The sequence below is a fragment of the Polypterus senegalus genome, chromosome 11 (assembly GCF_016835505.1).
Source record: "Polypterus senegalus isolate Bchr_013 chromosome 11, ASM1683550v1, whole genome shotgun sequence".
Lineage (NCBI taxonomy): Eukaryota > Metazoa > Chordata > Cladistia > Polypteriformes > Polypteridae > Polypterus > Polypterus senegalus.
The window spans coordinates 59,533,068-59,665,530 of record NC_053164.1 but is presented as its reverse complement, the minus strand read 5'-3'; the positions used below and the strand labels follow the sequence as shown (position 1 = coordinate 59,665,530).

The following is a 132,463-nucleotide window of genomic DNA, read 5'->3' as shown; positions in this document are numbered from 1 at the left end:
TAGTACATTATTTAACTGTTAAAGCTAAATTACAAAACATATATTTACTTACACTTTGTAATTAGACAATAATGGTACTTGGATCAGTAAAGTAGAGTTGTTTTGGTGGAAAGAAAACAAAGTTAACATGCAAGTAAGCAATGATTCTAAAAGTAAGATTACTTGACCAGTTTATTGGTTCAGAGTAGAGTAATGCAGGAGCATTAGCACAGAGTGTCAAGTTTCAGTCAGAGCATATCTAGCTCCATTATTATGGACCTGGAAGAGGGCAGAAACCTATGTTGCCATAGTGGGTCCCTTTTCTGTGACCCACTCTAAACTGGAAAGGTTGTAGGTTAAGGAACCATCTTGTGACTTGACAAATGTACTTATTTGTGTGCCACCATTTACTGTAAGGGTGTTTGGTCAGCGACAGGTTGAATTCCTCATCAAAAAGATTGCACCTGAGGTTGAGTGAGAACTTTTTCAATAGCAAGGGGTTTTTCAGTATGGCAGCAAACATTTTCTTCTAATTAGTCCAACAGCTTCCAACTCATGTACATAACAGGGTTTTTCCCTATTGATGACTTGTCTTAAAATGCCCCCAAGGCTGCAACCCTAAGCCTAACCCTAACCCTTAAAAAATCTTGATACTTGTCCTGTGTGAATCTCAACAGCAAACTGTAAAATTATATTTCATCAGTTAACCAATGGTAACTACTTTAGTTACCTACAAAGCTGAACTGGATATACAGGTTTGAAAATAGATAGGTGGTTAGTCTGTTTCTGTTTATTTATTCAGTCATTCAATTTATTGAATTGTTTAACAATGGTAATAGTTTTAAATGTAATTAGTTTTGATGTACTTCTCATTTTCTTTATTAAATTATTAAAAAGTGCTTAACTCAATCAGTTATGCAAATTATAATCTACTTACATTGCAAAATTTTAAACTTGGGTGTTTTTCTTTTATTAATTAAAAAAAAAAAAAACTTAACTAGACACATTTGTTGGAATTGTAAAATATAATCTAAGACAAGTAAAAACTGAAATAAGATACAGTATATACAGATGGGCAGAGTGGTGGCTTTGATGCTAGGGATCTGCATTGGCAATCAGAACGTTGCCGGTTCGAATCCCGTAAATGCCAATAGGGACTCTGCTCTATTGGGCCCTTGAGCAAGGCCCTTAACCTGCAATTGCTGAGTGCTTTGAGTAGTGAGAAAAGTGCTATATAAATGCAAAGAATTATTATTATACAAGTAAAAAGGTGCTTGCTTATGTGTGTGAAACTTCTGGTTATGTATAATTTCAGGGATGCCTTCTTTCTAATACCTACCATTGGAACCAGAGATCTGTGTGCTTTTTTTCATAACTGGTTTTTTCCCTTCTTTTTTGAAATATTAACCATACTTATAATGGTAATGTGTACACATAGATTAGTTAGTAGATTTTGTTTTTTTTTTTAATATATCTACATTAGTTTTTGATGATAAGGTGGATACTCCATTTTACCTCCCATATCCCAACAGTATGCAGGTGAGCTTAGTTTGAATTTTAAATTAGCAAATTATAGGTGTGTGTGACTGGACCTTGCAACAAACTGGCATCACCCCTCTACACACTCTACTGGAGTCTCCTGCAGCTTCCTGGAACTGTGAATTAGACTAAGCAAGTCTGGGAATGATAGCATTTTATGATTATGTCTGTTTTATTTGTCTATTCCTTAGCTTTGTCAGCTCAGGGGATCGTACTCGTGAACCAGAAAGAGAGTCTGGAGGAAGCCCATCATGGGAAGCCACTGATCGTGACAGAGATGCAGACAGAGACCGGGATAGAGAACGGGAACGAGATCGAGATAAAGATCGTGATCGCGACAGCATTGGAGGATTCCGCAACCATGATAGAGACTGGGACAGAGACCGAGATCGAGGAAGAAGAGAAAGAGAAAGGGACAGGGATCGGGAACGTGACCGGGAACGTGATCGAGATCAGGACAGAGATAGGGAAAGGGAGCAACCATTTAGACGTAAGTGCAGATTTAAAGAGTTGTGACTAAGGATAAAAAAATAAGAAACATTGGAATTTCCTGAATCTGCCTGACATTTAATAGGTATGGTATATTCATTCTTTGTATAATTTGCATGAAACGTTATTAAAAATTGTCAGCATTTATCTAGAGAACATCCACCTGCTGAGAGCAATTGGTGTTTTAAAATATTTTTTTGAATCATTTGATTAATTATTTTTTATTTTGTCTTATATAGAAATTACAGAAAGGAAAATTATCTTAGAAGTATGCTACGGTTAGCTACCATTAGATGTATTTAAAGGTTGTTCTATATCATGTCAATCTGATTGGTGACCAGAATATCTTTTGGCCAGTTTACAGCTGCTGACTGTAGTCTCTGTAACTACCAGAGTATATTTCTGCTATTTACTTTTATATTTGTTTTGTTTATGTTGTGAGATGCCATTTGTCTAACAAAGAAAAAGAGAAAAGTGTCTTTACAAGCTTTTTTTTTTTCTTTTTCTTCAGGCTCAGATTCATTCCCAGACCGTCGACCACCTCGAAAGGGAAACACGCTGTATGTGCATGGAGCAGGAATGAGTGAAGAGAGTCTCCGTAGTGCCTTCTCAGCACATGGAAACATCATTGATTTGTCAATGGATTCACCAAGGAAGTGAGAATCTAAAAGATGTCTTTTTATTAATGACTGCCTTTATTTTATTTTCTTACATCATGATTATTATAATTCTTTATTATCTATAATTTCTAACCTTGAAATGTACACTTTGCTGTTCCTAGTTTGTGCATTTTGTTTTTTTACTCTTTTTACAGTTGTGCATTCATTACGTTTGAAAAAATGGAGTCAGCTGACCAAGCAGTGGCAGAGGTAAAGAAAAACCAATATATCTGGTATTACAGAAATGGTTAAGATTTAATTGTTAATACATGCTGTCTTTCTATTTTAAACATTGTCATTTTAACAAAGATTCAATTTCATCCTAATATTAAATGTTCTTAGAAATGGCAGAGAATGTCACAAGGTTATTCCTGTTTCATCATTCATTTGAAAATATTCTAGGAATTATCCAAGGTAAGTAGCATTGCCTAGTGTTCAGTTATTCCAGACAGCAATATCAGACATAGGTGTTTTATTGTCAAAAGCACTTGTGCAAACAAATAAAAAACATGTATAAGCTAAAGTTTATGCAGTTTACATTGCTGCTCTGCTTATAGTATCTCTTAATATAATAACAACTCCACAACCTCTGTCAAGGTTTGGTGCTTAATTGAAATGATTTGTAATTCCTTTTGCCACTAAATATCATGATTAACTATGTCAAGGTGCTGCATGACCGTGTACTGTAACTTCGCGTTTCCAAAACTGTTTCTAGGACTGTTTGCCACGGAACCAGTTCATAAACATAAGTAGGTCCAACCTTTTATGCCTTCTAAAATTGATCAAATTATTACCAGAAGGCATAACATTTATAAAGTTACAAGACAATTTAAAAGATTCATTAAAAGTCGATCATTAAGAAGTAGAATGTGGTTCATATCATCTAGTTCAGGCCACAGTTCCAAACTGTACTGGCAGGTAAACCAGTAGAAATTTGGTAAAGAATGTCTTTGGGAAACCAGAGGTAAATAATGTAATTGTATATGAAATATAAAACATATAAAATGTAATTATAATAAGACTGACGAAAATTAAATTTTAGTCTTACAAGTTTCTGCTTGATACTGAAAAAAAACAAAAGAAAGGCCTGATGTATTATTAGATGCACAATTTTTTTTTTTAAATAATGCATGTACTTTTGTTTCTAATATGGGGTTATACCCAAATATCCATTTAAAAAAAATGGTCTTTTTAACTGCATGATTATTAGTAAGTTTACTTTATTCAATCTATCCATTTTCCAACCCGCTGAATCCAAACACAGGGTCATGCCTGTGTCTGCCTTTTACAAGCTAATAATCATTTAATTACCGTATTACCCGCTTCCCGAGATAACAAATTGTGGATTCACTAAAGTAACTTTGAATAAGATGTCTGCAGCTACAGTATACACAGATTGTCTTCAATGCAGCAATGCTACCGTACAATGAAGAGTCAGTTAATTCCACCGGAATTCTTTTACAAGGAGAAATTTCCTTCTTGAGCAGCATGGTGATGCAGTGGGTAGCGCTGCTACCTCACAGTTAGGAGACCCAGGTTCGCTTCCCGGGTCTTCCCTGCGTGTAGTTTGCATGTTCTCCCCGTATCTGCACGGGTTTCCTGCGGGTGCTCCGGTTTCTTCCCACAATCCAAAGACATGCAGGTTAGGTGCATTGGCAATTCGAAATTGTCCCTAGTATGTGCCTGGTGTGTGTGTTTGCGTGCGTACCCTGTGGTGGGCTGGCACCCTGCCCAGGGTTTCTTTCCTGCCTTGCACCCCGTGTAAGCTGGGATTGGCTCCAGCAAACCCCCACAACACTATAGTTAGGATGTAGCAGGTTGGATAATGGATGGATAGATATAACAGAAAAAAATATGTTCCCAGTTCCCCCAAACATTCTCCCCCCAAACCCCGCTTGCCCCAAAACCCCTTTCTCATAGATGTTTCTAATTTGCAGGATTGTTGTGGGGAATATAAGCCACATGGCTGTGTTAGCCATTTTCTGCATGTCACACTGTTTGCGTGATTAAGACAATTGATTTTTTATAAACAACAGTACTCGACAAGCATCCCAAAATTATTACATTTCCAGCCTATTTGAATTTATACTGTACTAGTATGACCGAATCATGCATATTGTGCATCCTAGAAAACAAAGGGCATTGCCTACTCCGTGAAGGTTAAGTGGGAACCCAGTTTAGGTCTGCAAAAGTTTCTTAGACACTGATAAAATTAATCCAGCAAAATGTTTTAGATTAAATAGCATGTCACATACTAAATTACACCTGAAGAAGTTAACGGTCAAGTGTATTGAAGACTAGTTACAGGATGCACTTCTTCACACTTAAGGAGCTTCTTTTATTTCAAATGAAGCTCTGTATTTTACTACATTGTTGTTCATCATGGCTCCAGAAAGTGGACAATGTGTTGCATGCTGGTGGAATATTTCAAGTAACAACTATACTGTTTACATTTTACTGTACTACTATAAAAATTTGAAAAATAAATATTGATTTAAAGATGAGGTGGAGGAACACTTCTGTATGTTTTGCTGCTGTGCAACATTAAAAGTGTCTTGCTAGTCCATTAGAATAGCTGGTTCTCTTCATACCTGGTACTTAAATCATGGGAACTGACAGTCTCCATGTAAATACTGCCTGTGGAGATAGTTGACTTAAGCCAGATGTGGTGGATCACATTACTTAGACATCAGGCATTCACCCAGAGGTTCACCTTTTTATACTCCTGCAAGACCAAGACAATAAGATGATAAACTGTATATGGCTATTATTGTAAAATAAAACTAAAACAACCAAGGGGTGGTAAAATTTACAAAGAATGAAACAGATGTAAGGAAAATATATTGATAGTCTCTGGTTAAATAAATAGCTTACAAGTCCAGCAGTTTATGACTGCAAGTTGGCATAGTGCACTATGCTTGATCAACTGCCGTATGTTTTGAATGACGGCCTACCCGGAACTTCCTGGCTCTTTACGAGAAAGTAGATCTCCAATCTGTAGGAACACCTGGGACCAATAAAGATAAATCTATAAGGATTACTCCGAGAGTTCCAGGTAACGTTCCTGATCCTGGAAGCAACTAGAACATGGCCAAAGTGACACCAGGGTGGTCCCTAATGCTATCCCATCCCCAGAAATTAATTGATGTGGGGAATAAAGATGTTATTTTATACAGAGGTTCAGCTGGTGCGAGGAAGAGAACCCATTAGATCTGAGAAATGGGGAGTGCTTAATTGTAATATGTTAGTGGGAATGTGGACTAGCCAACCCACGGCATAGTTAGTAGGAAGGTATAAAGAGGTATTAAGATTTGTTGGTTTATTTTAGTGTAATTTGTTTATTTCTTTCTTCATAATATTTTTGCATCCTTTTTGTTAGTTGTGCATTTAGGATTGGCGCCTTGTTCTTCACAAACTTTAATGACTTGTGTGTATAAATAGGATGTTTAGTACTTCTTTAGCCTGTTTAACTTCACCCATAATTGGTTGTGCTTGCAAAACGATATGTACTGGTCCTCTGATTTGGATTTTTTTCTGTAGATTATACTGACAGTCTTTATTTTTAATGCTGATGTTTAGTTAAATTGTTGAAAATGTAACATATTGCAAAATTAAAACATTTTCATGCCACTATACTGTTCTGTCTACAAGATTTCTGGTTTTATTTATAGTAGCATTATTTGATGTAAGATGCTAATCTTGTGAAGATGTAGTTTTATGGCATACACTGTTCTAGGTGTACTATCTTAAGCCTTCTTATCACAGCTCATTATTCAAGTGGTATGAAAAAAACTATTAGCTTGGTATTGTTAAAACTTTGCATCTTTGTTTTATAGCTCAATGGCACAGTGGTCGGAGATGTGAACGTGAGAGTCAGCATTGCACGAAAACAACCTATGCTAGAGGCAGCCACCGGGAAATCTTTGTGGGGTTCCTTGGGTATGCTATGTTTTTTAATTGATATGGTAGTCTTTCTGTTTCTGTTCTGTTACTTAGAATTAAGATTTTCATATACTTTTACAAGATAATAGGATGTGCACATATGTGTTTTTATATGGGTTTTTTCAGTATTTAAAGAAAACTTTTTATACCAAAAAATAAAAAACCAAACATCATAGACCAGTGGTTCCCAAACTCGGTCCTGAAGGACCCCCTGTGGCTGCACTTGTGAGATTTTATTGCCTTATATTGGTATAGTACTTGAATAGTTTTGCACACACATTTACTGAAATGTGTATAGACAAGTGTATACAACACAGTACGGTACAGGGGGTGAGATGCACAGATCAGCAAAAGCCAAACCTAACCCCGACTGTTTTGCCAAACCTGTTGGTTGATACAGGAGAGGATTTCCTTGTCTCTTGTGTTAAACACACAGAATTCTGGCTGCCTCCATTTTTTCCTTTACATATTTCTTTCCTCTGTACAAATTTCATTCTGTTTTACCTCCCAAGTATAAACCTAAAAGCAAGAGCAGTGGGGATCAGCCATGCATATGCCATTCTTTGGCTCTTCCAGAATCAATGCTGGAGCTTCATGCGGCCACAAATTCTATCTTGGTAAATTCTGAGTTATCAGTCTGCAGTGACCTTAGGCAGCTCCTGGGTCAATTGCACCTCAGTATGTCCCTGTAGTTGGTAAAAAATGAAATTGTCTGTCTCAGTATGGCTGTGTAAGCCTTTACTGTTGTACTAAAAGGAGAAAGAAAATTTAGTTGACTGTATTGCGGTGTCACTGAACCTTTACCTTAATCTTCTCTCCCTTAGCAGTTCATTTCCAGGTCACATGTAACGCACTTTCATTCATACATATCAGTGTATAAAGCTAAATGTCTCTGACTGACAAGAAATTCTTAGCTGTTTAAAGACAACTTAAAGAAAAATGTTTTTAACCAATGAACAGAAGTCATGTCCCTGAGGCCCACAAAATTCAACCTAACCATACACTTAATTTTATTGTGATATAATTTGGAGAAGACCCCAGTGATGTTTCATATTTAGTAACCTGAGAGGGCAATTTTCTTGCAGGCACTTAGTAGTTGCAGAACAGTGCAAATGGTAGTTTATCTGACTGCAAGTCAGCGGCATCAGGGTTCAGGTCTCTCCTGTATCCCAATATTTGCTTTTCTGTATTTATTAGTTCACATTTCTGATTTGTTTTTGGTAATATTATTTCAGTTCAAAAGTACATTATTAGTATTGCATAAATTGGTCCTTTTCACTATATATTATCATAACTTTGTTACCCATTTCACAAGAAAAACAAAACAGCTTGCTGAATGCAAGTCATAACTGCTGTTAGTACTGTATATGCCAATAAAAATTTGTATGTTGTTAATGTTTTAAAAATGCACAGATTTTCCCGTGCAAGTGGTATGTCCCAGTTTTTTGGAGATGGCTGAAGGATGTGTTTTTTTTATAAATAATGTCTAATTAATGTGCAATTAATTTGTTTCCTATGTCAATGCAATACATCATTTCTATAATATGTCATTTTATTTTCTGTTTTTACTTTCTAGCTGTCCAGAATAGTGCAAAAGGCTCACACAGAGACAAAAGACACCAGGTTGTGTACACAGATGATTTCTGAGGGTTTTGGTTTTTTGGAAAATATTTTGAATGTCAATGCTATTCTTACGGAGCTATTTCACAGCCCACTCATATGTTACACACATAACCTTCTGGCTTTTTATATGTGTAAGGTTCTGTGTGTAAAGTTGAAAAAGTATTTTTTTACTTCAAGAACCATGTGTTAGATTACGTTACACCCAGAAGAAATTATTTTTTCAGCTGTATCTTCATCATTGTAAATGTGCTAGTCCTTATAAAATAAAAGATTTAAACTGTCATTTTGATTGCTTGCTCGTTTGGATCTGACACAATTAAACAAGTATGTATGTTTTATGATGCTAAATTCATTTGTCTGCACATGGTTAGCTTTTCTTTCCTTGGTTTCGTGTTTTTCCATAATAACCACCATTCAAAAATGTGTATTTTACAAATATCACAGTTAATGATTAGGTTTGTTGACAATTTTAGATCGGCCCATGTTTAAGTTTGAGTGTTTGTGGTCTTAAATGGGCACTGCCGTGAAATGACACCCTGTTCAGATGATTTGCGTCCTACCTGACGCCCAGAGCTATTGGAATAGATTCCAGCCCTGCCAACCCTGAATTGGATTAAGTGGGCTTGAGAATATTATTTGTGATATTATGAAGGGAATGTTTTGAATCACATAAACTGATGCACTTAACATAAACTTGTGTAGGGCAAATAACCATGTAATCATTTAATTGGCACCTGCAATTCGACACCCTCATGGCATCAGTCTACCATCTACACTTCTTAAATCTGTCATTCCCTCCAAGTAGAAGTCATTTAATGTGCCATTGACTAAGATAAGAAAAAGAATTCAATTGAAGTCATTTCAAGTGTTTAGATTAAAAACTCCATATTTCTTTTATAACAAGCACGTGAACAGTTTATAAATCTGCATTTTCAGGTATGGATTTGGTAGAGTTCTGGATTTCACCTGCTTAGGGGGCACTGGACAGGATGCTAGTTTATCACATGGTGCACTTTCACTCACACTGATTCAGATTTGAGTAGCCATTTAACATAATATGCTGATTTTTGAAAATTGTTAGAAACACACTTACTGTAAATAAAACAGTTTCACACATTTTATATGGCACTCATGTAAACAGTTACATTCAATTGTGCAACATGAACATACAGTACAACTGAAAATGTAACTCCATTCCTAAAAATGTTAAGCTAGGTTTTTGTGTATTGTATAAGATTAGTAGCACAGCCCAATTTTATTTTTATAATTTTAGAATTCTCAAATCAAAGAAGCTGAGCAAGCATGGGTGAAGGGCCAGGGTAAGAGATTTGATTTGATTTAAGAACCCAATGCTCACTCTGGTTGAGCTCTAGAGAACCTGTGTCGAGATGGTAGAAACTTCCAGAATGATAATCACCACTGTTACACTCCATCAGTGTAGGCCTTGTGACAAGAGTGACCAGACAGAAGCCTTTCTTCAGTAAAAGACACATGGAAGCCTTCTTGGAATTTGCATCAAGACACCTCTCAGGCTGTGAGAAACGAGATTAGTATCATGTCTTGAGGAAACCAATCCTCGCTCATCACCTGTTCAATGCCATTCCAGCACTGAAGCATGGTGGCAGCAGCATCATACTGTGGAGTTGTTTTTCAACATTAGTGACTGTGAGATTAGTCAGGGTAGAGGGAATGGTTCAATGGAGTGAAATATAGAGATGTCATCAATGAAAACCTGCTCCACAGCACTCTGAACTTCAGTCTGTGACAAAGGGTCACTTTCCAACAGGACCATGACCCTAAATACAAAGCAAAGACATTACAGGAGTGGTTTAGGAATATCCTTAAGTTCCCTATCCAGAAATGAAAATCTCTGGGGGACCTAAATACCGCCATCCACCAACCTGACAGAGCTTGAAAGGATCTTTGCAGAAGAAATCCAGCTGCTTGTCATGTCAAGCCAAGACTGCAGGCTGTAGTTACTGCCAAAGATCCTTCAACTAAGTAATGATTAAAGGGTCTGCATACTGGTGTCAATGTGATATTTCCGTTTTTTTCCATTTTTAATACATTTTCAAAAATGTCTAAAATCCTGTTTTTGCATTGTCATTCTGAAATATTGAGTGTTGAATGATGTAAGGAAATACAGAAGTTATTTTAGCAAAAGGCTGCAAAGTAGCAAAATGTGAAAAAAGCAAAAGGGTCTGAATACTTTCTGAATCCACTTAGAACTCCTGCTTATAGGAAAGCGCGTGGGGGAAAAAACTGCCGAAATTTAGCTTGAATTGGGAACCTTGGATGCACTGACATATCTATGCCATATGAGTGTTTATGGACTTGTACTGCAAAAAGAGACAACTAGGTGTGTGACGCTCTTGAACCTAGATAATCCTTCAAATGTGTGTCACACAGCCTCATCTACTGTAGCTCTCCAAGACAAAGTGTGCTCAAAGCCTATCTCCGGTTCATGCAGTTGTTTCTCCACAGCATCACAAGCCCCAGTCTCAGTTGAAACTCATCTTTGTCATGGAGACCAACACTAGAAACATCCACGCTCCATATCCATGTATGCTGCTGTCCTGTGATTATATAAGGTTTACTAATAAGTCATGAGGGAATCTTCACAATCTGATGCAGAAGTGGAACGCTTACCACCACAGCTATGGAATGTTACTGAATATTGGAAGACCACACAATGCCTTTATAAGCTCATGCTTCAGAACAAAAAAAAGCTACTGGTCAAAGTGTGCCTTCCCAAGTATGGACACTGATTACTAAACATAATTTTTTAAGATATGAAACCAAAAAGTGGACCCTGCTAAGACATGGGACAGACACCAGGAAGGAGGCATAGGCTGAAATGCATTTTACCAACATGATAAAAATAATTTGATTTTCAAAATCTGATAATATATTTAAAGTAAAAATTTCCAATTGTTAAATAAAAAACTTATTTTAAAAAATTATAGACAGTGTATGCTTGTAAGATGTCATGAGAGAAAGAAAATTTAATTGCTGTTGCATAACAGTACACAAATTCTGCAGCAAATTGAAATTAAACATACTTAATGCTGCCAAGTTTTGTTCTATTTTAGTTCATATTGAAAAAAATTATTACTGTTCACAATATATTATGGTAGATAAATTACAGTTTCACAGTATTGCGATAGAAGAAGACTTACATTTTTAGTATTTGAATTGCATTCCCAGTTCATTAAACAACTAGAACATGAAAGAGAATAAAGAAAACATGCAATATGCATTGTTGTTTTGTTATACTGTATATTTCCCTATTGTCTTTTTGTACATTTTTGATAGCTATAAAATTTAATCAATGAATTGGAGATGCTTAAGGTGCTGTTTTAGAAAATCTTGTACTTCAAGAACGTTGATGTGGTAGTCACGGGAATCAGAATCTGAACTCTTGCGCTTCTGCGCACACATATCTTTGTTACCCCAGCTTATCACTCCAACCTGGAATTAAAACAGAAAATAATAATCTTCAGTGCCTTACGCCATATGATCTTTGGAATATGGTGGGAATAGACAGGGATGACACTGGCAGGGAATTTACATTTACAGTTATTCTACAAATTAGTTTCAATTAATCTGATTACCAAATATATTGAGCCACATCAGTACATTAAATTTAAGTGAGCCAACCTAAAAAGTGTTGTTTTTTAATTATTAAAATATTTAATTAGAATAACAAAACAGTTTAATTGCAATGTTTATTCCTGAAGAGTTAAACAGATTTTTGGCAAGTTAAAATTTAAACCAAAATAAGCATCATTTATTTTATTAAAAGTAATAACATCCTGTTTTTCTGTTTCTATAGGTTACCGTATATACTCGCGCATAAGTCGGGTCTTGAAACCCGAAAAATTGATCATAAAATCAGACCCCGACTTATAACGCCCGTTCAAAAATATGACACTTATTTTTTTTACATCTTCTTGCATCCTCCAACCTTGCACCAGTTTCTCAGACACATTGCATTTTATTGCAACAGCACAGTTAAACCAATTTCTTTTGCCACTACAACGACTTTTAACTTAAAACCAGCTTCATATTTTCTTCGGATTGAATGCTTCACCGTAGATAAAGGATGCTCTTACAATAAAGGTGTATGAGGGTGTGAGATTCAAAAAACACAAAATAGTGCAAACGTCACTTTGGAATAGTTTGGGTATTACCGTGTGGTCACATAGGCACAATACATAGAAAAAAAGGCAGTGTGCTCCGTGGTTACTCTCTCAGGTGGGTGTTAGCATATCGTTATCTCTTGAACCAATAGTGTGAGTTTTCCACATTCAACTTATACGACCGACATTATAAAATACCGGAAATAGTATGGTAAAATCAAACCCGACTTATACCAGGGAAGAACTTAAACGAGAGTATATACGGTATACAAGAAACATCCTCTAGAGTCTACATTGATATTACTTATTATGCCAACCTGAAATGCTCTTCTTTTCCTTTTAATTACAAGAGAACCTCCAGAATCTCCTGTTAAAAAAAACAAAAAGGTAACAGAATTAATTCTTTGCCCAGCTGTTGTTCTAAACACTCGATAAAATGACTGAAACTCTGTTACTTTTCCTTTTTTCCCTCTTAAACATTTAATCAATTGCAAATTAAATAGTAAGATTTATTCTTTGCAAATACTCATGTAAGTAACAGGTTTCTGAATCTGAAGCGGTGGACCAAACCCAAGGTTAAGAAAACTCTTGTTAGGTCATAAAGAGCAGTTTTCATCCAGCCTTAGCATGTTTCTGGGAAATTAACTTTATAGGGATAAATAGTAAGGGTTCAGGTGAGAGGAGAACTTGACGTCATCTGGAGATATTTTTCACTGGTAGATGATCCCCTTCCGAGAACTTTGAAATGCTAGAATTATCTTGTTTTTTCGGGTCTATTTTTTTCCCCCGTTAAGACTACTGTTTTGGGTGATAAACTCTTAGGTGGTACAGTTGTGGGAATCATTGAGATCAACACCAAGACGTATTTAAGGTGTGAGATATTATTGGTGTATTTCAATTCAAATACATCTTCAATTTTGCGCGGAAGACAAGCACATCAAACTCTGTTGGCAGGCTGAGGTTGGGGCCTAGAGGGCATACTCATTGTTCTGAGAGAACACACTCTTCAACTTCCAACATAAGGTCTATGCGAGACTTGGGAAAGATAAAGGACATCCAATAGTAAATTTATATTCATGAGAAGCAAAGATGTAGGACAAGTTTCAGCCCTTGAATGAATACTTAAATGGTACAGTTGGATCCAGCTTATGGCGGGATAACTATTAGAAGTTTCAGAGGCACTGTTGAGTGCTTTTACTTTAGACACTAGTTTTTGATGACCTTATATTGTAATAATTTGTTTCAATGGAACAAAACAAAAAAGACTGATTTTATTGAAGCATCACAGAGTCTACAAATCAGTTTCAAGGAGAATACTGCCAACAACATTATTATTGGGATTCATATTTTTAGTAGGCTTATGCATTTAATTTATGAAAGATGAAGCTTTGGTCAAAACATTTTGGTTCCACATCACATTAATAATTTTGAAAAGTAAGAATCATTTCTCTGTATTTTCGTCTGTCTTGTTTTATTTAGTAGAGATGTTTGATGCTGTGTTTCTCATATATTTGCCATTCTGATCCAACTTCTCATTTTCTGTTCAGCGTGTTGATTATTATTGAAATTCTCTTAGCTTAACTCTTAAAAGTACAACAGCAACATGCTACATAAAAAGGTCGATTCAGTTGTGAGGCACACTGTCAACCCATTGGAGGTGGTAGAGAAGGAAAGAATGACGGCAAAAGTGATGGCCATTATGAACAAGGAGCACATTCTCTCTCTGACATTTTGACACTGAGTATTTTCAGCAGAAATGTGTCAAGAAACGTTACTGGGGCTTCTTTATACCAACAGCAATATGCCTGCATAATACCTCACTGTGACTATAAGGGCCAAGATTCGTTCTTTCTTTGTAGTCATTCTGCTGTATATTTAAAACAGGTCTGTTTTTTGTTATAATACTATTATTTATTTATCAGGATTCTGAAAAAATGCCATATTTCCTCCAGGGACAAATTAAATCTATCTATCTATCTATGCCAGTGCTGAATATGGCACATTTAGTGCTAGTTACCCAGATATAAAATGAAGTTCCAATTCCAGGCACCATTACTATTTATGTGAAAATCTATTTTAATACTGTGTCTTCAGTGATTAATAGTTACTATAAAGTAAATATTTTATATGTCACTCATATAAACAATTACATTCAGAAATTATCTTCAAAAATGAATTGGAAATTATAAAATATTGAAAGTTTGGTGTATAACATTATGTTAATGAAATTCTTAAAGAACAATAAGAACACAACATACATTCAAAATATTACTTTCTAAAAAAGCTAGAATTTTTCACTGCCATCTTCTAGCCTACATATAGTTGACTGTCCCCTCACGAAAGCCTGACTTTGACTACTGACAGCCTGAGAAAGACTGAGAAGTTTTATTGGAAAAAAGCAAAGATCCTAGGCCATCCTTACCTTTGCATGTGACCTCATCGGTTTCTGGTTCTATGCCTCCTGTGCAGAGGAATCTCTCAGTCACCACCTCCTTCCAGTCTTTTACTTTTGAGTACACAGTAGCCTTTAATGCATCTTCATTACATTTTCGTTTAGGCTATTAAAATAAAATGATCAAGTTAAAGCATTCTGATTCCATGTCACAAATAGAACTCTTCTTGATGTTACATTTGCACCTGCATTAGTCACTTTGAGACCTTGGGTTTAATACTGTTGTATGTTTTTCTCTGTGAATTATACTTATACTGTTAACTTGTGAACCATTTGGAATTTTGGCCATTACCCTTGAAGTACTTATTTTTTCAGTATGTCCTTTCACTAAAAAAAGAACAATACAATAGCAGCCTTCAAGTAACATTCAAAAATATGAGAACTACAAATAATACTAGTTTACAAAGGGTATCGAGATAGCACTAATTAAATTAATTTCTAACATTTTTATACCTTTTAAAAAGCATAATGGCTTATATCTCTTAAACTACATTCACATTATTAACTTTTTTTACATTTGTCATTTTAACACCTTTCCTCCTCTCTCTCCTAATAAATGACAAGTTAGTAAGAACAAGAGCAGAACATAAAAGTGAAAAATATATAAATTTTTCTTGGGCTGAAGTAAGAGCTTTGTCCAAGAAAGACTGCAATCTTAGACAACGTAGCTGGACTGATCCAACTCTGATAAGCCCAGTTTATCCATATTGTTCTTGAGGTAAGATAAATGTTAATTGCGAGAAGGTAACACAACGGTAAGCACTGCTCTTTCACAGTCCTAGAGTTATTGATGCTTACTCCAGTCCAAGTACTGTCTTTCTAGTATCTTCCTGTACTCCTTGTGTTCACATGAAGTTTCTATGGATATTCTGGTTTTTGTTTCTTTGCACGTTAGCTGAACTGACAAGTTTGAATCGGGCCGACTAAGTGAGTGTAGATGATGAGGGTGCCCGGAGTTAGTACTGGTGTCCTGCTGTGTGCTCAGAGTGACTGTGAGTAGCCCTGCTCTTTTATAAGCATGCATTGGAGCTACATGTTCAGAAAATGGACTTATTAGATTATACGTGGGTACGGAAAGTATTCAGACCCCCTTCAATTTTTCACTCTTTGTTATATTGCAGCCATTTGCTAAAATGATTTAAATTATTTTTTTTCCTCATTAATGTACACACAGCACCCCATATTGACAGACAAAAAAAAGAATTTTTGAAATTGTTGCAGATTTATTAAAAAAGAATAACTGAAATATCACATGGTCCTAAGTATTCAGACCCTTTGCTGTGACACTCATATTTAACTCATGTGCTTTCCATTTCTTCTGATCATGCTTGAGATCACCTTCATTTGAGTCCAGCTGTGTTTGATTATACTGATTGGACTTGATTAGGAAAGCCACACACCTGTCTATATAAGACCTTACAGCTCACAATGCATGTCAGAGCAAATGAGAATCATGAGGTCAAAGGAACTGCCTGAAGAGCTCAGAGACAGAATTGTGGCAAGGCACAGATCTGGCCAAGGTTACAAAAAAATTTCTGCTGCACTTAAGGTTCCCAAGAGCACAGTGGCCTCCATAATCCTTAAATGGAAGATGTTTGGGACGACCAGAGCCCTTCCTAGAGCTGGCCGTCCGGCCAAGCTGAGCTACCGGGGGAGAAGAGCCTTGGTGAGAGAGATAAAAAAGAACCCAAAGATCACTTTGGCTGAGCTCCAGAGATGCAGTCAGGAGATGGGAGAAAGTTGTAGAAAGTCAACCATCACTGCAGCCCTCCACCATTCAGGGCTTTATGGGAGAGTGGCCTGTCAGAAGCCTCTCCTCAGTGCAAGACACATGACAGCCCGCATGGAGTTTGCTAAAAGACACCTGAAGGACTCTGAGATGGTGAGAAATAAGATTCCTTTGGTCTGATGAGACCAAGATAGAACATTTTGGCCTTAATTCTAAGCGGTATGTGTGGAGACAACCAGGCACTGCTCATCACTTGTCCAATACAGTCCCCACAGTGAAGCATGGCAGTGGCAGCATCATGCTGTGGGGGTGTTTTTCAGCTGCAGGGACAGGACGACTGGTTACAATCGAGGGAAAGATGAATGCGGCCAAGTACAGGGATATCCTGGACAAAAACCTTCTCCAGAGTGCTAAGGACCTCAGACTGGGCCGAAGGTTTACCTTCCAACAAGACAATGATCCTAAGCACACAGCTAAAATAACGAAGGAGTGGCTTCACAACTCTGAGACTGTTCTTGAATGGCCCAGCCAGAGCCCTGACTTAAACCCAATTGAGCATCTCTGGAGAGACCTAAAAATGGCTGCCCACCAACGTTTACCATCCAACCTGACAGAACTGGAGAGGATCTGCAAGGGCGAATGGCAGAGGATCTCCAAATCCAGGTGTGAAAAACTTGTTGCATCTTTCCCAAGAAGACTCATGGCTGTATTAGCTCAAAAGGGTGTTTCTACTAAATACTGAGCAAAGGGTCTGAATACTTAGGACCATGTGATATTTCAGTTTTCTTTTTAATAAATCTGCAACAATTTCAAAAATTCTTTTTTTGTCTGTCAATATGGGGTGCTGTGTGTACATTAATGAGGAAAAAAATAATTTAAATGATTTTAGCAAATGGCTGCAATATAACAAAGAGTGAAAAATTGAAGGGGGTCTGAATACTTTCCGTACCCACTGTATATTGAAATTGGGTGTGTTTAGAACAAAGTTTCCTAAATATAAAGCTGTCTGTTCAATCTTAATTAGCAGAAAGAAGGATATCGAGGGTAACATTATCTTTGTATGTTAAGATTTATAAGTGCCTAAAATATTACTTTAAGGGCCTAAGCCTTTACTTTGGATATCAATATTAATTTTCAAAGGTACTAATATTTTATTTTCAAGTGTGAATGCACTAAAGACAAAACTAATTTTGACAATTAGTTCTTTTTGTTTATATCTTTAGGTGTATTCACGTAAAATGTCATCTAGTGTCATCATTATGCCTGTCTGTTGATTCACAATTTGGCACCCATTTCATCGAAATTTGGAATACTTGTTCTTCAATGAAATTCTTTCAAGAAACTTACATTTTTCTTGAGATACCCTGAATATAGCACTCTGTACTAATCTTTGAAATTTCAAAAACTGCCATTTAAAATGTATTAGGAATTTTCTAAATGGCCTCACTTAAAACAGACAAGCATTTTGTGCAACATCAATTACTAATTAATTTACTCTCTCAAATTTACCTTGAGGTTGGTCATTTCAGCTGGCAGATTTCTGTCTTTGACGCATCAGATAGCCACTGCTTATGCCAAAGCAAATCCCCACTGCACGTTTTTGAAACAGATGTTAACACTTCATCTTTCAAAAATGTTATAGTTGGGAAATATGAACTGCAATAGGGTTCAGCTTTTTCCTACTTTTTAATGACATTTAGAATATGTCATCTTCTGTACTGTACTAATGCATGTACTTAATTCCATTATAACTGTTAATTATTAATATGACTCTTTGGTACTAAATATTTAATCAACAAAAATGTGATTCAGTATCTCTGTCTCTGATGAAGTAAATAAACAAAAATTAAAAACACTCCAACTTTTAAAACAGTTAACAGTCCCTAATTATACTTGAATTTATGCCTTTCAATTTTAATTTAACAGATAATCAGTTATGAAGTGAAATACTGTACTTGTATTTTTTATGTATTATGCATTCAATGTTACTTTTATATTTTTCTCTGCTGACTTGCTAATGAAATTCATTAGTCAAAAATGACAGGGAAATGTCATCTCCTGCTGCCCAGGAAACAAAATCTCATACAGCACTTGGAATTCCCAAACAGTCTCCCACCCAAGTACTCACCACTGGTGTCTGTAATAGGGTGACAACACCACCGCATGACCCTTTAGTAGACTTAACCGGTTAAGAAAATTAATGAATGATGAATGGTAATATAACACACGGTGAAAGCAACAAAGCCAAACCATACACATTTGCAAGCAAATATACAATTTATATAAAGCTTTTGTAAAGTGTTTGCCTTACTAGATGTGAAGAGGATATGTTGCCAGCTCTGTGGATTGCATGTTCAACTTGAATTGCAACACCATTTCCAGCTTTTCAAGGCCCTGTCATGGTGGTGAAGTGCTCTGTGTGGATTAGGGAATCCCTGACTAGCCAAAGAGCCTCTACTGGTCTCTTATCTCACTCATGCCAGCAAATGTCCCTGCTAGGCTGGAAGAGTCTATGAAATATCACTTTCATTGAAAAGCAAGTTCAGAAATGGTGTGGATGGAGAAAACAACTTAGCTGTTTATTTGGATTACTAAATACATATTTATTAATATGTGACCCCTCATTGAGCTGAAGGGTTTTATGGCTGTCCGCATTTAAACATTCACTGTATTTAGTTCAGAAACCATATCTTCCCCTATATTGATAGTTGTCAAGTGAAAATAAAATATAGTTTTTATAGATATTCATTGATTTACAAACTCTGCAAAAATATGAATTTATGGATTACTATTGTACAATTTGATGTAAACAGTGGTCACATAAAGGGGACAGTAGTTACTCCTGCACATGTCATTTAGACAGATTTTATTTAATTTATTGAATTTTTATTTTAACACCATATGCAATATTATAAACAGTTTGGAAATATTGCTAGACTCTGGAAATAATCCATACAAATTAGTAGTCTGCAATACCATAAGAACTTTAAAATGTGAAGAAATAAAATGCCAGAACTGATGGAATTATTTTTAGTTATTCATGAATTATAATGGTATATGTAGGGACAGAAGGCAAAATTTGTCAATATGCTGGAAGAATTCTAAGGCAGAATGGACTATCAAACTTGGACTTCATGTACTTATGAGATTATTTACTTGTTTTTAATTAGATTTTTGTATATTATTTTTCAATAATTGATATTGTATGTTTATAGATGGCTTAGAATATTCTTTATCATTCATAATCTTCACTGCTGATGTTAAAAGGCACATACCTGGTTTCTTAGTTTTATTTTTACGTTCATATTTTTCAAGTCATTGTTTTCCGTTGTCACAAAAAATGCATCTACAACATCCTGGAGAAACAGCACATCCACTATAACAAAAAAGTAGCATGAGTTATGAACCACATTTTAAACATTTTGTATTGTTGTTTCATCTTTCACATATTTAGCTTTACACTGTTTAACAGCCAACTATTTCTAAGTAATACCGATGGTCCAGTAGTTGAGCTGTTTAAGGCCAGAAGAGAGTGCGACTCTGAGTGACCAGGGGCTTCATGTATAAACGGTGCATATGCACAAAAATGTTGTGTAAGCCCGTTTCCACGCTCACATCGCAATGTATAAAACCTAAACTTGGCGTAAAGCCACACACATTTTCATGGTAGCTCAATTCCTGGCGTATGCAAGTTCTCCGCTCGGTTTTGCAAACTGGCAGCACCCAGAGTCAAAGCAATGTTTTTGTTCCAGTGTGGTTTCCCTTTCTTTTTTAGATCCACATCCCTGACGCGGCTTTATCAAATACACTGAAATTAACAGCATATTGTTTATTAGTTTAATGCATCTGATTGTAATTAACCTGTAACAATATAATGGTCTACAGAATGGCCAAACTATTCCAAATACTATAGCTGCTTTAGAGTTGTTTCTGTCAATGTGCCACTCAGAGTATTTATCCCACTGTATCTGAGTGTGTGTCACAGCTCTACAGCAGCTGATCAGAAAGAGAATTATCAGCATACAGCATCAAGCACACACTGCCTCAGCCATGCACACTGTCTATTGAACTGCTTTCATACAACAAACGCTTTAGAGCCTTTTCTGTACGGACCGCGCAGTTCAGAAACAGTTTCATCCCAAGAACTATAAACGCACTCAATCAGTCCATCAAGTGTTCCTTGTAGAACTGTTTGTACTTATTAGTACATCACCTCACTGTAAACTTGCGATACAGTTATAATATTGCACAACCTGAGCCACTTTATAAAGTGCGTATTTACATACGATGACAATATCATTTTTAAGATGAAATGCAGTAAAATGTTTATTACATTATACAGATAAAATGTTAACATCCTTTAAATAATCTATATTGTTAATATTTAAACATGTGAGGACACGGTGGTGCAGCGCTAGCGATGATCTGGTGCCCTGTTCAGAGATTGTTCCTGCCTCTCGCTGTATGCTTGCCGGGACTGGTGTGACCCTGGATGGATAGATGGATGGAATAATTAAACTTGTACCACAAAGATATTTCAGTGTTCCTTAAAAGTTTTGAAGAATCTGCGTTCTAAGCATACAGATGGCTTAACATCTATTACAGAGCTGATTGTGTGGCGATTGGGTATTTGGAGAAAGAAAAGGAAGGAAAGGAATTTGAGGTTAGTATGTTTGAAAGAGACAGTACTGCTGCAATAAATTATTTGATCGAAGGTCATGCATGGCGCAGCAAGCATCCTGCGGGAGGCAGGAACAATCTCTTGACAGGGCGCAAGCTCATCACTATCACTGTGCCACCATGTTCCGGTGTTTAATAACATGCTTTAACTCCTATCACCATGAAAATGATATCAAGTATACATCTCAGTATTTAAATTATTCAGAGAGCTGTAATATCATGAATGTCATGGATTCTGTGTCCTGTCGGAGGAAGAGAAAGCCTGTTTAAGAAGCACGTAGTGATTGACACACATAGAGCACATAGAAGATCAAATACAAAAAAAGCATTTAACGTGCTACTTTAATTACGATGGGATTTGAGAAACTAGTAAATTAAATGATTTAAAGATGAAGTTTATGATGTTCTACTTTAATGGCAAAATAAACTATGTGATTAAAGTCAAAATTTCGAGATTAAAGTTGACATTTCAGGCTTTTTTTCCACTGTACGCCTATTTTTTTTCTTTTCTCTGTACCCTAATAAGCTTTCATATGACACTCAGACGGTGGGCTACGACTCGCCGTTTCACGGCGACTTTGATATCTGACAGCTACTTTTTTTCTTTCGGGCACTGTGCAAGTTTGTGAACTTGACCTTTGGAGTTTCACAACACTCTATATCACTCGATTAACTTTCTTTTGTTGTTTATATCACTGTTAAAACCAACAAATAGTATGTTTTTCCTTGCCTGCAATTGGTATTCGCTGAAATTCTTCTGTTTCCCTCATTTTTATTTGCCATTGCCTTTTCACAGAACACTAAGCTTAAGGGCAATTTATATTGACTTGCATATTCAAAGAGGCGTAATTCTAGGACGAGTTTAGGAGTGGCGGCAACCGCGTGCACGTGCGTTACTTTTCACGCTGACCGGGATTTTTGTAGCGGATGAACATGGAAGTTGGCGAATGCACAGATTTATGCATCTGGAATTTTTTGTGCATACGAACATTTCTGCTTTTGTCCGTATGCCATGTTTCAGTGTGAATTCTACGCACGCCGTTATGCATGAGGCCCCAGAGTTCTCGTTTACAGTATAAAGCTTGTGTACACAGAAAAGAGGCTTGAAATGTATGTACACAACTTTCCATGCAAATATCAGGTCCATGATTGTTGATTTTGAGGCACCTTGATTTGCCTTACACCACTGCAGAGCAGAGTTTTTTTAATGATGCGCATAATTTTATGTTCTCAGTTGCAGAGTACAGACAGATACTCTCGATTGCAGCTGGCTGTGTCTCAGTGTGTCAGGTGGAAGACTACTCTACTAGCCAATAAAGTTCTGCAGTGTTGTGATTGCATATAAATAAAGTTGATTAGCATTTTCTATATATGGCAGTGTTCAAAGCATGTTCACATACATACAAGGTGAAATGGGCATAAGCTACGTTTTAAAAATCTGCTATTTTTCAGTGGGTGCATTTTCCTGTTTTTTCACAAGTACATATCTTAAAGCTTGAATTCATACAAAGTTTTCTAAATGAGACCCCAGATGTTAATAGGTCCAGTTGGAATTAGGTGCAATAAAAAGGGTAAGTAATGTGATGTGTTGTGAAGTATTGTGTCACAAGTGAAACACGAGACACAATCCAATGAGCAGTGCGTTGTCAGCAAAGTAAGCATCTGTTGTGCTACAAAAACAGCACAAATAACCATTATTAGAATAAAAGGTGACAGATATTTTAATGTGTTCTAAACAATATTTAGGAGTTAGACAGTTTCTTTTTTTTCCTTTTTACTTTACTACTTTTCATATACATAAATACAAACATAAATTTTAAAACCTGCTTAGATCAATTCAGGGTTATATGGGGCCAGAACCTATCTTGTGAAACAACCCGTGACTGGAAACCTAGCCCCCACAGGGCACACACACACACACACACACACAGAGTAGAGCTAATTTAAAATGACCTTTTAACGTAACCTGCATGTTGTTTTGAAGTGTAGTGTTAAAAACCACGCAGAGAGTGATTAGGTACAAAGTTCAGATCAAGCCACTATTAGAACAAACCATTATGATACTGCGTTAAGCTTCTTTTCTTATGTTTAATAATATTTTCAAGTCTACTGGTTTTCTGCTTTAAGGTTTGTTAATTATTTAAAGTGATTGATAAGTTATTAAAATTCTAAATAAAGTAGTTTTCAGTTGTGTAGTTCGCTTCCTTCATTCTTTGGAGGGTGAAAGATGCTACATTATGCACTGCCTCACTATGTGCAATTCTTTGGTAAGTCAGCAGATGGTGCTGTACAGCGCTCTGCATTACTTCTTTCTTTAATTTATTTCTTCATATTTTTTGAGGTTGATTAAAATAGCAAATAAAAATTATTCTTTCTGTTTTTATATTTAAGAATGTAGCTTTGAAATGATTATAATTTAATCTATAATGGAATTTGACTTTAGTTACAGAAAATTACAACAATTTTTTGTGAGATCCATCAACAATTTGTTTTATTTCTTTGTTTTTTTGTAAACTTTCATTGACTTTTCTCACATACTTCTGTATATTATTTATGGTTCATGTAATATGACTAAAATCAGACACTTTTATTTCAAGCCATGAATAAAACTAGCAATCATCACCTTTAGTATGAATAAGTCTACATCCACATTACTACTACATTTTAATTTAAAAATTGTATTTTTAATTAAAACAATCTCCATCCACACTTGAATTTTCACATTGCTTAGTAAGTCTGTCTGCACTAAAATTTCCAAAATTGCATATAATGTAGACATTCACCTAGACTGGACATATGTACATTGGTGAAAAAAATTCTTGAAGGGATTATAACGTCACTGGCCACGGGGTTTATTGCACAACTAGCATTCAAACTGTGCAAAATTCAATTTAGATATATTCATGTAAACAACACAGCAAGCACCATGGACTGCAACTCCTCTGTGTCCACTATTTTGGAATATGGTCCTTTCATGAAAGGTGACTAACTAGAGTTTGAGATCTGTAATGATCAGGATCAGTCAGGGAAGTGCAATGTAATAAGCACCAACAAATAAGAGCACAATTAAAGTCTGTGTTTTCAAAATGCTATGTTTTTACCCATCCATGCTGAATTGCTGAGCTAGCATTTTCAGATGTATACAGTTCTGGAGAGCATTTTCAAAAAACTCTTCATGAGAGCACAATTTGTACTATAAACGGCTCTTCTAGCTCCAGATAAACAGTTGTGTCTCTTGCATGTTTTCATGAAAAAATTGAGTTTTGGAATCATGTGCTGCTTGTCTGGAGAAAAATCTTATAATTTGCAAACCTGTTCAGTGAGAAGACGACTAATTTATAAGTAAGAATATGTGTGTAATAGGTTTATGAATATTTGTTGTTTTTGCAATTTTTGGTTGGCTGAAAATAATCTAGTCTATGCTCATTTTAACAGTGAAAGTTTCTGTTGGCTAATTATATTATAGTGGCAACAATTAAATACTACGACTGTGATAAATTCATAGGGAAATTTCTTCATGTTTTGTACAAAATGAGATTTTTAAATAAAATCAGCAAATACAGTAGTTACTTTGATCTTTGCAGGATGTTCCAGGCTGCAGCCTCAGTGCTCTTCTTGACTCTTCGGTGCAGGGAACACAAATAGGACTGAAAAAAAAATCCCATTGTTTAAAAGAACACATTGCCACATTAATTTAGTTGCAGGTGAGCCACAACATTCCTGTTAATATAATTATAATAATTTTATTTCATTTACTGTACAACTGCATTCTGTCATTTACCACTTTTTCCTCTGTACAAAAAAATGCATTGAGCTGTACATTGAATAGATAAATGCTTTGATCGAGAAAATTATTCCAATGTTGAATCCTTAAATCAAGAAAATAAGAGGGCCTGCTCATTCATTCATAGATAGATAGATCGATAGATCGATAGAGACAGACCAACAGACCAACCAACCTCGTTGTCCCAGAGAGAAATTTGGCCAATTTACTTACCGTGCTTTTTGTGAAAATTTTATTTTGTTGTTGTCGTCATCTTTAAGTACAATGATAGCGATGTCATAGTCGTAGAATTCCGGAATGCCCTCATTCTTCTTTAAATGAATGTTGTATTTAGGATGCACCAGGATTGACGCCACTGATTTCACTAAAGAGGAACAATTTAAAAAGAAATAAATACATTTCTTGTCTCTTAAAGTCATTTTTTTATTCATTTATAGTTCATCCATCCATTTTCCAGTACATTAATTTACCAAAAGAAAAGTAAATCCAAAGAATGCAATCCTAAAATATAACTATTTTAAGTCACTGCTTTCCTAGGAGATGACTGAATAAAATGAAAAATACCAGCAGTCCCTATGAGCTGTAGCAGGGTTGAGCAACCTACTTTTTATTGATTGTTACTTTTTATATCATTTAATTACTGGGTAACTACATTGCTCCTAGGTGCTGTGGATCTGGGTCTAAATCCATACTCAATCACCGTCTATGAGAAATGTTCACTTTCACTTGTGCTCATGTGTTTTTCCCCCCCACATACATCTGTTTCTACAAATTTCCCAAATAGTTGCATGTTAGACTAACTGGTGACTCTAGATGGATGTGAGTGAGTGTGCCCAAAAGATAGACTAGTGATTCCAACGCTATAAGGAAAAAAATATACACAAGGATTATCTGATAAGATAAAATGTGTAAAGTGCCTCCACACAGTCAGTAAGGCATAAAAGGGCAATGAGACAACTGTAATATGATGTAACACTCATTTCAAATATATCAGAAAGGCTTCCAACGTCACAGCCTAGCCTCGTGTGTTAGTCATATTTAGATTTTTTTTATATATTGTACTGTGTGGCAATATTGAAAAGGCAGCAGCACTAATGTTTGTCCTCTTCTTCACATCACTGTACAAGAGTGGTGTTATCAACAAACTTTATTGTTCTTACTATATTTGCACATGAAACAGAATCGTTTTTTTCCACCAAATAAAGGTGTTTTGGCTATAAAGAACTCTGTAAAGCCCCTGTCCTCACTCTGAGGAGCTTACTGATGCTGCTGTTCAGATTCACCACCAACAACCTAGCAGAAAAGAAAATCGACAGCAAATAGCACAAGAACCAATTGATACCCATGTTTATCTAAAGTTAAGAGGAGTCAAGTTAAGAGGTTCCTTTAACAAGAGAGAAGAACAATGTATGGTCAAGATCTTTGGATAAGATAACTATCTACAGATCCACATTGTTTTGAAAAACTCATTAGAAACTTCTTAAGACTTTGTTGGACAGTTATCTTATCCAAAGATCTTGACCATACATTGTTCATCTCTCTTGTTAAAGGAACCCTAGCCTGAAGCAATCTATTAATTTTTTACATTTAAGATTTCTCACTTAAAGATTTACCAATGTTGTTTCTTGTCCTAGTGTGTATATAAACATAGGGAACTCCAGTTTCTGTATGACATCTTGCCTGAAGAAAAGGCCTGAGTTGCCTCGAAAGCTTGTAATCGTTTTAGTTAGCCAATAAAAGTTGTCATTTTGCTTGACTTTTCACTATGATCTTTGTCCTGAAAATCTGCACTACCTCATGTTCTTATTGGAGAATCCTCTGGTGTCTAGGCCTGCGGCTTTATCTTGTTTTGTACTTCATTTATGTGCCTGGAAATGAGGACTCATCTGGGAGTCAGTAGCCAAGTGAAGACCTTGCCAGACACCTTTGTTGTTAATTTGTTTAATTTTATTTTCAAATTTGTTTCTACATTTAAGTTTGATTCTTTTGGTGCATACTGCTATTTAATGCTTTATGAATTTGCATTTAGACTAATCTCTTTCCTTATAAGCTATGCTTCTTTTTTACAACAGTTTTTATTTGTCTATTAAACTAGATCTTTGTTGTAATTTTATTTAAGGAATGATATATGACAGATTTCATTCAGTCTCATAAAAATTGGATATAGCAAGCCTCCTTGTCATTCAAATCATTACAGCTATTGCAGGCATCTGTATTGACCAGAATGAAAAACAGGTGTTCAAAGGCTTCAAAAAATATAATATAAAACCAAAATATGAAGATATTCAAGTAATTTGTGACAGACAGGTATCAGCAAGAATGAAAGGGAAAATCTACAGGACAGTAGTGAGACCAGCTTTGTTATATGGGTGGGAGACGGTGGCACTGACTAGAAAGCAGGAGACAGAGCTGGAGGTGGCAGAGCTGAAGATGCTAAGATTTTGCACTGGGTGTGACGAGGATGGACAGGATTAGAAAAGAGTACATTAGAGGGTCAACTCAGGTTGGTTGGGAGACAAAGTCAGAGAGGCGAGATTGCATTGGTTTGGACATGTGCAGAGGAGAGATGCTGAGCATATTGGGAGAAGGATGTTAAGTACAGAGCTGCCAGGGATGAGGAAAAGAGGAAGGCCTACTGTAAGTGAAGGTTTATTGATGTGGTGAGAGAAGACATGCAGGTGATGGGTGTAGCAGAGCAAGATGCAGAGGACAGAAAGATAGGGAAGAAGATGATCCGCTGTTACGACCCCTAATGGGAGCAGCCAAAAGAAGAAGAAAAAGAATTTGCCATTTCTGCAGAAATATACATGTATTATTTGTTTATTTATCTGTTGATTTTATTATTTGTCCAGTGTTTTTTTATGTTTATACTGTTGCATGCATCTAAATTTCCTTTCGGGATTAATAAAGTTTATCTAATGTAATTCAATTTGGAACACGTGGACTTTAAATTTGCTGGTGACTGTAAACTGTTCCAGTATATATGAATGAGGGTTTGTGTGTGTGTGTGTGTGTGTGTGTGTGTGTCCCAGTATGAGTGAGTAAGAGTGTGAGTGCACCCTGTGAAGGACTGATGCCACGTTCACGATCAATTATTGCCTTTAGCATACAGGAATAGCACTGGCCCTCAAAATAATAAATGAAGATGGTTTGAATAGGATCTATTGCCATTTAGGAGACTGTAGCAAATAATTATAAAATAAACAACTAAATGTGTTTATTGAGTCCTCAGTGTAACACAATTGCTAATAAAATATTCAAAACAATCCTGATTATACATTTTTTATTTTTAAGGATTTCCACATTTTTCTGTTATTATTTATATTTAATGATTCAGCTATAACTATAATCTTGCTTACATTTAGATAGATAGATAGATAGATAGATAGATAGATAGATAGATAGATAGATAGATAGATAGATAGATAGATAGATAGATAGAACACTAAAGAAAACGATTTGGAAGATGGCCAAAGCCAGAAAAGAATAAAATACTGAAAGATTTAATGATGTCGTTGCTGGCATTGCAAGACTAGTATGCCTAGAGGCCATTTGCATCATAAATTGACCCACATACATGGAAAGGAAAGAAAAAATAATGGGCTTTAAAGGTGTATTTGAGTGCTTTAACAAGCTTCAGAATACAGTCCAAACATTTTAATTTATAAGTAATCTTTATTAGGGCTACATTATCGTCATTATTGCCAGGTGTAAAGAGTACAGCGCAATTCTTACTTGCATGTGCTAATCAACATTTCATTATCACTCTCCACAGCCATGATCAGTGGAAATAGCAGCCTTACCTCAACACTTTAGTCTCTCATACCTGAAAAAAAAATCTCAGAACATATTTGTCATTTTATTATTACACTCTGATTCATTCCTCTTTGCTATAGAATCACTGCAAAGAAGCTCTAAGGCTAGGGATCTGCACTGGCAATCAGAAGGTTGCCGGTTCAAATCCTGTAAATGCCAAAAGGGACTCTGCTCTGTTGGACCCTTGAGCAAGGCCCTTAATTCTTTGCATTTATATAGCACTTTTCTCACTACTCAAAGCGCTCAGCAATTGCAGGTTATTATTATTATATTCTAAATGTCTTCATTGCACTGTAAGAGAATAATGCCAGAAATGCCCCCCTCATTGCAGTACATCCAGCAAAGCTTTCATTATGGGAAATAAGTATTCAGACTCAGTGATGTGGTTTACCTATTGGCTTATCAGGATTTCCAGCATCCCTGTCATCAATTTTCACTTTAACACTGTTTTCATCATCCTCTGGCATGAAACAGTGAGCAGAGGTCAAAACATAGAGGTTTCCAACAATGGATCCTTTGCATGATTCTGCTTTCTGTGGCCGCTGTAAAAAATAAATCATTTTAAATAATCTTTCCAGAGCTGGCTTTGTTGAATGTTGCTGTTTCAAAAATCTGCAGACCTGGGTTTAATTACTGGACTAGTCCCAGTCATGGTTTATTTTACTGTTAATGTCCATGAAAGCTTTCTTTAAATAATGGATTGACTTCCTGAGCAGAATTAATCTTTGTCTGTTGCCAGCTCATTTCATGAGTTTAATAAAACAAATTTAAAAACTGTGGAGCGCAAATACAATAAAATAATGCCTGGACAGATCAATAGGTAGGTAGGTAGGTAGGTAGGTAGGTAGGTAGGTAGGTAGGTAGGTGTGTGCGCCTTAGATAATTGGCAAACCTCAAATGGCCTGCCACAAGTCACTGGGTGTGGATGTCGGTGCGTCCCATGATCAACGAGTATTCTGTGTGGGATAGGTTTGTGCCTTTTGGGAAAGGAGCCAGCTCAACTTTGACCCTGTTATGAAACAAGAAGGTTCAGACTCTAGAATAATGAATTTCAGGTCAAATTAGAGACTATACATAGCTCTCTTTGTGTGACATTTTTGTTATTTATAAGTTATCACATGCAGTAAAGTTTTCACCTAAATGTAAATTTGCGTGTTTGTCTAAATAAAAAAATTATACCATTTGTCTAACTGTAAAAACCTAACTTGAACTTTTGAATATTCTACAGACTACAGTTCATAGTGAAGTGATTTGCACTGTTTAAAGAAAAATGTGCACGGTCTGCTTCAATGAAAAAGCAACAAATTAAAACAAAAACATTTTCTCTAAATGTTTAAATGAAAGAATTGATTTTATCCACAACTTCCTATCCCCATAGACAGCATTGGCATACCCATCACATTATTTTCGTTAATTACTTGAATAACATAATCAGCCTATCGGTATCTATAGGTGTAAATTATTATGTCCTCCTCATGTCTACTTAAATATTATTATCTAGTTTTTTTTCAGGTAATTGAGATAAGAAGTGAGTGCCAGGAGACATAGTTCATTTAAAATATTCTTATCTATTAGACATGCATGTTAAATCCTGTTAAAAATTGATTAGAAAGATTCTTACTGTTATTATGATGGAAACATGCCAAGGATAATTCTCTTGCTTCGTTGTTTTCAAGCCTTGTGACTCCTTGTGAAGACCACATAATGAAACACTGTCTGATTCATCTGATTTAGAAAACATAAGAATCGTAAGAAGTTTGACAAATGAGAGGAGACCATTCAGTCCAATAAGCCCGTTTATTTAGCCAACAGCTAAGCTGTCCCAATATCTCATCGAAATTCTTCTTAATGGTTGTCAAGGCCTCTGCTTCAACTTCATGTCTTGGTAGTTTGTTTCAGAATCCCACAAAAATAGTAATTCAGAAAACAGTAACAGAAATAAATCAGAAACTTGTGCAACTGTTGCTTCAACATTCATTTTAAGTGATTAAACATGTATCTTATAATGATGCTTTCTATTGATGGTTTTAACATTATGTGTTTCTGATAATATTAAATTGGTTGTGTCAGAATTTTTTGAATGTATAATGTGTTATTTCAGAATTGTAGATATTAAAACTGCTCAGCCTTGAGTTTGCAACATTGCTGAACACTAATAGTTGCTACCTGGCGTAGACTTAAAATACAAATAATGTACCTAGCTTACAGTTACCAGTGTGGTTTATCAGAATGAATTGATCTGGGTTGAACTATAGTGGCGACACGTAAACATTATGAGGTCACATAGCAGGGAACTGGACCAGCATATTGGATCGAATGTGGCTCCATTCTTACATGAGATAATCAGGGGATGGGTATCCTCATATCAAGGAAATGCAGGATATACTGCAATCACTAAAATCCCTAACTTAGGATGCAGTCAAGTGGTTTTGATATGTACTGTAGACTCATTTCCCTTTTAAAAGAACATAACAAAGTTTCTTGCATTTCACCATATTACATTTCTCCACTATTTGGTTGTCTATTGCCTGTGGTGTTTGAAAGTCTTTGCCCAAAGTCTGAAATGGTTGGTTTAGCCGTTGCAGCCCAAGTATGGTATCCTGCTCTTCAGAATTCTCATTTGACTCTTAATGACGATATTGCATGCTCATTCCCTACCTTTGCTTAAAACAGCAAGTCGAACCATCAGAATTCTTTCAGTTCAATAATGAATCACTGACTCATGGACACTGGAAAAAGTTATGGGAAAGTGCATTTAAGAAGCACTTCTTTACACAATGACTTGTGGGAATCCAGAACAACCTGCTGAGATATGTAGTTCAATTGAAAACCTTGACAAAATTTTAAAACTGTTCTGAATGAGATACTGGCATAACATAGCTGTTAGTTAATCAGATGAGCTTGATGGAGGGAATGGTCTTGTCTCATCTGTAAAAATGTTTAGGCTTTTTGCTGAAACGCCTGTCATATTACCCTAAACATTGAGTCTCATAATTACTAATCATTCACTAGCCATTATTATTATAGGTAACCTGGGCCAGATTTAGGCGTTACAGTCCAAAAGGCCTTTTAAAATTTCACAATTGTTTATATTTTTTTGGTTTACTCGTTTTAAAGTTCTATCCAAATTACTATATTTTGGCTACCTTCTCTTTTGAAAAATATATCAGAATAACTGCTTTTTAATAAAACACAGTCTGTGTTATCTCTAGGAACTTGGGTTACTCCATTTTGCTGAACACATGCACATTAAAATAACTGGAAAATTTTTAATTACCCTGTATAAGTATGGGAATATAAAAGTTTATTGGTTTATGAATGTGCAGAATGACAGTTTGCCAGTTGTTTTCTTGTAGTCTGATGTTAAAATACTTTTATCTGAATACATGACCCACAATCTTCCTGCTTATTTTGAAGTTAATGAAATCATCATTCAACACATGTAGGTAAAGGAAATTAATTATAATATTTTTCTTACTGATTTTCATTTTTGAGAAAACAGAAATGAATTACTGCAACTGACCAGTCCACAAACTTGGAATGTTACATTTCAATGCAAAGTGATTATATTTATTTCAGAGAGGGCAAAATTCAAACTGAGAGCAATGACCTAAAAATAACTGCCAGCCCCATCAAAGAATGATTTCAAAAACAGCTAAAAACACATTTTCATAAAATTTGGCCCTTTCATAATTTACATATAATACATCTATGCTAAATGGTTAAAACTGATACTATATAATTACATATTGTAAGGCTTACTTTTACACACAACATTAACTATCAGACATTCCTAATTACTCATTTATTATTTTTTGAGTTTCTTCACTCATCTTTATTTTCCTTTTCCAGTGTCCTGTGGTGGTACTAAACACCACTACCACCTAGCCAAAGCACCCTGCTGCTCAATGGCTACTGAAGAGGATAATGGATGCTACCACCATGATGCCACCCGCATCTCCAAATTCATCATATGCAGATAACAGTTAATACAATTATCAGATTTAAGTACTATACAATGCCCAAGTGGGTCTGAGTGGTATTTTGGCATTGGAACCTCTTGAGTTTTATTTCTTTTACACTAACCATGCTGGTTGGAGTTTGAGCTTTCCTCTCCTGTCTGACCATAGTAATGACCTCTGCCATTACAATCATCAGATACAAACAAACTACTTGTATATTTAACATATGTTTACCGCCACTTCAGCCTTTTATTTGGTTTCCAAACTTGTATCTATTTTTGTATTTGACTATTTTTAAAAGTTTGAATTACACTTTTTGGTGAGAATGTGCTATATGAATAAATATTATTGTTGCTCTTGTTTAACTATACTTTTGGTCAATACTTATTCAAGTGAAGTATCTAGTCAGCAAATTAGGGGTGCGTCTCCACTATGTTTTTCGCTCTTTCTTGCCTTGCTGTGCACTTTTAAATGTCTCTATCTATCTATCTATCTATCTATCTATCTATCTATCTATCTATCTATCTATCTATCTATCTATCATTAATCACATCATTGTGACCTGGAGTTTTAATAGTGAATTCCACTGATCCAAACACTATCCAGATGTCCTGATATCATGAAATAACTCGATGTCATGGAATGTGCTTAAGAGCCTTTACTTATACAGTAAGCAAGATTAGAAAATTGTAATCTAATATTTGAAGAACCAACCTTTCTGATTTAAAAAAAAGAACAAAACTCTCCTTTTAGGGGTAGCATTTCCCCATCAATATCACATATTACTTTCCTTTTGTCCAAAGGTAAATATATGTGCATTTTTCTGGGGTATCACCATGTTGATATGACTGCATAAAACACTTTTAGTAATGACAGACAGAATTTCACCACTGTATACTAGACAGTATAGACATTTTATAGAAATGGAAACATACCAATCATTTTCTCGAAGGTTTCCTTCAAATCTGTATGATTGTTTAGTACAAAGGCATGCTCCTCATTGGTTTTGTGCGATGCCATTTTATTAATAGTGTCCTTATCAACGTCTCCAACTCCAAAGACATAAATATCTGAAATCAAGAAAAATGTTTATCAAAATGCAGCAATAATTAGTTTTGATTACATATTGTTTGTGGTGGTTCAAACATATTGCCCAACACAAACAATATTAATGAAAATGAAACATAATTCTAAAAATGGCACCAGATAATGCAGAGAGTTCCTGTGTATTGATTGAAGCAGCTTTGTTATTTTGTAGATTTATAAGTGTCCAGAGCCTATGTGACCTGAGAGCTTTGGGCATGAGGCTTTGACCAATCCAGAATGAGGTGCCAGTTCACACTCACACACACACATCCCTGCATTCCCTGATCCATCAGTTCATTTATATAATACACCTGCCTATTCTATTACAGGGTTGTGGGTCACCGGAGTCTATGCTAATAGAATCAGCACACCACAAGAACCAACCCTGGATGGAATGGTAACCTACCACAGGATCCACTTGCTCATTCTAGGGCACATCTTAATAATATGCAATGAAGCTCACACTGACATAACTGGGAAGCTATTTAAGCCCTGGTTCCTAGAACCATGAGACAGCAACATTATCCATCTGAAGAGAAGTGCATTGTTTTACTTTAAGTATTTCAGTCCGGGCAGCACAGTGGCAACACTGCTGCTTTGTGGTGAGCAGACCAGGGTTCATCTGTCAAGCTTTCCCTGTACATTTTGTATGTTATCCCTGTGTCTGGGTAGATTTCCTCTGGGTCCTTCGATTTCCTTCCAGTCCAGTGAGTGCAGATTTGGTGGACTGGTGATGCTAAACTGGCTGCAATGTATAAATATGTTCACCCAAGAATTGTCCAAGAATTATTTCTGCCTTATGCTCTATGCTTTCTGGGATAGGCTCCAGCCTCCTGCCTTCCTACTTTAGGAAATGGAATGGTATTTTCCGTCCTGATCAATTTTATTAGATTTTTTGGTAAAACTTTAGTTTTGATACTGGGAAAATCCATCTATTATTATTATTATTATTATTATTATTATTATTATGTAATTAGACCATAACATACACTTCTTTGTGTTTTCATAACACTTATAAAGCATCAGTAAATTGATTGTTCATCTCTGCAATGTGACCTTTCTAATAAAACTTGACTATGGTGTGGTCTGAGGTGTCTTAGCTGAGACACACTTCTCTTGATATTACATATTTAATATAAGACTTATGAATCCTTCAAATTAATAATTAAATTTACTATCATGTCTGATGTTTTATAACTGTTATAAAGACCAAAAAAATCATTTGTCAAAGTTTTACTTCATAAACATAAATTAATAATGGATGCATTTTTACAGTACCTAAACTTAAGCGTTAAAGATTTTTCTTGTAAATGTTTTATGCAGAAAAACAATCTGTATATTGTGAGTCTTGAGTTAAAATTAATCCATTATACTAACAGCACAGTACTCACTTTTAACTTGAGAAAACAATACATTTTATTTACTTGTTTGACAAAAATATAATATTCAATAAAGGATACCAGATTTATTTTAAATAAAAAAAACCTTACCCAAATATTCATCTCTTGCATCTCCTGAAGCATTTGTCCCAACTAGATACTGAATTTGCCTGACAACAGGGTAAGGATCTCCACCCATATTCACTCTTCCTAAAAATGAGAAATGTTTGAGTGATTCAGAATGTTATACTGCAGTACAAAAATGTATATCACTTTTAAAACAACACTGCTTGAATTTTAAATGTCTGCACATTATTCTAACCATTGAAAATTAAACAATGCTGAGGCCAAAAACAGTACCTGGTGTGTCATTAGACATTTTTAAAAATCTAAAAATTGATTATTGGTAAGGTAACATCTAAGCTTGATGAATTTCAACATACCATCAGTTATTAATATGATAACATTCCTAACTTCATCAAAGTCTTTCAGTGTTGCTTTCTGAGCACTAATCATCACATATACTTTCTCCATTGCACCCCTTATATTTGTTCCAGTCTGATCCTCATGTTCTGTGAAGCAAAATTGAAATAAAAAAACAACATTAAGGGCAATAAATCTCTAATACATATTACTTATACTAATATTTAATCTTTCTGTTGCATGAATCTATTTGGATAAAGAGCTGTGCTCTTCCTATTGTTACTTTCTCATATACGAAGTAGAGGGGAAGCATTAGAATTGCCCGAAAATTCGATGTCAAAACTTTGACAATTCTCGATGTTTTAGACCTCCCTGACTTTCTTGTATACAAAGTATAGGGTAAGTATTAGAAACCTCCAAAAATTCCATTTCGGTATTTTGATGAATCTCGATGTTTTAGACCTCCCCGAGTCCGAAAATACTATTTTTAGAATTATGTCTGTGTATCTGTCTGTGTGTGAATAGATATGTAAACATCATAACTTACTTCAGATCTTCAAATATCATGTGCCCAAAGCAAATAAAATCTTGAGATTGGTTTGATGCAGAGGAAAAGGTTGCAAACCAAGTTCATGAGCTCTGTTAATCACTGCAGCCATAGCCTCCTTGGCTGGAGCTATTGCCAGAATTAAGTCAGAAAAAGAAGAAAATTCACTAGACTTAATAAAACAAATTAGGGTTTTTTTTTGTATCTCCCAAAGAACAATTAATAATCTGTAAAGTTGAGAAACTTTAATATTGATAGTGAAGTTAGGTAGGCCGTGTTAACCCAGAGGGAAATTTGTTTGCAGCAGGAAAGAAGACATTGTTACAGAGAGCCAATACATAAACAAAAACACAACATTTGACAACCAGTCATTGCACAAAAACACACTCAAGACCAATACAAACAAAAATAATTACTTTCAACAGTACACAATATCATAATGCAGAATTTAACATTTAACAGCATCCCTCCAAGTAATTGCATTTAAAATGTTTATAGCTCTAGGAATAAGAGTTCTTAAATCTGTTGCTCTTTACTTTTGGATATCTAAATCTGCAGCCTGATTTGTGTTATGTCCAGAAATGAACCCTGTGTTTCTTTAGGAGTTCTGTACATAGTTGATTTCATAAAAGACAAGGGGCAGGATGGGAATAAAGGGGGTGTGGTGAACTGGTGGTTTGTGGGAAAGAGGAGGTTGAAACAACAGAAAGAAAACGCTTGGGCAAAACCTGTGTGTGACGAGTTTTTGTGTCTAGATACAACAATGTTTAGAGAAAAGAGTATGGACACTGTCTGACAGAATTGAGTTGGCTTTCATTCTAACCTGTTTGCAATAAATTTCAGTGACAGAGGTCTGCTGTAAACCAATTACTTCACAGCTAATTTTTATAATGTTGTTAAGATGGTTTATATTCTTATTGTTGAGATTGTCAAACCAATAGGTACACGCAAATGTAACAATGGATTCAACAAAGAGCTTAAAAAGTGTCATTATGGTTTTGTCCACTTTAACACAGTTGAGTTTCCTAAGGAAGAAAAGTTGCGACTCCTCTATGTCTCCCATTTAATTAAAGTTGAGACAGTGGATGGTGGGGAACACCTGAAATTTACAACCATATCTTTTGTCTTAGAAATATTTAGTTGTAAATAACAGCAATCACACCATTGCACAAACTCATCGAAAATAGGTCCATGGCGGTCTTCCGCCATATGAAAGAGTCACAATGACAGAGTCATCTGCAAATTTGAGGAGATGTCTACCCTTGTATAAAATCCAGCAATCATTTATATATTAAATAAACAAAAGAGGAGATAGGCAGCCCCCTTAAAGAGTACTGACAGACGCATTTAGCTAATAGAGAAACAGCCAATGACACACACTTTTTGTGCTTTGTTTTTTTAAAAAGTCCAGAATCCACCCCACCAAGTTAGGGTTCAAACAGAATTGATCAATTAGTTTGTCAACTAAAATGAGAGTCTGGAACAGATTGTTAAGGGTACAGAAGAGCCTCAGTTTTTTTAATAGCTGTCTCTTAATTATCTTCCCAAAGGATTTCATGATATGAGAAGTTGATGCTATTGGTCTAAACTTACTTAATGCTTTTGGGTGTACGGTTTCTCCCAATGGAATAACAATTGCCTGTTTCCATAGGCTGGGCACTTGCTGTAAGTCCAAGGACATTTCAAATATGGAGTGGAATATTAGAGAGAACTCCTCTGCTCAGTGGTAAAGAAGACAGCCATTTATTCTGTTTTATATATATATATATATATATAGTTGTTTGTTTATGACCTTTCTGACATCACTCTGGTCAAAGAAGGGCCGACTCCTGGCTCCAGTCCTCAGTCTGTTCTTTTGCTGACTTATTTCTGAAGCAAAAAAACTGTGATTCAAATCTTGAATAGAACTCATTCAAATTTTGTGCTAACTGATAGTCAGTTTTGACCCGTGTCAGCTATTATCTTCATGCCATTCCATAATGAACCCAGGTTATCAGTCCGCAGTTCATTCTCTATTCTGTTCTTTGCCTTTTTTAGTTCACGTTTCACCTCCTTCTGTAATTCGTTCTGTTCGGTTAATGTTCTATGTTGAAAGGTCCTATTTTTTGGGGTTATTAATTCTTTTACATCTCTGGTAATCCATGGCTTGTTGGTAGGGTATTTTATATATCAGAGCACCATACAGTGTCTGTCAGTTCATCAATGTCAGCACAGGATTTTCTAAGTACTGGACCAGTCAGTGCACAAAAAACAGCCATGCAGGCACTCAACAGTCATCCCAGATTTTAATGTATTTTCTGGCTTTGCTATCTTAAAAACAGATTTGTAGATTGGAATAAGCTGGACACAGTAATGATTCGATGATCCTATAACCTCTTGATTCATAAGTGCCTTTGATGTTCCTGTAGTATTGATCAAGCACATGGTTGTGATGGGTTGGACAAGTGACATGTTGGTAAAAATTGCAAATTGTTTTGTTCAGTGCACACCGGTTCAAGTCTCCCATGATAAAATTTAGAGAGTCATGAGACAAGTGATTCAAGCCACTGTATCATTCTGGAGATGGTGTTAACAGCTCCACTTGCCACTGGCCTCGGGTGAATATACACGACTGTGATGAAAATCTGTGGAAATCTATCCTTAAAACCCTTGTCTGTCTCGTGTCCTTTTTTTTTCCTGAAAGCCCATCATTTCCAGGGAAAGCCTTTGAGAACTATTGACCTTTTTTTTGCCTTTCACCTTGGCAATCATAACAATAATGTCTCGGCAAACTCCCATGAGTTTCTTCATTATAAACTCTTTTACGTGTAGAATATGCCCTGGAATCTCTTCTGAGTTGGTTATGTATTATAAACATCCAGTTGCATGTCACCTTCATCAGATGTTCAAAATACTTTGAACAGCTCTTCTACTCCAGAGCCCTCCCAGATTACTGAAATGCTAATACTGACAGACACTAAATTCAATAACCTTTGTGTTTCTTTAGTCTGTGATTTTTTTTTTCTTTCATTTTCTACCCAACTTTTATAACTGATTAGTAAGTTAAGTGTTATCTAATTTGGATTTATGTTTCAACAGAATGATATATTAACCTTACGACTGTTGATACTCATTTTCTAAGACAGAGCCATGACCTCATAGCTCTCTTTTTAAAATATGTTGATTTTAATATAGCAACATAATATAAACTTTGCAGTTTTAAAAGCTAAATACAGCTTTTTAATAACTGCTTCATCTAACTGGAATGTCTGAATACTCTTTTCCCACCAAACAGAAGTGAGCAAACGTGAAGAAGAACACTGTAAATGTTAGAACAATCTAGATGAGAACAGGCAATTCATCCCAACAAAGCAAGTCAGTCCTATCCACTTACTTTTTCCAAAATAAGAATTCATCCATCCATCCATCGATTATCCAACCTACTATATCCTAACTAAAGGGTCATGGGGGTCTGCTGGAGCCAATCCCAGCCAACACAGGGTGCATGGCAGGAAACAAACTCCGGGAAGGGCGCCAGCTCACCGCAGAAAATAAGAATTCTAGTTTTCAAAGTCCCTATAGTCCTATTTAACCCTAAATACAAAAAGGACTGTTTCATTTATGTTAGGTAGATTGCCCAGAGGGGACTAGGAGGTCTCTTGGTCTGGAATCCCTGCAGATTTTATTTTTGTTCTCCAGCCGTCTGGATTTTTTTTTTGTTTTTTTCTGTCCACCCTGGCCATCGGACCTTACTTATTTTATGTTAATTAATGTTGACTTATTTTTATTTTTTATTGTGTCTTCTATTTTTCTATTTCTTCATTTTGTAAAGCACTTTGAGCTACATTTTTTTTGTATGAAAATGTGCTATATAAATAAATATTGTTGTTGTTGTACTGTCTACCATACTACTTGGTTGCTCATTCCAAGTGTCTATGGTTCTCTGTGTAAAGAAGAAACTTCCTAATGTTAGTGTGAAATTTACCCTTAACAAGTTTCAAGCTGTGTCTCCGTGTCCTTTGTGAAATCAATTAAAGGTTAAAGTCTCAATCCACTGTACCTTCATAATTTTAAATACTTCAGTCATGTCTCCTCTTAATCTTTAATTGCTTAAACTGAAAAGGCTCAGCTCTTTTAATCTTTCCTCATCATTCATCTCCTGTAGCTCTGGAATCAGCCTAGTTACTCTTCTCTGGATTTTTTGGTATTGCTGCTCTGTAATTTTTGTAGCCTGGAGACCAAAATTGTACACAGTACTGCAGATATGCTCTAACAAGTCTGTTACAAAGCTTCAGCTTCATAACATCCATGGACTTGTACTCCACACATTGTGCTATATAACCTCACATTCTATTAGCTTTCTTAATGGCTTCTAAACACTGTCTTGTCAGCACAGTTGAAAGTGACAACTCCTATAGTAAATCCTTCTCATAAGGTGGACTTTCGATTTTCAGACCTCCTACTGTGTATTCAAACCTAACATTTGTATTTCCTATATGTGATACTGCACATTTATCAGGTAAAAAATAGTGCGGTTAAAACATGTTTGACAACTGAACTCATTTAATGAATAATATGAATAGTGACACTAAAGAGGCCAGCAGCTGACAATGTTTGAATGGTTACTGTTAAAGTATATTCATTTACTTCTGTTGTGATGTGAAATTTTGCATACCAGTTGATAAATATTTTGTATGTTTACAGTAATCCCTCGCTATATCGCGCTTCGACTTTCGCGGCTTCACTCTATCGCGGATTTTATATGACAGCATAACTAAATATATAACGCAGATTTTTCGCTGCTTCGCGGGTTCTGCGAACAATGTGTCTTTTTACTTCCTGTACATGCTTCCTCAGTTGGTTTGCCCAGTTGATTTCATACAAGGGACGCTATTGGCGGATGACTGAGAAGCTAACCAATCAGAACATGCAGTTAAGTTCTCCTGACTGAGAAGCTAACCAATCAGAGCACGTAGTTAAGTTCCTGTGTGCTGAATGCAGTGTTAACCAGGAAGTCTCGTCTCGCTCATTCAGCATCAACGTGTTTCACTGTGTAAAGAGTTGTGCTCTTTTATGTTTATCTTTGTGCATAGACAAGCCCTTCATTATGGCTCCAAAACGATCTGCTACTGCTTCAGGGGTCATTCCCAAGCGCGAACGGATGATGTTAACGATTGCCGAAAAGGTAAATGTTTTGGATTTGTTGAAGGCTACGATTCTTTTTATTTAAAAAGTAGGAAAGGAATATAAGATCTAAGGCCGCAGTGTCCTTTTAACCAGGGTGCAAAATGAGTTGTAAGTGGATGTAATAAGGCAGTAGTCTGGATGGAATCTGCTTTAGGGATTTGGATTGAAGACTGCCAGAAGAACAACGGCAGTGCTACACAATTGCCTGAAGTGGCTCCTTTAGAAGAGCTGTAACGCTCTCCTTTGTTGTGCAGTAAAATTAAGCTCATTGTTATCGGACAAGTCATCGTGTCATTGTTGGTGAGTAACCATAATTAATTTTCTACTTACAGTATTTAGTACATGTACATATGTACGTTAAGTGTCACTGTACACACATTTACTGTATACTATTTTTCTTGCATTTTACGTATTTATTGCTGGTGGCCTGTCTATCGTAATGGCTGTAACATATGTGATATCGGAGACACTCGATATCTTTGAAATAAGATTTAGGTTTTACTGTATATAAACAGTGTGTTTATATACATAATTTCAATGAATCTTACCTAATATCTAAGAGAATACAAAGGGATTATGCTGTATAACTGTGCAGGGAATATTTATAAACAGTGTGGGAGAGTTTATAAGGGTTTAAAATATATAAAAATAACCATACAAACATATGGTTACTACTTTGCAGATTTTCACCTATCGCGGGGGGGTCTGGAATGCAAACCCGTGATCGAGGAGGGATTACTGTATTTGTAACTTAATCAAAGCAATGTAATATTAGTGTTACATTATAGATAATAACAGCAATGTTTTGATGGTTTAAGGACCCCTTCCCCTCTTTTTGTAATTTTACGGTAGGGTTTGGGGAAGTACCTCAAGCAAGTTTGGTGTTTCTCTGCTGAAGTCTTTCAGTCAACCCCCACAGGAAAGCCAGGCTGCCTAACTGCCAAGCTTTAGCTTAACACATGGTTTGGGGGGCAGGTGTGAAGGTATTCTGTCCCCCCATTTGTCTGAAGTATGGCTGTTTGGAACTGGCTTTAAGTACCACAACGCCCTATTGGCTCTAGGGGTTGGGCAGAAAATCTATAAATTTGCTTGCTTTACTTCACCTCTCTCTCTCTTACCAAACTGCTGAAAGACCATCTCACACCCTGAACTGAGAAGGACAACACAATGAAGAGCACAGCTCGGCAGCCATATTGAGACAGGCATGCGGCCCGTTCTGAAGAAAGCTGACCACAATATGATGCCTTAACTAGAGACATTTTAAGTAACTAACAAGTCTGTGTGCCGCCTTAAACTACACATCAACATTTATCAGGTTGTATGGTTGCCAATATTCAAATGTACTTTGCATACTGTTATTATTTATGAACATTATCAATAATGCATTATTTAAATTGCAACTTAACTCCTGCTTGTCTTTTACTACACCTAATTGCCTCAGGTTATAGATGTAGAAGGGAAGGTGGGGAGAAGATATATATTACAATACCTTATAAACAGTGGTAAGTCTGTGAGATTTGAGGCATTCTGACAAAGGCTACATTTTAATAATACAAAAGAGGAAAGTAGAATAATATATTACCCTACCAAGACAAAACAACCCCTATCTTTAAATTAATTAGGACATTTTTCTCTTCCCAGCTGCCTACTCTAAAATGCCTGTCTGACACTAACTAAAAGTTCATATATAAAACTAGAAGGCTGTCAGGAAAGCTCACTAAAACACCAGGCTTCTGAAGAAATAATTTTAAAATCTAAAATAATCTTTTAAAGAAGGGGGACAAAATAGCATGTTGTGAAAAGTTAAACTATTAACACTAGAATTACCAGAGCCTACGAAAAAACTCGGAAATCCGTCCCACCTTAAATTGCTTCTTAAAATCATTCACAGCTCTCCACCAGCATCTTTTCTCATCTAAATGTGCTGATAAAATCAGGCTGCAAGCAGCCAGCTATTCCATCCCCCCACCGACTTAGAATGTGCACAAACTTCTCTCAGCTCATGCCTTGATTGATTTTCTGGGAGTGAAGTGGAGTTTTACAGTGGAAATAATAGATCGTTGTTTGGAACACACGCATTTCATGTCTGTTCTGTTTCTACAGTAATCTGTGTAAACACATTGTTAAAACAGAAGCGTTTTTATATAATCTAGTAGTAGATGACAAAATGTAGGCATAAACTATATAATGTATGAAGCCTGAAGTCTAAATATTAAATAAATACTTTCACAAAAGGTACAAATCTAACACAAAAATTGCGCATTTATTCAAAAATATAACTGCAGAAATAAAAAGCCGCCTTAACATGCGACATTGACACCCGTTTATTATGGCTACCTCCGTGGCGCAATAGAATCAGCTGCCGACTGGGAATCAAAAGCTTGCGAGTTGGATCCTACACCACTCCGTTTTGAGAAGTAAACTGCTCTTAGTCTTACTATTTTAGAATAAAAACATACATTTAATTGCAGTCTGTAACAGCCGGTGTGATTTATGATACTTGTAAAGGTTAGCTTTGTTTTTTTTTTAGTCAGTTTTATTATCTCAGCCGCGTTAACGAGCGGCATCACACACATTTTTGAGCATGCCCTCTGCACACTACTTGTGACTTTAGGCTTTACGAACTAAGTAAATAAATAAAGGTAAATTGTGTCATAAAATGATTTCTTCAAAACGTCACATATATTTGTCTCTTTCTTTTTTTAAAATGTGCGTTGATCACCGTAAGCATGTTGTAGCAGAGGGCATGCTCAAAAATGTGTGTAATGCCACGAAAAGTGCCTGCTGACACTTTAGTATGCAAGCAATGGTATGTGCATTCTTGCTCCGATGTAGAAGGGAGCTGAGTTTACCTCTGTTACAGCGCGTCTATATGAAAACAGCAGTGTCAGATGCAGGGGTGGGGTGTGTTTGGGCTCGTGAACACGGCTGAGATAATAAAACTGAAAAAAAAACAAAGCTAACCTTCACAAGTATCATAAATTACACCGGCTGTTACAGACTGAAATCAAATGTATGTTTTTATTCTAAAATAGTAAGATTAACAGCAGTTTACTTCTCAAAACTGAGTGGTGTAGGATCCAACTTGCGACCTTTTGATTCCCAGTCGGCAGCTGATTCTATTGCGCCACGGAGGTAGCCATAATAAATGGGTGTCAATGTCGCATGTTAAGGTGGCTTTTTGTTTCTGCAGTTATATTTTTGAATAAAAGTGCAATTGTTGTGTTAGATTTGTACCTTTTGTGAAAGTATTTATTTGTTATTTGGACTTCAGGCTTCATACACTATATACTGTAGTTAATGCCTACATTTTGTCATCTACTACTAGAATATAAAAAACGTTTCTGTTTTAACAATGTGTTTACACAGATTACTGTAGAAACGGAACACACATGAAATGCGTGTGTTCCAAACAAAGATCTATTATTTCCACTCTAAAACTCCACTTCACTGTCAGAAAATCAATCAAGGCATGAGCTGGGAGAAGTTTGTGCACGTTCTAAGTCGGTGGGGGGATAGAATAGCCGGCTGTATGCAGCCTGATTTTATCAGCGCATTTAGATGACAAAAGATGCTGGTGGAGAGCTGTGAACGATTTTAAGAAGCAATTTAAGGTGGGACGGATTTATGAGTTTTTTGGTAGGCTCTGGTAATTCTAGTGTTAAAAGCAAAAGCTGCAGAAAAATGAAAAAAAAAAAGTTACCTGTAGCTTGAAAATCTTCTAGCTTCTGTCTGGCTTGAGCAGGATCCATCTTTTTGTCAGCAATATCAACAACTGTTATTGTTTTTGATGCAAAGGAAAAAATTGCATATTTTGGGGAAACCTCATATGCACTTATCTGTTTAGAAATAAAGAAAAATAATCAGTTGTATAGAAACATTTTTTTAGTTGCTTCATGCACATGTTGCAGTGCTTTCCTACCTTGTCCATCAAATCCATTATACTTTCTTTTGATTTTTCAAACTCCTCATGAACACTTTCTGATGTATCTAAAACAATATAGATGTGAAGTGTGCTCCCTTGCTTTAAGATTATCCTCCTTGAATGATCCTCTATTAAGCAAGAACAGAAATGGATCAAAATCAGACATGGTTTAAAATACTGAATTGAATGCAATCTAAAAATTTCTGGGAAATTCTACAAACCAAAAGCTACAATATCATGAGAACAAAAATGTGCATGCATATCTATGGACCACTTTCCAGACTCCTCTCAGGTATATAATACTGTTTCTGGGTGAAAGATGGTGCTGGTGCTAACATTTTCCTCTCTTATTCCTACCGCAGCACAGAGAGGATGCCTAATGAGGCCAATTGACTCCACCCCTTTGGATCTGAACGCTATAAATCCCACTGCTGATGAGAGAAGACTTTTACTAAAACAGAGACAGGACGGAGTTACCTTCATACCCTCGTAGTCTGTTAGCCTGACTTTCTGTTTGCACGCATAGCAACCCTAATTTTTGTTTCCTATATTTTTTGTGAGAAATGTGGATGATTAGTTTGGCGCCCCAACAGTTCCAATGGCAACTTGTAGTTTATTCAGTTGACCATAATGGAGATTAAAGAAGAGTTTTGACTGAACACTTGTATGTGCGTATGTATGTGTGTGTGTGTCTGGTCCCTCAGAGAAATCTGATTCATGAGTTTGGCTTTTGGTTCCCAAAAAGACCCATCCACATGAAGGTTCCAGAAAGAACCTTTATTTATTTAGATCTGTAACAGGCTCCATATAATAAATAAATATAAAGATGGTATTAGATTTATGAAATACCAATGACGTATAATTTTAAAAGGACTCTTTCTGCATACAATCACACAGACTCATTTCGGGCTTGCTTGATCTGTTAATGTCCTACTATGTAGCCTACCATACATTAAAGATTAAAGTTTTCTTTTTTTCAAAGCATAAAGAACCAACTTCATGTGCAAAGAACCCTTCCCAGAATGAAATGGTGCTTTGTCAAGCAATGGAACTATGAGGAACCATACAACCCAGTAAAGAACCATAAAATGTCATTAAAGAACCAGCATTTTTAAAAGTGTACAAACAGTAGAAAGTCTTCCTGGCTTAAAGTTTCCTCTAACTTACTTTTAATGTTAGGTTTTTCGGGGTCTGACACCTCCAACAAAGCATTGAGAGAGGAGCCCAGTTTAGAGGCTGCTTCATCTGATGTGTCATATGTATAAGAAACTGTAACAGAGAAAATACAAAATTAGAAACACGCAACTACACAACACAGTAACGGTTCACCTGTGGTAACAGATGTAATGTAAAAATGAGTTAAAATGGCAGTATAACAACACATTAAATCACATTTATATAATCATGTGCATGTGCATAGGGTACAGTTTAAGGCTCTGGTGATTTTAATTCTCTGCCGTTCCTGGGATTAGCGCTGTGTGCTAATACATTACATTTTCCTCACTGTTTATACTAGAAGATTGAAGGCTATAACATCACTGATGTCACTTCTCATGTCCATCTACCTAGACACTCCTCTTCATGCCGGAAGGAATTAAGAGCAGAAAATCCGGCATCCTTTGATCTCATGTCTGAAAAGACGTTTCTACAAATACTGTGTGTATTTTGTGATTGTTTTTCACGTCAGTTATACAGGGTCACCAGGGTGGTGCTCCATCTCTTTACCATGGTCTGTCTGTCATGGTCTGCTAACAAACTGAGTAGCTTCAGTGCCAGCTGAAGATGTGCGTACAAAAACAGAAAACCTGCCAAAGTCAAAAAGGAATTCCAATTAGAATATTTATTCTAATTTCAGCGAGGAATGTAAAGAATGAGAATTTATCATTATTCAGTGCCAGTGCTGCGGTATTCTGTATATATACATATATTCTGCATATATGTAAAATACATACATATGTTATCCCTACTTTTTCCACTGCTTATCCAAAACCAGGTTGTGGGGGCAAAGAGTCCTAGCAGCGAGGCCCAAAGGTCCTTTTTCCCAGCCACTCTTGCCAACTCATACTGTTTGATCCCATGGCATTCCCAGGTCATCTGGGAGATATAATCCTCCCAGCAAGCCCTAGGTCTTCACTGGTCTCCACTCAGCATATACTGCCCATAAAATATTCTACAGGGAGCATCTGTATCAGATGACCAAACCACCTGAATTGGCTCCTCTCAAAGTGAGGGTCAGCTGCTCTACTCCAAGCCTCTCCTAGTTATCTGCTCTTCTCACCGCCTTTAAGGGAGAGCCTAGCCACCCTGTGGAGAAAGCTCATTTCGGCCACTTGTACGTGCAATCTAATATTTTCAGTCATTGCCTAAAGCTTGGCCAATTCAGGTGGTTCGGTCATCTGATACAGATGCTCCCTGGATACCTCCCTGTAAAATGTTTTATGGGCAGGACATGCTGAGTGGAGATGATGGTAGGGACATAGATTGACTGGTAAATGGAAAGCTCTGCCTTCTGACTCAGCTCCTTCCTAACCACTATAGATCAGTATAGCGACTGGATAGCTGTGTTTGCCACCCCAATCTGTCTGTCGATCTTACCATCCCTTTTCCCCTCAGTTGTGAACAACACCCCCAAGGTACTTAAACTCACCTCCCACTCGGAGAGGACAATCCATCTTTTTCCTACTAAAGACTATGGCCTCAGATTTGGAGGTGCTGATCCTCATCCCGGACACTTCACACTTGGCTACAAACCATCCCAATGCATGCTGCAGTTTGAAGCCAACAGGACATCATCATCTGCAGAAAGCAGTGTCGAGATTCTAAGGCCACTGAACTGGACAACTCCCCCCTTCCAGGCAGCACCTTCATATCTTGTCCATGAAAATTACAAACAGGACAGGAGACAAAGCACAGCCCTGGTGGAGTCCCACACCCACTGGAAATAGTGTTGATGTTTTGTAGTATGTAGAAACAGCTCTCACTGTGATTATACAGGGACTGAATAGCTCATATTAGGGGCCCACATAAACCCATACTCTCCCAGCACCCGCACAGCATCCCTACTGCAACACAGTCATATGCCTTCTCCAAGTCCACTGATTGGGCGTACTCAGAATCATCATGAAGGTAAAGAACTGGTCCACCTTTCTACAGCCTGGACGGAAACCATATTGCTCCTGCTGGATCTGAGCTGAGGTTCCACAACTGTACAGAGTTTTCTTTCTAGTACTCTGACATAAGCTTTTCAACTAAAGCTGAGGAGTGCAATGACCTGATAGCTAGAGCATGTTCTCCTCTCATGCTTATTAAAAGTGTGGACAACCAACCCAGTCTGCCACTCCCAATAACCATGCAACATTAAACAGGCGTTCCGGCCCTTGAACATCCCTTTGACTTGTTGGTACCCCTCTGCTGCTTCGGCAGTCTCCCATGCTAACCATACACGGAAGGCCTCATCAATATATGTTTTATATGATATACATAAAAGCTATTGTGGCATCCAGCTGAGGGTGGAGCCCAGCCGGGACGCCCAGGAGGACCGGAGGAGGGCTTGTACCTCCTCCAGACCGCGAGGAGGTGACTGCCCTGGTTGTGTTGGGGGCCATGGGTAGAGGGCTTGGAAGCCCAACCCTGTAGGGAACCGTGGCCACCGCCAGGCGGCTCCCCGGTGCCTGAAGTAACCTGGAGCCTAGCACTTCCGCCACACCAGGAAGTGCTGGGGGGAAGAAGACAGGGGACACCCGAAGGGCTTCTGGGTGCGCAGCCGGCACTTCCGCCACATAGTGGTGTTTACGGGAGATTGCCGGAAAGCAGCTGGAGCCCATCCGGGTTCCTATATAAGGGGCCGCCTCCCTTTGTTCATTAGCGGAAGTTGGGTGGAAGAAGGACAGAGCTGGAGAGAGGACTGGAGGCGGCCAGAAAGGCATTTTGACTGTGAGGCCTGGACTTTGGGGGATCGGTGCTGGAGGCACGGGGACGTGCACTAATTGAACTTGTAAATGTAATTTTTAAATAAACGAGTGTGTTGGGTGCAACAAACGATGTCCGTCTGTCTGCGTCTGGGTCAAGTTCCGCACTATATAAACAATTAAACCTATATGTTACACATGCAAGCCTTGAGGGCACCATGCTGGCTTTGAACAGCTAAGAAAAACAGGGAACAATGAGGATAAACCACAATCTTTAACTGCTACTACCTTGAGAGAAATACTTTATGGATTGGCCAGGATGTTGATTTTTTTATGTAGCCAGTCTCCCATATAAGACGAACAATAACTGAAAGTCATTATTCATTTTGGATCCTGTTTCCCCTTGAAGACAGATCTGATGGTATAAAGTCAAAAATGCCCAATATATATAGTTACACACATGAGCATGAGAAATGTTTCACAGGTCTTGGTGACTACAGGAAGAACTGTAATTTTAGTTATATTACAACTCCCTTAGAAATCCAATGAGCAAATCATGTGCAAGCATCATGTCCATGTTCTGAGTTTGCAAAAGAAATGCCTGTACAGTTATAGTATACATTCCATTATAATGTGGGTATTTAACTTCATATTCTCAAAGCAGCTTAACCTACTGGAGTAGAGGGCCAGTGACTATCGCCAGGCAGGAAACAGCCTTGGACAGCAAGCCAGCCTATCCCATGTATACACGCACACTCTTTGAAACAGAACCAGTTTGAAATCACTAATTAAACTTCACCCACAGAATTTAGGAGAAAAAACGATTGATCCATACTAGATCCTTAAGGGTTCTGGACAATGCGATCTCTAAAGGAAAGTAGAAAGTCTTCATTGTAAATGTTATCAAATAACGAAGGCAAAGGCAAATGTCTAAACTCAGTTGGTTGGGTGCATGATTCTAACCTAGCACTCCGGATCTATGAGGTAGCAGCTCTACCGAGTGCATAACCATAAGTGTTATAGTCTATAAATTAATCAGTGAAAACAGATTCAAATGAGTCGGCTAAAAGCAGAAGCCAGAAATCAGCCAAGGAAGCCAGTCTTCCAAGGATTTTGGGTGCAAATATTAATGCACACTGAAAATGAGATGGTTCAAAATGGATGGATGTTACATTTTATTAATATGCAATGATCACATAATTCATAGGAAGGGGCAGCATTGCTCCACAAAATAAAACTATATTTTGCTCATCTCAATCATCCCAGTACTATAAAGTAATTCTTTATTACCTTTTGCCTACTTTAAATTAACTTTTCACAATTTGTTAGAATATTCATTCTTTAATGTATGATCATCAACAGTCAAACATTTTTAATGCTGAGCTCATTCTGATCTAGTTAACATGTTGATCAACCATGCACTTTATAACTCTGGGAGTCAGGACAAAGTCCACAAGCAATATTTGCCCGGCAGAAGGCAGTTCCAACTGATTTTCTGGACTTTCAATACAAGTCGCCATGTTTGTATGCTTTGATTTGTTCTCCAGTATCATCTTTGATTTATAGTGCCTTTTGCTCCTTATCTAAGCTCAAGTTTAAGTTTAGTTTAATGAGATAAAATAGAAAAAACATTAATTTTCCAAATGTGTTTAATGGATTTAATGAGGTGGAGAGCAGTCACTTAATAAATCAAGATAAATAATCTTAAGCCAATTTAAAATTTTAGTACATGAGTTCATATTATACTGAGATATTACTAAATGTAAATGTTACTCTTAAAACATACGTGCATTTTTGGAAAAGCGTTTTCAAATAAATACACCAAGTGAAACAAAATATGGTAGGTATGGAATACTCAATAAACACTGGAAACGTTTTGTGTTTTTATTGCATGAAATAAAAAGACCCGGAGAAGCACTTACAGTAGCAGGCTGGTTCCGAGCCAGTCCATTCTCCAGACTCCAGACAAACCCTTTCTTTGGATCCAAATAAAATCATTCCTGATTTGCATTCATATGTCACCTTGTCATCAATGTCAAAGTTATCTCCAGTTCGGGTGCTACCAGCAGGAACTCCTGGGTCTGTACAGGCCTCCTCTTCAGCTAAATCAAAATTTCAGTTAGGGGCTTTTTAATTTTTTTTTTTTTGATTAGCTTTCCAAAAACAAGTCATTATGTACCATAAATTGTTTTAGAGTTTCTTACTACATTTTTACTAAAGTTAAATTGCTAGTGAACATTTTTAAAAAGTGCATAGAGGAGTAGAGATCTGTAATGCCATTGTATTAACAGTCTGTACAAAGTTATCTTTTTGTGAATGTAAAACCTGAATTCAAATTTTTAATTTAAAAACGTTAACTTAAAAATCTGCTTAAAAGATGGGAATGTATCAATATGATACCTTGTACATCACTATATTTTATATAAATAATTGAATGTGCTACTCACATCTTCTGACACAGATTGGCGTGGTTCCATTCCACTTTCCATGAGGTTGGCACGTCCGGCTTTCTGAGCCATGCAGCACATATCCATCAAAGCACTGATAGGTGGTGGTCTGTCCTATATAATACTGGAGATCAGCTGGCTCAACTGACCCATGCTCGAACCCTAAGGGGTCTGGACATATGATCTCTTAGGGAAAACAGAAAGCCTTCATTGTAACTGGTAATAATGAATACAGTTTCATTATCATAACACTGCAACTCCTTTCAAGTGGTGTTTCGTAAACTATGTTCCATGAAACCTATGGGTTCCGCAAAAACTTACAAAATTTCTGCGAACCATTAGTCACAATACCATAGTTATGGCTGGTGGAAAAAAGGAGCAAACAGTGAAAAGTTTAAAGTTAATGCAATGCTTATTGTGTCTTTCACTGCACTGATCTGAGCTAAGAAAGCAGAGGTTGTGCTGTCTGCCATGATAGTTACTAAACATCTTAATTGTCTGAAACATGCATCACTGTTCATCTAGTTGTGCACATTAACTAAGATGAACATTTTAGTCTTACTGTGATTATTTTTTTTACCAACATGACCACACAAGGGAGAAATTACATTTGAAGACTACTTTACTTCAATTCAGGTTCCAAGGTAAGGTTTTGTCAGGCTTCTGCATCCATTTAAATTCAGTGAACAAGAAAAGAAGGAATTTTCTATAAATGAACAATATGAAGCATGTTGGCTGATCTTTTCTCAGACATTACACTGAAAAACTTTCAAAACTAAGTTACCTCTTCATAAATTTTGAATAATAAAATGTTTTGAGTATGAAAAAGCATTTAGAATCCTATACCACTTTGCTTCTGCATAAGAGAAAGTGGATTTTTAACAGTCACTGCAAGCAAAACAAAACACTGAACTAGGCGAAATATACAGTATCACCTTCAGTAAGACTATCGTTTACAAACCTGATTCTTGATTCTACAATAAAATAAAATAAAAATAAAAAGAGTAATAAAAATTATCACCCAAAAGCGGATAGTAGACGTCACGTAGTACATGTGTACCAAATTTCAAGTCAATAGGTGAAACGGTTTGTGAGCTACAGGTGATTTAAAACCCTGGACAGACAAATGAACAGCCACGGTAGTGTATTATATACGAAGATTTGTGTCGGTCAATACATCAGCATCCTTCTCAATAAGACTGTGTATTTACTGTACTTTTATACTGTCTGAATCCTTCATTAAAATAGATTTTTGCAATTTTTTTTATACAGGCTCCATGAAATAAAATTAACTTCACTTAGACTTTTCAAATTCCTTGCAGTTTAAGCACATCTTGAGTAGCTTCTGCATCACTGAATGTAAAGCCCTCCCAATGAAGCTCTTCCTACACCTCAAGAGCATCTACCCAATGGAACATCCCTCTGTAGACTTGATTGCGCTTTACCGAGCTAGGTCAAAGGTGGGCAAAACAAGGGAAACCCTATTTAGATGGGGCCTCACAACAAGCACTGAATGCCCCTGTGGTGAGCCAACCCAAACAATGGACCACATTCTCCATGAATGTTCCCGAGGCGCTATGTGCACCGATGAAGATCTTAAGGATACTAATGATGCCACTCTTACCTGGATACAGCAGTGGCATAATAAGATATAATGACGATTGAATGTAAAGTAATCAATTAATTAGCTTGCAAAAATAATCTTACTTTTTTCATGCATAACCATCTTTCGCATAAATGTGGAAAATTGTCTGGAATTTTTGAAATTCAAACATACTGTGCTAGGGCAGCCCAGTAATTTTCATGTTGTTGCCATTTTCAAATCATTATTAAAGGTGTACAAGAGTTGCTAAATTAGCAACTGCTCTTTTTTGGTTTAATATAAATGAATAGGTTTCTGAAGAACCTTCCAACTGTTCCTTATGAAGCCATTTTTTTATTTCAAGGTAATTTCAATTTAATTTCACACTTAATTTGTTATGGTAGGTGGGAAAAGATGGGGTGTTAGCAACAGACTTCAAGTTACCACAATGAACTGTTCATTAATCAGTAATGTCCCATTGAGTGTTACTCCAAAATGAGTTCTACTCAGTTGACAGTAACAAATGATAACTGTATGGTGCTCACAGCAGGATTTAGGTAACAGGTTAAGAGTAATTTCTGGGTGGTTCCTCTCATAGTCATGCAGTATATAAATGCTAGTTGGGGGCCAGTCAATGGTATCAATTCCTTCATCCTCCAGGAACTGCCTGCATACTCTCACCACATGAGGCCAGGCATTGTCATGCACCAAGAGGAACCCAGGACCCACTGCACCAGCATAAGGTTTGACAATGGGTCCAAAGATTTCATCCCGATACCTAATGGCAGTCAAGGTGCTGTTGTCTAGCCTGTAGAGGTCTGTGTGTCCCTCCATGGATATGCCTCCCCAGAACACCACTGACCCACCACCAAACCGGTCATGCTGAACGATGTTACAGGCAGCAAAATGTTCTCTACGGCTTCTCCAGACCCTTTCACATCTGTCACATGTGCTCAGGGTGAACCTGTCCTGATCTGTGAAAAGCACAAGGTGCCAGTGGTGGACCTGCCATTTCTGGTACTCTATGGCAAATGTCAAATGAGCTCCACAGTGCCAGGCAGGTAGTGAGCACAGGGCCCACTAGAGGACATCAGGCACTCAGGCCACCCTCATGAAGTCTGTTTCTGATTGTTTGGTCAGAGTCAACCACACCAGTGGCCTGCTGGAGGTCATTTTGTAGGGCTCTGGCAGTGCTCATACTGTTCCTCTTTGCCCAAAGTCCTGCTGATTGGTTAAGGACCTTCTACTGCCCTGTCCAACTCTCCTAGAGTAACTGCCTGTCTTCTGGAATCTCCTCCATGCCCTTGAGACTGTGCTGGGAGACACAGAAAACCTTCTGGTAATGGCACATATTGATGTGCCATCCTGGAGAAGTTGGACTACCTGTGCAACCTCTGTAGGGTCCAGGTATTGCCTCATGCTACCAGTAGTGACACTGACTGTAGCCAAATGCAAAACTAGTGAAGAAACAGTCAGAAAAGATGAGGAGGGAAAAATGTCAGTGGCCTCCACCTGTTAAACCATTCATTCCTGTTTTGGGGGTTGTCTCATTGTTACCCCCTAGTGCACATGTTATTAATTTCATTAACACCAAAGCAGCTGAAACTGATTAACATCCCCCTCTACTACTTAACTGACCAGATCAATAGCCCAGACATTTCACTGATTTGATGCTATATTCTGATTAAAAAGTGTTCCTTTAATTTTTTTCAGCAGTATATATGATGGATTTCCAAAAAACTGAAGATATCATACAAAGGTGTCTATTACTGTCTTGACAGAAAAGGGAAAACAAGATAAAAAAGGGGAACTGCATAAAAGGATAAAGACATTAGAGTGTTTAGTTTGAGAAACAAACTCCTTACAAATCCTTAGTTCAGTCATTTCAAGCATTAATTGCCATTAGAAATACTAGTAATGTCTTGGCTATATTTTTAAATCAATGTAGAAGAATTAAAAGTGGATAGGACTGGTGAGTTTTGTTGTGCTGAATGGCTTGTTTTCATCTAGACTACAGTATGCTAATGTCCTAATGGTATCTTGATAAAAAAAAAGGTCTGACTGGTAGTGGATGTTCTAAGTGCAATTGTACAGTAGAATTAAAGGATGGGTAGTAGCAGAAAGTGAATGTAAATCTCTATAACACAAAATAACATACAAGTATGAAACTGAAGGAAGGTCAGACTCAGTCACAGAAATGTCAACACAAACGGAAAAAAAAACTTGATTCCACAAAGCCATTACAAAAATGCCTATTGATTTATTTCCAAATTGCTTAATCCGTGATAATAAAATGGTGTATTAAACACTTACGTTTACATTCTGGTTTTCTGTTGTAATCTGATCCATCAATAGTTTTAAGCCGTGTCCACTGTCCAGTCCTCTCACATATCCGTATTTGCATGGGGTGGGGATATTCATTTTCAGGACAAACATATCGAAGTTTGCTACCAAATCCAGTCCCTACCACATGAAATGATCCCCCCTTAATGCCCACATGAGCCACGCTGCATGTCACTGGTACTGAAAAGTAGAAAAAGTGAATAACTTTTCAGTTTTAAAACAGAAAATCATATTGGTCTTCATTATAAATATATTTTAATAAGTTCCAAAAATAGCCATAAAAACAGTGTCAACAGACAGTTGTTAATTATGAATTGAAAATCCATCTGTGCATTTGCTAAACCTGCTATATCTGATATAGAAAGCCAAAGCCGGTGTTTTCATCTCTAGGTGTATGACAGAACAAACAGTGGATGGGATTTCAGTCTAAAGCAGAGCACAATCACACACACTCACACAATTTAATGTCAGTCATCAGGCTTGGGTGCAAATCTTGGAAGTGTTTTGAAAACCAGGATACCCAAGAGAACATATATGTGAGCACTTGGAGGACAAGTGAACTCCACTCAGAACGTGACCCATTTGAGAAAGGAATCATCACTGTGGCACATATCACTGCCAACCACTGCACCATCTTTGAAAAGATACACAGTACATTCAAAATTTCAGGTTTCCAGCCTGTTGACATTATTATATATTATTGCAATACACCACACATTTACAACATGGCCTGTCAAAAATGACTTTTAACAAAATATATTCAGTTTGTATGTATTGGTATCAGTTTTCAATCTCTGTTAACTTTCACAAATCAGCCTAGAAATAATGGGCCTAAAGGAAAGGGTTAAGGAGAAGAAGAAAAATAAGAGTATCACCATAACCAGCTGCAGCATAGCGCTGTGTACAGTCAGTCCCTGGGTTACGTATGAAATAGGAACTGTAGGTTTGTACTTAAGTTGAATTTGTATGTAAGTCAGACCAGGCACATAAATTTAATAAATGTTATTGTTGACCGACTGTAACCAAGTGCTCTGCCAATGAATGATGGAGTTTCACCCCTCTCTGAACTTATTATTATTTCTACTTTAATTTTCCATGGTGATGGTTTTTCTCTTCTTTACTGTATCACCAGCACTTGCATCAGATTTGTGTTTCAGAGACATTCTTGAAGGGTGAAGACAAAAGGTTAACATGAGCTCCAGCACTGTACGTTATCACAGCAGGAAGGCACCCGTCCTCAACACGTCTGATGTACTGACAAGAGATAACTGCCTGCTACGTGCGTAACAGTACAAGCAGACTTGCTAATGAGAATGAATGGGGACAGCGAGGGGCTCACCACCCACCCACCACACAGTCACCTCCACTACAGTATGCTGCCTGCAGCGTCCACCTACCGAGAATGAACACGGTGCGGCCAAAGGCGGGTAGTGAATCGCCCAACCCCAATTAAACAGGCAGCCATCCGAGGCACACTACAATGCTAAGCCCGCCGCCCTGTTCAGCCACAACCGGGTCAGCACTTGCGGCATTACCAGCCATGTGTGCTGGGCGGGTAGTGAAACGCACCCCTCTGCTCCATCCAGCCTGTGTCCAGTCAGGAGCAGAAGCTGCAGCGGCATAGTGGGTGGGCAGCGAACCATCGTTCAGCACATGAGCGATAGCTGTGGCCCCGGTGACTATGGACCACGGGTCACAGCTTGCCGCTAGGAGCCGCCCGAGGGACACTACACTGCGCAAGCAGTGAAATCGCCCCCCTCCATCCACCGCTTGCAGCATCCCCAGGCCTAAGATGATGGAGCGGCAGTTACTGAGGTGCATGTGTCACAGCTGTGGCCTCGTTCGTAAGTCGTAGGTAAGATGTCCGTAACCTGGGGACTACCTGTATATGCTGACTAATGACATACCAGACACAGGTTAATTAGCAGCCATGGGTATCAGCACTTTACATCATAATAAATGAAGTATTCTCCCAAACTAACACAACCAAATCAAATATTTGCTTTTTCGGCAATATATAATAATAATAATTATAATACATTTTATTTATATAGCGCCTTTCCCATGCTCAAGGCGCTTCACAGGTGAACATGGAAGTGTGTACGATACTTTAGGAAATCAATATTTCTTATTTTCAACTAAAAAAAACTCTTTAGTGAGTTTGCATTTCACATTTAGGGTCACTTTTATGACACTGTATGTGAATTGACACCTGTTTTGCTCATCACTAATTGCAGGTGATAATCTCAAAGACTGTCATTCAAAGATAAGGCTGTTGAGGTTTATGGCTCCTACACTCCAGAAGTCTCCTAAAAGGCTTATTTAAGAGGTATGAGCAGTCCCGACTGACATGTTACCATTTTACCGTACTGTGTGTCTAATACGCAATGCTGAATGTGTGTTTTCTGGTATGAAAATCCAGACCGTTGAACCTATTTCTGATAGAATTTTGCATAAATTCTCCATTTCTACAGAGGAAGATGATAGGCTATGTTTCATTCTGAAATATACCCCTTGGGGCAGCTTAATTTAATGACCACACCTATTCATTAAGGAAATACCTCTAGACTACAATTTTTGAGACTTGCCACAAGTTGCAAAATTGCTCCCCACAGATGGTTTGCCCAAATCTGTCAAATAAACCTGCCTTTAGTGTTTACCAGTGTTATGTAATAATGAAGTACTACTCTGTACTTGGGTATGTTTTGAGAATATTTCACCTTTAGTATAAATTTTCTATTTTCTGTCTACTTTCTCTTTTGCTTTTCAAACAAAAAAGGCTACTTTTGCACTAATGTATTTTGCTAGATATAATCGTTACTGTCATTTCATACTAGAAAACAAATGGGCTACGGAAAAAGTTTTACTCGGTCCATTTGTTAAAATACAGTTGAGGAAAATTCAAATATAAGAATCAAGAACGATTTTCAAATGTGAGGTTACCAACAAAGTCATTCCAAATAGGCAACTCCACATTCCACAGAATAGGACAAAGCTGGATAAATAAGGTGGGGCTGGACACTGATGACACACAATCCCAGTCTCGGTTATTTACACAGATGATTCTGCCACGTTCAGATGCTGTCCTCATGGCAGCCCGCCCAGCAGATCGGAGCTGATCCACAGACTGTAAAAAGATGTACTCATGCTTACTCACCTTTAGGGAGTGTTACTTGCATGTCTTCTCACATTATCCTGGGTATCACAGCTCAATAACAGATCAAGAATTAGTTGGGAAAGCCCAGGAAAAACCAAAAGACGATTCTTTTGAATGTGAAACCAGAAGTGATAAAGTCTAGGTGAAGAGCTTAATTAAACATTATTTAATGAGGGACAATGCCTTTTAGGGTTTGTTTTGTTCACTAATATCATTATTAAACTACTTCTCATGTAGCTCAATGTTATTTGAACAAAAATGGACATAATTTGTATGATCAAGGAATGCTTATAAATGTTTTCTGTTTAAGTTAGTTGCAGTTGGGTGTTCATATTATTGAAATTCACTTTACAAAGGGTTTTGAGAAACAGTTTAGCACCAACTTGAAATGGAGGAAGCCAGTGTGCCTCTCCTATTGTTGCCCACCCCACTAACTTAGAATACAATCATTTAGATGTCTGCACAATCAGTGATTGTAATATCGCTCACTAATATAAAGAATGATTTTATGTTTGTAAGAACTTTTTGTAAATATATGTGAGACAGAGATCTAATGTTTACTTGTACTTTTGATATTTACATACAATTAATATTATACACATTAAAAATTAAACTCCAAACTGCTGTATACCAGAAGCCATACCATATGCAATTCAGACTCAATTCACCTGAAGCTAAGCATGTTCAGGCCTGGCCAGTACTTGGATGGGAGAACATCTAGGAAAAGTTGAGGTGTTGGTGAGGTCAACAGGGTGTGCTTATCCTGTGGTCTGAATGTGGATCCTAATGCGCCAGTGCAGTGAGGAGGACACTATATTGTAAAGATGGTGCTGTCCTTTGGATGAGGCGTAAAATTGAGGTCCTGACTCTCTGTGGTCATAAAAGATCCCTGGGCATTCTTTGTAAAGAGCAGGGTGTTTCCCAATGTCCTGGTTATCACGGCCAAGTCATCCTGGCCCCCTAATCATCCCTGTCACTAAATGGCCAGCTATCTCACCACTTCACTGCCTAATAACTAATATGTGGTGAGCATAATGGCACAATAATGGTTGCCAATGGCAATGGCACAGGTCCAGGTGAATGCTACACATTAGTGGAGGTTGAAGTGGCTCCTGACACACCATGAAAAGCATTTGAATGGTGAGAAGAGTGCTATATAAATGAAAGATTGTTATTTTATTATTATAGAACCATCAGTCAGCCTGTACATCTATCCATCTGTCCATCCATCCATTTTCAAACCTGTTTATCTTGATCAGGATCACAGGATGTTAAAGTCTATCCCATCAAGCATCTGGTACAAAGCAGGAACAACCCCCGGGTTGGGCACCAGTTAGTTGAGAGCGACTGAACTGATTTAATGAAGTCCAGACTCATGAATGTTGCCTGCTTTTTATGGCAGTGCACCTTCATTCCTCAACTTTTCTGTTTTCTGAAGTTAATCTAGAAACCCTTGGGTTTTATTGCTTAGCATTTGCTATAATTATTGGAGACTTTGGATATCACACATGCTTTCTAATGCATCATCTGTCTTAATGCAACAAGCAGCTGCACTTCACCTCCTTTATGTCTTTTAGTGCTGTCCCACTTTTGAAAAGGGAGCCTTTTCAAGAAGGCTTGTTGGAATATTGGATGAAAGTTGAGAATGAGAGCTTTTAAACAGGAAATAAAATCTAAGGTAAGAATCTCGTATACCAGCAGACTGAGAAGAATGTTAGAAGAGAAGGCAGTTTTTAAAAAACCAGAAACACTGAACTGAACTCTCGACTCTATGGGTAGAATCAGCTACTACTAGCAAACCTATTTTCAATCTCCACAGTGGGATGAGGGGTTCCTCATCTCTGGCCCCACCTACATGTGGGGCCCACATACTCCAAATGAGCCCCCACCAGACAATCACAACATCATTGCTCCTCCATCCCCAGAAACCAAACCCTCTCAGAAACAGATCTCCTCATCAGAAAGAAACAATCCACTACCCCGAAACCATCTGTTGCAAACAACTGTCATAGGGAAACCAACTATCTACCACAACTATAAGTCCTATTCCTCAATACTGCAACCTCCCTATAAACCCGTTCAAATTTTCCACCACAACCAATTAAACTAACACATTAATATTATGCGGTGGCACTGTTCTTAATGACCTTGCCCCCTCCTGGTTCAAAACCTTTTCTGCGCCATTGCAAAACACCAAACAGTCCCCTTCAAAAACTCATAGTTACAAGGCAATATTTCCATTTGGTGGCTGCTGGAACATTTGTACCCAAAGTATTCTTATCTTAAATCCAAAGAATATTTTTAGCAGCCTGTTGTCTTTGTGTAAGCAGTACCACCCTACTTGTTGTCTATGGAAGTCCTCTGCTCCTGTCTTTCAACATGAGGGAATTCTCTTTAGCTTCATGCCAGCATCTCAAGATTGACAGACCTCAAGTCATCTCAAAATTCACTCCTGGGAAATCTTATAGGAGTAAAAGCGAACTGCTTACTTGTGTTCCTTGCATGCTGATCTGGAAGGGTTTCTCCATCCATGTATACTGACTGTAATGAATATGTGAGATTTCCATATATGAACTTCAAAATAATTCACAAAATAAAATTAAAATTACATAATTTATGTAAAATGTTTAACATGTAAACACTTTTTATAAACACTCTATAATAGGGTAACACCATAAAGAGCAGGCAGAGTAGGTAATGATGGTTAAAGCCATAATAAAACCTCTACAGTGTACATAACACAAAAAACCCTTAGATCAGTGTTTCTCAATCTCGGTCCTGGGGGCTCACTGTGGCTGCAGGTTTGTGTTACAACCAGCTTCTGTTTTTAATTGGACTCCTGGGCTAATTAAGTGATGTGTTATTTCCCAAGTTCTGTGTTTTGGGAACAATATAGAAATTAGAAAACTAAGTTTAATAAAAAAAATATATATTTTCATCTTGATTTTCATTCTACTTTTCTAGGTGTTCTAATTGTTTAATTAATCCATCATTTAATAATCAGTGGGTCTGATGCTAAAGTACTTGCAGCCTTTGATTATTCAGTGTTGTTTGCCTCTGCTCATTTTTAATTGTCATTAATAAGATACAACGAAGGGGAAAACTGCACAGAGAAAGGGCAAAATATAATGAAATCAACAAAAGAGAGTTAAGCATTTAAATCTATCGCAAAAGCAGAAATATTTCGAAACGTCCTATAAATGTAAAAATCATGCTGCTGTGCTTTTCTGAATGTAGAATAAGAGAAAAAATAATACCAGCTAATTAAATGAGATCGGTGTTATAAGGTGTTGTCACTGATTAGGAATCTGTTTGGAACAAAAACCTGCAGTCACAGGGGGGCCACAGGACCGAGGTTGGGAAACACTGACTTAAATGATTTGACATCTCGTCCAAGGTCTAGTCCTGCCTTACATGCATTGCTACCTGTATAGGCTCAGCCCCCCAAACCCTGCACTGCATTGGTAATGTAAGTATGGTGCCAAACACCCTGCTATGGAATGAGTCCCATCTAGGGTTTCTTCCTGCCATGTGTATAATGCTCCAGGAGGGAGAAGAAACTACATGAAATATAATTTTGTCTATGATCAATTAGTTTTTACTATTATAAGATATGTTTCAGAGGGTTCACACCTGAAATCTCTCCTCCAGCTACTCTGATTTCCCTGTGATCCTGAACTGGAGTAAGTGGATCAGAAAATGGATGGAGGGATAATGCAAACTCCTACAAGAGTTATATTCAAGTAAAGGTAATTTAGAGACACATTCATCAGTTTCATATCAACAGTAGCCTCACCAGATTAATGAAAAGTCTAGAAGATGATCTCAAATCGCTAGTCTAGAAGATGGGCTCTTACCTGCTATGGCATATGAAACAAAACTGAAAATGCAGATGATTAATGATGTGGCTCCCATGTTGAAGTGTTGGCTCTGTAGTGGAACTGAAACAGCAAATCCAAAAAATGCGTGTTGAAAAGAAAAACTTGACACTCTGTTACTTTTTAAACCAATTTAAATATTTAAGAAGAGAGAGGCGGAAGAATAAACATTGATTCTGGATCCCGGCAAAGGCTTCAATGCAAAGTTCAAACAGCTTACCAAATTTCTGTGTTCATTAAGTGATTTCGATTTTTGTGAAGATAACCTATGCCATCCGTGTTTTGTGGCCACTTTATGTGCTTTTCAAAGCAAACGACATTCAGATTTTTATTTCTTCATCTCAGTTGTACATTTATGGAAACATTTTAAACTAAAATTATAGGGAAATTTAGATACAAAGCACATTCAAAATAAATAAACAATTTCCTTTATATAGTGCCTTTCAATGGTTAGTGGAATCCCAAGGTGCTTTGCAAGCACAATTGTTTCAACATTTATTTTATTACAGACGTGCTGTCTAGTTATGGTAAGTGATTCGCTCAAGGTCACATAGTGAGTTAGAGATTGCACTACTTCAGAGGAGCTTGTGGGGTAAAGTCCTAATCCTTGGGCACAGGCTACACATTCTTTCTTGAAAATATACAAATTAAATAGCAAAGTAAACTGGGGGTGGGTTGAAAAAGTCAACTAAAAATGAGGCAATATGTCATCTGTGCCCAGTGCCCGGATGTTGACAGCCACTTTTTGGAGTGACAGAAACACTGGGCTTATGTCCAGGACAAATTAAGAAGCTGCTGTTCTTGATTGCTTTGTGACAAATCTCTTTATCCCTGAGCACTTTAAAAATTGTACCCTTAAATATGTCCTCCCACCGTAATACCAAGGATCATCTCGATAGGTTTCTGAAGTGTTCAATTCCAGTTTTGAATACTTGTAAGAGGTCAAAATGTAGTCTCTTTCCTAAAATCAGAGATCATCTCCTTTACCTTGGGATCAATTTGTTCTGCTGACAAACCTTCTTCCTAATAAGCAGAATTTTAAAAGGTGACACAATGATGCATTGGTCAGTACCACCATGTCATTATTCCAAGACCCTAGGTTCAGTTTCTATCTCAGTCACTGCCATTAAGTACTGTATATGTGTTCACATCAGTTAGATGGATTGAAGAGTCCAAATTCTCCCTCTGCAAGTGAGTGTGGGCAACTGTGACACTTAATAATGTGTCCTCCCTACAATTATGTGATTTATTGGGTCCTAAAATGAATGGATGGATTTGATTTTTTTAAATGAACCATTTAATATTTTTGGATAATACCCCATTTCAAAAAATGAGCACAGATAGTAATACAGCCATGCCCTGGTGGATATCGAAACGTTGTTTGGGAGGGCATCTGATAATCCGCCTACAACTATAAAGGAAAAAGTCCTAAGAATTGGGTAAAGTGGACTTTTTCAAAATAATCGTTAAGGCACTTACCTGTTTAAGCCATTAAGTGCAAGATGCGATTTCGCTGTCATTTTAACTTTGTCTTCTGTAGGTTCACGCAGCGGGACGCCGGTGGCGTGTCGGGCGCGCTTCCAGGTCTGGCCTGCTGGAGGACGCTGCGCGTACCCCGTCGTCAAGACGAGCGTCTCTCTAGTCCTGCCGTTGTCAAAGAGAGGTGCGAAGCGTTTTAGGTAAGATAGTGCATGCATGTATTAGTGTGAGGAGGGAATTCCCAAAGAAAATAAGTACTTATTTTTGCATTGCGTATCGGTTCAGGGCCGCTAGCCCAATTTATTACATGCCTTGTAAAGGTTGAAAGGAGCACCTGTGCAGAAAGTACCTGCGTCTGCCGCGATTGGTTAAAGGGGGCAATGTGTCGCGGGTTTGGGTGAAGACTTGTGCCCAGACTATAAAATGCACTTCTTGCCTCGTAAGGGTTGTCATTAGACTCGTTGGTGTGGTTAGTTTAGCGCTTTAAATAAGTTTCCCAAACAGTGGCTTGTACCTAATTTTTGTAAATCTAATATACATATAAATATATATATTTGTGTGTGTGTACACGTATATATGTCTGTGTATACTGTATATATATATATATATATATATATATATATATATATATATATATATATATATATATATATATATATATATATATGTGTGTGTGTGTATATGTATGTGTACATAAATATCCTCTAGTTAAGCTTCTTTTTGGTGGAGATATTTATTTAGGTGTAAGCAGGAGTTCATGTCAGGAAATTTCCATCCATCCATCGTTGAGGACCATGGTCTCGGATTTGGACATGTTGATTCCCATCCCAGCCGCTTTACACTCAGCTGCGAATCGATCCAGTGAGAGCTGAAGATCACGGCCTGATGAAACAAACAGGACAACATCATCTGCAAAAAGCAGTGACCCAATCCTGAGCCCACCAAACTGGACCCCCTCAACACCTTGGCTGCACCCAGAAATTCTGTCCATAAAAGTTATGAACAGAATTTGTGACAAAGGGCAGCCCTGGTGGAATCCAACTCTCACCAGAAATGGGTTCGATTTACTGCCAGCAATATAGACCAAGCTCTGACACAGGTTGTACAGGGACTGAACAGCCCTTATCAGGGGGTCGAGTACCCCATATTCTAGGAGCACCCCCCACAGGATACCCCGAGGGACACAGTCGAACGCCTTTTCCAGGTCCACAAAACACATGTAGACTGGTTGGGAAACTCCCATGCACCCTCCAGGACCCTGCTAAGGTTGTAGAGCTGGTCCACTGTTCTGCGACTAGGACGAAAACCACACTGTTCCTCCTGAATCCGAGGTTCGACTATATGACAGACCCTCTTCTCCACGACCCCATAACAGACTTTTCCAGGGAGGCTGAGGAGTGTGATCCCCCTGTAGTTGGAACACACCCACAGGTCCCCTTTCTTAAAGTGGTGAACCTCCACTCCGGTCTGCCAATCCAGAGGCACTGTCCCTGATGTCTATGCAATGTTGCAGAGGAGTGTCAACCAAGACAGTCCTACAACATCCAGAGCCTTGAGGAACTCCGGGCGTATCTCATCCACCCCCGGGGCCCTGCCACCAAGGAGTTTTTTGACCACCTCGGTGACCTCAGCCCACCTCCAAGTCCCCAGGCTCTGCTTCCTTATTGGAAGGCATGTTAGTGGGATTGAGGAGGTCTTCGAAGTACTCCCCCCACCGACCCACAATGTCCCGAGTCGAGGTCAGCAGTGCACCATCCCCACCATATACAGTGTTGACACTGCACTGCTTCCCCCTCCTGAGATGCCGGATGGTGGACCAGAATCTCCTCAAAGCCGTCCGGAAGTCATTCTCCATGGCCTCCCCAAACTCCTCCCATTCATGTGTTTTTGCCTCAGCAACCACCGAAGCCTGCCGGTACCTATTAGCTGCCTCCGGAGTCCCACAGGACAAAAAGGTCCTGTAGGACTCCTTCAGCTTGACAGCATCCCTCACCGCCGATGTCCACCAACTTGTTCGGGGATTGCCGCCACAACAAGCACCAACCACCTTATGGCCACAGCTCCGGTCAGCCGCCTCAACAATAGAGGCGCGGAACATGGCCCATTCGGACTCAATGTCCCTCACCTCCCTCGGGACGTGGTCAAAGTTCTGCCGGAGGTGGGAGTTGAAGCTGCTTCTGACAGGGGTTTCTGCCAGACGTTCCCAGCAGACATTCACAATACGTTTGGGCCTACCAGGCCTGACCGGCATCCTCTCCCACCATCGAAGCCAACTCACCACCAGGTGGTGATCAGTTGACAGCTCTGCCCCCTCTTCACCCAAGTGTCCAAGACATGTGGCCTCAAGTCCGACGACATAACCATGACGTCGATCATCGAACTGAGGCCTAGGGTGTCCTGGTGCCAGGTGCACATATGGACACCCCTATGCTTGAACATGGTGTTCGTTATGGACAATCCGTGATGAGCACAGAAGTCCAATAACAAAACACCTCTCGGGTTCAGATCGGGGAGTCCATTTCTCCCAATCACACAATTCCAGATCTCACTGTCATTGCCCATGTGAGCATTGAAGTCTCCCAGCAGAACGAGGGAGTCCCCAGAAGGTGTGCCTTCTAGCACCCCCTGCAGGGAATCCAAAAAGGGTGGGTACTTCAGACTGCTGTTTGGTGCATATGTGCAAACAACAGTTAGGACCCGTTCCCCCACCTGAAGGCGGAGGGAGGATACCCTCTGCTACTACTGGGGTGAACCCCAATAAACACGCTCCTAGTCAGGGCCAATCTCAAGGAGATTGGTTCCAGAGTCCATGCTGTGCATCGAGGTGAGCCCGACTATATCTAGCCAGAACCTCTCAACCTCGCACACTTGCTCAGACTCCTTCCCCTTCAGAGAGGTGACATTTCACATCCCAAGAGCCAGCTTTTGCAGTCGAGGATCGGAGAGCCAAGGTCCCCACCATTGGCCACCACCCAACTCACACTGCACACAATGACCAAAGATTGGCGTTCACTCTGATAATAATTCACCAGTCACAATACAGTACTCACGAGAGCCCACTCTCTCAACTTTAACATGTGAAAAATCAGTGTTCATGCTGTTTGTAGTATCATTGACATAAGTAAATGAAGAAATAATTAAGTAAATACATAAAAAAAACGCAACAAAACAATAATCTTTTGACATATTTTATTTATTCAAACATTTCATTTTGTTATTATTTATAGCCACATTCCACTCTAAGTGTATTTATTGACATATATACTGTATTTATTTTGCATGAAATACTCCTCAATAGCAGGGCAAGTGTTCCTTTTCAACAAAACTGACAGAAGAGAAAAACGCAATGTCGACTTTTGAAGAGACAGTGGACCGTCTTACTTAAGTTACAGAATTGAAGCTGAGTTGGTGTCGCTGTGTTTTTTGCTCCAGCCTCTTCCAAAAAAAGCTACACAGATTTTCATGAAAATTGGATCAAAACTCAGAGATAGCTTGACGTGGTTTGCACATTTCTCATTGTCATGGTAATTCTTCCCACAATGCACTAGGTTTGCACAACAGTGATGTAAACCTCACAACCGTATTAAGTTCACCTTGCACAGCCTCACGTTATCTAAGATTGTATTAATTATTTGCAAACTATGTGGTATATTTTAAACATATTTTGGGATTGACATTTACTCTGAATTTAGATTTTGATTTTTAGATTAGCACTGTTTCTCTTTTTGATCTCTTGATTTTGACTATTTGCTTCATTTTCTGACCTTTGTCTTTTCTCATAAACTTTTTCATACTTCTCGCTAAAGTCAGCTCCGTTACACAAAAACACGAGATTAAAAAATTTTCTTGCTCACCAATTCAAACTTCATGGGGTAAGTAACATAAAAAGTATTCCTTTAAGCTCTTCCAAGCTGTGTAATGGTTCCTGACTGGTCAGGACTGTCAAAGCTTGTGATGGAGGACTATTTGTATTTGCACTGGGAATTCCTCCCATCCCTTCAAATGATCCCTTCCGCTTGTTATGATAGAAGTTCCCTATGACTTTGTGTTTTGCTATCACAATAGGGATAAAAGGCAGCGGGATGGACCTTGTGACTATCTCATATTCATTTTGTGATATCTTAAAGTGGGTTTCTGATCCATTTCAGATTACTTAAAACATATTTCAAAATATTTCAAGTTTTATTTAAAGATATCTGAAAAATATATGAATATATTTGTACAAGACAGGAAGTTGTTTCCAGATAGCTGTATATTATTTTCTGATACCTGAAATGTAATTACAGATATCTCACATGCATTACAAAAAATTGAAATGAACAGACTGTAAAAAATAAATCTTGCATGTGTGAAAAATAATAATAAAAAACAGCTATACGCAAAATAATCATTACTTTAATTAATAAAATGGGTTTTACCCTTTTTATTGATTATTTAATTCTAATTCATGATTATGAATCTGGTTGAAGCAAAAAACCTGAAGCCACAGTAGGACCCCGGCATCAACTTTGAGAACCCCCGTTCTACTCCACCTTTTGTCATTTGCTCGCTTTCAAAAATTGGGATTTTATCGAGCTTACAGGGATGTCTATTGAACAGAAAAATGACTGAAAAAAAATCTTTAAATTGAAAAATAACAAACTTTTATTTAGAAAAGATGTCCAGAAAAGTGCATAACAATAATAATATTAATATACAGAAGACCAAAATTGAGCATACTTGGCAAAATACAGAAAGGGCCATCAATAAAGCTGACATTTTTTTGCAGGAAATATTAACCAGACTTGTTTTGAGTGGTAATGCACTTACTTAGTTGAGCGTTCAGAAATAGCATTATGCTTACAAAGTTACATTTTTAAATTATTTATTTTGAGAATTTGAGGTGTGGAAGCTTTGCTGCTAGAAAGTCCTGCACTTTAAGAAGGTTGATATAGTAGTCCCGGGAATCTGGTGTTGAAGATTTTCGATTTGGCTGACACAGATTCTTGTTACCCCAGCTTATCACTCCGACCTGGAAAAAAACGAAACAGCTTTGAAAAATTAGGGCACATATAATGTATTTGGTATCCGTAGTAAAAAGACAGCTGCTTTGATATGATACTATATTTAAATTATCTGCCAATATAATTTATTATTCTTAAAAATGAACCATTTAAACAAGAGTACTTCATAATAGCTGAAATCGTGTAATCTCGTATTCACTTTCCATTCAGCGACTCTCTTAAACAACCATGTAATAGAAAGTCTGCTCTATTAAATAATCGCGTCCACTTAATATTTCATTTTTGAAAACACTTATTCTAATACAGCAGTGGTTCCTTCCACAAAGCAGGAACCAAACCTCGAAGGGCCCCATCTCAGTACAAAATAACAGTCAATGTCAACTTTTTGAACTTTCAAGGCTTTAAAAAAACACACAAAAACATTTAAACAGTAAGTCTTGCCTATTTCTTTAAATAAATCTTGCTTTTCGCAGAAGTGTTCATAAAATACACTTGAAAAGGATGCATCAATATTTATTTTGATACTAACCTGAAAAGCTCTTCTCTTCTTTTTAACTACAAGAGAGCCACCAGAATCTCCTGTTAAAAAGAAAGTAAGACTAGAATTGGTAAATTGTCTCCACTTGAATTCTGTTTTACGCTTTATATACAGTAAAATGACGAGTGCATTCTTCTATGACAAAGAGAAAGCTCTTTAAGCCTCAGTGTGGCCCGTTCAATAATTCATTTCACTGTGCTTTCTGGTGCTTTAACTTTAATAGTGTATAAAATTCTGTTTAAGTGGGTTAGGGTAATGTTCACTATGGAAAGTAGAGGTGATTTTATGGTTAATTCTAAGATGCAATACCTTTGGGAAAAAATCAGGCAATTTCTGGGCTTTGCACTATATGAGAGTTTTCAGATTCAAGTCAAAATGCATTTATGTTTTGCTTACACTGCAAAGCTGGCATGAGAATCCCAAGGGCAACAAGAGTGCCACAGAGCAGCTGAAGAGCCCACCATGGGCTACAAAGCAGGAACTTGGACCATCTGTGGGTAGTACCTTTACATACATGTGAGGGATGATAGGGCCATATGCAATATTTGTGTCAACTATACCCAGCAGCAAATTTCTTAAAGGTAATTTGATTTGATTTGTCAATCAGCTTATCAACATAACCTAACCTGCTCATCTTCAAAATATGGAAGGAAAACTCAAGTGCTATTATGTGTTGAACTTTATTGCCTTGCTGACCTAGTTGATTGGAATTTCTCTTGGTGTTACATGCATAAACTAATAAGTTACATGGCATTAAACACCTCAATATGCAATGTATAACACCATCACAAAATTATATGGCGGCAGGGTGGTGAAGTGGTAACACTGCTGCCTCACAGTAAGGAGACCTGAGTTCGCTTCCCGGGTCCTCCCTGCATGGAATTTGCATGGGTTTCCTCCCACAGTCATGGAGACAAAGACATGGAGGTTAGGTGCATTAGCAATCCTAAATTGTCCTGTGTGTGTGTGCCCTGTGGTGGGTTTGTTTCTGCCTTGCTGGCTGGGATTGGCTCCAGCAGACCCCTGTGATCCTCTGTTAGGATATAGCAGGTTGGACGATGACTAACTGACTGACAAAATTATATACAGCAGTAGTGAAAAACATATTGCACAAAACAGAAATATATATGAAACTATATGATAATGCAAATTTGCACTCTCACCCAGTAGTATATAAAGTAAGTCTTTATAAGGATAGAGTTTGTTGGAGTTCAGAAACCACAGATGAATCAGAGTTTAACCAGAGTTAATACAGTAGGAAAGAAACTGTTTAAATGGTGTGGCAATTCTTGCCTTTAGTGACTGATAACATTTCCCTGATGGTAATAAGTGATTGTTGCCCGGGTGAGTTTTGTATTTAATTATATTCCCTGCGCATTTTCTGACGTGTGATATAGACAGGACCTCAATGGAGTCCACTTTCCACTTTTCTGCTAACCGAACAATACACTACCGTTTTAAGTTTCGAGGGAGCAGATGTACTGCCATACCAGTCTTTTATGAAGAAAGTGACGGTTCTTTCAATGACAGCTCTGTAAAATTGTGCCAGTCCTGATTGGAACAGGTTCAGCTTTATAAGTTGACAGAGAGAAAACATCTATTGCTGAGTTTTTTTATAATAGGAGGTATGCTTTTATCCCAATTCAGACTATAAGTGATAGAAGTGCTAAGAAATGTAAATGACTTCACCCTGTTGACTGTGACACCATTTATAACTGGGTGGGGTTGTAGGAGGTGAGGAATGTTGCCATTGGTTTTAAGATATTCAGGTTAAGATTGTTAAAGGTGTGCCAACTGACCAGCCAATTCAACTCGCTCTAATATGGCGGAAGATGAATACACAAATTCACGCAGACAAATGGAGAATGTGTAAGCAGCACACCAGTGGTGACCAGCAGGCCTTCTAACTGGTCTTAGAATGACAATTTTATCCATATATTAAGACTAAGAAAGCAAAATTATTATTTAACTACTGGAAATGTTTTATCATGGCTACACATGTGTCTGACAAAGCACAGGCACAGAGTGATGAGGGATGTAGTACTAATTTATTTAATTCATAACAGTAGTGTACGTTTCATGGGGTTCATGATCTTACCACTTTATTAAAGAGATCATTTATGTGTGTGGCAAGCATAGAAACTGTAAAGGATGTTACTACCATAGCTTGAAGCCAACTTTATAAAGATATTCTGCACTGTATTATCCATTAGACAATCACATTTTAACAGCTGAAATGGCCTTGTCTGGTGCCCACAAAAAAGAAAGCCATTTCAATTCATTTGAGTATAAATGACATATGCAGCTGGCTGGCCTCATTGCAATGTTGGCATACACATTTAACTGTCATCTGCTAGTGTCTGTTCAGACATAAAGTGTAACTTTGATTTGTGAAAACTATGAGGGTCAGCAATCTCTGTTGGCAAAGTGCGAAGTTACTGGACCACCCTTACCTTTGCATGTGACCTCGTCGATTTCTGGATCTGTGCCCCCTGTGCAGAGGAATCTGTCGGTCACCACCGCCCTCCAGTCTTTGAGTTTTGTGTACAGAGGAGCCTTTAATGCATCTTCATTACATTTCAGTTGAGGCTACAAAAATAAATGAATACAGCTAAAGAATTCTGCATGTTGATATCAGACATATGATCTGTCTTAGTGAAGGATGCATTTGCAACTGACATTTTGAGAATTTTTAAGTTCAACTTTATTGTCATGTGTAAATAGCCCAATGGAACTTCTTACTTACATGGCTCTTTTCTGAATAGTGACAGCATTACAATAGCAACAAAAGAAATCGCAAAATGCAAAATATTCTAAGAAAATTAACCTCAGTTTAGGTGTCATCAGTTAATCAAATATATCAGAACTACGTTTCTGAATAAAATAGCTGTAGTATTTTTTTACTAGGCCCTAATATTACTTAGTTCAATGACGCTTTGTTCTCTTCAACACGTTACTTAGTATTGCCCTGAGTGAAACATCCCTTCCATAGTTCAGTTACTGCTTTTCCTAGCAACTAACCTTAGCTTTTGTTGATAGTCATTGGAAAAACACAATTTTACAGAAAACAATATTCAGTAATACGTTCAATAATGAGAGTTTTGTGTATAAAAATAAATTCAGCCCGTAGCACATCCTGTTAAAATGGTAGCTTTAATCAGATTTGAATGTAATCTTGTACTGACACAAAGTTTTGGTGGGTTTAAAGCAATACAAAAATTGAAACCAGGCCGAGCACATGGAAACATCAGGTTATCCTTAAAATTGGAACCAATAACAACTGAAATAAACCCAAATAAATTTACAAGATTGAAAAATATGGGAAGTGAAATAAAGAGTAGAGCAAACCAAAAATGCTAACCTTGCAATGAGCTCTTTGTACGTATCATACAACGGTAGCAAGAGAACTGAACTGAGGCATCAGATGTGAGTTTTTACTTTGTTCACTTAAGAATTTGAGTTAGCACCAGTCGAATGTTCACAGGTGAAGTGGAATGTAGTAGAATAATAACATTATCTTTTTTTTTTTATGTTATTAATATGGCTTTACTGTGAAAGCCATAGCCAGGATATACATTTTTAACACAGAGTCATGTTTTACTGAAACTAATTAGGAACAGTAAAGATGTTTACTGGCTGGACATTTATGAGGCCTATGCAATGAATTGAACACTTTAAGTGTTTTACAGAAAAGAACAAGCGAAAAGACATGTCGTATAACAGGAACAGTGGAAAGCATCTAAAGTTTAGGGGCAAAGGTGCGGTGAGGGGACAGGAGTGGTGTTGATGTGGAATAGACTGCAGCAGAATTCTGCATTACATGTACAGTATGTGTTACTATAAATTTTGAGTTAATAAGGTTTAATTTAAATCAAAATAAGGCTGTGAAGAAATTAAGGCAAGCCTAAGAGGTCTATGTAAAAAAAACCTTCAGTGATAAATATTAAAAGAAAATAAGTTCATAATTTTCTTTCCTAACATCTAATCACTGCACCAACATGCCAGCCCCACAAATTCATACTCTGGAAAATTAGAAACATTTTTAGTATACTATACATTTATAACCTAACCTATATCTAAACCATTGACTGTATTGATATTTTTTTACAATATAGTTAATTATGCAAAATTATATGGCCTTTTAATTGCTGCATTAATTGTGTTAATTCATCAATTTTCAAAAATAGTTAAAGATTATGAAGATATTTTAATCTATAAAAAGAAAATTGCAACATTGAATGCCATTGTTCCAATGCAACCTTCTTAATATACAGCGGAACCTCAGGTCACGAATGTCTCGGACCACATACAAATCGGGTTACAACCAAAAAGTTCACCAAACTTTTGCATCTGTTCACGACCATACACTCGGATGACGAACAAGCCAGTTTTTCCTTCCGGTTCATACGCGCCGATGATTTCCGCACGTGTTCAGTCTCTCCCTGTGCATTTCCTGTGCATCGAGCGAGATAGAGAGAGAGAGAGAGCATGAGAGAGAGAAAGAGACAGAGAGAGGGCTGGCCGCATAAGGCCGAGAAGGCAGTTAAAGAATGCTTGTTTTTAAAGAGATTGATTCGAGCATTGTTTTAACCTTGTTGTATTTAATGAAGACATTTTTCTATTGGATTTTAACCTCCACTTCACTTCTGTTTAAGGCGATCGGTTCGTAGCGTGCATTTTTGAAATGTTACTTTTCTTGCTTGATTTATTAAATTACGGGTTTTTCAAATGTTCGTTTTTCCCTGTGCTTAAAACTCATAAAAAAAGTGTTTACAGCGAGCGGTTTGTAAGGCTATAGTGTGAATTCTTGCAATGTTACTTTTCTCTGTTCAAGGTTTTCTCAGTCTTATTCAATGTTTTTACATTTAGTTTACTATTACGCTGTCCATTCTATGGTATAATTAACTATTTTTGTGCTTAAAAATCTTAAAAAAAAATATTTACATACAGTTTGTATGGTCTGGAATGGATTAATTGTATTTACATACAATCCTATGGGGGAAATTACTTCAGGTCACGACCAAATCGGGTTACGACCAGAGTTTTGGAACGAATTACGGTTGTGACCCGAGGTTCCACTGTATTAGAGTATAGAGTTCTGTGGAATATCCATATATTAGAAGAGAATAGTCATGTTTTTATATCTTTTAATAGTGAAAAGTACTCTCTTAAATGGGAGCTATGAAAAAATTATGCTGTGAAATGATGCAGTCATTTTCATAGAAGTCACCAAAAAAGAGCAGATCCCAAGTATCAATGTGGTGGTGTGGGCTAAACTATGCATAGCCCGCCTACCCCAATTGCTGCTTTAATTCTTCATTTTTTGGATCTTTCCACAGTGCAATACTAGATCAGTGAAGTCACTGAAATACTGTTTTCTTTCAATTTGTACAAAAACAGCTGTATTACTTTAAAATTAAATTTTTTCAAATTTGCCAATATAAGTTATTTCCTCCAAATCATGGTATATATTCATTTGCAATATAAAATTGTGTTAAAAAATTTTAGAGGTTGAAAGTTCCTAAGCTTGAAAGCCCCAATAATTTCTCAAAATGCTCACTACACAGGGAAATGCCATCAAAAACCCAGCTAGTCACAAAAAGGGCAACGTTGTACCTTTACAAATAAAAATATTTATTGTTTAAAAAGGCCTTGGTTTAACAAGAAGCTCTGAAGAGCATAAAAAACACAAGGGAGCACAGAGGTTGAAAAATGTCATTAAAAAATTAATAAAAGCACAAATAATCACTTGGGAAAACTCACCACTAACCTTGAGCACATTCAGAATGAACTGCAAGGGACTGTGGGTTGCCCCAGCCTTTATAGGGCTGATGGCAGCCCCTTGAATGTGTTGGGCTGGCCATCCGCCTCTTGGGGAACCACCCACAAAAACCATGGAATATACATTAATATACACAGATACATAAAACACCAAATAGCCAACACTATCAAGATGCACAAAGAATTCAAAAATGAACAAAACAGACATAAAAATGGCATTTGAACCCCAGCCAGGGGAGAAACCATGGCTAAATCCTGGCAAAAGTGAAGTATATTTTAAATATTTTAAAAAATAACATTTTCAAATTAAACTTCTGGATACTGGGATCCCATTCTGAAAAAAAGAAGTAACATTTACCAAATACGTCCACTTTGAAGTAGCAAAGGGGTCAATTTAAGAAAAAGTGTCTCCTGTATTTCTGATGCATGCTTGTGGCAAAAAAGTGTAGAATTAATTAATTTTATTATAGATTCTTGGTACTATTTTCTCAAGGTAAGGATACATTTCTTGCTAGCTTGTCTGCTCACGGGAATGACAGCTACCAGTCTGTGCTACTTCTCTGCTTATGTTAAGACATCTGTATTAAACTTACTAAACTTCAAACTGTCTAAATTTAGATGAATTGGCATTGTTAAAATGGACCTAGTGTGACTGTGTGAGTGTGTTCACCCTGACAGGGAAATGTTCCTGCATTGTGCCCAGTGCTTGCTGGGATAGGCTTCAGCTGCTCTGCATAAGTGGCTTAGAAAAATGGATGGATTGATGCATACCTATAACATCTCTTCAGATCTTATCACTTGATTGCATGCGTGCTCTGCATTCTCCGCCAGTGAAGCGCATGTGTGCATTATTAATCTAGCTGTAACACACAGTATCTTGGTGAAGTATTGAAATACAGTAAGCTTCTGTATAGTAAAAGGATATAAGCAATCAAGTGGTTTTTTTCAGTTATTATTGTCAAGGTGTCTATAGAACAGAGACAGCAATTCACATCTGAGCATCAACATTAAGTGTCAATAACGCTGTTTGGCAATCACTTTCCAAGGTAAATCCATCCCCCTGGCCCTGAAAGGTGTTGCGGAAAAAGACAAGCAAGGCAGTGAAGTGCACAGCCAGTCTGCTTTTAAAATGTCTGAATCTCATAATAGTCTTTAAGTTTTTTTCCTTCTTAAAAAAAAACATGGATGCGCTGTTTTGAAATATGTGTGTAATCTCGAGACACAGATCAGTACTCAATAAAACCTTTGGCTTGAAAAATGGGTGTATTTGGCAGGTTTTTATGTTTTTTTCAGAATGGGACCCTGGTACCCATAAGGTCTATTATATAATGCAAGATCAGGCTAGCTTTTAAAAAAAATTAATTTATAAAATATACTTCCACTTTAGAATGCAATTTCATGTAGCACATTAACAAATGATGGTGAAGAAGTAACTTTTAACTTGAAAAATACCAAACTTATCCTTTAAAATGATGCTATATATCATTAACACGGTTCTGTTAAAGAAATTAACAAGCACATACCTGGTTCTTTAGTTTTATTTTAACATTCATATTCTTCATTTGTGTTTCTATCCCTGTCACAAAAAATGCATCAACTATGTCCTGGGAGAACAGGTTTTCTACTGTTATAAGAAAAAAAAAAAACAAATATGTGGGTTATTAATCCCACAGAATATGCATTGGTAGAAAGTCTTCTTTACAGAATCTTTCATAATAATAAAGGTAAGACTGTCTTTTTTATTTTTTTTGTTTAAGCACTTTTTATTCCCAAAACAACATTAGACCCCCTTGGGTGGCACTGTGACGGCGCTGCTGCATCATACTTCCAGTGACATGAGTTTGCACAGGTCAGACTTTTGTTGTGGCGTCATCTTCTTCTCTCATTGGGTGTATGAGCATTATATGACTTTCAACACACCAAAACCATGCATTCTGTTCTTAATGGATTTAAATTAATCCCTGTATGAGTCAGTGTGGGTGTCCATTACTGTGACAAATGACAGACTGGCATTGTTATCCTTTTGACTCTGTACAACCCCAAATGAAAAAAAATTACAAAATAGATATATAGACAAATTGTTTGCGCTTTTATTTCTGAATTATTTTTGTTGCATGATTGCCAAGTTTACTACTTAGTTTTAAAGTTTTTGACTTTTGTATAGTCAGTGTGTGGTAAGGTCAGGTCCGCAGCCGATTGCCTTTTTAAATAAATAATCTGCACACTTGCGGATGAAGGAGGGGGCGTGGTAGTGTGGCTGGAGCAGTTCCTGGGCGCGATACAGTGCGGGCGTTTCCTCAATTAAGTGCACAGGTGAGGAATCGTCCGTGTCCATAATTGATGCCAGGAGCTGCTAATCGCCACACCTGTGCCACGTCCCCATGTATAAAATTAGAAACGCAAGTGCAAGGGTGGGAAAAAAAGTGAATGGAAAGGAACGAGAAAAGCAATTGAGGTTAAAAGGAAGTTGAAGAGCAGTCTCGGTGAGGACGATCTGGCCACCTGGAGGGGAAAGGCAGCATGAACAGGGGCCCCATGGAGGAGCATAGACTGTAGCGCTCTAGGGGCTGGTTCACCCCACAGAACAACGGTGTGGAGTGGGGCGAGCGTGGTGGATGACCTCCCCAGGTATCCGAGGTATGACTGTGGGTGCGTGAAGGATTGCTAGAGGGGTGCAGACCTTGGATGGTCTGGCTGCACTGTGAGGAGGTAGCCAAGGCAGGAGTCGGGGGATGAATTTGTGGCTGCTGGGTCTCCACCACCTGCGTGAGTTAGGGATGAGCCGGAGAGACGAAGAATGAGGTGGGCTGGGATCTGACTGCATTTTTAACCTCTATTTTTAACAGATTTATTCATTGTGTTTTTATAGATTATTTATGGAAATTTTTGAAGCACTGCAGTGTGGACACTGTTTTTGGTTTTGTTTTGATTCTTTTTAATAAAAGCACGGAACAGTTTTTACACCATCCCCTTGCTCCTTGTGTGATTTGTCCCCTTCTGTCAGCTCATTCAGTCATAACTGTCGATGGTGTTGGGTTCCAAATGTGAAGAGGGAGCCTGGAGCGGACCCACACCATCATACAGTGTGGCTTCTATATGGAACTTTTAATCAAGCAGAACTCGATGGTGACTTTCACTTTCAAAATATAATTAGTAATGTTGAAATTCATTTGTATCTTCCTGTGATGGTTATTATGGGTATCACCAATTTAAATCTTTTGTGTAAAGGTTTCTATGGTATTTCTACCCAAGAATGACAAGAATGTGATCTGAGAGTACAAAGTGTGTGTGTGTGTTTAATTTAGTGATACATAGCAAAAAATATTAGTGCTTCAAATTGTTTGGTTTCTGATTTTGGGTTTAACAATAGATCTGTCTGATGTTTTCGATACATTCTTAGCTTGGTTTCTTGATTCATGTCTCATCCTCTGGTATTTTATTTTTCTATACTACTTCTACTATTCACATCAGTGCAATAAAGTGACCAAATATATTATGTCATGGGACAGTGCCATAATTCTATTCTAAATTAGATGTCGCAACTTACAACTTATGACAATCATGACACTATAAGCCTGTTTATTCTGTATTTTGGACATGACTGATTTCTCCTTGCCCCTGCAATGGACTGGCACCCGGTCCAAGGTTTGTTCCTGCCTTATGTCCTATGCTAGCTGGGAAGAGCTCTGGTACCCCCTGCAACCTTGTTCAGGACCAAGCGAGTTAGAAAATTACTGATTCATTTCTTTGTGGAGACGTATTCATACATTACAAGTTTATGCAATGTTCTCGCTTCCATTATGTGACACTTCTTGTTTGCGTTATTTAATGATTTTTTTGTCATTTTTTCTCTTGGCAGAATCCATTATGATCTTCAGTTTCTGCCTGGCCTTTGTTATTATAATTACGAAAATGTATTTGTAACTTTGGGTTTGTCACAGGTGTTGCTGTCTTGTGGAATTTTTGATTACTCCTTTACCATGGTTTCATCCCAGAAATCTGTGGCACATGACACTATTAACATGACAGAATAAAAGGTCATCCTGAAAGTCTTATCTCTGACCAAGACTGCAGGTATAATCCTACAACAAACCAAACTTATTTGTTTTTTCTGCCATTTTTTTTTTTATCAGCTGGTCTTTCAACTTTCATTTTTGTCTTAAGTATTTGGCTTAAGTATTGTTGAATCTCTTTTGTTTTTGGATTTTGACCGGTGTTTCACTTCTGATTATGTTTCATCTTCGGATCCTAAAAACCGGCAACTGCACTTTCAATCTTTGCAGAACAACACCAATTTGCTAGATGTGCTTATATGTGCAGCTTGTAATCACCAAACATGTCAATTCTATTTTTTTTCTGAATTTTTTTGCTCTAATAACATAGCTTATAAGATTTGTGTTATATTTGCTTCCTGGCTCATATATGTTATCTTTTTTATTGTCATTACTGTTAATTTTGAAGTATTATTTTTCATGTATTTTTTGTTATGTAATGGTACATACCGTTTGTACCTCAAAGCTGCTTGTTTAGGGAATCCCAAGAGGCATTGCCACCTTGACGTTACTGCTGAGGGTTCTGCCTTCACCCTTTATATATTCAGGTTGAAAAGATTACATCTCACAGGGTGTTATTGAAGGAGTACAGTGTTTTGTAGTCTTTGTGAGTACATTTCTTGATTGTCTGCTTATAGTGGATTTTGTTGACAGGTTTTTGGATTCTACGTACTGGATAAAGGATTGGACTTGAAAGACTTAGGTTGCCTTTTTATGTGCTTTGCCATTTTAGTTTTCTTTTAATGTATCACAGATGTGATGATGGGTATTGATTGTACAAACCAGGAGATCAGAGTCAAGAAGCAAATGTGTAGTCAGAGCCAGAATCCATGGGTCACAACAAAGAGGAAAATAAAAGAAGAAAAAAAGTTCAAACACCAAAACCAATGCCTGATGTTAGGCTTATTTTGAAGAAGACATTAACACGAAGATGTTATTTCTTCTTCCAGTCGAGGGATAATTAACAAAAGAGATGCTGCTGCATTTATACCCTAGTTCCACTAATGTCACAAAAGCATGGTCGCTTAATGCAATTAATGCATTGCATAAACAAAGAACAGAAATTAAAGTAAAAATAAAAATCAGCTTTGTCAAAACAAATCAACTTAGAAGTATAAACTTTTGAAAACAATAATAATTCAAAATACACACTTAAAATTTTAATGTTGCACCTTTCTTGTTTCCTTGAAAAAATCCTTTCACGTTGAAAGAACTTTCTTTTATGTTCACTACCTCAGTGATAGATTGATGGCTTTCCTACCACTTAAAGGGAGTTTTTGTGCATTTAAAACATTTTGAAGTTTTAAAAGCCTGAGCTCCATTTTGGATCTGTGCAGACCTTAAAGCCTGCTTTTTGGGTTTGGGGACAGGCTTCCAGGGGTGAGGCCTGCTTCTGACACTCAAACTATAACTTATGTTATTTTACCATTTTAGCCATTATTGTACTACAGTTCCATTTTAATTTGAAGAATTATGTTAGACTTCCTTCTGGTTAAATGAAATATGAGTATTTGCAAGAAGTTTTAATGATAGTAAACAATTAAATGGCAGTATTAGAACTCACCGACAACTGAAAATTCAGAAAATATGAAAAATATAATTACATATATGACTAATAAATCACTAAACTGAAAACTAAATTACCCCCTTGCTTGTTTCTTCCCAGCTCTTCAACCCAACCCCCTACTGGGTCTGAGAGAATCTGCTCACCATACTTAATCAGTCTTTGACATTATGAAGTGAAAGTAATCATGTTTTTTTTTTAATTATCTGTTTCGCTATCCATCCTTTTCTCCATCTTTTTGCTAATTATATGTATTTAAAAAGGTTATTGTAATAATAGAAAGTATCTGTTAGGATTAGACAAGAATGTTTAAAATAAAAACATGGATACTTTGATCTTTGCAGGTTGCTTCAGGTTTCAGTCGCAGTGCTCTCCTCGACTCCTCAGTGCAGGGAATGCAAATAGGACTGGAAAACAAAATCACATTGTTTATTAAAACATCTTCCAAATTAATGCTTAACTTCTTAAGACATTAAGGCACACTGAGCGTCTGTTGATCTCTGTAGGAATTTTATTTAATTGAATTACAATTAAATTAATTGCATTAAGTTTATGCATTTACTTACTTCTGTCTCCCACTCTTACCTTGCTTCTCTCCCATACTTAATTTGTTATTCATTCACATAAAATAATTAACACAATTTGCATTGTTAACAATACTATTGTTGTTCTAATTAATAAGGGAAAGAAAACATTATTCTCCAGTCTTTGAATAATCTGAACAAGAGAATAAAATAACTCAACTTTAATGTTTTCCGCCTGTTGAATCAAACCATTAAGAATCTTCCTTACCGGGCTTTTGGTGAAATTTTTATTGTGTTGAGAGTTTCATTCAGTTCAATAACAGCGATGTCATAGTCATAGAACTCATCAATGCCCTGATTTTTCTTTGAGTAAATGCTGTAATTCGGATGCAGATGGATTGCTTTCACCTTTTTGTCTATAAGGTAAAACAATAAAAAATATGAAGCAAGTGTCCAAGTCTTTTTTAAAACAGGTTTTTTTTCTGTAATTGTTTATATTCATTTATTGATTAAAAAAAATCTCAAAAATGTTCATTCTTTTCATAAATCTATATTAACATTTAATTAAATGTGATTGTTAATTGGTGCTTGGAAACCATACAAAAGCATATGTCAATAGGTAGAGAGTGAAGTTCTGTCAAGTAAAGGACTGATTATTGATTATTGCGGACAGCCGACAGCTCATCCCGGGCGGGACGCCCCTGAGATGGAAGGATGGGGGAAGGCAGCTTTTCCAGGACATTGCCTCCCCCAAAACGCTAGATGGCAGCTCCCCTGGAGTGTAACGGTACCCCACATTTCCGCAGGGCATCCTAGGACTTGGCATGCAATTTCCCAACCCTGTTGGATACTGTGGATGCCACCAGGAGGAGCTGTGAGAGGACCGGAGGAGCCATGCCTCCTCCATAGCCTAGAAGTAATCCTAAGTCACGAGGATGACAGCCCTGAAGTACTTCTGGGCTGAAGAAAAAAAGCCAATTCTCCATCTGACTCGGAAGTGCTAGCAAGTCACGTGGGCGGAAGGACAGAAGCACTTCCGGGTCAAGGACTATTTAAAGGACTGATTGAAACCCAGCAAGTGAGCCTGAGTTGGAAGGAGGTGGACAACACTTGCTGTGTGGTGTGGAGGAGAGAGAATATTGTGTTTATTATTGAGTACTGTGTTTATTGTGGCTGTGGTGCTTTGGAGGCATTGTGCAGGAAGAAAATAATTTTAAAATATCTTCTTGGTGCTTTTACCCTGTGTCCTGCGTGTCTGTCTGTTGGGTTTAAAGGGCTACAGCGACCCCTATGTCCACATGGTATATTTACCATTTAAAAGGTGTATATCTTCATGGGTGTTGGAAGATTGTTCATTCCTTGATTGCTGCTGGTTGGAGATGTACATAGTTCTTTTCATTTCAAGAAAAAAAATTAAATTTTGAGACATGTCTTTATTGCACCATAATACCATGTATTAAATTGAGTCTGGAGTCCTCCACAATGCTTTAAAAAAAGGCTTTCACAAATCTTTGAAGAACCTTTATGCAAGCTTTTGGGTGTGTGGGAAAATAATATTTAATTAGCTACATTTAAATTTTTTGTAGATGAATGCTTAACTTAAAAAATGTGACTCTACTGAAAGATAGGCTAAAGGCTACTCATTCAAATATTGTGTCCTACTGTCTTTAAATCTTTGAAATCTGCACAGGGCTCCCTGGCCTGCCATTTCTCCTGACCTTAACCTCATTCAACACCTTGTTGATGCCACAGATCATAACATCTACAGATACAGCACTCTGTCTGCCAATGGCCAGCAATTTTGCAAGGCCTTTCTACTGGAATTCCACAACTGAAGATTCAAAGTTTCATGAGTTCCATTCACCAGAGGTGTGAAGAAGCGGTGCCCTTACACAGCCCACACAACATAGTGAAGGGCTGCAAGATGACTGGTGTTGATGTTCATAGGTGGTATTGCTCTACTGCTTTTTCTGTTGATGAACTGTTTGTTTTCTTATTATTATAATTTGTTAATTGTTATTTCATGAATGAAGGTTGAAATTTCAGTCAACAACAGTATTGTTTTTCTTTTCTTCAGTCAGACCATATGTATTGTCATGCTCATGTGCATTGGAGATAACTTAAGGGCTCTGATGATGGTAATTTCCCACTGGAACATGGGATGGCACCAGTTACTAACATCTTTACTCTTCCACCCTCTGCAGAGAAGAAGATTGATAGCTTTATCACCCGTGACATCACTTCTGGTGTCTAGCCACCTTGGACCTGCCTTTTCCTGCCAGAAGTCCTTATTACCAGAAGATCTGCCATCTTGATGCAGTCCATACTTAGACTTGTGTCTGTAAAGATGATTCTCTTTGTCAACGCATTTGTAAAACCATGTTTTGTTTTCAGTAATACTGGGTTTGCCTGCTGTTGTCCCAACACTTGATGCTTCTCTGTGATTTTTCTTATAGTATGTACATTCCATTTATGCAATAGTAAAATAATATAGGATTGCTATTTTAGGCAAGGATGTTTCTTTTGACAATATGCCAATGTTTTGTCACCGTTCAGCAGACATAGGCAGTTTTTTGGGATATTACTAAGCTATATGTACAGCAATTTTAGGAAAATTTAAGACAGAATTATAAAATACAAAAGTAATACATTGATTTTTCTTCATTGATAGAAATTTGTTTACAAATCACAATAAGGTAATAAATTCTCACAAGATGTTATCACTTAGAGATTAAAAAACACAGTTATAACCATAACCAGTTAAACAACAACTTAACTAAACTCTATACTAGATAATTCCAAACAGGCTTTAGATCTATTGTAACTATAGCACAGAAACTATATTAGTAAAAATAGTCAATAATTTGATTTGACTCTGTTAAATATAAATGCAAATAATGTATCAATTCTCATTTTCCTAGATCTGAGTGCAGCATTTGATTCATTAAATCATAAGACTCATTAATGAGTCTATCTAATGTAACTCTTAATTGGTTTGAGTCTTATCCAACAGGAAGAAGTTTCTTTGTAAATCTTGATGTGAATTGAAAATATATAACATTGAATATGGCGTCCAGCAAAGATCAGTTCTAGGTCCATTAGTGTTCTTATTTTACATGCTCCCTTTAGGTCAGAGTATCTCAAAACACAATTTAAATAGTCACAGCTATTCAGATCTACGCAGCTCTTAATTTACTGTAAAGTCCCAGATGATCTAAAGGCTCTACACGACCACACAGATTGACTAAACAGAATTATGCAGTGGCTAAGCTGTAATTTTCTTACATTAATAAGGGGGAAACTAAAAAAAGAGTGTAGAAATTTAAAAAATAAATAAAAATAAGTAGAAAATCTGAGATTTAAAATCTTTGATTTGATTCAGATCTTAATTTTAAATCTTAGAATTATTATGTCACCAGAATTGCATTCTTTCAATTAAGAAATCAATCACATGTTTGTTGTTTATATATTTAAAGGATACAAAAAAGTTGATACATGCCTTTGATTCAAATTGATCACAGTTGGTTCAGAATGCAGCTGCAAGCATCCTAACTAAAAAGAAGAAATTTGACTACATTACACCAGTACTAGCGTCTATACACTGGCTGCCTGTGTCTTTCGTAATCAATTTTAAAATACTGATAACTGTTTATAAATTGTTTATGTGATTATTCTTTTTCTTTGTTTTCACATACCATCATTCACAAAGCACCTTGAATTATACAGTAAAACCTCAATTATCAAGCTGTGACGGATAAGAGAAAACAGAATAACAGAACAGCGCCTTTAAAAATGACATACAGTAGATCAGTTTAGCAAATAGTTGTATTTATTTGCAAAAAAAAAACTATCTTAACAAAATATGACATAGTATTGACAAAATTAATGAATTTATATAATATTGTAATGACCAGTGTAAAAAGCCCTGTCTTATACTCCATTATCTGGGTTACAGAGCACTACTCCAAAACAATAAAAGAAACCTTTCCTTACTGACAATTATCTCCTGCCACTCAGAAAAATTTCTGTCTCTTTCTATACCACAAACACTTCTGCTTATTGTCTCCTGACTTGTTACTCAAAACGTCCTTCCTTCCACGGCACCTTCCTTTTTCTCCTGTCACTCATCTCCTAAGAGGCGCGTCTGCCCCTCACAGAACAGAAGCCCTTCACCCAGTCCTATCACTTACACAACATTCCGCTCTTTATGCTCCTGCACAGCTCATCATAAGCTACCTGCATGTCACAATATATTAACAAAGCATACTACAGAATTCAAAAAGGAAATTATAATGCAGAAGAACATTAACATTAATACAGAATAACCTTACCGTCAATGGTTTCCATTTTTGACACGTTTCTCAATTTTATCGGCATCACGCTTTATATCATTCACTGTTGTTCTTCCTACTCCGTAAATTGAAGGAATACTTGAAGCGCATTTTAACATTTAATAATTTCACTTTTCTGTGACAATTCCAACAATAAATGTATATGTTTATCAGCCATAACAATATATAGGATTTTAATTATAACAAAAGAGAAAACCCATGAAAGGCAATTAAAGTGGAAGGTGGAAGGTGATTCAAAAATGCGGCATGACATGGTGCTGGGGAACAACACTAGCTTGCAGTGTATTGTGCAGTACCAGTAATAGGTGCCGACATTTTTTTTTTTTTTTTGCCCTGACGGTTAATGCAAGCTGACAGATAATTGAGGTTTTACTGTACTTTGTTTTAGAAGGCACTATATAAACAAATGTTGTTGTTTACAAGTTTATTTTTTCAGAATTTTCTGCTTTTCCTTTCTTTTTTGTCTGAAGATTTGTAGATTTTATATACAATTCGGTGTGACACCAATAAATTCTTAGTCACTTGGTCTGCTATCGATTTTCGATTTCAGAGCTATGCTAAGACAGAGGAACTGCTCGGAAAAGAAAAAAAAATTATATAAATCATTCTGGTACTTTTTGCTTCTCTGTGGTTTAGGTAAGGACCAGGGTGGTGTGATACATTTTAAATGGTCACAAAAACATGGAAAATTTGTAAACAGTTATTGTGATATGCCTCCAATTCTCCAGTCTCACAGCCTCTACAATGATATATATACAGTATGTAATTTATACTTTATAGATTTACATGATATATGTGTAGTCTTAGTTACCTTTAGATCTCTTCTGATCATCATCCTTGTCATCGATTAGCACCTTAACATTGGTTTGATCATCTTCTGTTGTGAAGCAGTGTGCAGCGGTCAGAACATGCTTATTTCCAACAATAGATCCCTTACATGATTCAGCTTTTCCTTGACGCTGTAAAAGTAACATTTAAAGGTGAGATAAAGATGGAATCATGATTCTGTTTTCCGCACGATTTGTGTGGCTTTTGGGGGCCTTATGGGTTTTATCTGTTTTCTATTTTTTCACTGTTCCTGAATACCACTTTAGCCTTTGCTCAAGAGGCTTTTTTAATTTCCTGATTTGACTATTTAATATGTGATAGGAGAGTCATTGTCACTATTTAATTTTCAAAGAACTGATCCTGCTCACGTACTAACATTGCTGTCTTGGGCACTTCTATATTTAGTTTTGATATTATCATCCAGCACAAGAGAGACTAAGTTACCAGCTCTCTTATATGCTCATTAGACACTTATTTTAGGTAAGAACTTTGAGCCCATTGGCTTAAAATCACACCAACCGTCTATCTGTTTACATGTTTATAAAATGTTAGCATGAAGTGAATTGCATAGTAAGGCAGTTGTGACGACTAAACTGACTACCTTAACCAATTCTTCTCTCCCTTTTCTCAAATTACTTCACTCTGAACTTCAGTTTTTGCAATTTTATATTTTTATTCAATCTGGACTGAAATAAAAAAAATAGGTTATATTGTTCTCCACTTTCATAAATCCTTTTGTATGATTCTCTGTTTATAAGAGACTAAGTAATACCAGGAAAACGTTTCAGAAATTGGAGATAATGTTGTCAGTCTCAGTCCAAAACCACAGATGAAGTAATTACATGCACTTCAAAAGTATTTTTCTTAAAAATGTTACATAATGCCTTAACTGTTGTTGATCTCACTAATGAAACAGCTTCTTCGCTATAAGTCTGAGGTGCCATGGGACAGTGTCTAGCAGACTCTCTCACTCTCTCTCTATATATATATATATATATATATATATATATATATATATATATATATATATATATATATATATATATACTATATATATATATATATATATACAAGTGGGTGGAAATCTGTGATAATACTGTACGCTTAACTTGGTACTTACAGTTATTTGGATAGACACATGCCAAGGATAGTGTTCTTGCCTCTTGTAATCTCCCTGCTTCAGTTTTTGCTCTTCTGTATCCTTGTAAAGACCACATAATGCCACACTGTCCGATTCATCTGATTTAGAAAGTAAATTTATTAACTAAGTAATAATAGCATTACATCTGAAAGACAACAATATTCTGTTTTAGGCATTCAAGAGAGACAACAAATTACTTGACAAAAACACACAAAATCGTCCTCTCTGTGTATGAATTTCATCATGACCACATAGTGTGCTTTGTTTAACATGTAAATGTCTTGTTTTGGTTTTTGCCATACACTTACTTACACAAATTGTGTTTCTCTCTGTAGTGTATACAACTGCCTAAGCTCAGATCCTGGAGGGCTACAGCACTTTCAGGTTTTCAATCCAACCACTTTGTTAATTACTAGTCAGTCACCACGACTAACATTCTTCATTTTTAAAGAGTTGCCTTTATGTTTCAGATTCTTTTATGTTAAACCAGCAGTCAAACAATGATGAGATAAAAAGTAAATGATAAGATAACATGCTATCTCTATCTATTTTCAATCCAACCATTTTTGTAATTACAGTAGACTCCAGTTCTTCCTGTTAAAGAGTCATATTAGCAAATTCTATGGCTTCGCAGTGCTCTCATTCAGCCACAGCAGTCATTTTCAAAATAGCTGATTTCTGTTTTCGGACAGCACCCTCAAAATGTTTTGTGAACCCAAGCAGAAGAATATTTCTTAAATCTTCAATTTATTATTTTTTAATACTTTACTGGAATAGATATTGTATGATGAATGCATATCAGCTAATTCACTTTGCTTCATGTTATTTGTTTGACTGCTTTGAATATGGTGTGGTATGGTGTTTATGGCATTACTTTGTTCAGTTAATGCATGTCCCCTGCTTGGGGTTTTGTTGCTCAGTTCATACAAAAAGCAATTAAATATTTGATCAATTTTAAAACAAAAAAGAAAGAAAATAGGGCAACAGTAAATCTTTGGTAGCTACACTAAGAGGATTCACATTACATTTTCCTGAAGGAAGCTCATTGATTCCCAGATTTTCCTTTGCATGTGCACACGCTATTTCAGTCTGCTCAAAACATACCTATCATTTTGTCAAAGGTTTCCCGCAACAGTTCAGGGGATTGCAGAAGAAAATAATGGTTTTCATTATTTTTCTTTGAGGTCAGTTTATTAATTAATTCCTTATCAACATCAGTTCCAACCCCAAATCCATAAATATCTGAAAGAAGATAACATAATAAACAAGCAAATGAAAAACACAATCTTTTTTGATTTACAGATTGCACTTGACATGAAACAAATTACTCACATGCTCAATATTGTTTGTATAAACAATACTAATGGGACTAGAACAGGGGTCCTCAATCACGGTCAGTGGCTGCAGGTTTTTGCTCCAACCCAGTTGCTTAATAAAAAGCACTTATTGCTAAAGTAACACTTCTGCTTCACTTTAGTGATTTTGAGCCCTTATTGCTTAATTTTGTATTAAACAGCTATTTTAATTGCTCCTTATTATCAATAACATGCAAATGACAAGAGAGAGCAGCATTTCTCCATTTAGCTTATTTACATTTACACCTGTGTGTATTTATCTGCACTATTGGGATTAATTAAATACTTGAAAGAAAAATGAAGAGAAAAAAGTTAAGGACTGAGAATTACTCGTCCATTTTAGCCTTCAAATCATTTGCATGATAGAAAGGGAAAGAAAATCTAGGATATGAGAATGACCTGACATAGAGTTAATTTAATTCCATAGCTTGTTAGTGCTTTATTGGCAAGAATTGCTTTCTAATTAAGCAACCAGGTCAGAACAAAAACCTGCAGCCACTGCGGCTCTCCAGGACTGGGATTGAGGACCCCTGGACTAGAATATTAAAGAGGTAAAATAATCCCTCTCAAAAAAGCAGAGAACTTCACTGAGGCAGTCCTTTTTTCAGTATTACCATATATACTGTACTCGCATATAACTCAGGTTCTGATTTTATGATCGATTTTTCGGGTTGAAAGACCCGACTTATTCGCCCATTCAAAAATACAACACTTAAAATTTTTTTTACACCTTCTTGCCTTCTTCAATCTCGCACCAGTTTCTCAGACACATCAAATTTTGTTGCAGCAGCGCAGTTACCAATTTCTTTCACCACTTCAATGACTTTTAAAACCAGCTTCATATTTTCTTCTGATCGAATGCTTCATCGTAGATAAGTGATGCTCTTATGATAAAGGTGTATGAAGGTGTGAGATACAAAAAACACAAATCAGTGAAAACGTTGCTTCGTAATAGTTTGGGTATTACTGTGTGGTCAAGTAGGCATAATACATACAAAAAAGGGAGTGTGCTCTGTGGTTACTCTCTCAGGTGGGCATTGGCATATTGTAATCTCTTGGAACAATAGTGTGAGTTTTCCGCATTCGACTTATATGACCAACATTATAAAATACCAAAAATTATACAGTAAAATCAAACCCTGACTTATACGCGGGAGAACTTATCCGCGAGTATATAAAGTAATTGCTAGATGTGCATAATGAATATTTTTTACTCACACCTCTTTGCCATTCATCTGCATCTATTTGTGTATATTTGATTGTATATCTGATTGTTTTCAACAAGTGTATATAAAGAAAAACAGCTATGTCTTTGTTAAGTAACATTGAAATAAATACAATGCAAAAAGTTAAAATATTGACATGTTTTAAAACAAGCAATATATTTTATTTACAAATTTCAGTTGCAAATCCAGAAATTGAGCAAAGCATAAGAATAACCAAAACCCTTTCTCACCCAGATATTCATCTCTTGCATCTCCTGAAGCATTAGTTCCAACCAGATACTGAATTTTCCTCACAGTAGGATAAGGATCTCCACCCATGTTCACATGACCTAATATATATTTAGAAATAGTAATTTATATTGATACATAAAGACACTGCGGTTTTAAAGCTCAAAATTCAGAATAGAATCAGAACTTTCTGCACAGTTATTAATATTTACTATTGACAGTGATGCAAATATATATATGACAAAAGTGATTCATTTCAACGCACCGTCAGTTAATAAAATGATAACATTCCTAACTTCATTAAAATTTTTCAACGTTGCTTTCTGTGCGCTCATCATCTCGTACACCTTGTCCATTGCGCCTTTTATATTTGTTCCAGTCTGATCCAAGTGTTCTGAAAAAGAAAAAGAATAGAATGAAATGGTAAATCAATAAAAATAAGTTTTAAACATGCATTTAAATCTTTAAAAATATACATTTTCAAAACAATCCAGCAGAACCTACAGTAACCAGTTGTAATAAATGGAGTATGGAGCGTTTACTGCACCTTAAATGCAATGGCCAAGCTAATAACATTGTTAAGTTAATAGTCATTGTTTACACGTCTTAAACAACTATTATCATACACTGAGTCATGCTGCCATTTCTGTACTACCTCACACTGTGCTGTATTATCTAAATCTATTATTTATTTATTATATTACATATTTAATAACTACTAGCCAACCCACGGCGTACCATATGCCGCATAATCAGGCCGGTTTTTTAATGATTTTTAAGCACAGGGAGATAATTAACATTTGAAAAATCGGTAATGTAATAAATCAGCAAGAAAAGCAACATTGTAACAATGCACGGAATGAACCAACACACAATCATCCGTGACTGAAAACTGGCGGACCGCCATCGCGCCTTCTCCTCCCAGGCGGAGGGGTGGGTGTGGACAGCGCTCAGGCGTGGAGGGTGGAACGGGAGGAGAGGAGAAGGACGTCCATTCTGCTCCCTCCATCATGCTAGTCTGCTGATTTCTCGTTCAGTATGCACTGCCTGCTCATGTGCCCACCTCCAACTCGTCACTTGAGTCGTTGTCGTCTTTGCACAGTCCAGATGCACCTGTGACTCACGTAGACTTTTCATTGCTCTGTGCAGTTTTGGCTGCTTTTCTATATATAATCCACCATGACACCCAACCACGGTAGTAGCGAGGAGGGAGGGGGGTGTGTACAAAGGGTAGGGACGTAATCAGTGGGAGCGTATGAGTCGCACTTAGTGGGAATTCCACGGTTTGCAGCCCGAATGGGGTTCAACGGCTTACCCACGCCTCTCTGCGCCGGGTAGACACACGCTCAATCTCATGCATAATTAATTTATTGAATGCTAAACACTTCTGGAAAGACACAGTTGTCTAAAAAGGGAGGGTTTGAGGATACAACAGAAAGTGAATGGAAAGATGGAACTCTGGAGAGAGCAACATATAATTGTTCGTGATTGAAGACTGGTTTTGGCAGATACAGGCATATCTTTTTGAAAGTTTGTCCTTGTTCTTTATAAATTGTCATCGCAAAGGCAAATCGAACAGGAAATTGTCTTCGGGTAAAAGTAAAAGGCAAATTTGAATCTGACGTGGTCAGGCATATCCAGGGAATAAGGACAGTTTGTGAGGTTGCAGATGTGATAGTTTTACACTCCAGTACATTACGGTGAATGGGGCCAACAGACAGTCTAGTGCCATTACAAAGAACTTTTGCAGGCAGGAGGTTTCTGAGAAGCATGATGACGGATCCATTTTTAATTTTGAGTTTATGTGGAGGCATGCCAGTAGGAGTAAGACTATTAAGAAATTCCTTGGGGAATAAAAGTTGATCTGCAGGATCATCTGTGACGATGGAGTCCACGCTCGTGAAAGTCACCTCATTGTTAGAGATAAGCTTTAGCACTTCTTCATTAAGGTATAGCGAGTCTTCGTTGATGACGCTTAATATAGCTCGCGTGCTGAGTTGTTCCAGAGTGACAGTTGAGAAGTCGATGTCTCCATACAGTTGTTGAACGGGATCAGAAATTAAAGGAAAACAATGTGAAGGCAATGTCACAGGTGTTCCGTTTATCCCGTCTCTAACATCAAGGAGCCATTGTGCAAAATGTTGTTCTTCAGGAAGAGCTCTCATATTTGTTGTCAGTGTAAGAACATGCATGTGATGCCACAAAGGGCGCTTGTTAATGCAACTGGTGACAGTAAGCACGCGGGAGCCACGCATAATGATGGGGAGAATTTGTCGGAAATCTCCACCCAATAGCATTGTTTTGCCTCCAAAAGTACGTAATAACCTGTCAACTGCCTGAAATGCATATGCGTGTTTCATTGGCACCTCGTCCCATATAATAACTTTGGATTGTAGAAAAAGTTGAGCATGTGGTGAGGAAGGTTTGATGCTGCATGTGGAAGTAGTAGTGAGCTTCAACGGTATTTTAAAAACAGAATGGGCAGTTCGTCCACCCGGTAATAATGTTGCAGCTATTCCTGTAGATGCTACGGTTGTAGGAATGTCTCCCCTAGCTCTGATGGTATGAATCAGGGTTTTCTACACAAAGGTTTTCCCTGTTCCTGCAGGACCATCCAAGAAGAAGCATCGGGGATGGGAATTGTTATATGCAGCGTGTAAAACAGTATCAACAGCGTGTTTCTGTTCTGTGTTGAGTTTGTCCTAGTGTTCTATAGCATGTGAGTTTTCAGCCTGTGCGTCGAAGGTGGGAGATGAATGACACAGTGGAGGAATGTCAGTGGGCGGTAGGTGTAATTTGTGCAAGTTGAAGCCATGTGGTTGCAGCATGTCATTAATGCCATTGAGAGCATACATGCAAGCGGTGGTTGTGGAATACTTTGTGAGAAAGAGAGAGTTTATGCGTGTCCCAAAGGTGTGGAACGTTGTGTGGTTCACCGAAGACACAGATGAAAACAAACATTTCTCGCAAGAATCGTGGCATTCGTATCTGGGATGCCTCTGAAAGAGTATCATGCCATATCTTGTCGTCCTTAAGAAGACCTAATTCTTGGCAAGCTTCTTTGAAAGTGTCACATTCGATACCATTGACTGTTCGTAGATGGTGAAAACTTGTGATACCCACGCAACAGGTAAGGAGAAGTCTGAGGTAATAACGTTCGGTGTCATTAATGGCAACAACAGGCATTCTACCAATCACTTTTGTCTCTCCTCTGATTCTCTTTTTCCATTTTCCAGAGGATTTCTGAAATGTGTAATGTTGCGGAACATCAGTGTAATGTAACTCTACAACTTCAGGATCTGTTTTGTTGAGTTTAAACCATTCTAACAGCATAGTGTTTTTGTGTGCGTGTCTTTGGAGCGCTTGTTCCTCGTGACCCTCATGAAAGAAGATGAGTTGTTGTTCTGGCAAATGAACTGGTAGTCGGGTAATAACGTGAAATTTTTCTGATAGGCTGTACTCGTTCAAACACCACATATCCTCAGGAGCACTAACATACATACCGTCAAGGAAAGTCTGTATTTTGTCATGTTGAAAAATATCATCGGCTGGCTCCCTGCGAAGTGCAATTGATACTTGATACATTGAATGGACGCACAAACTTCAACGTTAATATGAGCATTGAATTTCTGAGAAAGCCACGGATTGTAAGGAACTATCCAACGGTTGTCAATATCGTATTTGCCAACAACGGCAGTTCTCCCTTGTCTTCTGCAGTATATGGGGTAGCCTTGTGTGTTTTCTTGAGTCTCTGCGTTGAAGTGTTTCGGGAAATTTTTGGTACATGCGCCGTCTTTCATGCAAGGTGATTTGCCGTTGAGCGTGCACCATGCATTTAGTGACAATTTGGAAAAGTCGAGGGTGTATTTCAGGATTTATAGACATATTTGTCTATATCAACCTTGGTCCTTATTTTGGATTGTGAGTCAAGTGTAAGTAACATGGCAATGATGCAATCCTCGTTTTTGGAATTCAATGACGAAGATGTAAGCGAGAACATTGCCGAAAATATTCCTTTCCAGAATATCTGTTAGAAAATGTCGCAGTTTGATATGAAAGACGCGAGCAACAATGTCAGGTCTGTGTTCTATTTGCTCATGATGGGAAATGGCGTTGCAGATTTCCGGCCAAGCAGGATTGCAGGTGAAGGTTAAGAATAAGTCAGGCTTTCCACATTTGCGGACAATTGCCATCGCGTCCTGGTAGTTCTGTTGCATATACCTTGGACTGCCTTGAAAGGTAGAGGGAAGAATGATCAATTGTCCAGGGCGGAGGTCATGGTGATGTGCTTTCGCAGTGACAGCATCCATAACTCCCCTATATTGCTCTACACGCAAATCTTGTTGATGTGAGCAAAGGTAATGTAGACGCGCGCCTTCTGTTCTGACATATGCATTGACGATGTATTGCTGGAAGAGTTTGCCACTGGAATGCAAGACACTAAATGAAGATCTCATGGCAAGCCTGAAAGCATAAAACTGGAGCTGTGTGACTCGCGTTCTTTTTGCGGTTCACTTTTCCTCAACATGGGCTAATTGTATGTGCCAGCCTGGATCTCCGTAAGGGAATAGCAGTGGATAAACCATGGGGTCACAGTTCATATTGAGAACAGAGATACGCTTGCAAGTATCTCCCCTTGGATATATGCAAATGTCACGTTGTGCAGGAGGTTCCCCATCTTCACCTACAAAGATAGCAGCAACATCAGTTTGACAGGACGGGGCGTTATACCTTCTCATATCCAGACCTGGATTTTCCATGAACACCATTCGTACAGCAGTAACAGGATTACCGTGAGTGATAATGTCATGCATTTGCATATAAGACTTTGCGAAGGGATTAACATGTCGTATCATGTTGTCTAGTTGAAGCAACAAAATGTCACTGCAAGCGCTATTACATTCTTTTTGCAAACATTGACTGGTAGCCTCAGCAGAATCGAAGATATATAGCTGACCGTATTGTGGTGATGTGTCAGGATTGTTATATAAAGGAGAGACCTGGTGATAAATTTGACTGTGGATTCTGAAAGCATACGGTCCTTGTCCAGATGGTTGAGCGATGTGTGCGCCCATTAACGTGAAAGCTAAAGCAGAGTTGTATTCCCTGATATGATCACAGTAATTTCGGGTTCTTGCCAGTCAAGAGGTCTTCTAATAAAAGAGGGGGGTTTGGATAACGGTGGCAAAGACACCTTGCCGGCATGACAACACTTAGTGTAATGTCCGGATTTGTTGACCTCTGCTGGCCAATGAAGAGAATTGCATGAAGCACATAGTGCGGTAGGTAGGCCAATGTTATGTTCTTGGATGTGAATGGCGGTATCTTCTTGAAAAGCTGCAGAAAATGCAGAATACGATGTTTGTGCATGAACGATTTAGTGCTGTGTTGACACTGAAGGGAATTGGAATGAGTTGTGTCGAAGCATTGCTGGCAATGTTCACATTGCATAATTTGTTCAGTGGAGTGTGTTTTTAAATGCATGTTGAGAAATCTCTGCACTCGGAACGTTTTTGAACAAATTGTGCATTCAAAGATCTGTTTGGAATGCGTTTGTTCAGTGGACTGGGTGTTTAAATGTGCTTTGAGATATTTCTGGCGTGTGAAGGTCTTGGAGCAGTGTTGACACTGGAAAGAATTCATCAGGGAATGTGCTTTGAGATGGTTAGTAAGGTATCTGCGTGCGTGAAAGTGTTTGTCACAAATTTTGCATACAAATCTTTGTGTTGAATGGATCTACATATGGTTGTGGAGATCCATCTCACCTGTAAAGTCCTTGTTACAAAATGTGCAATTGAAGGTGAGAGTGGAATGAGTTCGTAAGTGTTTCTTGAGAGCGCAAGTTGTTTTGAAGCATTGTTGGCAATGTTCACATTGCATCATTCGGTTAGTGTTGTGTTTTTTCAAATGTGCGTTCAGATATCTGTGCACTCTGAAGCTTTTGGAACAAAAGGTGCATTGAAAGTCCTGTGTGGAATGCGTGTGTTCAGGGGAGTGTGTCTTTAAATGTTTTTCAGGAAGAGGAGAGTGGGCAGGTGACGCCACATTAGTGTGGCGAGCAAGTGGGTGTGCACCCAGTGTGCACATACCGACAGAGTCAAAAGATGTCACCAGAAGGTTATCACGTGGGTATTTGAGAGGCATGAGAACCTCGTAATGCCCATGATCCAAAGGATCGCTAAAGAGCAGGGAGATGAAGAGACGCTGGGCCAGATTGTAAACTCGAGGAGAGGCATGAGGACGTTCTTGGAAGTAAATGCTGATAGTAGCTGGAAGGATTTGGGACATTGCCACAATTTCTTCCTCACCACCATAGACTCCGGATGTATTCATGTAGTCAGCGTATTGTTGAGCAGACTATATAACAATGCCTCTGTGACTAACAACAACGGACACCATGTCACCGAAGTTATCCCAAAGTAGGCAAACAAAGCTAACAGCCATGTTACGAAGTTTGAGAGCAACAGTCTCGTCCATGACATTTTTCCAAAAAAACCCGACTGACAGAAACAAACAGTTACCAGAAGCAAGAATTTCTATAACATTGAAAGAAGTGTTGTTTCCATGAAATACATTTGAAGCGGTAGCCATGGAGGGCAAAAGAATAGTCAACGTGGCTCACAGCTGGATTTGGACCGCAGCACAAACCAAAGTGAGTGAGTATGTGTTTGATGAGCTGTTTGAGTTGGTGGGCAGTGGTCTGAGGTGCGTTCCTGAGCACGTGGGAAGAGGGGTAGAGTTTCTGGGCGAGGCTTCGTTGTTCCTTTCGCATGGTTTTTCATGGTGGACGCGGTCGGGTGTCAAAACCGAAAAGAATAATGAAACGTGCATGTGGACTCCTAGCACAGACAAAAAGGACTAACTGGGTGGTCGGTGAGTTTTTGCGTCCGGGCACATAGGCAGGCAGTGTGAATGCCTAGAGAGCAAGGGTAGACGCAGGCCGGTGAAAAAGGAGTGTTGGTGGGCAGGGTTAGTCTTCCGTGTTCCTGCAGGAGCATCTAAGAAGATGCATGTTTGTCGCGGATGCGAATTGCTGTATGTAGCGTGTAAAACAGTTTGCTATGGTGCACGCAGTCGTGCGTCGTAACCGAAAACTCGGTTTTTAAAGACTGCTTACTTCATTGTGTTTTAATCTTAGTTGTAAAGGAGTGTTTTAAGGATCCCATGGGATACCCCTCGCAAACCGTTTTACACGCTGCATATGACGATTCACCTCCGCGAGAAACATGCCTTTATGAACAGTCAAGGTGGCTCCGAGGTGCATGTGGCCTCTACGACAGACAAATATAAATGATGCCGTTTTTACTGTGTTTTCGCGTCCGAGTTGGTGGCCGTGGCACTGCGAGTTGTCGTCGTATCAAATGGTCTTGGAGTTGGGTGGGCGTGGCTCTTTCCTGCATGCGCCATAGGTGTCTTACTTGTCGGCAGCTTAGTGAATCCACGCCCCTTCCGGCGTGCTTTCCATGGTTGTCTTGCCTTAGTGAATTATATATATAGATATTTATGTATCTAGATTGAAAAATACCATACATTGCATCAATGTTCATAATGCTTACTACACGTCAATATTGCTGCTACTCCTTTGTTTTGTCTTTGCACAGTGTCTTGTCTTGTTTGTGTTTTAATTTTTAATTTTAAATTTAATTTAATTTGAATTTTTTATTTTTTTTATTTGCACTTCATGTTGTTACACTGTGGGCCCTGTGCACGCAATTTTGTCTCTCTGTATACTTGTATATGGTTGTGATGACAATAAAGTTCACTTTGACTTTGACTTTGAAATCTCTGCAGTGGCGTTGATTAACACTAGAGGGAGCTGTGAGGTTGTACAGTATGTCCCTGCAAATCATAAAATGGAATTTTCAAGATCTACTACAAATAACGAGAGCATGTAACACTTATTTTTGTAACTGTTTCATATGTATCCTAAGAATGGTAAGTTGATCAACTGGACAGTATACAATAACTGTGACAGAAATATACTGCAGGCACACTGCAGGTGAGTTCACATTGTGAAGCTCTGAGTCAGCGGACATCTGTAATGCTGTTGGAAAACTGAGCTTTTGTAATAAATATGACTTGTAATATATCATTTGTCTGCTTTATTTTAGTGTGTTACTATTTCAGAATTATTTAGATAATGGCACTTAAACTATGTGAACAAGACTATAAGTATGTTTTAGAGCTCATAAAATGTTCTACAACTGAAATAGCCAGGATATGCAAATTAGCTTATTTGTACATTAATATACAGTACATTTAACATTTAAAATGTATCTTTTTGACAGGTGAATAAGAAGCAGCACACTATTTGCAGTTATAATATTACAAACAGAAAAAACTGTTTAAAATTCTTGAAAGAAACAGAACCTTACCAGTTGATTTAAACTCTTCCAACTTTTGTATGGCTTGAGCAGGATCCATCTTTTTGTCAGCAATGTCAACGACAGTAATTGTAGTTGAGGCAAAGGATAAAATTCCATATTTTGGCGAAACTTCATAAGCACTGATCTGTTTAGAAAAATAGAAACAGCTGAGTTAGCTTATGAGTTGTTTTTCTCTAGTTCTTAGAAAAGCTATACAGAAGTTAAAGTAGCTGATTACCTTGTCCATCAAATCCATTACACATTCTTTGGATTTTTCAAAATCTTCTTGAACACTGTCCGATGTGTCTAAAACTATATAAATGTGAAGTATACTATTCTGCTTTAGAATGATCTTTCTTCCATGATCCTCTATAAGGTAAAAAACAAACAAAAGAGGTTAAAATCTGTCGATTCAGAGTGGTGGGGAGCCAGAGCTTATGCTAGTGGCAAAAAACATTGGTAAATATTTATTTATTTATTTATAGAAGGTTGTCATTTTATCTTATGACCAAAAACACAGTTAAGATGACCAGCCCATTTTAATTCAATGATATTTTTAAATCATATATAGGTGCTTCAGGTAGTAAAAACAGGTTTGGAACCCAAATAAAGCAGGAATACTTCTGTTTCTTCATTTCAGTATTCATGGAGCTACGGTTTCATTGTCAATTTCTATGCGGAATAAACATGGTTTGTGCAGTTTGGACAAGCCCATTGTAATAGGAGAGGTCCCTTTTGCTCTCTGTCTCTAAGCATCAATTAATACATGACTTGATTGATATAGATATCCAGTCAGTCAGTCAGTCATTCTCCAACCCGCTATATCCTAACACAGGGTCACAGGGGTCTGCTGGAGCCAATCTCAGCCAGCACAGGGTGCAGTGCAGGAACAAATCCCCGGGTGGGGCACCAACCCACCACAGGGCACACACACTAGGGACAATTGAGGATCAGCAATACACCTAACCTGCATGTCTTTGGACTGTGGGAAGAAACCCACACAAACACGGGGAGAACATGCAAACTCCACGCAGGGAGGAGGACCCAGGAAGCGAACCTGGCTCTCCTAACAGCGAGGCAGCAGCGCTACTACTGCACCACCGTGCCGCCCTCTCGACATCCATTTCTTATCAAGAACACTTAAACCAGTTCAGGGTCACAGGAAACACACCATTCTTATAGTGTTATTATTTTTGGGCCGGGTTGTATGAGTGAGGTCGTTATACTCACTAACCATGCTGCCAGAGAGTGGCGATGTATTGCATGTTTCATTGTACTCTGTACACATGATAGTACTGATCCTATAAACTTTATAATTATCAGTTCTGCATTGGTGCTGTATGTGTGAGTGTGGGTGGGTATGTAAGCCTGTCCTCCAATGGACTGTTGTCTTATCCAGGGGAAGTCCCTTGCTGTGACAGAATCTGAGAAGCAGGTTTTACGGGGACACAAATAAGAGAAGAAACAGCAGCTGAGACAGGTTGAGGCACATGAGGATACCGAGGGTAGGCATAGGTTAAATACTAACAGGAAGGCAAAAGAGATCAAACATTTGTAAATACATTGTAATTATTGTCCTTGACAGGCTAGTTTAATATAATAAAATGAATAAGCATAATGGAAACATACAGTATAAATTAACAAAACAATAAATACAACTTTTTTTGGATAGGCAAAAGAGTTGTTTCCAAGCGCTTTTCCAAAGCTGTTGAGATTGACGCTACTCCCTGCATCCTCGAATAGATAGATAGATAGATAGATAGATAGATAGATGGGTTTGGGCAAAGGATGAATGGAGGGATGAGCATTTCTCCCAACAAGAAAATATGGGCACAAAGATGATTGAAGGGACATTAGCTGAATAAATTGCAGCATGCATGTTTAAAGAAGCTATTCTGACTTACATCATCTTTAGACTTACTTTTTTCGTTAGGTTTTTCAGGATTGGAAACCTCCAGCAAAGCATTCAAACTGGAACCCAGTTTAGAGGCTGCTTCTTCTGGTGTGTCGTAAGTGTAAGGATCTGTTAAACAAGAGGAAAAAAATATGAAAAGTATGGTTAATGTGCTGCAGTGGGCTGGCGCCCTGCCCGGGGTTTGTTTCCTGCCTTGCGCCCAGTGTTGGCTGGGATTGGCTCCAGCAGACCCCTGTGACCCTGCACTTAGGATATAGCGAGTTGGATAATGGATGGATGAATGGGTGGATGGTTAATGTGTAATAATACTCACAAAATTAGAAACAGATATTAATAGCCTACGTTGAGTTGACTTGCTTCTCATCAAACACAACTGGCCGTTAATGCTTTAAAAAGCCACAGTTATTTCACTTCATACTATTGCCACTGGAAATTTTAATCAAGATCTTATCCACCTTTTTGCAGCAGGGCCACATTGTTTTGTACTTTAATTCTACAGCATTATTGGCTCTTGTAAGTTTTAAATTATAAGTAAATGTGTTTTCTTTCTTGCATGTGTACAGACAATGCTTTTAGTTTTAGTTCTTTCTTATCATTATGTGATGGTTAGTGAAAGCATTGGGTTGTTTTAGAGAACAAATTAGCTTTATAATGTGTTAAGTAGCTAAAACAAGGAAGCCACTATTCAATCAGTTTATGTTACTGGCTAAAGAACAACAGAACCTGTGGAGTATATGACAAAAGAAACAAGAGGTTTTTTCATAAATGATTCAATGTTGTTTGCTGTTCTTTAATCAGACCGCAGTGGGCCCCCATTGAAATCGAATGTTGTCATCTTCAGTCCCCATTAAAAAAAGAAGATTACATACTTTTTCTCACAAACAACTAAAAACAACGGGGTAAGTAAAGCTTTAAAAAACAATTTTTGGGTGATACAGTATATAGTCTATAGCAATTTAAGTGCATTAAGATGATACACCCAGACAATAAACCCAGGGGATGGTGTTAAAAATGTGTACAGAATAAGCATAACTAGTCTTAATGCAGTAATAGCAATAACAATAAACCAACGGTATGATATTGAACAGTCTCGTTTAGGGTAGAGATGAAATAATTAGAAAAAAAAAAGAATAATTAAGCACAATAAAACATAAACAGATAGCGCCCTAGTAATACTAAGTAATAATGAGAACATATGAGAATATATGCTGATAAAAACCCGTATTTTAAAATGAATAGATCAGACAGTAGATTGTTAATCCTTGCTTTATCATGACTCACTATTGTATCAGAATTGTCCCGGGATCAGCTTTCTTAATTCCTTTTCTGCTTCTTCCTTGCTAGCGAAAACATAGAATTGACCCTGCCATTCCACTTTCAGTTTTGTCGGATACAAGAAGCTGTATTTGACGCTGGCTTGCCGTAACCGCTGTTTAGTGTTATAGAAGGATGCGCGTGTAGTAGTTGTTGCTGGAGAGAAGTCAGGGAAGATACGAATGTGGTTATTTTCATATGTAATATCTTCCTTGTTTCTGAGGAGTGCCATCACCTCTAGCTTAAATGATAATCGTTCAAAACGAACTATAAAAGATCTTGGTCAGAGTCTGACGGTGTTTGATCCGCATACGCGGTAAGCCGCTGCTATCTCAGATTCTGCTTTAAAGCCCTCCCCGATTATTTTAGAAAAAAGTTCAGCTGCGAATTTCACAGGGTTTGAACCTTCTCGATTCTCAGGCAGACCTTCAATTCTGACATTATATCTTCTACTCCCATCTACCAAAGCAGTCAGTCTGTCTCCGAGTTTTTCTCCAAGTTTTTTGCATTCGGAGCTGGCATTTACTGCCTTTTCCTCGGCACTGGCAGCTAAATGTTCGGCCATTTCAATCCGATTCGTGAATGTCTCCTTGAGATCCTCCAATTGATCAGTAAGTGTGCTCAGTTTAACTGAGTTTTCCTGAATGCGTTCTTCAATTTTACCCAGCACCTGTTGAAGCTCAAGTTGCACCTCTTGTTGCAGCCATTCATTGGCCTGTTTCATCTCCTGTTTCAATTCCTTTTCAGTCTCTCATGTGCCTTTGCCGTTGCTTTCTCATTAGCCTTCTCGCTTTTCTTTATATCTTGCATGAGCTCAGCAAGCATCACCTCCAGTTTAGACATTTCAATTGTGCTTTCTTGTACCGTAAATGAAGCAGCAGACTCTGCTGAAGCCCGTGTCCCCGCTGCTCCCGGCTCGCGTAATTGCGTAATGGAAGCCGCGGACTTCAAGGCCCTTTCCATTTTCAGTTGATCTTCTCCGATCGGCGAGCTATCCCGATCTGCACGGACGATTGCACCTTCGCTCCCCTTTTCGCTCTCAGCCGGCGACGATGTAGCGGACCGTGGTCCCGAGGAATGTGTACTTTCGCCCATCTGATCCAGGTCTGTCTCTGAAAGGCCACATCTTGAACTGGGGCTTCTTGATCGTAGGTTGGGTGTAGCTTTAGTTTTAGATTCTTTCGGACCCCCCTTCTTGTTGGCCATGTTTATATATACTTACATATACTGTAGCAGTCCCTCTCGGGTTGAATAAATGCAAGATATCTCAGGATAATAAGCAAATAATATGAAAAATAACACCACTAGCGGAGCTCCACTTCAGACGTCCATCTCTCGCATCGGACGAGACCATGTCTGCCGAAAGCACTTAAAATCTTGAAACATTAAATATTCATTTACTTCTTCTCCAAGGCACTTATCAAAGTTTGAAATCACATAGAGTCAATTCAATCTAGACAACAGTAAGAGAAATACTGGAACTGATTCCTTGGGTGCCACTGGTTTGACTTTGTTTTGAAAGAATGGTTGCCCATAGAGTCCTGAATGAGGCACATTACAGTCATGAGATGTGATTTCTCGAGTGTGACTCAGCTCACAGGATCTTCATTGTTGAGGACCCAAACAGCAGCTGGACCAGGCCAAGACAGTCATTTCCAGGGGGTGAGACTGGACCGCGTGTCTGCCTTTGGCGTTGTCATCCAGGATCCCAAGCTGTTATGTTTTGTGATGGGGGCGGAAATGCGCTATACCAGTGCATGCACCCGAACCTGACCTGACTTGTGTAAGTTTAGAGTCACTATTTCACTCAAACTGCACACTTTTGGGCTACAATTTGCTGTATAAGACAGACTTCTCAGATTTTACACTTATTCACCAGTTTTTTTCATTTAAAAATATCTGAGGCTTTGAGTCTTCTATGAAAATTCAGCACAGATTTCCACTTGAAGATCCATGGGCTGTTTTCAGCTTCTTCAGTTCAAGTCAGTTTAAGTATTGCACAACGTTGAGCTAATTTCTTGCACTTTTTTAGTAATAAAACAATCCATTGCAATAAGTATGGTAAAGAATAAACAACCACAGAACAAGTAAAGTAGATTTCATATTAAATTTACTTTGAACATTACTCCATAGACATTCAGAAAGGTATAAAAAATGAATAACCTATTATGTGATTGTCACCTGAAGACATTAAAGCATCTAGAGGGTCTAGAGAGGCTCAACATGCTAACTTAACAGGGTGAGTCTCAACAAAAGTCAACATCAGGGCGTAGAAGGCTAAACATCAACAAAAGTCATCAAGCATGAAATGTTTGGTTTTAGCTGCTAAATGGAGAAAAGTCAATGAAATAAACCAAGCAACATTGATTTTCCTTACTGCATGGCTTCAAATTCCAACCTTTGCTCTTGTTAAAAAAATAAAAAATACTCTGCCAATGTTTTGTGTATTGCAGATAAGTCCATTTCTGCACTGCCAGATGAGGATTTTGAACAATCAGAAGAAGGTTACAATGAGACTGCTGCTGTAATATACCCATATGCCTCAGAGAAAGGGATATCACCATGTAATTTCCTGCAAGTGTAATATGAGAAGGCTATACAGAGAATGTTTCCCTAAATAATAATAAATAACAATCTCTTCACCTTATATTAGCTGTAAAAATAAATGTTGTCAAACTAAACACCTTTGTGGAGTTGTAATACATAAATTAATAAAATCAGGTTAACTTCTAATAATGGATAAAACTATAAAAGAGGTTACAAAAGTGATTAACTCAATCTCAAAGTTTCCCAAATTAAAGTCACAGGTTGCTCAACAGAGAGTGTTTGCTCTTGCTTGATGAGGGTGACCTTATCACCTTGCATTAACTCAGCTATCCATCTTTAAATTGCATGACAGACTATTTTATTTTTAAAATAATCATATGTAACATAAAATTAAATAAGTTATAAAATCCTACACAGAAAGAATTTATAGAAAATTAGGTGTTAGCTTAAAAAAAAACAGAACTGTAATAAACACAGTTAATGTGTTTATACAATCTGTTTTTGCATCATGTAAAATAGAAAGATTTGATGAAGGACTTACAGTAGCAGGCAGGTTCAGAGCCAGTCCATTCCCCAGATTCTTGACAAATTCTTACTTTGGATCCAAAGAAAATCAATCCTCTTGCACACTCATATGTCACCTTGTCATCAATGTCAAAATTATTGCCAGTCCTTATGCTGCCGGCAGGAACCCCAGGGTCTGTACAAGCCTCTTCATCAGCTAAACAGAAGATTGTGTTAATATTTCCTTTAGAAAATATTTTATAATGCATAACTTTGCAAAACTGACCTATCATACAGTATGTATAAAATTCCTTTTACAATGTATTCCGTTATATATTATTTTTAAACTTAAACTTTGTTTTTAAATGAGAACACTTACTGTAACATGAAAAAATTGCTTTATAAAGCAATTGTGTGCAACTGGATTACAGATCTCAAATCTAATTTAATGAGCTACACAGTGTGTTTCTGTGTCTGAACAGGGAGACGGTGAGATGAACATTGCTTTTTTACATATCAATGAAACTTCAATATTTATCTCTAAAATTTACTCAAGGGTTTTCTGAAAATTTAGGTTGCATTATTTTTTTCTCAGTTAAAAGGAATACATTAATGTATTTTAACATTGTTTAATGCTTTCAAAAATTAGATTTAAAGTGTTACTTACATTTTCTGATACAAATAGGTGTGGACCCACTCCACTTTCCATTAGGTTGGCATGTCCTGCTTGCTGAACCATACAGCTCATATCCTTCATAGCACTGATATGTGGTGGTGTCTCCTATATAATAAAGTGGCTGAGATGGCTCCAGTGACCCATGCTGGAACCCTGATGGGTCTGGACATATAATTTCTAAAGGAAAACATTAAGGATTTAATGCTAAATTAATATAGTATATATATATATATATATATATATATATATATATATATATATATATATATATAAAGATAGATAGATAGATAGTTAAAAAAACTAATTGGACATGACTCAAGAGTAAAAGAAAGATGAAACTTCTCAACAGCAAATGATGCAAATTGCAAATATGATTAGTAACAGAACATTAAATGATGTTCAGGTCATGCTATTACTATTCCACAATGAAAAATTCAGATGTACTCATTTCAAATTTTAAAACATCAAAGTTAGACAATTGAACAGTTTTCAATCCCTTTGACTCACTTAGTGCTTCTGACCAAGTTACTTAACCTCCATGTGTTCAAGTTGTAAAACTGTATATACTGTGTATATATATTGTAAGCCCCCCTGCTCATACACCTCTAGAAGACATGGAAGCTCCTAAAAAAAACCCTCTTAAAAAACGCTGATAGACTACCTTCACATTGCTCCCTTACTTGCCGCTGCTCTGTCTCGTGCTATTCTTCCTACGCGGCGCTTTGCATACTTAAAAGCATGAACAGCATCTGTCCTTTTTGGATGATTGCTTTGTTTCTCTCTCCTCCCCCAGACATCCGCCGCTCCTGTTGGGGGTCTTGCTCCCGTTGTGCTCCCCTATGATGTTTGTCTATTCTTTAATCGAGAACTTACTGCATACTGAGCTCGTTTTACTTCTGAAAGAGACATGTTTGCTTGAAGTGTTTGAATAAAGTTCCTGTCTCCACAATCTCCTGTGTTTCTGTGGAATTCCGTAACCATAGCGTGACAATATATATGTGTGTGTGTGTGTGTAAAAAATAATTCTCAAATATCTTCATATCATCTCACCTTGCTTACCTAGGGTAAATTTGTTCATACAGTAATAAAAAATAATAATTCATAGACCTAATCCCACATACAGTATATGGCAAGAATGAGCAGACATCCATGGATGCCTGGTTTTCTGCTTCACAGTGACCATTCACTAGCAAGCAGATGTGGGTTTGGACAGTTAGCCATGGATGACTGTCTGTCTGATTCTGATTCTGATCTTTTGGGGTTATGCAGTTAGAAAAATAGAGGGAACACAGAGTATGTGATAAGAAAGAAAAAGTAAAAAAAAATAGGGACGTAGAGAAGGAAACAAATGAAAATAAAAAGATCAATTAATCCCTACCTCTCATTCCTACTCGCTGGTCAAGGTGGTGGGCTCAGAGTCAAGGTCTCCAGCACAATAAAGTAGGAATGCAGTCTCAATTCAAGGAGCCTGTAAGTTATTGCTCCTTCTCCCTGTGCCTTTCAAGTAAAACCTAATGAAATAGGCAAGGAGCCCCGTGATACCTTAGAGTGCCTTCTTCTCCTTTTATCCCAGGAGAGGACTACAGAGTACAATGTTGACATTGTTTTATGTTTTTATTCAAAAATTTTTACATCTGGCTAGAATGATGAGCTTACCTCTCATTTGAAAAATCTCTTTATGTTGATATTCCAGTTACATATACACTCATGAATAAGTTAAACCTCTTGTGAAAGTACAAGTGTTGTGATGTAGGATTTTGCATATAACTTGATAAATGTTTTGTATGTCTTTATTTATAATTTAGGCAAACCAAGTGGTGAGAGGTATTCATGTTTGCCTTCCCCCATCCCCCTTTTTACGACTGTCTCTTTGTAATTTTATGACAGGATTTGGGGGGATGTGTCTTAAACCAGTTTGATACCCCACACAAAGCCAGGTTAGCTTAATATATGGTCTTGGGGGGGTTGAGGTGTTAAATGTACTATTTCTCCCATTGGTCTGAGGTATGGCTGTTTGGAATTGGCTTGTCTCAGAGGCCTTCAAGTACCATGATGTCCTATTGGTTCTAGGAATTGGAGAGAACATCTATAAATGTACTTGCTCAACCACATTCTCTCTCTCTCTGACTGACCCACATATGATGATGAAGACAACACATTGAAGAGCACGTCTCAGCAGCCATATTGAACAGACATGTGGCTGAAAGCTGAGCACCAACGATGCCTTAACTAGAGACATTTTAAGTAACTGCAAGTCTGTGTGCCACCTGAGTTACACATCACCATTTTATCAGGTTGTATGGTTGCCAATATTCAAATGTACTTTGCATTTTGTTATTATTTATGAATATTATCAGTAATACATTGTTTTATGTGTAACTTAACTCCTGCTTGTCTTTTTACTACATCTAATTGCCTGAGGTTATAGATATAGAAGGGAAGGTGGGGATAAGTTATATAAAATAATATCTTATATACAGTGGTAAGTCTGTGAGATTAGGCATTCTAAGGCTGCATATTAATAATACAATAGGGGAAAGTAGAGCAATACATATATTACTCTACCAAGATAAAACAACAAGTGAAATTGTTATTTTAAAATTCATGAAAGCCTTTTTTTTTAGTTTGTCCTTTGACAAAAGTTCCGGGACTGTTTAGTGAATTATTTGAATTACATCATCATAATGCTGTGCTTTTCATAAAAATCATAAAATTGTGCTTTTACAGTATGCTAAATACACCACATAATATTTCATTTATGTGTTCTATTTCAGTATGTTTTTATTTTAGACTTTTTAAAATAATGACTCTTAACTTGTGGACTCAAAGCTCATGTGGGAAATGTTCTGTAACTGAAATAGCAAGCAAGTACAAATAAGCTCATTAGAGAATTAATATTCATGATGTAGTTTCCAAGAGTGTCAAATTTCTGACTAGATAAAATTTTGGGGTGAATGTAAAACAGGAATTCTGAGAAAGTTAAAATTGTTAGAGTATCATTGTTTATTAGAATGTACAGTATACAGTATGTTTAAATGTAGCATAGATAAAGTAGCCAGTGTGAGTATGCGTGTAAGAATATGTGAAATTAAGAGTGAGTTTGTAGACTCTAGTGAGGGATTCTCTGGAGGGATAAGAGGCACTGAAGTAGCACTGGACAGTGGAAGAATTCAGCACATGGAAAATTCCTTACTTAACCCTGGAGAGTCCCTATTTAGTGTTGGTGCTTAGGGTGTACTAAAAGTAAATGCTCAAAGGGTAACAGAGCTGAAGGAGAACAAGTAGGAAGCAAGTAGGAGCTCATCTAATCAACGTGTGGCAGAAGGAGAGCATAAACCTACTGACTGTTTGAAATGAGATATCGGCATAAAATATGTATGGATTCCTGCAGGTTAACTGTGGGTTCGGGCTCAGAGGTTTAGTTGATTCCAGCAGCCCTTTAACTCACTCTTACATTTTTGAAGGATGTGCCTTATCCTAGATCTTAGTATTTTAAAGGCCATCCACTATAATAAACCTCATTGAGTGTGCAGTATGGCCGTGAAAAGACAAAAAGTAAGGATTTGTTGCCTCTGCTGTGGAAAATAGAGACAGAGAGAGACTGTGAAGCAACAAATAAATTGTACTTACGTTTACATTCTGGAGTTCTTGTATAACGTACACCATCAAAAGTTTTAAGCCGTGTCCACTGACCAGTCCTCTCACACTTCCGCTCCGGCATAGGGTGAGGATAATGATTTTCAGGACAGTGGTATGTTAATGTACTTCCATGCTCAGTCCCTGTCTGACTAATCCATCCTCCTTTAATGCTCACATTGTCCAAGCTACATGTTACTGGAGCTGAAAGACACAAATTTGGACACAATTTCAGTCTGCCATGCTGATAAACTCCTTTCTGGAACTCTTGTGACAAATGTAACATTTTAAAATGTAACAAAAATATATAATATATAAACAGCATTCAATATAAACTGACATGTAATTTTGATTTAAAATTCACTTAATTAGAATTTCAAATTTTCAGCACACATTTATAAAGTTACCAACTAGCAAACACTTGAGACATTGCCAGTAGTAAACGTGACTTATGACATCGAAATGAGCTTCATTGGTAATTAAAATGTGCCATAGTCATAAACCAGTCTGGAATTTAAGAGCCAAACTTAAAAATCTGACAGAAGAACAATTTGAAGAAAAAATGCAGCATGTTTGCAAGCAAGAATCGAGCTCCATTATTTAAACTACATGAAAGAAGTAACATGAAAATAATTAGCTTTTTTAATGAAGGGTAAAACACAAATATTTAGTATATATAGAGTATATTTTCATACCTCAGATTTCAGAGCACTATATCGTAGTGTGGATCACAGACAAGCATTGAATGTGAATAGCTGAAGCATTATTAAGTTAAAAAAATTTGGATGTGAGCGTCATTAGCCTTTGCGTTCTACGAACCAAGTTACCCAAACTGTTCTATAATATTTCAGAAATTATTTACCTTTCTATCATAAAATTGGTCATTACAACAGCAATTGATAAGAAGAATTCATAATTAATTTCAGAATTACAGTATTTGAGAGTTCCTCGTGAGTGGCTCTTTGTCTTGCATGATTTGGCTCAAAAACTAATCAGCACATCGTCATCTCATAAAAGGCTTAAATTTCGAGTTTGTTATTTTTCCGACCATCCTCAAGAAACTGTGACATACAGTCACACACAGACAGACAGACTGACACTCATCATCGAGGTATCAATGTTTTCAGTATCAGGGGACCCTAAAACATGGAAAACCAGAGAACAAAATTTTTGACAAATCAGAACCTTTCGCTCCTCTCCCATAGACGATATATTATTGTGAGGGAGGGTGCAATACAAACATTTGAAATGTCTGCCTCATGGTAGCTTGTAATACAAGTCTGAAGACTTTTGCATGAACTGAGAACCACTGCATTTCTGTAAAATCTGAGTTCATGAGACTCCAGCCTCACCCTTCCACTGAGCTCCATGTATGAACCAATGCAACACCATTTCTATTTGAAGTGTTTTATCAGTACAGTACAGCAGCTGCCTTCTTGATTATTTTTGGGCCCTGAACAAATTTTCATTTTATCATTCAAATTCATTCCAATTGCTTTGTCAGAAAGACAATAGAATTCTTTTTTCTTTTTGCATTCACTACCAGTAACCACATAAACATAAAGGATAATAGCCTTGTTAACATACATTTAAAAAAAAAAGTACAACATAAATGGACCTATACTGGCAATTAATAAAAATTACATTATTGAGTAGTCCTTCACTAGTGACTTAGATGCTCACATATGGCACCCTGGCTCTTGGAGATCATTTAATCAAGGAGTACAAAACCAGGAAGCTATGTTGATGATAATGATTAAAGTTTTATACACAGGAACCTGAGATTGGCTCCAGCAGACCCCTGTGACCGTGTAGTTAGGACGGGGTGGGCAAAGTCATTCCTGGAGGGCCACAGTGGCTGCAGGTTTTGTTCCAACCCAATTGCTTAATAAGAAGCAGTTCTCCATTTAGCTTGTTTCCATTTACCTGTATGTATTTATCATGCACTTTTGGTTTAACACTTGGAAGGAAAGTGAAGAGAAAAAAGTGAAGGACTGAGAATTACTCATCTGGTTTTAAACTTCAAATCACTGGGATGATAGCCTTAGAAAGGGAGAAGAAAATCCAGGATATGAAAATGACTTGACATGGCAGAGTTAAAGTAGTAACAAGCTATGAAATTAAATTATTGGCAACAATTGTTTTCTAATGAAGCAAATGGATTGGAATAAAAACCTGCAGCCACTGCGGCCCTCCAGGATTGACTTTGCCCACCCCTGAGTTAGGATATAGCAGGCTGGATACTGGATGGATGGATGGACACAAGAACCAGGACCAATTATGTTGGATATCTGAAGTGATGTCACTAGTACAACAATCGAGGCAGACACAGATACACACGAATTGCAGCTGGGGTGACTTACAATGAAAACAGGACCCCTTCAGAGTCACTACATTGCCTATCAAATCACTCCTGCTCCAGAGACCACTAGCAACAATGCTTTGCTCAAAGCAAGCCCTATCTGTTGTTTCAGTTTAACTTTCTAGCACACAGGACCTCTTAAAATAACCATAATGCAAAAATAATTCCACCTGTTTCTTCAGTGCAGAGTAGCGACCCTGTATTTAGTCTTCTTTATAGTGTAAGCGTAACTTATTACTAATTTAGACCATATACACCTAAATAAAAGGCCATGTGGTAGCCATCTTATTTTTAAGAGAGTAATCTTAACTGAAGGTTTTCAGGATGGAGGAGCATCGTTTTCCATTTTGTCAAAGCCAAAACATATCTGGCACCACTAAAACAGCTGCTATGTGAAAATAAAAATATTCAAAAAGTTCTACTGAAATAGCAAAACAATGATCAGCACTAGCAACTGTTTCTTGAGTCAAGTCAAGTCAAGTAGAGCTTTATTGTCATCCTAACAATATACTTACAGTACACAGTGGGACGAAATATTGTCCTCCAGGATCAAAAGGTGCAATACACAAGATAGATATATATAACTATGATAAAAAAATAAAGAATATATATACAGTGTTATGTAATCCAGAGAGTGTATAGAGTAAAGAGTCCAGTGTGGAGGAGGGCAGCATAGTGTTCAGGAGCCGGACTGCTTGGGGAAAGAAACTATTGCACAATCTCGCAGACCTGCTCCTGATGCTGCAGAGTCACCTTCCAGATGGAAGAGGAGTAAACAGTTGGTGGGAGGGTTGGTGGGGATCAGCCACGATGCTAGTGGCTTTATGAAGGCAGCGTGAGGTGTAAATCTCCTGCAGACTGGGTAGAGAGCTGCCAATAATGCACTCAGTGGTCCGCACAATCCTCTGAAGGGCTTTGCGGTCGGAGGCATGGAGTACAATTTATTTATTGAATATTTGGAAGATGATCCTAAAAACCTTCTACATACAACCATTCAAACTGCTCTGTCTAATCTTCCAACTCTTCTCCCTTTATTTTATCCTCTTCAGTGGTTTTGCAACTCGCTCTTCCAACAAGTTACCTTTTTTAATCTTTGTTCTTTTTCCCATTATTTCACTCCACTTTTTAACCCATGTTTCTTCCTTTTTTTGATCTTTCAGATTATTTTGTGGGAGCTAATGCTATGCTGAGGCATTTATTTGTTGTGCATATTTAAAAACCTCCAAATGGAAGAAAAAATACCAACACAAATGTAAAATAACACCAGGAATAATTAACAAAAATCAAGCTGATAACAATCTTAAGAAGATGAATCATATCATGCATGAATGCACAACATCCAAATAAAAGCCATGCCACATTGTATTTCTGAACAGTATCACACAGAACATTCACTTTTCATAAAACATATATGCACATTGACACTCTTTGTGTCAGGCTAAAACGTCTGTCTTTTCACTGTGGACCTTGTGCCATTAAGCTGCTACTGCACTGCAGCTCTCATAGTTAACAGCACAGAAGGCAGAAGAAGGCCATTTCAAGGGTAAAGATGTGTTCTTCTATTGCCATTACATTATCAGCATTCTCCGCATCAGCATTTGTAGTAATAGTGTTTTTTTTTCTATTTTGTGTTTTTTACACATGAAAATAATTTTTCTGATGTTTAATTTTCAACTCGAAATTGAATTAATAAAGCTCATTTTCATTCCCACCTTTTTTCTTCACATAAACTAGATCGTCATGCTGGTGATGTCATAGAAGTAACACTACAAGTATGGAGGTGGTTGCCCTATGTATATTCCATCCATCCATCCATTTTCTAACCCGCTGAATCCGAATACAGGGTCACGGGGGTCTGCCGGAGCCAATCCCAGCCAACACAGGGCACAAGGCAGGAAGCAATCCTGGGCAGGGTGCCAGCCCACCGCAGGACACACACAAACACACACTAGGGCCAATTTAGAATCGCCAATCCACCTAACCTGCATGTCTTTGGATTGTGGGAGGAAACCGGAGGAAACCCACGCAGACACGGGGAGAACATGCAAACTCCATGCAGGGAGGACCCGGGAAGCGAACCCGGGTCTCCTAACTGTGAGGCAGCAGCGCCACCACTGCGCCACCATGCCGCCCTCCTATGTATATTCTACATCTAAAAATTATCTCAGTACAGTTAGCTTCTTTTCCAAGTAGGCCCTAGGAGTAGAATTCTGTTTTTGTTTTCAACTTCATTTATGCCTTTGACTCTAAGTAACATCTTGACCTTTGTAATCCTGGTCTCATGGTTTAGACTTTCTTATATCCCAGATCACATCTTTGTCTTTAGGTATCATTTCCTAGCTTTTCTAATCGGGCACTCCCAAGTGTCCACCAGTATCCCTGACTCCAACGCCAGCACTCATCATTGGTAGTGACCCAAGAGTGATATATTTGCTTTCCTTCTATTGGAATTTTGTTTTACTCAGTAGTTATGTAAATATATCCTTTGGACTTTATTTAAAGATCAAAAGCTTTGTTGACACATTTCTGTCATTAAATAAAGGTTTATTTGCTGAAATGAAAGGTGTACTGAAAAGTATCTTATATGGCTTTCAGCTTTAAGTAAATTTCTTATATCCTACAAAACTGAATACATCATAACATTGTCAAAATGTTATATATCCATTGACATTTGTCCAAGCATTTTCAACTTTTGTAAAGTAATTGGAGTCTAATTCATATTGTCTTAACAACTGACCTTTCACATCTCACCATAAAAAATTATTCATGCAGACATTAATGGCATTAATAAACCCACACCTGAAAGGTACATACATCGGTCCATTTAATCAGGGTCATGGGGAGCTGGAGCCTATCCTGGGACTTCTAAAAGCATGGCAGGATCCAGTCCTGATGGAGTGCCAGTCAGGATAGTTTGTGTTTATTCATCCTACATGTACGCTTACATTTTTGCCTTGACAAGCTTGTTACATGTATTTATAATGCAATATTCTGTGCTGTTATTTCAGTAATATCAAAATAATAATGTGGGCAGCTCGGTGGCGCAGTGGGTAGCGCTGCTGCCTCACAGTTAGGAGACCCAGGTTTGCTTACCAGATCCTCCCTGCATGGAGTTTGCATGTTCTCCCCGTGTCTGTGTGGGTTTCCTCCCACAGTCCAGAGACATGCAGGTTAGGTGCATTAGCAATCCTGAATTGTCCCTATTGTGTGCATGGTGTGTGTGTACCCTGCGGTGGGCTGGCGCCCTGCCCGGGGATTTGTTCCTGCCTTGCGCCCTATGTTGGCTGGGATTGGCTCCAGCAGACCCCCATGACCCTGTGCTAGGATATATAAGTTGGATAATGGATGGATAGATAACTTACTGTATGCTCACAGCATTTATCATCAAATTTATTATGACAATTTTGCATTTTTCAGATGGATCACATACTTCTCCTTCATTTGCAAATTAACATACTTTAAACAACTATCAGTTATGAATCTCCTTACATCCCTAACAAAGTGCAATCTCAGTAAGTTGAATAAAAGAGATTTAAGAGTGTAACTTTAAAAATTAAAGCATTAAAAACAAGCTTAAGTCACACACATATCCAAACTAAACATATGTTTAAAAATGTTCTCAAGCAAACAGCATTTCATTTCCAGGAAAAAAGAGCAACAAAAACATAACAAGAAAATGAAAGGTCACAACAGGAAAGCAACCTGAGAAACTAAATTGTGTAATTCAGTGATTTCCAGAAAATGTTCTGACGGCTTGAAATGCAAAATATGTGGCAGAGGACCAAAACTTCGAACCTCCCTACTGCATGGCTGAACTGAAAAAAAATATTTAGGTCACTCTTTAAGTGCTATGAAATTAAAGGTTATGGCTTTGAAGAATGAATTAAGTTAATTTTCTTATCATGAATGTTACTGTGTAAAAAGGTAAAAGTCCAGCACAATTAATATATTTGTGAAAACCAAGATACATTTCATGGATATGATGGGGGATTTTTGATTCAGTATGTGAAAAATGACAAAGTCCTAATGCTAGAAATTGTACAGTATATGACAAGTAAAGTGAATAATAATAATTATTATTATTATTATTATATAATACCCTTACAACTATCTGGCTATAGATAGATGGAAAATGAAATGGTTATGAAAGGCGATAGATAAATTTAAAGAGGAAATTATACTGTATATAAAAAGAAAAAAAATAAATCTAAAGAGGGATAGAGGCATACCATTTGATTTTGTGTACTTCCACAAGTGTCTCTCTCTCTCTCTCTCTCTATATATATATATATATATAATATATATATATATATATATGTATATATATATATATATATATATATATATATATATATATAAAGAGAGAGAGAGAGATTAAGTATAACATTTTATACTTTTATAAGCTTTTATCTGTAACACTAATTTAAATATAACTACTGAAACTGTCAGGATTAACATTATTTACTAAAGCACACTTTACTCCAATTAAATTTTATTGAAAAAAATATCTTAACTCCCTGAGTTCTTTAAAAGAATGGTAGATGGACCTTTACCTGATCTGACATACGAAGCAAGAGTGAATAAGCCAATGATAAATAGTGCAGTTCCCATTCTTAAGTGCTCGTTTCTTTGCCAGTCCAGTAAAACAGTAACTCAGTCAATGCACCTTTCAAAATAAACTTTACATCCTGTTACTTTTTAAGCTAAATGTACAATCCAGGGGAGGAGGTAAAATAATCATTGATTGTGGTGCCATTGGATGAGCGGGGTTTCCTTCCCTTTGCCAGACTCCACCCATGCCAACAGCATCATAATCTCAGAAATTGGACAGCTTACAAAATTTGCATGAGATCATGAGTTCCAGGTTCTGACTTTTACAGTTTTCAAATGATTAGTCAGTTTGGAAACAAATAAGAATTATTAGCAAGCATTCACAATTTGTAAATAGTTCATTATTCTCACATAGTTCCTTCTAAAATGACTGAATGTTTGCACAGGTTTATGAATACTGTGGGTGCTATTGAGATATCTTCATATCCAAAAATCTCCAAGGAGATCTAAAGTGATTTAAAATTGGTGTTTAATTAAGTAAACTGTAAATTCACAGGGAAAAAATACAATAATAATAATTTAAAAAAAAATAGAGAAACAAAAAGGGCATACTGCTCTCAGGTTCTCCAACCAAAATAGCACAGCTTACCCATACCAGCTGCAAAATTTGTTTTCTGTTTTTGGATAAAATTCTAATGTTTACACTTCATTGACTCCTATGTGAGTGATGGTGCATGATCTTTATGGTGCTGTCTAAGCTAAAGTTTCATTCACCGCCTATCATATTTACAGATAATGCTGTTGTAGCCCATCCACCTCAAGGTTGTGCGTGTTGTGGCTTCACAAATGCTTTGCTGCATACCTCAGTTGTAACGAGTGGTTATTTCAGTCAAAGTTGCTATTCTATCAGCTTGAATCAGTCGGCCCATTCACCTCTAACCTCTAGCATCAACAAGGCATTTTCACCCACAGGACTGCCGCATACTGGATGTTTTTTCCCTTTTCACACCATTCTTTGTAAACCCTAGAAATGGTTGTGCGTGAAAATCCCAGTAACTGAGCAGATTGTGAAATACTCAGACCGGACCGTCTGGCACCAACAACCATGCCACGCTCAAAATTGCTTAAATCACCTTTCTTTCCCATTCTGACATTCAGTTTGGAGTTCAGGAGATTGTCTTGACCAGGACCACACCCCTAAATGCATTGAAACAACTGCCATGTGATTGGTTGATTAGATAATTGCATTAATGAGAAATTGAACAGGTGTTCCTAATAATCCTTTAAGTGAGTGTGTATATATGTGTGTATGTATATATTGTGGACTGGGACCCGGACACAGACAGACGGACATCGTTGGCTCCACCACACACTGTTTATTTACAATACTTATTTACAAATTACGCGCACTCACAACCACAGTGCCTCCAGCACCGATTCCCCCAATGTCCAGGCCACACTTTTCCAGTGCCGCCTCTAGTCCTCCCTCCAGCTTCATCCTCTTCCACCCGACTTCTGCTTCTGACTGGAGGGAGGCGGCCCCTTAAATGGGAACCCGGATGGGCCACAGCTGCTTCCCGGCAATCAGTCCTAGCCACACCCCAGTGTGGCGGAAGTGCCGGCTGCGCACCCGGAAGCTGTCCTGGTGTCCCCTGTCGTCTTCCCCCAGCACTTCCTGGTGTGGCGGAAGTGCTGGGCTCCAGGGTTCCTCAGGCACCTGGGCGCCCCCAATACAACCAGGGCGATCACCCCCTCGCGATCTGGAGGAGGCACAAGCCCTCCTCTGGTCCTCCTGGGCGTCGGGGACCACAATATATATGTATTTGTGTGTATATATGTGTGTGTATGTATGTATGTGTGTATATGTAGATATGTATATATATATGTATATATATATATGTGGATGTATGTGTATATATGTATATATATATATATATGTATGTATATATGTGTGTGTGTATATATATGTGTATATGTGTGTGTGTATATATATATATATATATATATATATATATGACAGCAACACTCATCACTCACAACAGTGACAAAACAATTACATTGACAATCATGTTACGTTATTTTCAAAATGTTTCCTTTTCTTTTTCATTACTTCTTTAACACGCTACTTCTCCGCTGCGAAGTGCTGGTATTTTGCTAGTATATATATAAAAGTTGCCCTGCATTCACTGCCTAGATTCTCTTCATGGTAAAAGGTAGAAAACGTACAGACTTTACAAAACATAGTGTGGTTTAATGGGTACATGTGAGACTTCGTGATCTGCTTATCGAAAGGTCCACACCTATGCAATGCATGATTGACACCGAGTACATACTGGCAGCCACTCTTTTTTTGCTTTCAGACAGACCTTCAACAGATGTTGCTGGTCACTGTCTGCAGAGTGAAATCTTTGAAGTTGCTGAGCCCTAAACTTCCATTTCAGTTCAGTTTTGTTCCTGGACTTTCTGGAAGTTAAATTCACCTCAAATAATTGAAGCTGTAAAATAAAATGGCTTAAAACTAAGAGGTTCCAATTTACCATTTCAGGTCAATAACTGTATTGTGACACCTCAGTGAGATTTCCCTTGTTTTGTTTCATAATTTAGAAGCAATAAATAAAAAATGGTGTGAATGATGCTAAAAAAAGAAAAAGGAATACATGAGATAGTTACAGAGTGTGCTAAAAAGATTTGCGAGGTGATTCAGTCTTGGGCAAGCCTCAGAAGCCCTGTTGTGCAAGATTGCTTTAAACAAAATTCCCCCTGTTTCTGACTATAAATGTTCTTCTTATGAATTTTTTGTAAATTACCAGCAGCATGTCTTTTTATTATAAAAAAAACAAACTATGAGATAGACTCAAGTATCCTTTCACAATCCTCTCCTCAATGTCAGCAATAGAATGAAAAAAACACCCAGGTTCTAAATTGAAGGCTAACAGTTTATTATGGGTGGCTCCCATAAAAGAGGATCTTAGCACAAAACATACAAGCAAGTAACTATTATCTGAGTATTTTAAGAAGCTTATCTCAGACTTACACAATGTTATTAATGATAACGAAGTATTATTATATTGGTTCTTAACTCTAATGTCTTGAATCTTGTATCAGGTTAGCTGTCTTTTATTCCTCCTGAGGCTTAACTAGCATACATTTTAAATATATGTGCAGTATATAATGTATAACAGGCAAGTAAAACCCTGAGAAATGATAAGCAATGCAAAGAAGAGACTTCTCTTGAAAGATGTATAAGCCAGAGAAAGCCGACACAAAGGCATCATGACACTTTGATTCCCTCTGGCTACATGGCAATACAGCAAACCATCAGGAATGATAAGGTTGGCTGGAAACTGCTTTGGAACATTTGAAGAGACAACATCTATTAGAAATATGTGAAACCTATTAGAAACTATAGCCTGTTTGTACTACATAAGAGCTAACCCTTTAAATGACTAAATATATCCATTTAAGACTGTTTTATTCTTGCCCATCTATGATTCTACTTTGAATTTTAAATCATAACCAGTAGTGTCATGTTCAGCCTAACTGGTTGGGGACTGTGCAGGAATTATCACATAATTCTCAAAAAAACTGTTCTTAGAGTTAACCCTAATGGGACACAACTGCTTAACAAACAATATTTTATAATAACTGTACACTGTACTTCTAGTATAATAATCCCATTTCACTAAGCAGGAAGAATCCCAGTATATTTATAATAACATTAGGGGGTTCTCCCCGCTTGTTTCGCTTGGCAACCCCCCTGGCCTGCGCTACATGCCAGCCATTTCGCGTCTCTGCCACTCACGTTGTGAAGATAGTGGCTGATTGCACCCCAGGGAGACGCAGTTGCTCCTCTGAAACCCCCCCGTTAAAAGGTGATACAATGGGAAGCAAATATTTTTACCTCCTCTTTGCTCAAACAGCTGCTGGCTTGCTGCTGCTGCTGCCATACCGCGTGATCTGCATCTCGTGTGGTGCTTTGAACATTTAAAAGCCAATACAGCAGCTGTCCTACTCTTTGTATTTTAATTCCGGCCCTGGCCGTGGTTAAATCGTCTGGCACAAAGTCTTGTCTCACGGGACGTGAGTTCTTGATATTTTTTAGTTTATTATATAAAAACAGAATAAGAATCTGAAAATCTAACAACATAACATTAAAGTTCAATAAATTCTGAAAAGAATGATACCAAACATATATATGTAGGTTTTAAAATAAGCCCGATTTAAAGGGTGACGTCACATGAAAACGTCACATAAAACCGTTGCACAAAATCATTGTACTTTTAGGCTTAGGATTTTATATATTTTATATATATATATATATATATAGAGAGAGAGAGAGAGAGAGAGAGAGATTTTGGAAAAAGGATGCCCTTTTTCATTTGCAGCAAAAAAAAAAAAACAACAGTCAGTCATTGATCAATGTAGTCACCGATTGATCAAATATGCTGAAAATGCTAACCTTTGGGTAGTTCTTGTTATTTCAGTGATTCTTTATACTTATAATGCATTTTTCACTGGCTGTTTAAACCCATTCTATGTACAGTTTAATTTAGGTTAATTTAAAATGCTGCTGCATAGATCAGGGGTCGCCAACTCTGGTCCTGGAGGACCACCATGGCTGCAGGTTTTCATTCTAACCCTTTTTTTAATGAGTGCCAAGTAACTTCTTGTGAATTTATTGTAATTGAATTGCTTTTTTAAGATTAATTTCCCTGAATTTCTTCATCATTACTCTAATTTGCTTCATTTCTTTCCTTAAATGGCACCCAAACAGAAATGAAATGTGAAGTGAATGAGCCAACAGAAGACCAACTCCAAGTCAGGGCCTCATACTCCAACCAACTGCTTAATGAAGTGCAAATTCTTATCATTAATTAAACAATTTCTTTAATTCATGGCCTGTTGCTGCTGTGGTGGTGCAAATTATATTAATGGCTGCCAATTAAGGAAAAAGAAACAATTATAAGGGGTCTGGGCCTACAAGCGCAAGTCAATTCAAATTAGTTCAAAAGAAGTTTATTAGCAGCAACAACAGGACATTCATTAAGAAAAGGGTTAGAATGAAAACCTGCAGCCACAGTGGTCCTCCAGGACCGGAGTTGGTGACCTCTGGCATAGATCATTAAAAAACTCAAACAACCACATAAGGTTTTTACACCGGCTTCCAGTTAAGATTTGGACTATTTTCAAAATCCTCCTTTTTACATATGAAGCCATAAATGGCCATGGCTTTCTTACCTATCTGAAATTATCATTACTTATAAACCAGAGAACCATTCTACTCAAATTTCTAAGGATTAATAAAATAACAGTGAGAGGTCAAACTTTTAGTTAGAAGGCCCCAAAGCTGTAGACTGATCTGTCTACTTTTAAAGAGGCCCCTTCTGTTGTGATCTTGAATTTCTATAAGGGTATACATTGTATACATTTATTTGGTCTTTTCTGAATATATCCCTGGCAATATTTATATGGAATCTAGGGATTTCATGTGCAGGCATTTCAAATATGCGCTATGAAATGGTGTTTCTGGCTTTATTAAGAATCATATAAACTGTTTACATATTGCTGCAATGCCATTTTGTTTTCCCTTTTAAGTGATGATATTTTCTATCCTTTTGTACTTGACATTTCTTTGGTGGCGGTCACTGAAATTTACTGCTAAGCACTCATTGGACATGTTACCGAGCAATGTAAAGATTGTCCTAATAAAACCTTGTTTTATTTTTTGCTCTTCTCGGTTTCTGAATCTCTGCTCTTAATATACAAAACAGTTGCAGAGAATTTTTCTGGCTGCCAGTATTTATGACTCAGGTGCCACCGCGAAAGGCTGCCTTTCCAGCAGCTCTGTGTATGACTTTATCTTTCTACCTTTTTCTCTATTTTTCTCCATTTCACTGATTACTCCTACCACTTTCTTTTATGTGAACACTTTTTACTACTTATGAATTTCCCCTTGGGATTAATAAAGTATCTATCTATCTATCTATCTATCTATCTATCTATCTATCTATCTATCTATCTATCTATCTATCTAGTATTTGATGAATTAATGTAAGGAAAAGTAATGGCTGAAATTTACACAAATCAGATGACCCCATGGTGGACAGAATTCTGTTTTGTTAGTTTTTTGTCTTTTTTTTTTGTTCCTGTTTCTTTTTTAACTTTTTTTTTTAAAGAATCACAGATCTACTAGTCCATGCAACTACCTTGAGAAACTAGATGATAAGCCATTGCTGTTAAAGGTGTGGAAATCAAGATACAACTTCCCATAAGAATACACATTTAAATTGCTTGCACCTAAAGTGTGAACATTTTTAAGGACCACTAAATTCACAAATACTCACAATGTGCCTTGCAGCCAAAAGTAATGCATTCTAGGAGACTTTAGCCTTCTATCCTTTAATGCCAAATTACCTATAGAAACCTTGGTCGACACTTACTTTTAAATAGTTAATTTATCTTTAATTAATTTCTTTCCACATTTACCCTTTCCAGAAATGGTTAATGTAATAAAAATGTAAAGTTATTCTAAAACAGTAAGGCATACTATATGTGGAGAATATAAAATGTGATGTTCTGTACTTTGATGTAATACGAGTCTTCCCACCAGAATCAGAATCAGAATCAGCTTTATTAGCCAAGTATATATACACATACAAGGAACTGGACTCCGGTTCTACCTTGCTCTCTGTGCATGTGTATGCGTGTGTACATTATATACACATGGGGACCAGTTCAGCACAATGGACGATAGCATCCTAAAAAACACCCTAATTGTTTGATTACACATGCATCAAATGTATGTATGTATTATCCATCTATTTTTAGGTAATTTTTAACATCTTGTGGGGAAAACACCAAAACACAAGCAAACCACAGAACATCTGGGGCTTAAACTGGAACCTGGTCCGGAAATAATTAAGTAAGAGATTTCCAGAACATGAAGTGGCCAAGCTGAAAAGAAGAAATAAACACATTGCATAATGCAGTGTTGCACATTGTCCATATCCTGAGTAGGCATTACCCTAAATTATGGGTTCCCTTTTTATCATGCTTGGCTTGTCAAATCATGGAGAGCTTTAAAAGATACAGTTTATAGGTATAATTCATCTTTGAAATATGTTGAAAATGAAAAATACATTATTAAATTGTACAAGTATCTTAAACTGGTTTACATATGCTGTAAGGTGGATAATATAAGGTTAAATATCATACTTTCAAAAATTTGCAAGAAAAAATGTTCCGTTCCATAAAGTGAAGCTTTTCATAAATTTTATGATAAGACATCGAGCCATATGCCTACAATAAATGTGAATGGTTCTGGATTATTAAATGTTTTGCTGTGAATAGCACTAACTAGATATATATTTTGTCACACACAAAGCTAGATTGCCTTAAAAGATGTTATTTCTCAGCCGGTCCAGAGGTTGGCACTGTCAGCTAATCCTCTTGTCCCTCTGCAGATCAGCAGAAGAACAGACCAAATAGTGTCATCACCATCATCCCCCCTGATGACGTCTCTTCCGTCCATCTTTGATGGCATCTTCCTCCTCAGAACCCACCTACCGATCACATCACTTTCACTTCTGGTCCCCCTGGTCCATCCTCGTTCTGTTTTAGCCAAAAAGATGTCTCTGCATCAACTCTGTGCTCAGTTCTGTTTTGAACTCCATTTGTATCAATTTGTTAATATTTCTGCTTTTCACTATATGGGGTGGCCATCCACAAAGCTTTTAATGTCTCCTGCTCTCCTTCAAGAAAAAGTACAGAAGAAAATTTTAAAGATTTATTTAACAGCAATCTTATTAACAAACAACAAAAGCAAAAACTAAATACCGTTAAACAAAATAACGATCATCAAGAAGCATTTTATCAAATCTCTAGGCTGAGGAATTCACTCAGGGTGTCATGGCTGTCCTCTATTGCTATGCTTAGCATAGTTAAAGTAACTGTGATATAATGCACAGCTTTACAAGATCTTCAATATTGCTAAAATCAGATAAGAAAGGCGTGAGGCTAAAGCATATCCCTCTAGTATTGGGGGCTTCAATTTAATTTTTGAAAAGGGCTTGGACATTAAAAGACACTGAATGGGTCTAATCAGCCCTTTTTCTAATAAGATGCTTCTAGAGCACCACAGAATAAAAAACTTTCTTCAAACATGCAAATCTATACAGAATGCTCAGATTCCTTGATGTAAATCTGCTGATGTGATGTTGGTATAATGCTAACTGTATTTCAGTCCTTTTCACTGTCAACATACCGATGATTGTGTTGAAAAGCCACACTTAGATTTGTTAATGTATAGTATATGTCTGTAGTAATGAAACTGCAATTTTTAATAGATTTGTGTGAAAGTGTTTGACTATGGTCAGTTCATTTAACTTAATAGAAATAAGCAAAATTGGGATATTTGTTCTCACCAACTCATCTTCTTCAAGACCGTTCATTAAATGCTATCCTGGCTACACACACACAAATTCATTCATCCCAAGCCAATTAAATTAACTTCAGAGGAATACAGAAAGCCAAAGTTGACATGGGTTGGGATTTGATCCATGGTAGGAGTCTGCATTACTAACCAGTGTGCTGCTGAAACAACTTAAAAAGTAATTATTCACATTTTACATGCCATTGGCAACTCTTTGGTTTTGAAAGAGAAATAAACCAGATGAGTATGTTGATGGAGTCAATTGATAAAAATATATTGCATGTTTGTAAAAAAATAATGACATCAAGTAATCCTTTTTAATGTAACAGCTGGTAAATGGAACTTATATTGCCCATATAACAAGATTGTTTTAACTGTCAAATATTGATTCAGGATTTTATTAAGGTTTTCATATCAATGACACACAGAAAAAACACCTCTCTTCCACTGCAATTAATGTTAAGTTACTTTTAGTGCGTTAATGTGATGTGCCCCTTCTATTTCATAAAATTCTAAGAAAATTATAGCCCCTGTCCTCTGAAGTACTGTGCTTCATCATAGCACTCTGCTTATCATTACATCCCTAATTACGCTTGTTTTACAAACTGAGAAGCTCAGTGTCTCTGCTGTTGGTTATCTGGAATGGAGGATCAAAACAGGAGACTCCCAGGAACTCTGGATAATTCATATCATTGCCCTGCCACTGCAAGAGATTAAATGAGGCTAGAAACATTTATGACAAATTGTAGTTTACTATGCAAGAATCTTAATAAAGGAATGTGAGATGTCATAATAATTGGAATGCGTTTTCAAAAACCAATGCTACTTAATTTTACTTAATAAATCTTTTTTTGAGTACTCGGAAGTATCTGGAGTAAGCCTTTTCTGTTTCTGACACATGTCTGTGACAACAAAAAGTATCCAGAAAAAAATATTTTATTGCATATTTCTCTTACAATTTTTCTCATGGTAAGGATACATTTTCTATGTGTCAGTTCTCATATAAATACGTAAGTAAGTCAAAGCAAATCAGATGTAGAGCTGAAATTAATATATATTTTTGACAAATACATCTACATAATCTACAAGGTTAATTATCTTGACTCTACATTTAACACAACTACTCAGTCTTCTATCACTTATTGAATATTATAAATAAGTCTTTATAAGTTTTTGCACTGAAAACTTGTTCTAACAAGCTGCAGTGCTAACAAGTAAAACAAGTGCAATCTTACAAAGTTTGAAAAACATTGTGAAAATCATTCTTAAAATGCTCAATAAGCAAAGTCAGATCAAGTATTCTCTGCTCTTTTGATTTTTTTTATCTGCTTCCATCTGCTCATCCTAACTCTCTTCATTTGTCTCTATAGTCTTCTCAGTAAAAAACACTGTGGTATAGATATATGTAAAATGCGTAGAATTCACACAAAAACATGGTGTATGGACAAAAGTGGAATTGTGTGCGTACACACAAAGAAATTCAAATGCTGAAAACTGTGTGTAAGCCAACTTCCATGCACTTCCATTCCATAAATCCCAGTCAGTGTGAAATGTAATGCATGTTCACGCATCTGCCACCCCACCCCGACTCCTCACAGAATTTTGCATATTTTAACTTGCAAATCAATATAAATATCACCTTCCATTCATTGTTTGGTTAAAAGACAATGGCAAAAGCACATGAAAAAAGAAGTATTTCAGCAAATGCAAATTGGAGGCAAGAAAACACAGTGGTATAAGCAGCAAAAGCGTGGCAGAGACATTTGAAAGTTTCAAGTTCAGAAAGTCACACAGTGCCCGAATGAAGTGGTCAGATATGACAGTCAACGTGAAAAGGCGAGTCGCAGCCCATTGTCTGTTTATTCTGTTTCAGACAATATTAGAAAAGCTGACACCCGTGCGATGGACAGGCAGTGATGGTGCTGCTGTGATGAGCACATCTTCAGGCGCTGGCTGCACACACACCCCTGCCTCAGAAACCACTGGATGACAATCTGGCTGTGTACAGACAGATGCTGTTCTGAGTCACAAAATGCAACAGTAGATGGCTGTAAGAGATATGGCCAATGAACTAAGAAATATATGGACTGTGCTATTTGATATTGAGCTCAAATTAAATTAATTGTGTAAAAAATGCATCTGATTACATGTTTTTACATTGTGCTAATTATATTCAAACAAAGTTGTAACGCTCTCCAAATTGGCTGATCATTTGGGTCAGGTTCATCATACCGCATCTCTTCAGGTTTGGGCAAACCATAATTGTGTGCCACATTATTCAGCATGCTACATGCTTGCATAATGCAACACACTTTCTTAGTGGAAATGCTTTCTATTTACATAAGCAAATTCATTCTCTGAAGGTGCTTTTACAGTGTAGCACTGGCACCGTACACCAGAACGGATCGATTCTCTGCTCTTTATCCCTAAAAGGACTACTTGCCCTTTGCCACACTAGTTGGAAAAAGCACCTGCGACTGCCTCCATTTTTATAGGATCTTCTGTTATAGATGATGTAATGCCAGATCATTCTGTTGGTTATTCATCCCTGGCTGATTTAATTTATCCAGCATTGTTGCAATAGCAATGTGCGTGCAAGTTGACTGCTCAGATCACATTTGGAAAACCTAACGTTGCTGTGAATTGCTCTTTGATGTTTCCCAGTTCAACCACAGTGTAAGGAAATCTTATAAATCTGGGTGACAAGCGGATAATACCATCCTATACAGCTGCAATGGTTCAACTCAGTGATGACTGAGAAATACCCAATCAGCCAGCAAGTTCACATTGAAAATCTCCTGTTGCTAAAAACCTGAGTGAAAAGGATCAGGTAGAGCACAATTCCTCAAACTCTGCCTTTGTAAAGCCAGTGCCAGTTCAGCACACGGCTCCAGGAGGAGCTCCAGGAGGATAGCTCTTGGAAGTCGAAATCAACTTAGAAACCAATTTATCATAATCTGGAAATACACACTCTCTTCTAATTCTTCCATTTGCAATGTTTTCTAACAATGCTAAAGCAGCCATTGTAGGTAGAATGGTTTGGCCATTCCATGCACCATTATATTGTTACAGAATGATGGTAATCATCCATCCATTATCCAACCTGCTATATCCTAACTACAGGGTCATGGGGGTCTGCTGGAGCCAATCCCAGCCAACAAAGGGCTCAAGGCAGGAAACAAGCCCTGGGCAGGACACCAGCCCACCACAGGGCATACACACCCACTAGGGACAATATAGGATCGCCAATGCACCTAACCTGCATGTCTTTGGACTGTGTGAGGAAACCGCAGCACCCAGAGGAAACCCACGCAGACATGGAGAGAACATGCAAACTCCATGCAGGGAGGACCCAGAAAGCGAACCCAGGTCTCCTAACTGCGAGACAGCAGCGCTACAACTGAGCCACCCTGATGGTAATCAAGTGAATTCAATTTGTAAACATTATGCAATTAATTACTGTGTGTTTCATAAAACCTGCATCCTAGATGTGAATCTAAAAAAGAAAAGCAGACCACAGAAACAGTAGCACTGCTTTAACGCTGCGTGCTGTCAGTCTGCAAAACCAAGCAGAAATTTGCATACGCAAGGGGGAATGCTGCCATGAAAATTACACCAAGTTTAGTTTTTATACATCTCGAAGTGAGCATGGAGATGGGTGTATGCAACATTTTTGCACATACACACCGTTTATATATGACGCCCCAGAATATTAACTCACTTCTTTTTTTATTTTGTTATTTGTTTTAACATGTATGTTCGTAAATCTGTTTATCGTATTAAGCGTTATATACACATGCACATAATCAATTCACTACAAATGCACACTTTTTAACTTCGTTGTCATTTAACTTCTTTTTAAATTTTTAATGGAGATGGAATTATTAATAGCACTAACTTCAGATTGCAAACCAGCTTTGAAAATGTTAGTGAGTGTCAACTAATTTGTTGGTTTTGGGGTAAATCACTGGACAAAAAAGATTTTGCTTCCAGGACACTTTTAGGTGTATCCTGTGGATTTGGCCTACTGATCACAAAAATCAATTTAATATTTTTCTGTCACATATGGTTTTACTACAATAACCTATTTTTGTGATTTCCTTTCAGATTATAAATTTACACATACACCAGCTACCACTGGAACATCTGTGGTGATCTGAAAATAATGGCAGTGCTACTAGAAAGACAGTTCAGATACACCAAATATACCGTTTTATTAAGAAATGCCACAGCTGTGCTGAAGAGTCTCATGACATTAGAAAAGAGCAGCCTTACTGTAAGCATTTGGTTCCAGGACAGAAAGGTGTAGCACGTAAACCACTTGCTGACACAACAAAGATATTTTTGCCTCCTTTTCACAAAAATCGGACTGACTGAAACTTATTGAAAGTGATGAACAAGGAAAGTTTTCCATGTTTCCATGAATAACAGATGGCAAGATTAAGGATGGCATTTTTGTTGGCCAAAAAATCAGACATGGCATCAATTTCAAGTGATTTGAAGATCTGCTAGTGAGGCCATTCAGGGATGTTATTTCAGGATTTTCTGAGTAACACCACACAATGTCTAGCTGGTTAACAACATGCATTTATCCTATAAAACCATGAAATGTAACATGTTACTAAAGGTTGATTTTCTGCATACAGACTTCTTCCCTGCTAATCTTGGTGCGGCCAATGATGAGCATGTGAAAGGTTTCACAAGAACACTGCAATGATGGAAAGTGCTGTCAGGATAAATGGAATTCATCAGTGCAGATCAAATATTTTTGGAGACTGAAATGAGAAGCATTATCTGCAGGGTACAAACATAATTCAGCCACAACAAATTTTTAACTAAATTGAACTAATGCAACATGTCAGCATCAATAAGTGATTAAGCATGTTAAATTCAAAATAAGTTAATTTCATGCATTTCCAATTTAATATGTTATGCGGTGTAAGAACAAGGGGACACAATAAGAAGGGTTGGGGCACCTGTGGGAAAACCCCATATAATTGAATTTCAGAAATAAACAAAAACAATTAAGAGCATTTAAAGAAATATCTTTTTAGATGGCAGTCTGGCTCTGACTGACTCGAAGATGGCAGAGCTTCCAGTTATGTTGTCACACACGGGCGATTGGGAGGCAGCTAAAGGGCCTGAATAATAGTAGTACCATGCCAGTCCAGGGGGTGGCGAGCTGCACTGACTTTCTCTCTCATTTCCCTGCAGACCATCCCACTAGGTACCCAAGCCATTGATGATGTCACTTTCCGTACCGGCCCTGACGATGACTTCACTTCCTGCCCAGAGATGGCACTTCCATTTTCCAGTATTAATGATGATGACACTTCCGGTCCCGATGACATCACTTCCGATTACGGGGCTGATTATGTCACTTCCTGCACCGGCCTTTCACCATCAAATCAGTTCTGTTTTGGACTGTGAATATCTCAATAAAATTACCCATTTGCAGCCACGGCATATTATATGGGTGACTGCCCCAAAACTTTTGATGTCTGCCGATAGCTTTTGTGACAATGTATTCTTCTAACAGGAAGAGGCGGGTCAAACACCAAAAGTGACGTTAGTGGTGCAGAGGGAAGAAAAGAGAAGGCACTATCACACAGCACCAACCACTGGAGTGGCGGAGAATTACCATCACCAGAGTCCTTAAACTGTTTCATATTCGCACACGCATGACAACACTCACTCTGAAATTAGATCAGTGTTCAGACTGAAGCTCTCAATCATGATCATCGGTTTTTCAACATGCTAAACATTTGTAAAAATTGATGTTAATGATGTTAAACATCTATGGGCTACAAACTGCAGTCAAAAACATGACCATGGTAGTGTATCAAAGAGAGTCAGAGAACCAAATGCTTATTTGCCTGTCTGGTGTTGCTAATACAGTACATAAAGATACAAAAAGGAGAGGAGTGGGGCTATCAATGGCAGCAACGATCCTCTTTTTATGTGACAGTTCTTCCAATTTCAAATAATTTTCTGCTTGTTAGTTTACTTTTTACAATTTATGTTTGTAGGTCAAATAAAAGGCAGAAAGATGATGATGATGTTATAATCTTGTTCCAGTAGTGCAGATGGAATATGCACAACTTATATACTTGTACCTAATTTCTGCATTACGTTGACCATAAATGAAACAATTTGGTTTGAACTATTTTTTTCATGTTTCTTTATTAATCTTGACTAATTAATATATAGCAAGTAGACTCCATGCATCTTTCACTTCAGAAGTTGTTCTGTTTCTAAGTACCTATGTTTCATGTTGTCTTGCTTTGACCTTTCACAATAGCGGAAACTGTGCCAACACAACACTGCTGGCAGACATCGCACCAGCGCACTCCCTGTGGAGTGCTAACAAATTAGAAGAAAGTGAGAAATGCAGCCCTCATGAGTGTGCTTTTGTACTCTTGTGCTCACAATACTAAACCACTTGTAGTGTATATGCACACACAGCACTGAAGGAATGGACCAGTGGATGAAGACATGTCAGGAACCCTGCTGGCAAAGGCTGATAAATAATATCTGTAGTTATAATGTGAGTTTTTGATTGTCTAGCATGGGGTTGACATTCACCTATTTTTTCTTTAGACAGACAGACAAACATACAAAATTTGTTTCTTTTTATATGCGATTAGTAAATCTTAATAAACTGTTGACTTCCTTATTTTAGCTTGGGTACCATTTACAGTAACTTAACTGCTTTTGCGAATAGTTCTGTTCAATGAAAGTTTAATTTGGCAACAGCCCTTTACTTTGTCAAGGGCACTTTTATTAAAAGTGTAAAAGCCATTAAAAGCCTGTCAGCTGTGAACTCTTGTGCCACTGCATCAGAATCCCAGTCTGTAGATATTTAGGTTTTGAGGGTTTGCATTTGTTGTATATGAATTTACCTTTAAAGTCTGAAGTGGTTTATTTGTATTTAATCAGTACAGAGACCTTTTGTATCTAATATGTTAGGTTAAGTAAACAGGCATTTCTGGTAAGTCATGCCTCCACAGAAAATTTCCAGCAAACCGCAATGTTTGCATTTCTGTTCTCATTGTTTGCAAACAGTAGGGAACAGAAATATTTTTTATTGAGTCATGTATTATCAATATATCAGAGCTTTCATTAACTGTAAAGAACATACATTAATGTGGGGATTGTATATGCTGAAAAATGACGTTTGCCACAAATACGTCAACTTGGGTTCATTATTGAACACTACTGTGTGACAAAGAGTTAATCTGTGCAAACAAATTGTGCAGGGAGGTTTCACAACATTCCCCATCAAAGTTCACGTGGGTCTCCACATTGAAAACACATTATCAAAAGTCAAAAATAGAAAAATATTTGCAAACATAGATTGATGCTTTCTAGAAGCAGAATTTAGCACTTGGTCTCCTGTCACATGTACCATTTACTATTGTGATGACCTAAAACCATCCAAGTTATTCATTTT

The 132,463-nt window shown here is 37.5% G+C and overlaps 2 protein-coding genes across 4 annotated transcripts in view; one reads left to right on the top strand and one right to left on the bottom strand.

The window, feature by feature from the left end:
- nelfe (negative elongation factor complex member E) overlaps nt 1-8,514 on the top strand; it is a 36,806-nt gene extending 28,292 nt beyond the window's left edge. For all 3 annotated transcript variants that reach the window (XM_039768748.1, XM_039768749.1, XM_039768747.1), the window contains 5 exons: nt 1,710-2,008; nt 2,519-2,663; nt 2,822-2,876; nt 6,503-6,605; nt 8,185-8,514. In XM_039768748.1, coding sequence (XP_039624682.1) covers nt 1,710-2,008; nt 2,519-2,663; nt 2,822-2,876; nt 6,503-6,605; nt 8,185-8,255 — 673 coding nt within the window. In that variant the 3' untranslated portion in view covers nt 8,256-8,514. The remainder of the gene's footprint in view (nt 1-1,709; nt 2,009-2,518; nt 2,664-2,821; nt 2,877-6,502; nt 6,606-8,184) is intronic.
- A 2,697-nt stretch (nt 8,515-11,211) lies between these two features.
- On the bottom strand, nt 11,212-116,714 carry LOC120538556. Its single transcript, XM_039767951.1, has 36 exons — nt 116,582-116,714; nt 109,661-109,870; nt 106,022-106,207; nt 105,392-105,571; nt 100,996-101,097; nt 99,313-99,443; nt 99,084-99,219; nt 90,974-91,102; nt 90,711-90,809; nt 89,004-89,141; nt 87,879-87,997; nt 86,742-86,889; nt 81,847-81,994; nt 81,385-81,461; nt 76,962-77,062; nt 72,111-72,246; nt 69,649-69,698; nt 68,987-69,127; nt 62,617-62,764; nt 55,573-55,782; nt 51,678-51,863; nt 51,153-51,332; nt 46,490-46,591; nt 45,320-45,450; nt 45,101-45,236; nt 35,705-35,833; nt 35,373-35,471; nt 33,732-33,866; nt 30,456-30,559; nt 29,226-29,376; nt 25,232-25,382; nt 24,805-24,881; nt 19,830-19,930; nt 14,796-14,931; nt 12,691-12,740; nt 11,212-11,702 (listed from the first exon to the last, which is right to left on the bottom strand). The coding sequence occupies exons 1-36, from the start codon at nt 116,637-116,639 to the stop codon at nt 11,556-11,558; spliced, it is 4,662 nt and encodes a 1,553-aa protein (XP_039623885.1). The 5' UTR covers nt 116,640-116,714; the 3' UTR covers nt 11,212-11,555.
- Between the last annotated feature and the right edge of the window lie 15,749 nt (nt 116,715-132,463).

Excerpts from the sequence above, each read along its gene's own strand:
- LOC120538556 (XM_039767951.1), bottom strand. The coding sequence starts at position 116,639 with ATGGGAACTGCACTATTTATCATTGGCTTATTCACTCTTGCTTCGTAT. Across the intron at positions 69,128-69,648 it reads AGAAGAGAAGAGCTTTTCAG|GTCGGAGTGATAAGCTGGGG; the intron begins GTTAGTATCAAA and ends GTTTTTTTCCAG. Across the intron at positions 55,783-62,616 it reads TGTTTCATATGCCATAGCAG|TACCAGTGACATGCAGCGTG; the intron begins GTAAGAGCCCAT and ends TCTACTTTTCAG.